This window comes from Carassius auratus, unplaced genomic scaffold, assembly GCF_003368295.1.
Source record: "Carassius auratus strain Wakin unplaced genomic scaffold, ASM336829v1 scaf_tig00214900, whole genome shotgun sequence".
Classification (NCBI taxonomy): Eukaryota; Metazoa; Chordata; class Actinopteri; order Cypriniformes; family Cyprinidae; genus Carassius; species Carassius auratus.
Genome location: NW_020527849.1, coordinates 22492 through 166670, shown reverse-complemented (window position 1 = coordinate 166670; position 144179 = coordinate 22492). Strand labels below are relative to the sequence as shown.

General features: G+C 39.4%; 2 protein-coding genes across 6 annotated transcripts; one reads left to right on the top strand and one right to left on the bottom strand.

Annotated features, from left to right (window-relative positions):
• The first annotated feature begins 54808 nt into the window (after window positions 1–54808).
• Window positions 54809–136646, top strand: LOC113093152 (zinc finger MYND domain-containing protein 19-like). 5 transcript variants are annotated; one of them, XM_026259003.1, is made up of 8 exons: window positions 54809–55242; window positions 58968–59054; window positions 62276–62335; window positions 62551–62657; window positions 69865–70005; window positions 70148–70328; window positions 71084–71147; window positions 135164–136646. In XM_026259003.1, the coding sequence occupies exons 1-8, from the start codon at window positions 55192–55194 to the stop codon at window positions 135247–135249; spliced, it is 777 nt and encodes a 258-aa protein (XP_026114788.1). In that variant the 5' UTR covers window positions 54809–55191; the 3' UTR covers window positions 135250–136646. The 5 variants fall into 5 exon arrangements, with proteins under 5 accessions (XP_026114788.1, XP_026114789.1, XP_026114792.1 ...); XM_026259004.1 differs by lacking the exon at window positions 71084–71147 and having other exon boundaries at window positions 54811–55242; window positions 135164–136645; XM_026259007.1 differs by lacking the exons at window positions 71084–71147; window positions 135164–136646 and adding an exon at window positions 74101–74151 and having other exon boundaries at window positions 54811–55242.
• Window positions 55254–58775, bottom strand: LOC113093151 (piggyBac transposable element-derived protein 4-like). The gene has a single exon (XM_026259002.1). It carries the CDS (start codon window positions 58324–58326, stop codon window positions 56698–56700), a length of 1629 nt encoding a protein of 542 aa, XP_026114787.1. The 5' UTR covers window positions 58327–58775; the 3' UTR covers window positions 55254–56697.
• Window positions 136647–144179: the final 7533 nt, after the last annotated feature.

Below are 144179 nucleotides of genomic sequence, written 5' to 3'. Positions count from 1 at the left end.
ACAGAAGCACTATTTCAACATTACTGGACTCAGAAAGCTGTAAACTGACAATCTTGATCATTGAAGTCCTAACATAAGTTTTTGTGCATATAACTTCTAACACATTAAAAACTGTCTTACAGCATTGCAGAAAACATTGTATTTCATAAGGCATAAGCATCTATCAGTTTGGCAAGATTTGCACTGAATACTGAATGAAACAGCTTTCTCTAATAGAGAGACAAGCTTTTGAGCAGATTTGGGCTAGATTTCACTTCATTTGAACAGAAGCACTATTTCAACATTACTGGACTCAGAAAGCTGTAAACTGACAATCTTGATCATTGAAGTCCTAACATAAGTTTTTGTGCATATAACTTCTAACACATTAAAAAACTGTCTTACAGCATTGCAGAAAACATTTTATTTCATAAGACATAAGCATGTTTCAGTTTGGCAAGATTTGCACTGAATATTGAATGAAACAGCTTTCCCTAATAGAGAGACAAGCTTTTGAGCAGATTTGGGCTTGATTTCACTTCATTTGAACAGAAGCACTATTTCAACATTACTGGACTCAGAAAGCTGTAAACTGACAATCTTGATCATTGAAGTCCTAACATAAGTTTTTGTGCATAAAACTCCTAACACATTAAAAACTGTCTTACAGCATTGCAGAAAACATTTTATTTCATAAGACATAAGCATGTTTCAGTTTGGCAAGATTTGCACTGAATATTGAATGAAACAGCTTTCTCTAATAGAGAGACAAGCTTTTGAGCAGATTTGGGCTTGATTTCACTTCATTAGAACAGAAGCACTATTTCAACATTACTGGACTCAGAAAGCTGTAAACTGACAATCTTGATCATTGAAGTCCTAACATTAGTTTTTGTGTATATAACTTCTAACACATTAAAAACTGTCTTACAGCATTGCAGAAAACATTTTATTTCATAAGACATAAGCATGTTTCAGTTTGGCAAGATTTGCACTGAATATTGAATGAAACAGCTTTCTCTAATAGAGAGACAAGCTTTTGAATAGATTTGGGCTAGATTTCACTTCATTTGAACAGAAGCACTATTTCAACATTACTGGACTCAGAAAGCTGTAAACTGACAATCTTGATCATTGAAGTACTAACATAAGTTTTTGTGCATATAACTTCTAACACATTAAAAACTGTCTTACAGCTTTGCAGAAAACATTGTATTTCATAAGGCATAAGCATCTATCCGTTTGGCAAGATTTGCACTGAATACTGAATGAAACAGCTTTCTCTAATAGAGAGAAAAGCTTTTGAGCAGATTTGGGCTTGATTTCACTTCATTTGAACAGAAGCACTATTTCAACATTACTGGACTCAGAAAGCTGTAAACTGACATTCTTGATCATTGAAGTCCTAACATAAGTTTTTGTGTATATAACTTCTAACACATTAAAAACTGTCTTACAGCATTGCAGAATACATTTTATTTCATAAGACATAAGCATGTTTCAGTTTGGCAAGATTTGCACTGAATATTGAATGAAACAGCTTTCTCTAATAGAGAGACAAGCTTTTGAGCAGATTTGGGCTAGATTTCACTTCATTTGAACAGAAGCACTATTTCAACATTACTGGACTCAGAAAGCTGTAAACTGACAATCTTGATCATTGAAGTCCTAACATAAGTTTTTGTGCATATAACTTCTAACACATTAAAAACTGTATTACAGCATTGCAGAAAACATTGTATTTCATAAGGCATAAGCATCTATCAGTTTGGCAAGATTTGCACTGAATACTGAATGAAACAGCTTTCTCTAATAGAGAGACAAACTTTTGAGCAGATTTGGGCTAAATTTCACTTCATTTGAACAGAAGCACTATTTCAACATTACTGGACTCAGAAAGCTGTAAACTGACAATCTTGATCATTGAAGTCCTAACATAAGTTTTTGTGCATATAACTTCTAACACATTAAGAACTGTCTTACAGCATTGCAGAAAACATTGTATTTCATAAGGCATAAACATCTTTCAGTTTGGCAAGATTTGCACTGAATACTGAATGAAACAGCTTTCTCTAATAGAGAGACAAGCTTTTGAGCAGATTTGGGCTAGATTTCACTTCATTTGAACAGAAGCACTATTTCAACATTACTGGACTCAGAAAGCTGTAAACTGACAATCTTGAACATTGAAGTCCTAACATAAGTTCCCTTTCAATACTTCACTCGTACTGCGTCGAAGACGCATATGGGAAAAACCCCTTTTTTCTCCTGAACTGAAGCCTTATTCAATCACGCAGTGAAACTGCACAGCCATTGGATCGTGCAGTGCTATTAAAACAAACCAATGGCTTGGCAGCGGTGCTGCACGAACCTATGGCAGCGAAGCCCGCCAAAGCCCGCCAAAGCCCGCCAATATGGGCGGGGAATCTGGCTATATATTGGCCGCTTCGCCACAGGAATTCAGATTATTTCTCCTTCAGCGACGACGTCACATCGCTTCGCTGATCTCCACTGAACTGCTCGCCGTTGACACGCCTCGCACTGGAACGCGACTGCCGGTCCCCACAGCAGATACATCGCTTCCCTGCGGCCATCCGGTGAGATATATTGAAAGAGCAAATTTCTCTAAAAGAGCCTTTTTCTACGGCGTTGTTGCAAATGCCGTCTCGTCATTGCAGCTCGTGCAAAGCCCCTCTGCACGCTGATGACGGGCACAGCGAGTGTGTCGCGTGCTTGGGGAAACCCCACGCTGACACAGCACTCGCGGGGAATTCATGTTCTCATTGCGAGAACATGAATATCGCCTCTCTGCGCTCGCGAATCGCTTTCTTTTCAGCTCGCTCCTCGCGCCCTCCCTTTTTCTTCCTCCCGCGAGCCGGCGAGGAAGAAAAGGCGGGGTAGAGGATTAAAGCAGCAGGATGAAAGCGAGCTCACGCCGGCTCAGCCCCTGCGTGCCTCGTTTTCTCCGCCCAGAGGGGATTCCCCAGTCCTCTTTGTACAGCCAGACCAGTGTCCCTCTGCTGCCGCGAGTGATCTGGTTTTGTTTGGAGGGACTGAGGAGGAACTGCTATAGGACAGCATGTCTCTAGCCGCTTCAGATGCTGAGGAGCTGTCGGGCTCGCCGGACCCCGCCCCCTCGATGTCATCTGAACCAAACCGCTCGAAACTCGGGATGGACGCCGAGCTTATCCGCGTTCTCTCCAGGGCAGTGGATGAGCTGGGTCTGGATTGGTCTCTTCCAGAGGAACCAGCCCGTAGCCGTCTGGATGAATGATTTCTGCCGGGGCGCCAGCAAGCCCCTCGTCAGCGAACTGCTCCGTTCTTCCCGGAGGTCCACGACGAGCTCACTAAATCGTGGCGCGCCCCCTACTCAGCGCGCCTGCGTACTTCATCTTCATCCGACCTCACCTCAATTGACAGCGGTGATGAAAGAGGATACGAACGGCTGCCGCCGCTGGACGAGTCTGTGGCCGTGCATCTCTGCCCGCCAACAGCTATTGGATGGAAAGCCAAGGCCAACCATCCGTCCAAACCCTGCCGTACGACGTCGGCGCTCGCCGGGCATGCCTACTCATCGGCAGGGCAAGCAGCCGCGGCGCTCCACTCTATGGCGGTGCTTCAAGTCTTCCAGGCCAAACTTCTCGCCGCCACCGATGAGTCTGGCCCAGATGTCGCCACGCTCAGGGAGCTGAGAAGTGCAACAGACTTGGCGCTGCGTGCTACCAAGAGCACCGCCCAGGCCATTGGGCGCTCGATGGCTAACCTGGTCGTCTTGGAGCGCCACTTATGGCTCAACCTTACGGAGATCAAGGATGCTGACAGAGCCCAGTTCCTAGACGCACCGATCTCCCCCAGCGGCCTCTTTGGCCCGGTGATAGAGGGATTCGCCGAGCGTTTCACAGAGGCGCAGAAGTCGTCCCAGGCAATGCGACACTTCCTGCCGAAGCGCGCTTCATCTGCTGCCTGTCGCCCCAGACAGGTGCCGATTCGTCAGCCTCCTAAGCAAGCACCAGCTGCTACCACCGCAGCCCAGCCGGTGAAACCCGAGCCTCGACACCGTTCTCGCTCGGCCACCAGATGGTATCAGTATCCCAAGCGCATGGGACCCCGGCCCAAGATAGTGCTGGACCCTGCATCCTGATCGACAGGAAAGAAAGAGGAGGGGGCTAAGTCTCGCCACAGCCGGACCACCCCCCAAACTGCCCCGTGTGTTCTGCCGTCCATCTCCAGATGTCGACGAAGTTGTTCCTGCTGCAAACAATGGGCCCTTGTTAGCGCCCAGACAGCAAAGCGCTGTTATAGTGCAAAAAAAAAAAAAAAACACTCCTTCACAAAAAGAGCAGTTTTCCTCACACAACACTCACGAGTGCTATGTCCCCCCACGGCGGTCAATCACTCGAGTTAATACAACCTCTGTCCATCCGGGCCTCACAATGGCAAGCCATTCCCGGGGTATCAGATTGGGTCATGGGAGTAATAAAACACGGCTATTCCCTTCAGTTCGCACGACGGCCACCACACTTTCGTGGGGCGGTCACCACTTCAGTGCACAACGAGAACGCTCACGTTCTTCGTGCCGAAGTGAAAAATCTGCTGGTGAAGGGAGCTATAGAAATCGTTCCCCCAGCACACCGCGACTCAGGGTTTTACAGCCGTTACTTCCTGGTTCCCAAGAAGGATGGCGGGCTGCGCCCCATCCTCGATTTAAGACATCTGAACCGTGCCCTCATGAGACGGCGCTTCAGAATGATCACATTGAAACAAATCCTCTCGCAAATACGCTCAGGGGATTGGTTCTTTTCGCTGGATCTGAAAGACGCTTACTTTCACATCCAGATAGCCCCCCGTCACAGGCCGTTCTTGAGATTTGCCTTCGAGGGCGTGGCTTACCAATACAAGGTCCTCCCCTTTTGACTGTCTCTGGCGCCTCGCATGTTCACAAAGTGCATAGATGCGGCTCTCTCCCCTCTCAGGCAGAAGGGCATCCGCATTCTCAATTACCTCGACGACTGGCTAGTTCTAGCTCAGTCAGAGGGGGAGGCATTGGGTTACAGAACTGTGCTCCTCAGCCATCTGGAATGCCTGGGGCTCAGGGTTAACTTTGTCAAGAGCTCACTGTCCCCCAGCCGACGGATATCGTTTCTGGGAACAGTGTTAGACTCAGTGACGATGAGGGCAACAATGGTGAAGGAGCGCGCTGCAGCTCTACAGCGACTTGCGGCCTCTTTCAAAATAGGTGCTTCTCGACCCCTAAAGACATTCCAGAAGCTGCTGGGTCTTATGGCGGCGGCATCGCCGGTGCTGGAGCTCGGGCTGCTTCGTATGCGCCCCCTCCAATATTGGCTGAAACCACGTGTTCCACCTCATGCATGGCGTCACGGACGCTTGAATATCAAGGTGAGTCAGGACTGTATTTCGGCCCTGACCCCTTGGAGGAACATGCAATGGATGGAACGGGGTGCTCCACTTGGTATGGTTTGCAGAAGGAAAGTGATCTCCACAGACGCGTCCAACAAGGGTTGGGGCGCGCTGTGCGAAGGGAAACCCGCTTTCGGCCAATGGTCGAAAGAGGAGAGCAGGCTTCACATCAACTGCCTCGAGATGATTGCAGTTCAACGAGCCTGCCAGAGCTTCCTGTCAGACCTAAAGAGCCACCACGTGCTGGTCAGATCGGACAGCATGACGGTGGTCTCTTATATAAATCACCAAGGTGGGCTGTCATCGACGCGTCTCTTCAGACTGACGTCGCGACTGCTGGAATGGACCCAAAGCAATTTGGGGTCCCTGAGAGCAGTGCATCTTCCGGGCAAGCTGAACAAGGGCGCGGATATGCTGTCAAGAAGCGGAGTCTCCTCAGAAGAGTGGAAACTCCACCCGCAGACGGTTCAGAAGATATGGGAGGTCTTTGGCAGAGCGGAAATAGACCTCTTTGCCTCAAAAGACAACTCTCATTGCCCAATATATTTTTCCAAGATCAAGGACGCGTTGTCCCAGGACTGGCCCAACCGTCTTCTTTATGCTTTTCCTCCGGTCCCTCTGATTCCCCAAGTAATCGGGCGGGTCAGGGACCAGAGATGCAGGGTTCTGCTTGTAGCCCCATTCTGGGAAAATCAGCACTGGATAGCCGACCTGTCGCAGATGCTGACTGCAGCCCCATGGCCCGTTCCCCTGACACGGGACCTCCTTTCTCAGGCGGACGGGACGATTTGGCATCCACACCCAGAGAAGTGGTCTCTGCACCTTTGGTCGCTCGACGGGAGCCCGGGGGACTCCCTGAGTGTGTGCTAGACACAATTTCACAGGCTAGAGCTCCGTCTACACGACGCCTCTATGCCTCCAAATGGTCTGTGTTCTCCACATGGTGTTCAGACCATGGTGAAAGCCCGACCTCTTGTGACGTATCAGTGATACTGTCATTTTTGCAAGAGCTCTTGGAGAAGGGACGATCCCCCTCCACGCTCAAGGTCTATGTAGCAACTATAGCGGCGTCACACGCCCTTATAGCAGGCCAGTCGGTGTGGGCAGAAACGACTTAGTCGTCCGATTTATGAGAGGTGCCAGACGGCTTCATCCGCCTTGCCCTCCCACCGTCCCTTCTTGGGACCTGCCCACGGTGCTGAGAGCCCTGAAGGGGGCCCCCTTTGAACCGCTACAGTCCATAGGCCTTAAAGCCCTGTCGCTAAAGACCGCGTCTGTTAAGCGTGTGGGTGATTTGCAAGCACTTTCGATAAGCCCTAATTGCCTAGAATTCGGGCCTAACGACTCGAGGGTCGTCCTGAAACCGAGGCATGGCTATGTGCCAAAGGTGCTCTCCACACCCTTTAGAGCACAAGTGGTCACCCTCTCTGCGTTACAAAACACAGAGGAGGATCCAGGGCTGAATCTACTTTGCCCAGTGAGGGCTCTAAAAGTCTACATAGAGCGTTCTGCGCCAATAAGACGATCAGAACAGCTCTTCATATGCTTTGGAAACCGCACCAGAGGGTTACCGGTCTCTAAGCAAAGACTTTCAAGGTGGATTGTTGATGCAATCCAGCTAGCCTACTCTTCTTTGGGCCTGCAAAGCCCAATTGGAGTAAGAGCTCATTCGACGAGAGCAGTGTCTTCGTCTTGGGCATGGTCTAATGGTGTGACTATCGCAGACATTTGTGAGGCGGCTGGCTGGAGCTCGCCGTCCACATTTGCTAGCTTTTACAATCTAGACGTCCCGGCGCTTCATGCTAGGGTACTTTCTGTGTGAAGGTCACCTTCTTGTTCCTCATTTGCATGCTCTTGGCCATTCTTGCCCAAGGCTCAAACTCTACTCGTATGCACTCGGTCCCTTGGCTACTGAGGCGATACGAACACGGGATGATCAGGCTAGGCCAGACGTAACCTCATTGAGCTTATTCTACCCCTAGTTGCTATTATCATATCTTGGTTTAACAAATCAAGTTTGATTGCGTTGGTCGTCCTCCCTTCTTAGCATGGCGTGATTGAACTGGGTTCCCATATGCGTCTTCGACGCAGTACGAGTGAAGTATTGAAAGGGAACGTACTCGGTTACTAACGTAACGTCGGTTCCCTGAAATACGGGAACGAGTACTGCGTTCCTTGCCATGCTAAAAAGGCTGCACAACTCAGTCGTCGCTTCAGTCGAAGTAACCTGAATTCCTGTGGCGAAGCGGCCAATATATAGCCAGATTCCCCGCCCATATTGGCGGGCTTTGGCGGGCTTCGCTGCCATAGGTTCGTGCAGCACCGCTGCCAAGCCATTGGTTTGTTTTAATAGCACTGCACGATCCAATGGCTGTGCAGTTTCACTGCGTGATTGAATAAGGCTTCAGTTCAGGAGAAAAAAGGGGTTTTTCCCATATGCGTCTTCGACGCAGTACTCGTTCCCGTATTTCAGGGAACCGAGGTTACGTTAGTAACCGAGTACGTTTTTGTGCATTTAACTTCTAACACATTAAAAACTGTCTTACAGCATTGCAGAAAACATTTTATTTCATAAGACATAAGCATGTTTCAGTTTGGCAAGATTTGCACTGAATATTGAATGAAACTGCTTTCTCTAATAGAGAGACAAGCTTTTGAGCAGATTTGGGCTAGATTTCACTTCATTTGAACAGAAGCACTATTTCAACATTACTGGACTCAGAAAGCTGTAAACTGACAATCTTGATCATTGAAGTCCTAACATAAGTTTTTGTGCATATAACTTCTAACACATTAAAAACTGTATTACAGCATTGCAGAAAAAAATGTATTTCATAAGGCATAAGCATCTATCAGTTTGGCAAGATTTGCACTGAATACTGAATGAAACAGCTTTCTCTAATAGAGAGAAAAGCTTTTGAGCAGATTTGGGCTTGATTTCACTTCATTTGAACAGAAGCACTATTTCAACATTACTGGACTCAGAAAGCTGTAAACTGACAATCTTGATCATTGAAGTCCTAACATGTGTATAGCATTTATGTACAAATAAAAAAGTTCCTGTGCAAAACTAAACTTGTAGTTAGGCACTGGTTTGGTATAACAAAGTCATTTTCATTCTGTGCAGGGCCCCACCACCCCTCTCGAATCAATGTAAATGGTACGACCCGCAGTTCAGGTGCTTCAGCTGCGGACCAGCGGTGAATCAGTTAATGAGACAGGAGCATAGACAGTAAAATAAGACAGGAGCTGAAGTTAGCTGTGATATGAACTAAGAAGACAGGGGAAGAGTCATGTCTTTCCTTAAGAAAGGAAAATCAGGGGCTCAAAAACTAAAAGAAACGAAGATTAAAGAGAGAAAGTTAAATGAGGGCAAGCAGTTGCTCACTCAGTTTTTTTAAAAGAAAGGTGAGCTCCAAATGCATAATCGAGCATTGACATTGTTTTAACATAAATGTCTACTCTTGGAGGAGTTCTCCCCAGAGTCAGAAGTTTACATGAAAACACTGTAGCCTATATTTCCCTCCATTGTCAAAATCTAACACCCGCAAAAACACAGATCGTTAGCGCCTATTTTACCGCATTGTTATGCAAATAAGATCGCGTACGCTCAGGATTGTTATCAGTTTAATACACATCTTAAAGATTGAAAATTACTTATTTTAAAACGTAAAGTCTGAATGTCTAGTTTGGTGGTTAGTGTACCCTGTGATTATATAGTCTGCATTTATTTTAAACAGGCAAATAATCAGCAATTAACTTGTACTTAGCCTACACTTTAAAAAAGGTATTATGACAATAAAGGATATTTTAGCAACCATTTGAAGCCATATATTTCAGTTTCAGACCCTGCAACAGGCCCCTCATCATGGCCAGGTGAAAGCAGTGACAGTGAGGTGGATGTGACAGTGAGACAAGGTGAGCTTTTAGCGGAATTGCCTGTTTTAACACTTAGTAATTAGTAATTAAGTGTTAAGAGGAAATAAGTAAAATGGGTACATTGTTATTGTACACATTTAAACTTTAAAGGGGCAGTTCACCCAAAAATGAAAATTCTGTCATCATTTACTCTCCCTCAAGTTGTTCCAAACCTGTATGGTTTCCTTTCTCCTGCTAAACACAAAAGAAGATAATTTAAAGAAGGTTGGCAATTAAACAGTTGCTGGTCCTCATTGACTTCCATAGTATTTTTTTTTCCTACTATGAAAGTCAATGGGGTCCATCAGTCGTTTGGTTACCGACTTTCTTCAAAATATCCCACCCATTGGTATCACTATGGTATTTGGTAAGGGGGCCCAGCAAGATGGTTTGTACCCAGGGCCCAAAATTTGGTGCTACGCCCCTGACCTGACCTCTCTGTAGCCAGAAAGCCCGTAGTGTGGTGTGTCTCTTCACTTCATACTATGTATTTTCTAAGGTCAAGTATGCATATTTTACTTTTAGATTCATCTTTCAGAATCTGATGTTTTATAATGCTATGATTGGATATGTTTCAATTGGATATGTAATTGGCAGAACACATATTTACCTGACTGATAATAAATTGTTACATTTGATTTTATTCTGTTTTACTCTGTAATTATTGACTCTAGTAGATTACGTTGTATCCTTGTTAGCAGCATGAGCACCCGAATGAATGAGTTAATATAAAAGTAGGAGTAAACTAGAATAAATGTCAGGAGAATACTAATTATGAAGGCATAAAACCAATTTGCATTTCAACCTAAATTCAAGGTCATACTAAAATGGAGTCAGATTAAATAATAAAATGGAGTCAGATTTGTGTAACAGATATGCAGGTCATCGATTCATGGGTTAAATTCAGGCATACAAATGAAACCCTGTTTGCACTAAATGCCTGGCCTGGCGCCAGCCTGGCTGGACTTAAATTATTTTACGATACCCATGCGAGCCTCAAAGGAGACCTGAAAACCCCCCCAAATTCCTCAACACTGGAGACAAAGGAAACCTTTCGTAGAAGTTCCTTACTTTCATCATTTTATTAATAATATGTATTTTGATTATGTTTTATGTGTACCATGGTTAATCCTTGTTATGCGAGGATTATAATGTTTCTATCTTATAAATTGGAATTGTTTCTCCTCACTTTAACTTTCTCAAAGAGACCCATGTTTCTGCAACCCCCACCCCTGCAGGTCGTAAAACTTTACGACCACCCTGGACAACAGGACAGGAGAGAAGCCAAATCACTGGTTTCTTTTCCCAATGCATTCTAAACTTACCTTTTTGTTTTTATGTTTTCTAAATGTATTACGTATTTCTTTTTGGTACATCACAGGTTTCCCATATAAATTGGGACTATCTGCAGTGTTATCATGTCTTTAAATGTGTGCAATTCTGCATTTGAATGTAACTTCATGTTTTGATCATTTATATATATTATTTTTGGTATCGGTGTAATCGTCATGCTTTGACAGACCCATTTATCTAGAGCAAGTTATGAAAAATGTTTTTAATCTGGAATTACGAACTTGCTAGAATATCCCTGATGAAATCGGACAACCCCTAAATCATTAGTGGGTGTTTTCTACAGAGACAAAGGAACTTTTTCCCGCTGCAGATCGCGGACGTTCATTGGTGGTTCACGCGAACAGAGGCGGGAACCATCTCAATCTATAAGAGTCGACCGAACAAGGCCCGTCTGCTCTCTTCTTCTCGTTCTTGGTTCTCGGACACACTGCTCTCCTGTGCGACCCTCGTCGCTCCCGCGAGCCCCTCGGCGGACTGAGGAGAGGAAAGCCATTTTCATGGCTCCTTTGGAAGCTTTCGTTTTTTGTTGTTTGTTTTCTTTTCTTTACTAAGTTTATTCAACTATTCGCCTCTCCACACAAGGAAGACGAATTCTGGAACATTGTTTGTTGAACCTTTCATATACCTCGTGAAGACAGAACAAAGGCCCGCTCCCGCTGCTCCACGCTCACGCCAAGATCCAGCTCAGCTTGCACACGCGGCACACGCACGCTGTTTTCAAAAGGACCAGCGCACAAAGCGTCACAAAAAGACCACGCTCACGCACATTGGACACTTAGCAAGTATCACTTTTCTATGGAGATTTTAAATGCTGCTTTAAAGTGTTGCTATTATTTGATTCGTGCTGGTTTCAAACAGAGGGGTTACCAGGATGTCATGTTTTTGGGGGGGCATTTGGCTTTTTTGGGGGGGCAACATAAACAACTGAAAAAATCGGCGCAAAATAATCTATAGCCTACTACACACAATCTGTTTTAGTGCATATCTTTTTCTATGATGATGATATTATTATGATGATGATATTATTATTATTATTCACATATTCATATATAGAACAGATCACAGTGATTGCCTGATGATGAGTGACAGGTGTTTGCTTGTGAGAAGACTTGCTACACGAGTAGGATTTTTTAAAAATGAATCTGAAGTCAGGTTTGTATAGACCAGAGGTAAATTAATTTGTTTCTTCTAAGCTGTTCCAGACGTAGGTGCTACCATAAATTCGCCAGTTAGCCTCTAAGTTTCTTTGTGAATGCGGCCCAAGGTAATAAAAAAAAAAAAATGCATATGCTCATTTGAACAGTATGAGAATAGTATTTGAATGGTATTCTCTGGTTGTAAGTGGCTTTGGATAAAAGTGTCTGCTAAATGAATAAATGTAAACATGTAGGCCTAGATAAAAGGGAACATATTAGGCTACAGGGGGTAAGGAGACTTAGAGAGTTGAAATAAAAGATATTTTTGTGAAACTATAAGAATTTAATTTATAATCTCATTAGCAGAGGCAACATAACTGTTTTTAAATGTGGTTTTATTTTTATTTTATTTGTTTATTTAATTTTATTTATTATTAGTGGTGCTTGACATAGGCAAATGTTATTATTATTTTACAGGGGTGTGGAATCTGTATGGGTTTTTTTTTTTTTTTTTTTTTTTTTTAGAAATCATGATTTTATCCTGATTCTTTGTCATGTTGGTTTTTCTATTTTGCAAGCTGTTTGAGCATCACAGCCAAACTAATTTCCCTATTATAAAGCATTTTAAGGTAACAAAATATGAAAAAGTATGGCAGATATTTAGGCCAAAGTGCATGGGTGAAGATAAAAATCTTTGTAATTATTTTATCTTTGTTATTAAAAAATGAGAACAAAGATACACATTAAAAATACAGATATAATACAAATAAAGTGTTTTATTTTCAGGTACAAGAAATGTAATTAGCAGGAGCATTAAAAATAATTAATGAACAAATATAAAAATAAAACACTATATACACTGATTCCTATTAAAGCAACTGTATTATTATAATTTTTTTTTTCAGTCAAGAGTATTGAGTGATTTTTCTCTGTGGGTTTGGTGTTTTATTAACATTAAAGGAATAATTCACCCAAAAATTTTAATAGTGAAGAAAAAAACCTGAATGAGTTTCTTTCTTCTGCTAAATATAAGCATTATTTTGAAGAAAACCAAACAGTTGCTGGTTCACAGTGACTTCCAGAGTATGTTTTACTACCATCAAAGTAAATGTGAACCAGAAATCGTTTGGTTACACAGATTCTACAAAATATCTTCTTTTGTGTTCAGCACAAGAAAGAAGTTAATATAGGTTTTGGAAAACATGTGAGTGTATAAACAATGACAGAAATTCAATTTTAGGGTGAACTGTCCCTTTAATTCACACGGCAGCATGTAGCCTATTGTCCCTTTAAGACCTGCATGCATACAGACATGCATCCTCTTTCAGTTGTTTACTTTCATTTTAGACATATCCAACTTAGTCTATACATAAACCTTGTGTGTTTCGACAGTATTAGCACAGAACATAACTTAGAAATCAGGCACAGTTTGAAGGGCTTTTTCGTTTTCGTGCCGCACTTTGATTGTGCTTAGAAGAACCGAACGTCAGAAAAGCACACAAATGAAACTTTTAAATAAGCAATAAGGATTTAAAGCAGATGCAAATAATAATAATAATAATTTTGTGAATAAGTGCCGTATCCTGTTTGAGAAACTCTACCGCTGAGATAACACTTATGTTAATGTATTATAATAATTCTGTGGCGCCAGAACTGCAGCTGATAGAATGTGCGCTGCGGCACAATGCAACAATATTTCTTCAAAAGCAGATCGTGGAGACATTTTTATTGTCCACAACCAAAAATATTAATATACTATACTACCCTCGGCAGAAATTGAGGACAGGGGGCAGACGGGACCGCGAGGGCACTTTAGCGTTGGACCTCAAAGTCGTAGTCGCAAGTCGCAGAATTCTCTGACTTTCAAAAAACCCTGTTTCAGTCAAAATCACGATGTCTCGCTCTCAATGCACTGCGATCCCATACGCTGTTTTGGGGTGGCAACTGGAGTGGCTAAGCTCATTTGTGCCACCCTTGTGGACACGCCACTGCTCTAAGGCTCTGCCAGGTAAACATTTCATTGGCGTTCTATTCTCACATGATGCCCTTTTTCTGAGCCCGTAAGTCTGAAGCACGCGAGCACTGTCAAACAGCGCCAAACTGGATTTTTGTTGGGTCAGACTCATCTGCTACTGATGGAAAAATATGCACAAAACAATCAACTTTTAAATGTTTATTTATCATCAGAGGGACAGTCCGTTTCTCGGGGAGGCAGGGCTTATCCTAGGGGAGGCACTGCCTCCCCCAGCCTCCCCCTAGACACGCCCCTGGTTTCAAAAAGGTTACTGACTGATTTTCATACCTGAGCTCATTCTGTGATCTCTCTCGCTTTCTCCATTTTCTATCTCTCTCGCCCTCTCTCTCTCTCTTTTATTTGGATTCCGTTATGTCTTGTAAAGTTTACTGTCTGTATTGTCGTACGCATATTTACTCTGTGTGATTTGCAGTTTCGATGTATTATTAGTCAATTATTAAAAACCATATATCCATGATTGGCTTGGACTCCACCCCACTCACATTACGAGTCACTGAGAGGTCTGATCTTTAGCTACAAGCTTTAAATTTAGAAACTAAATTTAGCATAAGGATAGGATGGGATGATGTTTTCATGGCCAGAGAATATTTTTCCTTGAATTATAAGAATGATAACTTTATTGAAAATTGATAGGTCTGAGGTTTGATTTGCAGTAATTTACAGTAAGAGATATCACAACAATTGATATGAAGAATGGAATATTGACATATTAATGAGTAAATTACAGTGCCCTGTGATTAGTATTGGTATAGGCAATTGAGCTATTTTTCATAATCAATAAAATTTAATGTAACTGTCATCTGAGATATATATTAATCATATTCCTGATTAATTATTCAAATTCCCTATATATCATTTGAGTTAATTGTTCTGTAAAACTCATTGTTGTTACATTGAGAATGCGGGCATTTCAAACTTCATTTTGTGAGCAATCAATCTGTGTATATGGTTTTTAATAATTTCTGCACGTGCGCTATGAAATTATGTAACGTTACTTGTGAGATAAGTCGCAAAACGCGAACTCACTCCTAACTGACTGAAAAAAAAAGCTGGTCAGTCAGCACTTTAGGTATTTATAGAAACTTATGTAACAGAAATGAGTCGAACCAGACAAATTAAAGAGTCTATCAAAGCGATGTTTGAAACACGAGAGCCGAATTCCTCAGGAAGTCATAAATCAGTTCTAGTGCCACAAGAACCAAGCAAGATGACCAACCAACTTGTTCACACAACAGCTTTCAACACTAACACCACTAGAACAATTATTTACAATTTCAATTCGAAGAAGAGAAATTTGGTGCCAAATGTGTTGTTCGTAATGGAAATGCAATGCTGGACATCACATGTAAACCCAGGAGGTCAAATTAAATACTTCCATTGACTTCCCCCCACCCAGCAGAACCAGACTGAAATTCCTAAGGGGGAAGGGCTTTAAACCTCTGTCTTCACAGAACATCCTTTTGTCAGAGAATGGCAAAGAAACTTCTTTTGTACAGATATATGGACCAGAATGAACTCAAAAAGACTTATAAATGAATCAGTCCATCGCTTCACTCCATATTCATTTATGTGTAACCCACACATTTGACTATCATGTTATAATCACTTATTGTGTATGTTTTTTTTTTTATAACTATGGCATAGCTTAACGATTTGTAATTGTGTTTGGTATGTCTGTGATCCAATCTGCTTGCTTGAATTAGTTCAGACAATAATTTATTTGTCCCATGTCTCATATTCGTGTTATAGGAATCATGTCCAAAATTAAACCCTGCCAGAGCAGGAACATTCGGACCACATGCTTGGTAAGATAAACATATGATTTATGATACCCCCCGAGCCAAGACAATATCTGATTGGTCAAGACAACATTTGAGGTGTGGCCAACAGGGAAGTTTAAATACTTTGGACACCATGAAATTTCGCGTTTAGTTCCAGCATTGCTCGTGCTATCAGTCATGCCTGCTCTTAGCTTTTAGCTTGTAGCTTTGCTAAATAGCTTTAGCTTTTAGCTTCTAATTTTTTAATTAAGTGATTGATGGTTGTTCATGTCTATGCAATTTAACGTATTGCTGTGAACTTGGGATTCCATATTTCCATTCTCTTAAACTCATCTTTCCCTAACTTTCGATCTTCCTGCAACGTGTGTGAATGTGTGTGTGAGTGCGTTTATGTGTTAGATTAGTTTATATGTCTCCGTGAACAGCCGTGAAACAGTGATTCTGTTCAAATTCCCTTTAAAATCTTAAATGATTCCCTTTGAGCTAAATTGACCTGTTTCCCTTACACTTAACAGTATAGTCACTGTTATTTTTAATGAAAGTAAACTGCAGTATAATGTTAAAAGTATCCTGTTAAGAAAGACCAAAATCTTTTTACAGTGAGAACATTTTAATATGAATAATTAAAAGATAAAGAAATATTTTATTAGTTGCAACATGTAAATCTGAACATGAGCGATGTTCCTCTGATTCAGTTAAAAAGGCCTTGCTTATTAAATATCGTTATTGAATTTGTGGTGAACCACAGTGATATTCAAAAAATAAAACGGTAAAAACTCCTGGTCTAAAATTGGCTTAGCTACCCGATTTTTAAACCTAAAACATTTAAATCATAAGTGCTATTTTGATAAATGTCTATTGGAGTCAACAGATGGAAAATTCCTGTTTTGTTACATTTGTGTTTTGGAAGTGAAAGGATCCTTCCTTCACCCTATGTTTAATATCGCACCACAGAATCAAACTTTCTGTTTGTTACTTGTGATTTTTGATGCAGAAAATCAGCCTGACAAACGATCAGATAATTTCTAAGTCATATTGAAATTGTAATTCCGCTATCTAAACACCAGAGGGAACGTGTGGTTTAGAAATTTCAGGTTACGCCCTGCTTTCTGATTCCAGCTTGCATGAGTGCAAATTCGCCATCCCATGGCCGTTTCAGATAATGCGCTCTAATTGCTAATCTTTCCCCTTGAGGTGTTGAATTAGCTGTTTAAATTCTCAATAATTATTTGCATTTACAGCTTTGCTTGTGCAAATATTATTACAGGGAAACAAAAGAATTTCCCTGCCTTTGACTGTTTACATTTACTTTGAGTTTGGTTCAAACATGATTTGAATTAAAATGTAATTGTTTAATAGTGGAAATCTAGATGTTTCAGGTCAAATACTGATTGACCCACTTAGAAGGTAAGCCATCTAGTGGCAGTCTCCTGTTAAATCGACTAACAGACCTCTGTCTTTTCCATTCTGTTTTGAATTGCATGTCCACTTTTACCCTTTTTGATTAATCTCACCCTGTTTGATTAATTTCATAATTATTAATGATAACTTACAAGCTATCATGGGTTATTGTAGGATATTATTCAGATTTTCCTTTTAATTCTTACATGCTTATTTTAAATTTTGATTTAAACCAGTTTTGAATTTTTAATTTGAATTAAGTTTTCTGCTCAGCAGGTTAAAGGTTAGGTCCTTCTCCCTTGTTTCATTCCTGTCTTTTATTTTGATTTTTATTATTTTTCTTCTCTCTTTTGACTTAGGTTATTTTGATAATTACCATTATTATGATTCCTTTGTTTTATTTTATCATTATTAGGTAAAGCTGTTACCTTTCCTTTCTACATATATAGTTACTCAATTGATGTTAAACAAACCAAACCTTAATTAACCTTAAGTTTCCTTTGTTCATCCTTTGTGTATTTGATTGTAGAACTCCCTCGGTGATTGGACAGTCATCTCAGGTTTCCAGTGAGCAGGGCTGCCCGACCGGTGCCTGACCACTGACTGCGAGTGAAACTCGGTTCCTCTTGTCTCTGTCCGTTAGCGGCACGCAGTGGAGACATCAGCAATTTGGGCACTACAAAGGTCGTGCTAAAAGTCACAAGCTGTTCGAGAGTGCGCCACGTCAGAGTAACGGAGGACCGGGGACACTGCGGTTGAGTGTTTGGGGAGCACCGGAGAGGTTGACCCAGCCACTGGTTTCCACCTGAATGACTTAAGTTCACCCAGGTGAACCCAATGTGATAAAATCCATCCACTTATTATAAGCCACAGAATATTAGATATTCCCCCGGATATATTTTAAGTGTTTAACCCTTTTGCTTCTTTAAGCCACACCATATTTCTAGGTTTCCTACGCAGATAGCCCACTCACCTGTTGGCCCTATCTTAAAACCTAGCAGTAGGCTTAGGCCTCCTTATTCTCACTAACACAGTGTGTTTCTATTGTCTGTATCTCATTTCAAGTGTTGTGTTACACTTTGATCTTTTTCTATCTTCTGTTCTGTTGTGATTTGTTTCTTTCATTTCACATAGAGACAGTAACCTGTGAGAGCCAACACGAAGTTAAATAGTAGAGCCAACCAGCAGCCGGTGTCATCACACGACCTGCTAGGCTACTGCCTGTCAAATCTCCATTTCAGGTCCTTCGTTGACCCAAGTTAATTGGCTACTTAACTGTCTGACTGTTTGCATCAGTTAGTCCCAAAATTCTCATAAACGGCACAGCCCGTATGAATATAGCTCGTTAAATGTAGAACAAACTTGCATTGGTCTTTTTGTGTGTGTGTGCTGTGCTTCTCTCACTGACAGAGAGTCAGGATGTTCCAGGCATCCAGTCCAGCAGTCCACGGGGGCCACCTCTCGACATGGTTGAAAGCAGTGACGACCCCCTTCCTGCCCAAGGACGCCAGTAACCTGCAGCACCCAGAGCAACTAGACACCGAGCTGGATGAACTGATGGCACACGATCCAACCAAAAGTGACTACTACAGAGAACTCGCCAGGATCTTCGGAAGCCTAGTTCACATTCTCGTCGCCCAGGCACGGCTCAGTGAACGGAGCAACATCGCAGAGGAGGCCTGGAAGGACCAGGCCCCAACCCAGAGTCATCTTGATCAGCTCCTCCTCGAGACCCAGAACCAGCGCGAGAAAGAGGACAACACAGATCCAGAGCTACAGAAAGGAGTTGAAAGACTTCACAATGCCCTGCAAGATCTTCGCCTCGACACAGATCAAAAAGAACAGCTGGAGAGAGAAGCCAGAAAAGAACTCAACAAAAAACTCCAGCAAGGTGACGCTCTCCTAAAAAGAGCAGAGACTGAACTGAAAGAAAGAGACTGCTCACAGAGAACTTCACAAGCTAGCCAGAAGCATCTCTACATTCAATCCAGATCCTGCAGGAGGACATGACGTTCATGCTTCTTTACAAGCCATTGACTTTCATTTGCAAACTGTCGCCAACGTGACAGATGTGAACACATTGTACCTGTTAAAAATCACGTCCAGCCGTGATGTGCATTGCTTTCTGGATCGTCAACCAGAGACTGTCAAAGCGTACTACCAGCAACTGCTACAGACTTTGATTCTTGAATTCTCTGATCCAAACTCAGACCATGGGCTCCTGATTGCTATGGACCTCAAACAGGGCCGATTTGAAAACCCACAGACTTTCTGTAGTCAGCTACGAAAAGCCTACGTCGGAGCATGCAACGAACCAGGTATGGAACAGGATGTCAACTTAAAAACTCTGTTCCTCCTAAACCTACAAGCCAGTTGGAGTTTTCATCTCAGAGTCCCAGCTGTCTGTACACCTGTACATTCAGTTCATAAGTTTGAGGTGTAAGAGTTCGATCTTGTCTCTTAGCTTCAAATTGGAGTCATTTAAAAAGGTGAGATGAGATCACCGTCAGGTTTGATACTGTGTCGATCAGGTCTTCCCTGTTGACTCCTTTTCGGTCCACCCCCTTTTTGACAAGGCTACCCCGGAATGTTGGCATCAGGGCAGGTGTGACGATCGGTGGGTGGTGAGGACCGGTCTTGTGTAGCTCGCTGCGAAGGCAGGTAGTCAAAACAGCATTTTCTGGTACCTTGTGTTTGTGGTACCTGGTGTGAGGACCAGTGCTGTCTCGGTCAGGGTGTGCAGCTGTTGGCTGTGGAGCTTGGGTGTTGTTGTCACTTTGTGCTGTGACAGTTAGCTCTGTGGTCTGTAGATGACGGGCAGTGTTCTGGGTGCTTGGCTCATCTTCCTTGCGAGTTTTCATGTGAAGAAGATCTTTCAGCAGCCTCAGGATCTCTGCTGTCTCAGACGTGGCTGCACTGTGTTTTTCTGACGTGGGCTCAGGATTGAGCTTACCAGTGACATGTCGAGAGTGGTTCCACTGCCAGCTGTTGGGGCTTTGTGTCCTGGATGGTGGGAATCGCTCGCTCTGCGCTGGATACTAATATCCAAACTATAGTGAAACACTATCAATTAGCACAGTAACAAGATCGGCAGTTTAAGACATTAACTTGTAAGCACAAAACTCAAGATACTTCTCTTTTCAATATGGATAAGGCTTTATTAGATAAATATAAGACATATAAACTAATCTAACACATAAACGCACGCACACACACATTCACACAAGTTGCAGGAAGGTCGAAAGTTAGGGAAAGATGAGTTTAAGAGAATGGAAATATGGAATCCCAAGTTCACAGCAATACGTTAAATTGCATAAACATGAACAACCATCAATCACGTAATTAGCGCTCGCATTGAGTTCCTCAATGGGGTTAAAATTATATTAGATACACCAGCACAACAAATATCTGGGAATACGTTGCCTTCATTTGCTGTGAAAGGGGCTCCCGTTGAAAGGGGTATCCCGGTGTCGCTGATTGGCTGGAAGTTCAGTAGCGGCTGAAGTGACGTCTTGGGGAGCCCGTGCTTTAGCAGTGGCTGAAGCTGGAGTTGTGTGGCTGGTTGGAGTTCAAACGCGCAGACGAGGTCGACGTTACAAAACTTAACTCAGAACACGAAACTCTCAAACGGAAAAGAAAAGAAATAAAGTTTGACGAGACTAGGTTGTGTTCCTTCTCATCGTGGCATAGTAGCAGCAGGCAGGCACGCTGGAACCGCGCTCAAAGAACAGTGATGACTACACAGCATGGCTAGAAGCATAGCTAGAGACTAGAAACAGACATGGCTAATAGCAGCAGCTAGGGACTAAAAACGGACATGGCTAATAGCAGCAGCTAGGGACTAAAAGCAAAGATTTTATGATGTCCAAAGTATTTAACGTTCCTTGTTGGCCACACCTCAAATGTTGTCTTGACCAATCAGATATGGTCTTGGCTCGGGGGTATCATAAATCATTTGTTTATCTTACCAAGCATGTGGTTCCTGCCTCGCAGGGTCTAATTTTGGACATGATTCCTATAACACGATTATGATATATTTTACAAATAAATGATTGTCAGGACAATATCAAGCAAGAAAATTTGATTATATCAATACTAGACATGACTATGTATCCTATAGTTATCAAAAGACATACACAATAAGTGATTATACATGATAGTCAAATGTGTGGGTTACACATACATGAATATGGAGTTAAGCAATGGAATGATTCATTTATAAGTCTTTTTGAGTTCATTCTGGTCCATATATCGGTACGAAAGAAGTTTCTTTGCCATTCTCTGGCAAAGGACTTTTCTGTGAAGACAAAGGTTTAAACCCCTTCCCCCTTAAGGCTGGTTCACACGGCAGGATAATTGGGCCGATTTTAGCCCCGATTCAGCCCTTCCGACAATCTTAGGATGCTCCGATTATCGTAAAATAATCTGATCAAATATTCCTGCCGTGTGTGGTGTGTTAAGACTAATCTCCTCTGCTCGGAAGAATGTCGGGACCGCTCCGATCTCAAATCGGGGATATCCAACATGTTGGATTTATTTTGCCCGATTTCTTCTCGTGTGTGGTGTCCCCCGAGGACAAACAATCACGCAGCCTGTGGACTGTGGCGTGTAGCCAATCAGAAAGCGAGGTGACGAGGCAGTGATAGTACCGGGAAACAAAATCAAAACAGCCGGCGTATATAATATAACAAATACAAATAAAGTCGATGGGCATAACTACATCCACAACTGCAGTCCACCAGAGTACATGGAAACTAATATATGAACGTTTATTTCAACGGTTATTAATCTGTGTAGTACGTAACAACATTTCTATGAGATAAAACAACAACTTATCTCCATATCATGATATAGCAAGTATAGTCCATGCTCGCGTCGTCTCCACATCTTTGACCATCGCCTTTTCTTATTTTTCTTATGTTTTTTTCCCCGTTAAAATCAAAGCACAAACAATGGCCACTGCATCCTCTTTGTCCGCCATGATTGTTTACTCTAAAGTCACGTTTGATCTCGAGGGATATTGCGAGATTTCCCGTCTGACCTGAGAATGCTCGGGAGTCAAATCGGTTCGTGTGTGATGTGTTGATATTGCCGTGTGGCTGCACACCACACACGGAGCGACCAAAACTGTTAGACCCGTGATTTTTTTATCGCCGTGTGTGGGGTCTCTCAGGTTTGGAAAATCTGCCGACAATTTTAAAATCGTCCCGTGTGAACCAGGCCTTAGGAATTTCAGTCTGGTTCTGCTAGGTGTGGGGGGGGGGGGGGAGTCAATGGGACTTGTGCAGTACTCTCATGGGTTTTCATGTGATGTCCAGCGTTGCATTTCAATTACGAACAATAAATGTGACAATCTTCTTCTTTGAATTAAAATTGTAAATAATTGTTCTATTGGTGTTAATGTTGAAAGCTGTTGTGTGAACAAGTTGGTTGGTTGGTTATCTTGCTTGGTTCTTGTGGCACTAGAACTGATTTATGACTTCCTGAGGAATTCAGCTCTCGTGTTTCAATGCATACAGCTTTGATAGACTCTTTAATTTGTCTGGTTCGACTCATTTCTGTTACATATATCCCCCATTCGATCGGCGAGGTGTTTAGGTGAAGACATCGTCGATCGCTGGAGAAACAAAGGCAGAAGAAGCAGACAAACACAGCAAACAGCAAGACAACACCTCCATGACAGTTACTGTACTGGTGCAGGCATCAGGTTATTTAGGTACACGTGGTTAAGTTCAATTAGTCAATGTAGTTTAGCACATTGAGGATATTTTAGATCGTCTTGGAAATTGTTTTTATTTTGATTCATCAATCAAATTTGTGGTTAACTTTGTTTGGTTCTTCTAGGTTGTCTTACTTTACACATTTACCATTAGTTTTATAGTAATTTCATTTTCAATTCAATGAATTGACCTATCATGCATGGAGCTCTCTGGCTTCCATTCAGTTTAGAGTGGCTGACGGATATTAGGTGTTGCGAGTCAATCCTAATATCAGACCTTCGACCCTCGCAGGGTGTCTAGGCATTTCACCTACTCAGGAAAGGGGAAGGAGAAGGATAGGTAAAAGAAGAACAAAACAAAACAAAGCTGCTGTGGGTTTTCCTAGCATGGGTTACAACCACTATTGAGCTAGGATGTCAGGTGCAGCTAGTGTGTCATGAACCTTAACTTAGTGTCAGGTGTTCTACCTATTGTGAGGATGGCTGCACGTTTCTTCATGGTGGGTATGTGTAACTTTGTTACACTAAAAGTTGGATATTCTACCTGTGGGAAGAATATGTTTGTTGACTGTGTTATCAGTAGATGTGTTTACCTCTGGGTGTAGGTAATGTTGTGTGTTACCCGTGTAGTGCATGTGTGGTCAGATCTGTTCAAGTCTGTGTTGTCTCCCCCTTTTTCTAGCATGTCACTGAAGACTGGCTCTCTGCATCCTTGGCTTGGATGAGGGCGTGTCCATGGTCTAATGAGGGTCAGTCCAGCAAGGCAGGAAGTTCTTTGGCAGACATTTGGAGGCAGTTTGGCATGGCTGTGTGAAGCTGGGTTGCAAAACTTTGTCTCCTATGTTGCATTCTTCTTGTGATGCCTTCTGGCTGTAGCAAACTTTCTGACCTTCTGTGCTCTGGTGGTTGCTGTTGCACAGACAGGGAATGTGGTACTTGGAGCTGGAGTTCATTTGACAGTTTGTTAGTGACTGTGTTAGGTGACTGAGGTGATGTCCTTTGATACCTCAGATTTTTTCTCAACAGTTGGCCGTGAAAGACTTGTTCGTTCTGGGTTGTTGTTGAACAGGTGCTTGTCATCTCTGATGTGGTGCAACAGGTGATCACTGGCCTTCCGTTCTGTCGCTGGTCACAGCGAGCACGACTCAACTTTGTGGTCATATGCATGTAAATGGTCTTGAAGGAACTCTCTCAGTTGTTCCATGACTTGTTCCGCGTCTTCTAATGGTAAGCGGTTATGTTCTTGTGCATACTCAGCACTGTGCTTGTCTGAGTGGTGCTGAGGTGGGTTTTGTTGTCGCTTACCCACACGAGTTGTTCTTGGATGAGTCAGCTGATTACCTTTGGATATCTGGTTAGGTTTCCAGATGTTCTTATCCTTTTGGTTTCTTGAGAAGCGTGGCTGGTCCCATGGATTTTTCCAGCAGTTGGGCTGAAAGCGGTCGTGGATATGGGCGTCACGTTCTCTGTGCTCTTGATGGAAGACTCTGGTGTTGTGATGCCACTGGGTGTCGTCCAGTGCAAGGCTTGAGTCTTTGTTGATAGAGTTCAAGAGTGTGGATGTTTTGTTACCTTTCTTTGAGGCCAACTTCTGCTTGTTATAGGCCTTCTGTGTTAGGTCACACAACTGTTGGATGGTCATGGAGTTCGGACAGGCCATGACACCTAGATGGTGACTGACTCCAGGGTGCAAATTTCTTAGAAAGAGGGTTTTGAAGTTCACATCCTCTTCAAGGTCAGGCTTGTTGTGTGCACCAAAGTAGGCTTGTCGGAGTTGGTTGTAATAAGCTTGTGGAGTCTCTTGACGACCTTGTTTGTTTCCAAGGCAGTTAACAGTCCATGTTCAGACTCTGGGTCTGTAAACTCTTTAATCAGGACCTCACGAAGTCGCTGGTAGTTTGACTTAGTTTGACTGGGCTGTTGATCTAGAAAGTTTCGTACCTCGGGACTGGACGTGGCTCTAAGGAGGTATAACCAGTCTCTGTCAGTCACATGAGGTCTCACTTCAAGGTGAAATTCGATATCTTGCAGGTAAGCTTGGATGTCGGGGCTCTCTGTGGAGTCCGGGTTGAACCTGCTGATGTTTTCAGACAGCTTGTTGAGGTCTTTGATTGTCATCCCGTGTGCAGCTTCAAGGCCTTGGACGGGAGGTTTTCTTTCGTTGGCAGGAAAGGGTTGTGTGGCGAAGGCAGGTGAGGTTTTGGGTTGTGGCCCTTCGCTCCTTTCGTCATATGCCAGTTCTTGGACGTGGGACTCTGCTCTGCTCAGCAGTGACGAGGCTAAGAGAGTTTTCTCTTTCCTTGGCTCTTGTTTGTGCTTGTAAGCAAATTGGAGTTCTTTACTGACCATGTAGAGCTCATCGTTGGTATCGTCTAGTTGTTGGGTCAGATTGTCCGTTTCAGTTCTGTACCTTTCAAGGTGGTCTTTCAAAGCACTATTTTCAGAATTCTTGTTTCTGATGTCTATCTTGGCTTTCTCTAGTAGCTGTTCGGCATACTGGAGTCTGTTTACCAGGTCTTTCTGAGCAGCCGTTGCATGTTGCTGGTCGAGCTGAGCCGCTGCCAGGGCTGCTTGGAGCTTCTTAACTTGTTCAGTTGTTTCCTGCTCCCTCTCACTGGGTGCTTTGAGTTGATCTTGAACTTTCACTTCCAGCTTGTCTATGTGATGTTGAGCACGTGTCAGCTCCTCTTGAAGGTGGGTGATGTGCTTGTCGCTCAGTTTCAGCTGGGTGGTGAAGGCATAGCTTAGTGAGCTCGTGATCTTGACTAGCTCCTCGTGGTTGTTGTTCTGGCTTGAATCTTGTGTCAGGAATCTTCTCAGGATTAGGATTATTATTAAAAATAATAACAGTTCAAATGTCTTTGGAGTGAGGCTGTCTGTCATGCCTCTCAACCAAATGTTCACATCTTCCCCATGGGAAATGGGGTCTGCAGTCTGCGGCATGTTGGCACGCTGGGGAGAAGAGAGACTGACACAGATCTGTGTGGAGTAAAAGCCTATGTGTTGTGGGACAACTAAGTGTTGTATCAGTGATTGTGAACCACTAGTGAAGTGTGGTGATGACTGTGTTGGTCTCAGGGTGTCTAAGTAGACTAGAGATGCAAAGACTTTGTCACTCTAATGAGGAAGAGGAAAAGAGAGACAGAGGTGAAAAACAAATTCAAATGACAAGCAAAAATTTGTTTTTCAAATGAGGAAAATTATTTTTTTCCAAATGTTATCAAAAACGTGAACAATATTATTATATTTCTTGCTTTGGACAAAAGAATACAATAATAATTCTGATATCTCTTTTCTTAGTCTGACAGGATTGACACCGTACACCTTTCAGTTGGACCTCTCACCAGCCCTTACGAAAAATAACCATGGTTTTATTATAGTAAAACTGTAGTAACCCATGGTTTTTTGGCGTATTGACTGCCATTTGTAAAACCACAGATTTACTACAAATACCATGGTTAAACTATGGTTAATATAGCAAAACCATGGTTAATTTGTGGTTACCATGGTTTAACTACAGTAACCATGGTTTTTTGGTTTTATTTGTAGTAAAACCATGGTTAATTTTCGTAAGGGAGGGAGGCTGCGAAGGCGACAGTTGTTCAACACATATCTCTATCATCTTAACTAACTGATCTCAACGTTGGATGAGATGCTAAAACTTGGATTGCATTTCCAAATGTAGGGAGGTTAGGAAGAACAAATGAGAGGATGATTACAATCAAATTCGTAAGGATGATTCGTCGTCTTTGGCACGATTGTGTATTTAATTCAGTTAGAATTGATTGATGGTTCTTACAAATGTAAAAAGAGAAGAGGAAAGTAAAGGAGAGATAGGACGGAGATGGTAAGTCTCAGTAGCGGTTATCTCAACTACAAGGAGAGCGTTGTGTTAGTTGCTGCACAACTAATCAAACAAAATAAACTTTAAGTGAAAGAGAGTTGTCTTTCTAATTTATTTGAACTCGTAGTGAGGGATAACAATGTCTCCTTTTAGGGCTCAGGTTTGTCGTTCCCAGGCTAGGATACACAAAGTAAAGAAATAGTAAAATTAAAAAAATTAATAAATGGGCAAAATATGCAAAAATGAAATTAAAAAGAGGAAATCAATACGTAAAACAATAGTGGTTAAGTGTATAACCAAAACAGGAAGAGGGGTAAAACGCATTCAAATAAATAAGTAAAGGTCTGAATAGCATATATTCAGATGGGTAATAAATAAATTAGGAAGAATAAGTTTACTTAAACTTCCAAAGTTCAAGGCTTAAGTCTTCCTAAAATAATTAGGCCCAAAAGAGAATACTAGAAATAAAAGATCATGTGAAATGATCTGAGAGGGAAATGTTAAATGCTTCAAAATAAATTTAATGTTTCAATTAAATTTCAATTTGACAATTAATAATTGTGAGTCAGTATTTCCCTTTCTAGTAAAATGAAAATAAGTGGTCTAGTGAGAAAAGAGAGCGATAAAAAGAAAGAGACTAACAAGTGTTAGTTAAGATGTTTAAAATGGTTAAATCACGTCAGCGTTGCCCAAACACACACTATTCATCCACTGGATTGTAATGCTAACGGCTAACCTTTGAGGCTAGTGGCTTTAGTATAGACTTCAATGTAAATGCAATAGTTTCGTTAGCTTAGCGACACTGCGGAGTTTGTTTACACAAGTGCGCTGCGCGTGCACAATTCAGAGTTGCTCCGGAAGTACGTTAAGGCTTCCGGGTCACGGTCGTCACTATGGCAACCAAGACACACTGGATTAACGTTAGCACATGAATCGTTGCATTGTTGCAAATACAGTTAAGCGTGTTACATGAAATGTCGGCTCATTTCAACACTGTACAAATAACAACACAGCCTTTCAGTTGGTTTTGCGATGTGGCACTTAAACTCTCAGTTTGTATAGAGTTACAATTATCTTAATTCAGATATAGCAGCTTCCTGCTGAAGTTAGGGGGGCACAGCGATAGCGACCTTCTGCAGATCTGAATCTCGGTGCTAGTTTCTCTGGACACAAAAAAGTTTACTTCGCTGTTGGTACACAGTTAAAATTTACTTGATCAAGCTTTTAAACTCTCCCATTCAAATTACTCTCGGACACACGCAGTGCCTCCCGTCACAGAGGTCAGTTAATTCTCAGCACATAGAGACTCTTTCACCTAGATATCACACTATAGAGACTGTGTCTGTTCCCCGAACTAGAAAATACAAAAAACGTCCAAACCAAGTTAAGGTTAACAATTTAATTGAGGTTCAACAAATAAAAAACAAATGCAATATGGATAAACTCATGGTATAATGAGCATACTCGCACCCTAAAGAGAGCAGCCCGAAAAATGGAGCGCAGCTGGAGGAAAACAAAACAAGAGGTATTTCGTATTGCTTGGCGGGAAAGTAGCATATCCTACAGAAAAGCATTAAAAACTGCTAGATCTGATTACTTTTCTTCTCTTTTAGAAGAAAACAAACATAACCCCAGGTATTTATTCAATACAGTGGCTAAATTAACGAAAAATAAAGCCTCAACAAGTGTTGACATTTCCCAACACCACAGCAGTAATGACTTTATGAACTACTTTACTTCTAAAATCGATACTATTAGAGATAAAATTGCAACCATTCAGCCGTCAGCTACAGTTTCGCATCAGACAGTGCACTATAGACCCCCTGAGGAACAGTTCCACTCATTCTCTACTATAGGAGAGGAAGAATTGTATAAACTTGTTAAATCATCTAAACTTACAACATGTATGTTAGACCCTATACCATCTAAGCTCTTAAAAGAGGTGCTTCCAGAAGTCATAGGTCCTCTTCTGACTATTATTAATTCCTCATTGTCATTAGGATATGTCCCCAAAACCTTCAAACTGGCTGTTATTAAGCCTCTCATAAAAAAGCCACAACTTGACCCCAGAGAACTAGTTAATTATAGACCAATCTCGAATCTCCCTTTTCTGTCCAAGATACTAGAAAAGGTGGTATCCTCACAATTATATTCCTTCTTAGAGAAAAATGGTATATGTGAGGATTTCCAGTCAGGATTTAGACCATATCATAGTACTGAAACTGCTCTCCTTAGAGTTACAAATGATCTGCTCTTATCATCTGATCGTGGGTGTATCTCTCTATTAGTTTTATTGGATCTTAGTGCTGCGTTTGACACAATTGACCACAACATTCTTTTGCATAGACTTGAACACTTTGTTGGCATCAGTGGAAGTGCATTAGCATGGTTTAAATCGTACTTATATGACCGCCATCAGTTCGTAGCAGTGAATGAAGATGTATCATATCGATCACAAGTGCAGTATGGAGTACCTCAAGGCTCAGTTCTAGGGCCGCTACTCTTCACGCTTTATATGTTACCCTTGGGAGATATCATCAGGAAACATGGTGTTAGCTTTCACTGTTATGCTGATGATACGCAGCTCTATATTTCCTCGCAGCCCGGTGAAACACACCAATTTGAAAAACTAATGGAATGCATAGTCGATATAAAAAATTGGATGACGAGTAATTTCTTACTGCTAAATTCAGAAAAAACAGAGGTGTTAATCATAGGGCCTAAAAACTCTACTTGTAATAACCTACAACACTGTCTAAGACTTGATGGTTGCTCTGTCAATTCTTCGTCATCAGTTAGGAACCTAGGTGTGATACTTGATCGCAATCTTTCCTTAGAAAGCCACGTTTCTAGCATTTGTAAAACTGCATTTTTCCATCTCAAAAATATATCTAAATTACGGCCTATGCTCTCAATGTCAAATGCAGAAATGTTAATCCATGCATTTATGACTTCAAGGTTAGACTATTGTAATGCTTTATTGGGTGGTTGTTCTGCACGCTTGGTAAACAAACTACAGCTAGTCCAAAATGCAGCAGCAAGAGTTCTTACTAGAACCAGGAAGTATGACCATATTAGCCCGGTCCTGTCCACACTGCACTGGCTCCCTATCAAACATCGTATAGATTTTAAAATATTGCTTATTACTTATAAAGCCCTGAATGGTTTAGCACCTCAGTATTTGAATGAGCTCCTTTTACATTATACTCCTCTACGTCCGCTACGTTCTCAAAACTCAGGCAATTTGATAATACCTAGAATATCAAAATCAACTGCGGGCGGCAGATCCTTTTCCTATTTGGCGCCTAAACTCTGGAATAACCTACCTAACATTGTTCGGGAGGCAGACACACTCTTGCAGTTTAAATCTAGATTAAAGACCCATCTCTTTAACTTGGCATACACATAACATACTAATATGCTTTTAATATCTAAATCCGTTAAAGGATTTTTAGGCTGCATTAATTAGGTAAACTGGAACCGGAACACTTCACATAACACCGTACTTTCTACATCATTAGAAGAATGGCATCTACGCTAATATTTGTCTGTTTCTCTCTTGTTCCGAGGTCACCGTGGCCACCAGATCCAGTCTGTGTCCAGATCAGAGGGTCACTGCAGTCACCCGGATCCAGTACGTATCCAGACCAGATGGTGGATCAGCACCTAGAAAGGACCTCTACATCCCTGAAAGACAGCGGAGACCAGGACAACTAGAGCCCCAGATACAGATGCCCTGTAAAGACCTTGTCTCAGAGGACCACCAGGACAAGACCACAGGAAACAGATGATTCTTCTGCACAATCTGACTTTGCTGCAGCCTGGAATTGAACTACTGGTTTCGTCTGGTCAGAGGAGAACTGGCCCCCCAACTGAGCCTGGTTTCTCCCAAGGTTTTTTTCTCCATTCTATCACCGATGGAGTTTCGGTTCCTTGCCGCTGTCGCCTCTGGCTTGCTTAGTTGGGGTCACTTCATCTACAGCGATATCATTGACTTGATTGCAAATTAAAACAGACACTATTTCAACTGAACAGAGATGACATAACTAAATTCAATGATGAACTGCCTTTAACTATCATTTTGCATTATTGAGACACTGTTTTCCAAATGAATGTTGTTCAGTGCTTTGGCGCAATGTATTTTGTTTAAAGCACTATATAAATAAAGGTGATTGATTGATTGATTGATTGTTACGTGAGATTGCATTCACTTTGTGAACGGATACAAATGGGCAAACATTGTTCTCTAATGTTTAACCTTAACTTAGGGGAGTCAAATATCAAATTTGATTCGGCAGTGGAACACGCACTGGCAATCAGACAATATGAAATATGAATACGGAGGCTCTGATAAATAGATTGAGGAACACGCTCAAAACTATTCTTTATTCACCGATTTGTATCCCTTTTGAGACACTAACAGTTTAGCTATGTCCAGCAAACAGTGACTGAGATAGCGTTTGAGACACTGGAACACGCAGTGAAATCAAATCAGCTATAAAACAAGGCATTACACAAATGAGGAACACGCTCAATTTCTACCTTATTGTACGATCTCAGATGTTCACTTTTAAGTTCACTTACTGCTGTTAACAATGAAGAGACGGACATGAGTTCTAGCTGCTTTCATTCATTTGAGGGGGGCGCGCGCTGCTTACGTCACGGGTCACACAAACACACTCACGTCTCGCTAGCTTCTCATCTTTCATTCCTTTAGCAAAATCAAAGATTAAATAACTTGGTTTATGCTCACAATTTAGATTAAACTGCCCGCACATTCTCCACCATAATAAATGTAAGGGAAACAGGTCAATTTAGCTCAAAGGGAATCATTTAAGATTTTAAAGGGAATTTGAACAGAATCACTGTTTCACGGCTGGTCACGGAGACGCCGTTTAACATCAAATCTGCGCTGGATACTAATATCCAAACTATAGTGAAACACTATCAATTAGCACAGTAACAAAATCGGCAGTTTAAGACATTAACTTGTAAGCACAAAACACAAGATACTTCTCTTTTCAATATGAATAAGGCTTTATTAGATAAATCTAAGACATATAAACTAATCTAACACATAAACGCACACACACACACATTCACACAAGTTGCAGGAAGGTCGAAAGTTAGGGAAAGATGAGTTTAAGAGAATGGAAATATGGAATCCCAAGTTCACAGCAATACGTTAAATTGCATATACATGAACAACCATCAATCACGTAATTAGCGCTCGCACTGAGTTCCTCAATGGGGTTAAAATTATATTAGATACACCAGCACAACAAATATCTGGGAATACGTTGCCTTCATTTGCTGTGAAAGGGGCTCCCGTTGAAAGGGGTATCCCGGTGTCGCTGATTGGCTGGAAGTTCAGTAGTGGCTGAAGTGACGTCTTGGGGAGCCCGTGCTTGGGCGTTGGCTGAAGCTGGAGTTGTGTGGCTGGTTGGAGTTCAAACGCGCAGACGAGGTCGACGTTACAAAACTTAACTCAGAACACGAAACTCTCAAACGGAAAAGAAAAGAAATAAAGTTTGACGAGACTAGGTTGTGTTCCTTCTCATCGTGGCAAAGTAGCAGCAGGCAGGCATGCTGGAACCGCGCTCAAAGAACAGTGATGACTACACAGCATGGCTAGAAGCATAGCTAGAGACTAGAAACAGACATGGCTAATAGCAGCAGCTAGGGACTAAAAGCGGACATGGCTAATAGCAGCAGCTAGGGACTAAAAGGGTCTAATTTTGGACATGATTCCTATAACACGATTATGATATATTTTACAAATAAATGATTGTCAGGACAATATCAAGCAAGAAAATTCGATTATATCAATACTAGACATGACTATGTATCCTAGTTATCAAAAGACATACACAATAAGTGATTATACATGATAGTCAAATGTGTGGGTTACACATAAATGAATATAAATGAGTCAATGGGACTTGTGCAGTACTCTCATGGGTTTCCATGTGATGTCCAGCGTTGCATTTCAATTACGAACAATAAATTTGACAATCTTCTTCTTTGAATTAAAATTGTAAATAATTGTTCTATTGGTGTTAATGTTGAAAGCTGTTGTGTGAACAAGTTGGTTGGTTGGTTGGTTATCTTGCTTGGTTCTTGTGGCACTAGAACTGATTTATGACTTCCTGAGGAATTCAGCTCTCGTGTTTCAATGCATACAGCTTTGATAGACTCTTTAATTTGTCTGGTTCGACTCATTTCTGTTACACATTGCTCATCGACAAAGACCTGCTAGAACACTTTGACCCTTTTCTGAACTTCAAACAGCTAATAGACTTTGCTCAAGTGTGAGAACCTCTTTCTCTCCAGCCACACAGGTTGCTAGAGCCAGACTGTCAGGTCGCAGAGGTCACGGGAACTCCCACAGAGCCAGACGGTCAGGTCACAGAGGTCACGGGGAACCCCAGCAGCCAGCCATGAGTACAGCGCCCTAACGACAGGCCCAAGCCTCTGTACCTTAGTCAACAAACAGGGTACGGTGGTACCAGCTTACACCAAAGGGGTCGCTGTTCGGCTCAACCTGCAATGTGGTCAAACTTTACACCACACGCTGGGTTTCTTCCAATCCTCACCTGAATGTGTGGAACTCGGACTCACACTTGCAAACAACAAGCATGTCAGACACCAACACCTGTTCCAGCAATGTGATAACATCACAAAAACACACAATGTGATCGGGTACTGGAAGAAGGCAAAAGGACACTCGAAGCTACCAAGTCTAGACAAGGACTTTAAAGATCACACTGACACCCTTGCCAAAACTGGCACACTAAACAACATTCTGTGGTCACTCCCAACCCACCCACCCACCCACATTCAAGGTTGAAGTGATTACACACAGCATAAGAACTTTACTTGCTAAACTGCCTACATCAGAATCGCTTACGATGGCTCCGTTGTCTACACAGACCAACATAGCGGACATGCGGGCTTCTGAAACCTCGATAATGACTTTGCTTTACCACCTCTCAGACCCCTCCATCCACCCTGGCAACCAGTCTACAGTCACTGACAACCAAAGCCCCAGACCACTGCATGATACACAAACCATGCTGCGTGCACAGAACAATATTGTGGGTTGTGCACCGTCTGACATCACAATGCCAGGGCTTGTAATGCCACGGAGCAAAAGGGGGATAATGCCAATATATTTCCATGACGCAGCATGTGCTGCATCACGCAGCACCAGAGCCACTGACAAAACACTGAAGCAAGCGTCATGCCAGCAGCAAGATGTGGCAAAACATGGGCGAGGGCGAGCTAAACCCAGTGGCCGCCCACGAAGCAAAGAGACTGCCCTGTCCAACCAAAGACAGGCCTTGTTTGTTTCTTTCTCCCCTTTCTCTCTCTCTCTCTCCCTATTATCTGTACCAGGATGCTGCTGTGGTTTGCCGTGCCGTGCTGTCAGCCATAGAGAGGACAGCTGCCACAGAGAAAACCGCTGAGACTCCTGACCACCGATGACAGGGCACACTACCCCAGCACTGTAACCGAATACAGCTGTACAAGGTTCCGATGGAGAGAGGACTCCCTCACTCACACTGAGGCCGATGTCAAACACATGTTCAGCCAACATGAGAAAGTGACTGTTACACAAATGGAGTTAAGTGGACACCACCACCGCTCCAAACAGTTCCCGTGAGCTTTGCTTAGAGCCGCTGCTGCCGTCAGAATGTTTAACATTGTTATGTCCAGTGTCAATGCAGCGAACCAGACTGTAAACTCCTTGAAACCACTGTTTACTGTCTTCCAGAAGGACTTTACCCAGACTCAGCTGTTTACAGCGTTAACAACAGACATGCTGTGGGAGGTTAGCTCCTCCAATGACAGCCTAACCACGAGTAAAACCCCACCATACATGACACCCTTAAGCCTTGTGTTAACTGTGCTGTCTTACGCCATCACCATGCCAGCTGACCTGCTACAAATACACCTGGCCAACTCTCTGGATAGCGCCTTCCTACGGCAGGTCAACCCCAAACAGAGAGAAGTGAACGTGCTCCTGAACCAACCCATCAGCGAGTCAAGCCAAGTCTACAGACCTAAAGACATTGTCAGTGTCAGGATGTGGAAAAGCAACACCCACACCAAAACACACATTCCAAATGTGGTGGCCTACCACGACAGCGACACACAGCTGTACCTGGCCCCAAACATGCACATGTGTGCTTTGTCCAAAGACATTCATTATCTCTGCCTTAGCAAACCCTTCCTCAGACACAACTCTTAAGGAATCTGCGAGCTGCAACCCTGGGTCAGCGATACGCGCTGCCCTGCCGAAGCCAAGCCTCGTACACAAGTCACAGAAACGCAAGCAGAGATTGTGGGTAACAGATGGCTCGTCAACACTCCTGTGCGCTCAGCTACGCTGACCTACGACCAACATGACACCGCCACCCGTGCCAACCTGCTTGACCAAGTACTGAAAGGTACCACCCAACACATTGACATTACTCCTGTCGACACAGCCCTCCAAGCACAGCCTCGACAGCCCGTTCTGAACCCGTCATCTGCGGTCCGAGCCTGGACTGCTGCCGACACTGCACGGTGCATCTCCACCGTCATTGGTCCCGCCCTGACTCTTGGCGTGACCTTCATCCTATACAGGATACTCAACGAGATGCAAACCTCTACAGCCAAACTCACGACAACTGTGGCTGGAGGTCTCTGATGGAATCCCCGGAAAGGAGGTGCCAAGTCAAAGACAACACCGAACCTCGTCAAGCTGAGTCCTCAGCTTCAGGAACCACCTGCCATCATGACCCACCTGCTACATGACCATCACGATTCACCTGTCATCTGCCCATCCTGATGATTGCCGTCCGATGATGTCCACATAGGGACTTCATCTGACGAAAGGGGGAGGTGTAACAGATATGCAGGTCATCGATTCATGGGTTAAATTCAGGCATACAAATGAAACCCTGTTTGCACTAAATGCCTGGCCTGGCGCCAGCCTGGCTGGACTTAAATTATTTTACGATACCCATGCGAGCCTCAAAGGAGACCTGAAACCCCCCCCCCCCCAAATTCCTCAACACTGGAGACAAAGGAAACCTTTCGTAGAAGTTCCTTACTTTCTTCATTTTAATAATAATATGTATTTTGAATATGTTTTGTGTGTACCATGGTTAATCCTTGTTATGCGAGGATTATAATTTTTCTAGCTTATAAATTGGAATTGTTTCTCCTCACTTTAACTTTCTCAAAGAGAGCCATGTTTCTGCAACCCCCACCCCTGCAGGTCGTAAAACTTTACGACCACCCTGGACAACAGGACAGGAGAGAAGCCAAATCACTGGTTTCTTTTCCCAATGCATTCTAAACTTACCTTTTTGTTTTTATGTTTTCTAAATGTATTACGTATTTCTTTTTGGTACATCAGAGGTTTCCCATATAAATTGGGACTATCTGCAGTGTTATCATGTGTTAATCAAATCTTTAAATGTGTGCAATTCTGCATTTGAATGTAACTTCATGTTTTGATCATTTATATATATTATTTTGGGTATCTGTGTAATCGTCATGCTTTGACAGACCCATTTATCTAGTGCAAAGTAATGAAAAATGTATTTAATCTGGAAATACGAACTTGCTAGAATATCCCTGATGAAATCGGACAACCCCTAAATCATTAGTGGGTGTTTTCTACAGAGACAAAGGAACTTTTTCCCGCTGCAGATCGCGGACGTTCATTGGTGGTTCACGCGAACAGAGGAGGGAACCATCTCTATCTATAAGAGTCGACCGAACAAGGTCCGCCTGCTCTTTTCTTCTCGTTCTTGGTTCTCGGACATGCTGCTCTCCTGTGCGACCCTCGTCGCTCCCGCGAGCCCCTCGGCGCGGCCTTGGGCCGCGCTCATTTCGCCGTCCCCCTCAGCACAGGGACTGAGGAGAGGAAAGCCATTTTCATGGCTCCTTTGGAAGCTTTCGTTTTTTGTTGTTTGTTTTCTTTTCTTTACTAAGTTTATTCAACTATTCGCCTCTCCACACAAGGAAGACGAATTCTGGAACATTGTTTGTTGAACCTTTCAAATACCGCGTGAAGACAGAACAAAGGCCCGCTCCCGCTGCTCCACGCTCACGCCAAGATCCAGCTCAGCTTGCACACGCGGCACACGCACGCTGTTTTCAAAAGGACCAGCGCACAAAGCGTCACAAAAAGACCACGCTCACGCACATTGGACACTTTGCAAGTATCACTTTTCTATGGAGATTTTAAATGCTGCTTTAAAGTGTTGCTATTATTTGATTCGTGTTGGTTTCAAAAAGGTTACTGACTGATTTTCATACCTGAGCTCATTCTGTGATCTCTCTCACTTTCTCCATTTTCTCTCTCTCTCTCTCTCGCTCGCTCGCCCTCTCTCTCTCTCTCTCTCTCTCTCTCTTTTATTTGGATTCCGTTATGTCTTGTAAAGTTTACTGTCTGTATTATCGTACGCATATTTACTCTGTGTGATTTGTAGTTTCGATGTATTATTAGTCAATTATTAAAAAACCATATATCCATGATTGGCTTGGACTCCACCCCACTCACATTACGAGTCACTGAGAGGTCTGATCTTTAGCTACAAGCTTTAAATTTAAAAACTAAATTTATCATAAGGATAGGATGATGTTTTCATGGCCAGATAATATTTTTCCTTGAATTATAAGAAGTGATAACTTTATTGAAAATGCATAGGTCAATCTGGTTTGCTGGACAAACCACTGTTTGATTTGCAGTAATTTACAGTAAGAGATATCACAACAATTGAATATTGACATATTAATGAGTAAATTAATGAGTGCCCTGTTATTAGTATTGGTATAGGCAATTGAGCAATTTTTCATAATCAATAAAATTTAATGTAACTGTCATCTGAGATATATATTAATCATATTCCTGATTAATTATTCAAATTCCCTATATATCATTTGAGTTAATTATTCTGTAAAACTCATTGTTGTTACATTTGAGTTTAACCTAAATTGAATAACTCTACGCGCTGAAAGACCGAACACGCAGGAAACCTTCATCCAGCAACGGATACCTTTCTTGGGCCGTGTGCCTGGACCTTACACCACAAATTACTTAAGCTGTTTACTTTTTTAATGCGGCTGACACTCCCTCTGAGTTCAAACAAACCAATATCCCAGAGTAATTAATGTACTTAAACAGTACACTGACTGAACTGCTGTGAAGAGAGAACTGAAGATGAACACCGAGCCGAGCCAGATAACGAACAAAAGACTGACTCGTTCACAAGTTAAGAACTGGTTGCATCGTTTTCGGATCACCAGTAGTTCTTTCGGACAGTTTGATTCAATAAACCGGTTGAGGAAAACGGTTCACTGGTTCTTTTGCGCTCTACGTAATGACGTCATTTGCGATGATTGCCCTCGATTCAAGCCTTCGGTTTACCCGCGCTCATAACACTAGCACAGAATCAGTTCAGAATCAATCACCAAAAGAATCAGTTCAGTTCAGACGCCCTGTTTGTCGGTTTGCTTCACACTGAATCACACATGCGCAGTATCATCAGCTCCTCGGTTCTTGAATCGGACGCGTCTGACAGAAACGGTTCTTGACTCGTGAACAGTGTTGGGTATAGTTACTTTGGAAAGTAGTTAGTTAGGTTACAACGTTACCATCAATTAAAAGTAATCAGTTATGATACAGCGTTACCTATTCATAAAAGTAACGCGTTAAGAGTACTCATGCGTTACCAAAAATTAAAAGCCGTTTGCAGCGGCTCACATATGACAGACACAGCCCCCGGCCCCTTTAAATGCACCTAGAAGTCGTGACTCCCGACAATGAATAACGTCAGTCATCCGACTAAATTAACACTGCAGGATAACAATAACAGGAAAGACAGTCAGCAATAGGCTATTCCACATGGCGTTTTATTTATTTATTATCACAGAACATATTATTAATCAAAATTTGCACCTACCCAGCCCGGGTAGCCTAGGCTACTGTATATTATGAGCACCACAAGAAAACTCCTGATTTTTCTTTAACTTAAATAATGCAGTTATCAAAGTACAATTATGCTTACTTGTAAACACAACCTTAAACAGGCTTGCAGATTTAAATCCATTTAGAAATGATGAACAACCAGCCAGCCAATGATCTAACAGAAATTAACAGCTGCCTGTCAAACAAAAATGATAACAAACCGAATTAAATCCTTCACCGCCACACAGGCAAATGACAAATCGCTTAATAGCCGAACTAATTATTATTAAAGTGTCACTCACAGTCACAAGCATAAATTCACTTTAACACAGTCCTCTTACATTTACTCTTCAAACTAGTGATTAAAACGTAGCGTTAAATTTGAGGTAGAATGTTTGGCGGTCGACGGAAGCTTTTCACCAACGCAGTGTGCATTTTACCATTATGTTCTTTTCTTTTTCGTTGACAAATTGAAAATAATGTGCGTACTTTCATAAACCAAACGCTGTCCTCTCTGCCATCTTGCCGGGAGTTCGAAAAAAAAAAAAACCCACACACACACAGGGTCAGGCGCAGGGCACAGACGTATCACAGCCATTGACTTTACGATCACAGAGCTTCGGCTCCGCTGATACTGTACATCCGCAGGTGGCACAGTAGACCTAGGCATACTGTCTGACAAAAAGCAGGCTGCAGTCGGGATTTTCCTTTCCTTAAAATAACGGATTACTTTTTTTTAAAAATAACGAAGTTACTGATTACTTACGCACGAAACTAACGCGTTAAGTTACACATTTCAGGAAAAAAGTAATTAGAGTACTCTAACGCGTTACTTTGTAACGCGTTACCCACAACACTGCTCGTGAATGAGTCAGTGTTTTGTTCGTTATCTGGCTCGGCTCTGTGTTCATCTTCAGTTCTCTCTTCTCTCTCAAAGCAGATCAGTCAGTGTATTCACTCCAGGATATTGGTTTGTTTGAACTCAGGGGCGTAGCAGCCATTTTAAAAGTGGGGGGGACAGCTGATGTTCATAATAAATTCTAAATAGAATACCAATTGGCATTTTACTTTTTCAAATTTGGGAACATGACATGATAGCTTACAGGAACATATTTTTGTTAAATCATACTCAAAATGTAAAAATACTGCAGGACTTTGAGACCAATGGGAGACCATCTATAATTTTTTTTTATTTTTTATGAAATAAAGATATTTTATGACATTTACAATATTTCAGTTGCACTACATTTGAACAATAACTTTTCTTTTTAACAGTTGGACAAAAACAGGTGTTAAATGAGTATACAGATTACATCTACAGTAATTTTATACAACATACATTTTATGAAAATTATGAGACAGATAATCTGTGAAAAAAATCAAGCTCCTCTGGCTCCTCCCAGTGGTCCTATTGCCATTTGCAGAAATACATCACTCCCGATAAAAAATAACCAATCAGAGCTGCGGTCCGTAACTTTGTTTGTGTTCAAAATGTAGAAAAATGTATATAATAAGCGAGTAAACCATGAATCCACTTTCCAAACCGTGTTTTTAGCTTGTCCTGAATCACTAGGGTACACCTATAATAAGTGTTTATATTCAGACTATTTTAGATTGCTTCGGGGATACCGCGGCGGAGTAACCCAGTACCTTTGTGATTCTTCATAGACATAAACAGAGAGAAGTATTTCCGGCTACAATGTTCTTCCGCAAGACGCAAGCAGTTCTGTTTATTAACCGCTAGAGCGTCAAAAGTTCCCTACCGCAGCTTTAAGATAGTCAATCTGCTTTTTTTATACAAATCTCACCTGTTACACATTCTGGAGAGGTTGAGCAACTACCCCCTCTCTCTGCCAGTGACGTCACAGCCTGCCTTTCCTACAGACCAGTTAGGACATAAAGTAACAGTTATGAATTAAAAGAACAAAATTTGATAAAGTATTTTAAGATATTCGTTGCAAAACAAATATGATTTATTGTGAAATTATAATTTTACTCCGCGAGCAGCACGTAGACAAACAAAAGACAGCGGAAACCAATAATATTGTTACGTCTTATTTAGCAGACGCTTTTATCCAAAGCGACAATTAGGAGAGCATTTAACACACTGAATCTGGCGCGACGTGACGAGGTCCATACGGGTTCAATAGGTTAAAAAGGATGTCATCGTCCTTTGCTTTTTTTCTGGGGTGCATTTTATCCCAGACCGCCTAATAGCAAAGTGAACAAACGAACGAACGAAAATTCAGAAGAGCAACAAGAGATTTGAAGCTCATAGCAGACGCGCCCAGGAGATGATTCGCTCTGTGATTGGCTGAATGTTACTTCACTCAAATCTAAGTAACAAATCAGAGAACACTACAGGAAATATTCACGCTGGATCCTATAAAAAAAAAAAAAAAAATGAGCAGGGGTCAGAATCACCTGTTTCTAAAAGTGCGGGGGACGTGTCCCCCCCGTCCCCCCCAGTTGCTACGCCCCTGTTTGAACTCAGAGAGAGTGTCAGCCACATTAAAAAAAGTTAACAGCTTAAGTCATTTGTGGATTAATGCGTATTTGAGATGCGAACCGTTTAAAACGATTCAGTTCGATTTGGTGAACTGAATGATTCGTTCGCGAACCGGATATCCAGACTGCTTTGTTTTGAACTCTCTCACAACAGACACGGAAGAGAAGACAATGCTGAATAAAGTCGTCGTTTTTTTTTTTTTTGGACCAAAATATATTTCCGATGCTTCAAAAAATTTGAACCGACCCTCTGATGTCACATGGACTACTTTGATGATGTTTTTCTTACCTTTCTGGACATGGTCAGTATGCCGTACACACAGCTTCAATGGAGGGACTGAGAGCTCTCGGACTAAATATAAAATATCTTAAACTCTGTTCCAAAGATAAACGGAGGTCTTACGGGTTTGAAACAACATGAGGGTAAGTTATTATTTACATAAATTTGCTATCTGGGTGAACTAACCCTTTAAGTGCCTTAAAGGTGAGCAGATAAATTTTGTATTGAACACGAATAGATACAGGCAACCAGTGAAGTTTAAATAAAATAGAGGTGATGTGAGCAGATTTTTTTGTTGAAGTGAATAATCTGGCAGCAGAATTTTGATTGTACTGCAGACGGACAATGGAGTGAGCTGGAAAACCAGAGAAAAGAGCATTACAATAGTCTAGGCAAGTGGTAACGAATACATGCACTAATGATTCTGCATCTTTGCTACTCAGAAAAGGAAGTTCTGCAATTCGACGTAGTTGAAAAAAAGCAGCATTGGAGAGTTTGTGTCACGGCGCGATAGGGACGGCGCCGTGGAAAAAGCAAGGCCTAGGTCCAAGTGCAGGGAAGAGACACTTTATTATAAACGAGAACTAAAAAGCCAACACGGCAAAAATAAAACAGAAACAATCACAGGAAACAAACCGAAATAACACAAGCCCTAGAAACATACGCAATACAACTGACATACAATAATCCAGGCAGGCAGAGTGGTGTGTGAGACAAAACTATATACTAGTGAACTAATGAGGAACGGCTGTGTGTGTGTAAGTGAGTGAGTGGATGCAACAGGTGTACAGAGTGAACCATGTGTATAGTGTTACGGTGAATGAGTCCGGGAGATGGAGAAGTGGTGCCCTCTGGTGGTGAGAGGGAGGAACACCGGGTTCGGACTCATGACAGTTTGGTAATGTGGCCATCCAAGGTTAGCGATGGGTCTAGAATGACACCTAAATTTCTAACAGTAGCTGATGGAAAAATAGAAAATTAAGATTAAGATTATTATGCCTTATCGTTGTGCCTCAAATAAACTTTAAAGATTGTCTTTCATTGTATTATGTTTGATTGTATGTTTGCATACCATTTGCTAATTCGCCAGAAAATAAAAATGCGCTTTTTCCATTTATGAAGCACTAAAGTTAGCTATGACCGTATCAATTTCCATTATCTCCTTTTTTCTTAGACGATAGAAAAACCGTAGATCGAGGAGAGAACCACTATAAATCTGGATATGTAGAACAGTGCAGTTTAGATGCTGGTTTACTTACCGGTAAGGGCCAGCACGAGGGACAAGGTTTATCGAGTCTCGCTAAGTAAAACTAGGGAGGGATAACGTTAGAGGAGTTATAATAGTGTTCTATGTATTTAAGATAACTGTACAAACAATCTCTGAACAAGCATAACACAGTTAAATTCCAAACATTTAATATAATAGTTGTATATGATTACATATAGCATCAACAGATGCTTATTATAATATATTATAAATAACCCTTATGAAAATTAAACCATGGTTTTACTACAAATAAAACCAAAAAAACCATGGTTACTATAGTTAAACCATGGTAACCACAAATTAACCATGGTTTTGCTAAATTAACCATAGTTTAACCATGATATTTGTAGTAAATCTGTGGTTATATAAATGGTAGTCAACACGCCAAAAAACCATGGGTTACTACAGTTTTACTATAATAAAACCATGGTTAGTTTTCATAAGGGAAACCATATATGTTCCCTGAATAAACCATATATACTCATTTTGTTCACATTTTCTATATATTTTTACCTGGTAATCCACAAGCCCCAATGTGAGAGCCAGTGTATTAAATTTTATCTCACATTCACATTACTGTTTATTTTTTTTAAATACAAGACGTAGTCAGCCAGATGATGAACATTATTAATATTATTAATTAATTAACTGTGAGCTGACTGGAATGAAGTTACAATAGTACACAGTATACAATACTTTGGTATTTGTTAGACAGGCGACTTACAGTGCATTCAGCCTATACATATCAGCGTATTCTCTGGGAATTGAACTCGCAACGTTTTGCACAGTTAACAAAATGGTATAATCACAGAGCCACAGAAACCATACAGCAAGAGTTGTAGTAAACATCTTTATTTTCATATAATAAGTAAACTGAAAACAAACTATATACTAATTGCAAAAACTGATCATTCACACAACAGGTCTCTACAGGGAAAGATGGCTTTGTTTCTACAATGGGTGGTTGAACATTTTTAGGCACATCAGCGCTATCCTGTCTCAGGGTGTATGAATGATCTTCCAAAATGTGTCCAGTGGGAACATCGTTTGTGGATAAAAACAAAACAGGGACATTTTTTTCCCCTGCAGGAAAATGACAGCTGCAGATGCGAGAATGGACACTGGGCTTCCAGTCAGCTCGTCTAAGGATACATTCAAAATAATTAATGTTAGTTTTATGGAAGTTACACAATACAGATTAAAAGTACAAAGTGGGGTGGGGAAATCACACAATAAAAATATTTTTCAGCATTTACATTAAAGGGGGGGTGAAATGCTATTTCATGCATACTGAGTTTTTTACACTGTTAAAGAGTTGGATTCCCATTGCTAAACATGGACAAAGTTTAAAAAATTAAGTTGTACGTTTGAAGGAGTATTTCTGTTCCAAAAATACTCCTTCCGGTTTGTCACAAGTTTCGGAAAGTTTTTTTTTTTGAGTATGGCTCTGTGTGACGTTAGATGGAGCGGAATTTCCTTATATGGGTCCTAAGGGCACTTCTGCCGGAAGAGCGCGCGCTCCCGTATAGCAGAGCACTGAGAGCACAGACATTCACTGATCAGAGCGAGAGCGTCGCGAAAAGTCACAAAAGAAGTGTGTTTTTGGTTGCCAGGGCAAGACAACCCTGCACAGATTACCAAAAAAAAAAAAAAAAAAAAAAAAACAGCATTAAGGGACCAGTGGATGGAGCTTATTTTTACAGAACATCAACGGAGTTGTGCAAGTGTTTGTGTTTGTTCCCTGCATTTCGAAGATGCTTGTTTTACAAACAAGGCCCAGTTTGACGCCGGATTTGCACATCGTTTATTTCTTAAGGATAATGCAGTCCCAACGAAAAAGGGTCACGATCATGTGTTGGAACCGCATGCGGTGAGTAAAACTGCTTTAAATATCTCTGTGTTGTTAACTTAACTATCGGCGCGTAAGCACATCAAGTAAACAACATGCGATGTTGTCATCAAACTGCACTTTCCACATGTACAGCTTAAAAAAAAAAAAAAAAAAAAAAGACGACATAAAGTGTAACTTAGTCATTTTCCAAAACCGCTAAGCAAATATATACAGTTTCAGTACATACCACATAGAGACGTTGTTGCTGATGCTTGCTCTTGTTAAATTTCAGCCTCTGAATCTGCTTCTGGATCATAAATATATGCTGAATCTGACTGTTAGCCATGGTTTGTTTTTCCTCACGGTAAAGTCACAGCTTCCAAACGCTCTCAACGCAAAAGCCTACTGGCGCTCGTGATTATTTAGCTCCGCCCACACGTCACACCTCCAGCCGGTCGTGTTTTTCCGGGAAAAATCGGTACAGACTATCTTTCTCTTATGAATATAATAAAACTAAAGACTTTTTGGAGTTATGAAGGATGCAGTACTACTCTATAGGTACTCAAGATTAACAGGATATTGAGTGAAAGCAAGCATTTCACCCCCCCTTTAATCTTCTTCATTGATCTGTCAACATGTATATAGCCCATTAAATATAGTTAACATTTACTACTAAAATAACAAAGGTTAATATCATTGTTACCTAATGCCTTAACTAATGCTGTTTACAAATACAAGCACGTTATTATAAGTGTGTAAAAGCCAAGTTCACAAATATCAGGGTGCAGGACCCACCCTTTCTGGTTGACACTATTTAAACTGAACAGGGATGACATCACTGAATTCAATGATGAACTGCCTTTAACTATCATTTTGCATTATTGACACACTGTTTTGCTAATGAATGTTGTTCAATTGCTTTGATGGAATTTATTTTGTTTATAGCGCTATATAAATGAAGGTGACTTGACTTGACTTGACCCTTTCTCTAATTATATCCAAACAAGTTACAATAAGTCAATTAACCAGGTATTATTTTGAATATTTTAATTAAACACATTTCTCGACGTAACCTTAGCCTAATAAAACTGCAGCGGATCTAATCTATTAAACAGTGGCAAAGTAAACAAGCATTTAGATATTTTAAGAGAAAGACAAAAGGCATTTTAGCTGTTGATTTGGTTATGAAAAACGTTTATTCTTGCTAGCCTTTTTAACTCCATCTGACGTTCAAGGTAACAATAGCGTGTTAAGCAATATGCACCATTAAAGTTTCATTGTGGCCACATTAAGGCAGTAAATGCGGTGTTCACATGGAAATTATCATTGTGTGAGATTACCTTACGGTACGAACCAAGAGTCTCCGCTGGTTAACATTGGACGGAAAATGGTAAAACTAACATCTTTTATCCAACGACTTGTGGTTGCATCTCGGGACAAAACAAAACACCATTGTCGAATTACAGTCTCTCCACAGAAATAAAGAACTGGTAATCGGTTACCGTAATATCACAGAATTATGTTTACAATAATATTTGGAAAAACTACAATTTGAAAAGACTAAATATAATGTTATGTATATTAACTGAAAGGTAAACTTCTAAGAACGTGAGGCTGAAACGCGGGCTAGTGAGAGATTTATGTTTTTCATAATGACGTCTAAAGTCCCCGCCAAAAGATGTAGTCCCTTTTAGCAACTTGTTAGCAAACACCGTTTTTAAGACACAATAAAGTAAAAAAAAAAAACACCAGCAGGTTATAACTGGTGTGTTTTATGTCATAGATCAAAACGTGAAAATATTAGAGGCTTTGTTAACCACAGACCTTATTTCAGGTGATTTAGCCATTCAAACCCATTAAAAAAACCCATAGACTTTAGAGCGAGGAAACCGGAAGTGCTAAAATGCTAACTCACTTCCGTGTTTTGGCTCTATAAAATAGAATTGGGATTGGGCCTAAGTGTCTTTTTGGAGAGCATAAAATTTATAGGTTACAGAATGACATATGCAAACTCTGGTCATGAAGAATGCTATGCTATTCATTCAGTTTGGTAGTTAACCTTTTACAAAAATCCTGATAAAAACATTCATGAGAGCAAGTTCGTATCATTCCTATAGAAATGCTATTTAATGAACGTTATTATTAAAAAAAAAAAAATGAAGTAGCACAACTTAATTATAACCACGCATACTTTTTAATGCTTTTGTGAATGTTTCAGTAGTATTTTAAAATAATTGCCTTTTTCTGTTTTTCTTTCTTTACTGTTTTTTTAAGGTATGAAACTGAGAAGTCTGCACAGGCCCAGGAATAATACCATTTAATCCTGTTCTGTTCAAGTATTTTTGTATTAACACTTTCTATGAAGCCCATATTATAAATTATAAGGGTATTCTTAATGCATTATAAGGAATGCATCATAATACAACTTATAATATGTTGGATCATCTCATGAATATTCATAAGAACAGGTTTAATGTATTTACTTATTTGTGGTTATAACTTTTAAGATTATGATTATTTGTAACACAATGAACACGTTGCATGCACTTTTACAATGGATTATATTTCTCATAGTTATAATGTATTATAAGTCTCATATCTTGCCAATTTTCTGATGCTACTTATAGCGGTCAAAGACCACTTATAAGTAGTAGTAGTAATAATAATAATAATAAAAATAATAATAAAATGTTTTCTCTCAAACAGCCATAAGATCAGATATCAGATTAGATGAATTTGTAATATGACACATTTGCTTTGAACTATTTTTATTGTAATATCAGTTTGATTATTTTGATGGTACCCCTTAGACAGCTGTTGAGTAACTCTGCATCTATATCAACTAGTGGTCATTAGAGTATTATTATGTCTGCTACTGTAAACATATGCTAACACATACGCTAAAACATATGCTAACACAGCGGAGACCAGGACAACTAGAGCCCCAGATACAGATCCCCTGTAAAGACCTTGTCTCAGAGGAGCACCAGGACAAGACCACAGGAAACAGATGATTCTTCTGCACAATCTGACTTTGCTGCAGCCTGGAATTGAACTACTGGTTTCGTCTGGTCAGAGGAGAACTGGCCCCCCAACTGAGCCTGGTTTTCCCAAGGTTTTTTTCTCCATTCTGTCACCGATGGAGTTTCGGTTCCTTGCCGCTGTCGCCTCTGGCTTGCTTAGTTGGGGTCACTTCATCTACAGCGATATCATTGACTTGATTGCAAATTAAAACAGACACTATTTCAACTGAACAGAGATGACATAACTGAATTCAATGATGAACTGCCTTTAACTATCATTTTGCATTATTGAGACACTGTTTTCCAAATGAATGTTTTTCAGTGCTTTGGCGCAATGTATTTTGTTTAAAGCACTATATAAATAAAGGTGATTGATTGATTGATTGACTTTATTTTGATGGTCAACCAACAGATAAACTGACATAGGTGAATTTGCAAGTAAGTCAGCTTATTCTACCATACTAGTTTCTACCATTCTTGGGCATACTGGTACTCTAATGAGAGTTAGTTGGGATGTAATGGCAAAGTTGCTTATAATCGATTGATTAAGGGGACAATCAAAATAAAATGTAACCATATAAAAGATTGAATTTTTTTTAGTTGGAGTATTAAGCTCACATCAATTAACATTAGCTCCAAGGGAAACACTCAAGTAACACTCATCATCTAACCACTCACAAGCTGTAGTAAGATACTGTGCAGATCTTAAACAATGTCAAGATGTGATACAGTCCATTATACTGAAAATTAAGTAGATATAATATGGTGTTCATTGTGTTATAAATAATCATACTCTTAAACTTATAACCATGATGAATTCTATTATGTATTATATTATGATGTATTATAATAGTTATGATTATTCATGAGTTGATATATTATAAGTTTTTTTATAATGCATTATGCATTCATTATAATGCCTTAATAACCTTATAATGTATTATAAATATGGGCTTCATAGAAAGTGTTATACCATATTTTTATCCTGTTTTATTTTGTTTTACCCAATAAAAATGTGATTTAGAGATTCTGAGTTGAAGTCATTTTCTTCACATTTGAAATATTTTAACATATAATTTAAAATGTATTAAGCACAATTTTTTAAAGGTAAATAAAACATTTTAATTTAGAGTTTTATTGCATATTAGCACATTAACTTTATCCAGAGGAATTGAGAAAGAAATATAAATGGGGCCCAATTCTGACCCACTGTGGTCCCATTAAAACCCCATATAGGAGCCAGAGCCATATAGAGAGAGAGTTGCGACAACGGAAGTTCGAAATGTTTGGTTGTCACGTGGTAGTTTTTGAGGATTAGTGTTCAATTATCAATTCCGTTATTTTAAAAACTTATTTCAGGCTAACGTTAAGTTGTATAAACACGGGTTGCTGTTGCCTTTTTACGTTACATATTGTTCTTTTTTTCACTGATCTCATGTTAACTAATGTCATATTGATGACTTTCAGAGACAGGCTTGTGACAGGTGATTTTCAGCTCACACCGCACTATGGGTCAATTAACTGTTAGCAGCTGTAATTAGCATGTTAAATAAATGTAAAATTAAGCTTCCTGCTTATAATTCTTACAATTACATATAGTAATATTATTATGTATTATAAATAACGTATATATTATATCTAGTATAATTCTTACAATACTTATTCATGTACACAATATATTTAGGTTTAAAACAACTTAAGCACACTCGTATATAAACATGTACACTGCCATTCAAAAGTAATGATGCTAAAAATTCAGCTTGGCATCACGAGTATATTACATTTTAAAATAGAACACAGTTATTTTAAATTGTAATTATATTTTTTTATTTAACCTTTATTTAACCAGATAAAAAACTCATTGAGATTAAAAATCTCTTTTTCAAGAGTGACCTGGCCAAGACAACAGCATTTACATACAATTTAAAAACATACATGACATCAAAAAAAACAAATGATATTTAGTCAATGTGTACAAGTTTAGAAACAGTTACATTTTCCAAGTTCATTGAGTTCACGCTTCTTTAGAATAGATTTAAATTCTCCCAATGTCACAAGTTCAGAAAGATTTAGGTCCTTTTGCAGTTCATTCCATGCACGGGGGGCAGTGTACTGAAATGCTGCCTTACCCAACTCTGTTCTCACTCTGGGAACCACCATCAGTATGTTCCTCTGAGAACGCAGAGCATACTGTTGTTGGTTTTTTCGCATGTATTTGCAGAGGTAAGATGGAAGGAGCCCAAGAATACATTTATAAAAGAAAGTCAACAATGAGACCACCTGCGAACATACAGGGACGGAAACTCAGCTGCAGCATACAGTGTACAATGGTGAACACGATTTCCACAGCCAGTCATAAAACGTAAAGCACAATGATAAACAGTATCCAGCTTTTTTAAAAGATGGTCCGATGCATTCATAAAAAGGAGATCTCCGTAATCCAATAAAGGTAAAAAAGTTGCAGAAATCAAACGTTTCCTTGTATAAACAGAGAAACATGATTTATTTCTGAAAAGAAAACTGAGCTTTAGCTTCAGTTTACGTACAAGATGCTCAATATGCTGTTTAAAGGACAAATTTTCATCAATAACAAAGCCTAAATACTTATAAGAAGAGACCATTTGGATTTCTTTTCCATCAGCTGTTTTTATTTTAGGAAGCTGAGAGGGTAGCTGTTTTCTGTTTGAGAAAACCATAGCTTTAGATTTGTCCGCATTTAACACTAGTCTCAGCTGATTTAGATGAGACTGAACAGCATCAAACGCAGACTGTAAGAAATCAAAGGCTTGTTCAATTGAAGGAGACGAACAATAGATAACTGTGTCATCAGCATAAAAGTGAAAAAAAACATTTGACACCTTTTTACCAAGATCATTCACATAAATAGAAAACAGCAATAGCCCCAGAACAGAACCCTGGGGTACTCCTTTAGTTATTGAAAGAAAGGAGGAAGACATGCCAACTAGGTGTACACACTGAGTTCTACCTGATAAATAGTTAGAAAACCAGCCAATAGCATTGTCAGACAGACCAATTTTATGAAGCCGATTTAACAGGGTGACATGATCTACGGTGTCAAAGGCCTTTGACAAGTCAATAAACAACACTGTACAGAACTTTTTACAATCAAGAGCATCAATGATATCATTAACTACTTTAACTGCAGCAGTTATTGTACTGTGTAATTTTCGAAAACCAGATTGATTGTTTGATAAAATTTCATGAGCCTCAATAAATTTTCTAAGCTGTTCTGCAACAATTTTCTCAAAGACCTTTGCCAGGATACATAACTTTGATATTGGCCTATAGTTATTAAGATTGGCCGAGTCCCCTCCTTTCAACAAGGGAAGAACAAAAGCAGACTTCCAGACCATAGGGATGACATTGTTTAAAAGGCTTAAGTTAAAAAGATATGTCAAAGGTTCAGTTATAAAATCTTTTGACATTTTAAGAAAAAAAGGATCAAGATTGTCTGGACCTGCAGATTTGTCTGTTTCCAGCTCTTTAAGAGCTCTGTAGACCTCTGCCTCAGTTACTGGTCTGAAAACAAACGAGCCTATCGAGGAAGCTAATAGAGGGGGCGATGAAATCCCTTTTTGTTCAAAAATTTTGGTAGTTGGATTCAATGTCTCATATAGACAACCTGATGAAACAAAATGTTTGTTAAAACAATTTAGTATTTCAGATTTATCTGTGAGAATAAGTGAATTTTCCATAATGCATGTTGGGAGTTCATTGGTCTGTATGTTTCCGTAGGATGATTTAATAACTTTCCAAAATTTTTTGGGATCATTAAGATTACTTGTGGTTTTAGACAAGTAATATTCAGATTTGCTCTTTTTAATAAGGGAAGTACAACGATTTCTGAGTTGTCTAAAACTCAGCCAGTCAACCTGAGACTTTGTTTTTCTGGCCTTAGCCCAAGCATGATCTCTTTCCTTCAAAAGTTCAGACAGCTCACAAGAGAACCAGGGATTGTTGCGACCCTTCACTCTAAATTTGCGAAACGGTGCATGTTTGTTGATAATTTCAGACAAGGCATCATAAAAAAATTTCCAAGCTAGTTCTACATCATTAATAAGAAAAATCTTTTTCCAGTCAGAGATCCACAAGTCATGATAAAAAGCTTGTTCACAGAAATGTTTAAAATCCCGTTTAAACACAATTTGAGGTCTTCTTTTAATAAGTTTTGTATATATTACGAGATTACTTTTTCTTTGTATTTTTATTTAAATAAATGCAATTAACTATTTACAGCAATAATAATAATAAATGTAATAGCATGCCAAGCATTTTGTATGTGTCCTTTCTTTCATTTTGTCCTTGCATAGTTTCCACCATGGTTTGCTGTGCTGCATGGGGATGCTCCTCTCGGTCAGAGAAAGGTGTGCGAAAGTATGGCTTCCCAGCTGACATGGAGAGGAGAAAATAATGGTTGGCTCAAGTCAGCAGGAGAAATCTAAATATAAATAAAAATTACAACAACAAAAAATTGTTAGGTAATTAAACTAATTTATTTGCACTTTTTTACATTGAAAATGTTTTACTAGAAATAAGGAACAAGCAAAGCCTTGCAAAACCCAGGGAGCTGAGACTCATGGTGAGACATTGCAGGGAGTCATCAGTGTTACCTATAACTGTGCATTTAACCACCATGTGATAAGTACCATATGTGGGTAGACAAAAAAAAAAGTTGCATGTATTGTTTCAAAGGTTGAGGAAGAAAAAGAATGAGGACACTCAGAAAGGGGAAAGTGACAGTGAAGAAATTGAGGACATGTCTAGAGAGGAGAGACAGGGACAGGTGACACTGCCGAGTCAACCAGCAGCAAGTCAGTCAGCACCCAGTCAGCATTCCAGTGAATCATCAGCCAGTTACCTGTGTCTATTAAAAAAATTAAATAGACAAGAAAAAAAATATCAAACAATGCAAAGGCAGCACTAAGAAAAATAAAGAATGCAGCTTTCAACAAAAAAAAAAAAAAAAAAAAGGTCCCATCAGCACTCCTGACCTGCATCCTCACTGATGCTCCATCACAGAACAGTCCAGTGGCACCACTAATCCTCCACCCACCAGCACCCACAGAATGTTATTAACTTTTATACACTAACAAGTTTAATGATATAATACAGGTTATGTACAGACAGGGGCGGCAGTGGCTCAGTGGTTCATGTAGGTTGTCTACAAACCGGAAGGTTGGTGGTTCGATCCCCGGCTCCACCTGACCAAGTGTCGAGGTGTCCTTGAGCAAAACACCTAACCCCAGCTGCTCCCGACGAGCTGGATGGCGCCTTGCATGGCTGACACCGCAGTCGGTGTATGAATGAGTGTGTGAAGGGGAGAATGTGAGGCAACTTGTAAAGTGCTTTGGATGGCCATGTGGTCTGTTGAAAGCGCTATATAAATGCAGTCCATTTACCATTTATATAATTTAGACAGGTAATAGTCAATGAATCACAATGACTAAAAACACTCCACCCATGTTTTTGCAAACTCAGTTTACTCTAAATGTATATCAATAGGGTGCATTTTATTATTAAGGAATTTAATACTTGTAATAAGGAACAAACGTTATAACCTCATTTTTACCACTTCCACTCACCGCTGTCATACTTGATCAAATGTTATATTGAACAAGTGTAAAAGGCTATGTAATGTTAGCTAACTTTCATCACCCTGCAAAAAAACAAAAAAACAAAAAAAACAAAAGAAGAATATGTTTAGACTCCTTTTTTTTCTAATTCCAAACCATGATGGATGAAACTGAATTAAGAGAACAGATTTTACAATTAATCGGGTGTTCATTACTAACTTTATTTAGCTCCAATCCTAGCCTAATCTGTTAGTTATCTGATAACATCCCTTAAATCTACACATTAAATGAGTGATAATGTACTAGAAGGTTTTAATTTGCAATTTATTGTTATTAAGATGTACTGATAATATGCAATCTTATTATTTAAACGTGTTACCTTTTAAAAGTGCGTCGGTAACGGTTTGTTCTGCTGCATCTTTACGAAGCGGCATTGGTTTGCTGCTACATCCGGGAACTATTTAGAGGCTCCACGAGCCGCCATTGCTGTAAAAAAAAGCGTTCCATTGGAGTCAATGGAGTTGTCGCAACTCTCTCTCTATATGGCTCTGATAGGGGCCATTTGTGGGTCCAGTGTAATCACCCACCTTAGCCCCATTTATTAGAACCCATTTGGGACCCCTCTAATGAACACCCACATCATGGGCCCCTATGGGTTAACACACACAGGGCCCAAGTGGAGCCGATGGACAAAAATACGGGTCCCATTTGGGTTGCCCACCAAAGCCCACATGGGGCCCACATGGAAATGTTGGCTGGGAATGCACACCTTATAAATTCTTTATATATATTAAAATAAATAATAAATCATTTAGGTAAAAACGAGGCACGTTTAGTTTTTTTTTTTCAGGTTCCCTTACGAAAATTATGCATGGTTTTAACAATAACACCACAAATCATCGTTCTTGTAGGGTAACTGCAAATTAACTATTTGTTACTTCAAATAATAATTTACAAAGAAGTATTAATATAATGTAATATTTTTTTGTTGTTGTTGCTATAAAAACAGACCTAAGCCATCAATAGCCTTTAAAAATGATTCAAATACATTATATAAAAAAACAATGCGGCAACAATGACTGGTTAACAACACTGTTAAAATACATAATGTATGCAAATACAAAATAAACAATTTATGTACATGTTATTACAAATGCTTGCAAGGGAGCCAAATGCCATGTAATTGCTGCTGTTACACTTACAGGACAATAAAATCCTTGTTTAGGCTACTGACCAAACATTTAATTCAAATATTCACTTAATCTTTCATTTTTGGCCACCTTTTTGCTATATGACACAGCCTTTATAATTTCTTCAACAAAAAATGTGCATATTACAACCCTTACAAAAATAAACCAGGGTTTTATCATAGTAAAACTGCTTAATTTCCTTTTGCATGATTTCTGAATGCTTGAGACTATAAAATAAATTAGAGTCATAATAAAGTTATAACCATAGGTAAATGTCGAGATCTACAATTGTAATTTGTAAATAATACAATTTATTCATTTACTTTATTATTTGATTAAAGTTATATTTTCACCCCTATGCTACTTTTTCTTTTTCATCATCAAATATTTGAGGAAGGGTGCACAACTATACAATCCTGCTTAGGGCACCCATTTGGCCAGCAGCGCCCCGAATGCTTCCATTACACCAGCCCTGCCAGTGAGCACTGTTTCGCGCTAAAATGCCGTTTTTTAGTTACGTAACAAAAAGGCGTGGTTATACAAGGGGCGGGCGTTGTCGTAAAATCTCCTATTGTGACTGGACAGATCGGCCAAAAGCGTTCATGTTTATCCATGATACGTCAGCATAAGATTTAAACACCCAATGCAAATGTTTTGACGATGCACAGCTCCGATTGGACAAATCGCTGTCAGTATTTCTTCGCGATTGGTTTAGTTCTGAGTTCTGAGTTCTGTTAGTCCCTCCCCCAGAAAACTAGTAGGTTTTTCCAACACCTCTCACAGCGGTGCATCACGGAGGTTTGGAAACGGGAGTGGAAGACGCGGGGCAACGACTCACCCTATTATACTAGAAATTGTATTCAGGGTTGGTTTGCCCGGTCCGATTTCCAACTTAACAACGTCGTACTTCCTCTCACATTTCATCTCAGACCTGACATCCCCTCTAATGTCGGATTTCAAGCTTGGGATTGTTCGACTTGGCCGTGTGGCCGGGAAGGTGAGCTGAATCCTAGGGCTGCCATGTGCGACGCGAAGGGGAGGGGTTCCAAGATCCGTGAGCTAAATGCTTGTGTTTAACAATTAAGTGCCAGATTTGTTAATTTAGATGTTATCGACTGTGGTTAAAGAGTAATATGTGTATACACAGAGTTTTCGTCGAAACGTTGAATTGTTTTATAATTAAACTGGTCAGCTCATTAGCCGAGTTGGTTAGTCCCTTTGAGCCGCCTACTTCTGCTTTGGTGGTACTGCGGCTAGCGTGGCTACAGCGCTGCTAGACGGCTGGGGCGAGTGTTCGCTTGTTAGCTAGGCAATGTAAATGTTGTATTTTTCCGTTTACAGTTTAAGAAGGTTTTAAGCACAAGACTGCTGCGTTTTCTATGATCCACGTCAGTAATGACACTGTCACCCAATATGACCCAGAGAGCTCTGAAAATGCCTCAACCAGGAACCGTTCGCAGCATGACAGCATCACAGCCAACCGGCATGAGCCTTAGTACTGTCCTTACGCGGTTTATCTGTCAAGCATGTGCACAGTCACTTAGTCGGTAATGTTTAGCGAAACCTTTTGCAAGATGTTATCAGTTTATAAAACGTTACTATTTTGATCTATTCTTTGCGTCATCCTGAACAGATCCAAACTGTTTCTGGGATGTCAGGCCGCTCATTGCCATGACACTAGAGGGCAGCCGGTAAACGGATATCTATAGGGGTTAAACAATGGGAGCATGTGAGAAGTCGGATGAAAGGCACAAACGCGATGCGCACAGTAGTCTTGATGCCCAATTTATGTTTACATATGACGGAGTAGAGCTCGTGCTATTCGACGGTCATAGGTTATGTCTGGTCGCACTCTGAATTTTCACACTTTTCTCATGTAATAATCGCGAAAATTTGCTTAGGCACTCTTCACCTGTATTTTATCCTCATAAAATTCCACAGTAACCCCTCCACGCCCCCTGGATCTTGTGTTCTGCATCTCTTAAAGGGTTAGTTTAGGTATGTGACAAAAAAATCAGTCCTAGAAAATTAATATATATATAATCATAACCATATGATAGATAATAAAACTACCTTTAACTCTTTGCCCGCCAGCATTTTTAAAAAAAGTTGCCAGCCAGCGCCAGGGTTTTTGACAATTTTCGCTAAACTTTAATGGCCCACAGAATATTTTCTTCTATGAATATATGAACATGTTACATATCAAAATAAAGATCTGAGTCTCTGCTTTTAAACAAAAAAAAATATTTTATTTTATCTTCATTTATTATTTTTTTATTGCCACCTGAACATAGATAGGTTTTGTCAAAAACACAACATTCTGGACAAAAAGCTGAGAAAAAGCCATTTTTATGAAACAAGTGCATTTTCAAGCAGAATACATTCAGATGTCATTTTAACATATATAAAACCTTCCAAAATATATTACAATTAAACATAAATCTAATTAAATTTAGGCACTGTAATTTGCTTTTGAGTGGTACACAGAGTAACATTTCCCAGGATGTAAGGGGACGCCACAACTTTTGCAGTAGAACGAGGTCTCCTTCCGCAACCCCTTACGTACACAAACTCTGCATCCTCTGGTTGGGTGTTGCTTTTTGGGAGTGGGCAGGATTGGAACAAGTTCATGAACAGCAAAACTGACATTCAGTCTGTTTTTTGGGTCAGTGTTGTATGGTGCTCTTGGAGTGTTTTCAGTGGCACTTTTCTCCCCACCACTAGCACACTCTTGGCTGGTCCATGATTTTATAACACTCTGGATGAATGAGAGAAGAGTGTTACAATTACCCTGTGGGTTTTTCGCTTTGTAAATGAAAAAAGCGTTGAACAAACTGATCTGAAACAGGTACATGACAAATTTCTTTGTCCACTTGTGTGACTTCCTGATAAATGGGTAGTACACAATGTTTTGGTCTAGTTTGTCAACACCATTCATTTCATGATTGTATTCCACAATGCATGCTGGCTTTTGCTTTGCAACTTTTTCTTGGTGGCCTCTCTGCCATACCTCAACACGTTCCATGTTGTTCTGATGGAATGTTGTAACCATTTTCACTGTTTGTTTGTCTCTCCATGCCAAGACCATCACATTTTCGTTGTGACGCATGATTGTTTCCCCAATCCTAAGGTGAGCATTTCTGACATCTCGAATGACCGGCGGTTCACCTCTGTTTTTTCTAATTGTACCACATACATGGGTTTTCACATCAAGTAGGCGCTCACACAGTCGTACAGAGTTGTATAGGTTGTCCATAAACAATCTGTAGCCATGACCTGCTAGGCGATCAAGAAGAGAGACAACCGTGTCTCCCAGGGTAGCGCTTTCCCCACAATAGGGCTTCATGTTAAAACAGTAGCCTGTATCAGAATCGCACAAGATGTAGGATTTTACTCCATATTTGATGGGTTTCTGGGGATTGTACACCCTGAAAGCCAGGCGCCCACGCCACAGAAACATCCCCTCATCAATGCAAATGTTTGACTTGGGCTGATACATTTCGCGGAATTTGGACACAAGGTGATCCAAGACAGGGCGGATTTTGTACAGCCTGTCAGTACAATTGTCTGGCCTTGTTGTATTATCACTGAAGTGTAGAAATCTCCATATGATTTCAAACCTGTTGCGAGGCATGACCTTGTTGAAGTAGGGGGTAGCTAACATGTCATCTGTACACCAGTACATTTCAAGTTCAGGCTTATGAATGATACCAGTGAGAAAAAGGAGGCCCATGAAAGTTTTCATCTCTGAAACTGTGACAGGCTTCCATGCGTGACATCTAGCATGTTTTGAAGTGTCATCCATAGCCTGAATACACTGATCTGCATACAGGTTGGTCTGATCAACAATGTTCTGAATCAGTACATCAGAAATGAACAACTCTGCAAAGTCTACAGGTTGTTCTGACTCAAGAGCAGCAGCATCACCAATAGGCCCAGGATTCTCAGTGAAGGGAATGTTTTTTGGCTGCCAGTTAATTTCATGCCACTTAGAATCATCAGGTTCAGCATCTTCAGCTGGATGGTTCACACCAGCCCTAGTTTGATCACCAGCAGCACTATGTCGATGTACTTGACGCATCCGGCCTCTGCCTCGCTGTGTTCTACCTGTAAATAATTATATGAATATTTGGAATTACTTTCAATAAAAAGACATAAATACATACACATATGAAAACATGCACACACAAAGTGAGATATTTCAAGTCTTTATTTGTTATAACTTTGATTATGGCTTACAGTTTATGAAAACCTTTTTACAATATTCTAATTTAGAATTTGGAGTTTACATAAACTGTAAGCCATAATCAAAAACATTATAACAAATAAAGGCTTGAAATATCTCACTTTGCATGTAATGAGTCAATATAATATATTAGTTACACCTTTTAAGTTGAATTACTGAAATAAATACACTTTTGCACGATATTCAAATTTTTCGAGTTTAACATGTAAATACATATTACAATGTGGAAAATGTGCACAAAAAGAGAAAAAAATAGGCCATTACACGCTCATTTTTATGCACACAGTCCCGCATAAATGCATGCACACACACACAATAATGTGTGTGTGTGTGTATGTGTATATATTATATATATATATATATATATATATATATATATATATATATATATATATATATATAATATGCATACAGAATAGAAAACTTTCTCATATATTTTCTTATCTTACCTCTACATGTTCTGCCACCTGGGAAAGACGACTGAGATCTTGGCCTTGAATGTGTCCACTCACTGTCCGAAGTATCACTGTCTGAACTGTCACTGTCCACTCTTCGACACACAGGTGAACTATGTCTTCGTCCAGATCGACGGGTGAACAAACTTTCTGCTGCTCGTTCGTGACTAGAACTTTCTGTGACGACATGTGCATCTGTCTCACTGACTACTTCGTCCTGATCAGATTCAGAATGATCAAATAAGGAGCGATCGGACTCTGAGTCCATCAACACCTCCAGTAGTTGATCAGCCGTATACCTCTTCATTTGTCCGTCAGATATTTTGACCTACATTCTCGCTAACATACTCCATTCATGTTAGAGACGATCGCAGTCGGTTTCTTTGATCAAAAAGTTACGTACTCATTCAGAGCATGCGCAAGAGTCTTCCTTACCGTATACCACCTAAAACACGGATACCCGGAAAATTCCGTGTTTGGCGGGGATGCGTTTTTTCATAAAAAACGGAAAATTCCGTGTTTGGCGGGGAAAGAGTTAAAATGTGTTTTAAATGATTAAAATCGGATAATTAAGAAATTTATGGAATTTCTAAATTCGGAAATTAGGGGTCATTTTTGTACCTAATTATAACAGTAAAACAATGAAAAACTGCGACCTCTTACGCTTGATCAAACACTTCAAAATATCATAACTTCATCATTTATTGGTCTATTTGCATAATTCAAACACCACAGTGTAGGTAATTAAAAGCCCACCAAGATTAATATGACCTTTTTAAAAGGTATAAAAAGGTATATAAAAATATATTAATTCTAATTAACCACTTATTAATAAAACCGGGAGCATCAATCCACCCATATTTCCATATGAAATCAAAATAATCAGCCTTTCAAAAATATGATATCATATTATATCAAAAGTATATTATATTTATTTGTTTTTAAGTATATGATATTTATATTATTTCAAAAATTTATTTTATATAATACACTTATAAGTCTACAAGTACTACAGACATTTTGTTGTTTTTGCTGCTTTAATTTAAAAAAAAGAAAAAACGAAGAAAAGACATTTCAATAATTGAAAATAATTCAATTTTACCAACTCTGTGCAGAATAATAGAGAACACATGGGCTGAAATGTTTGTAAGATGTTGACCATCCATGGTATTTATTTATGTTTGACAAAATCATACCAATAATGTAATCTAGAGATTCTAAACCTTCGTTCTGTATGATGACTTTGTAAAAAAAAAACATGCGAATGTTACAATCAATCCGAAACTTCACCTAATTCAAGATAAATGTATATTCTATCAAAAGTATTGGGTTTTAGACAAAAATGCCTTTTGCATTTAAATCTTTATTACAAGAAATCCCACAGGTCTTAATGAACTTTGTTTTTCTGCTTCCATAAAACCATATTCTCTGCTTCCATAAAACATTGTTTCCTTGTTTATCTAAAGGTGTTCTTTTTCTTGTTTTAATCCTAACCAAAATACAATGTGTTGCTTGTGAAACACAGTAGGCTTTAATTAGTACACATTTATTGTGAAATGACTGCATTTCCATGTCAATCTATGTTCATTTTTACCGCGAACAATGCGCTATCACTTTAATTCAGCGCGTGCAGCACAGCAAAAATAGACTCGGTACGTAAACGATCTCTGCATTGCTGCAGATGCACCGCTCCTGCACCACACTGAGTGTGAACGCTCTGATCCATTAACATGGGTGTGTAAAAGAATACGCAATGCATACGCACTACAGACAGAGTATGTGTGAAACAGGCGTTAGTGTTGGAGCAGCCATGTCAGGGAGATGCTGTGTGTATCTAGGCAAAAGCACTTTATTTGGCCCTCTAAAGTAGATGCATTTATGAGTCTTTAAGATTACTTCCAACAGAACAGCAACGCATTTTATGGACTACCGTTTCATGTACCTAGGAGAGGTGGTAATTCTGACTTTGTGACAATCTGGCACTTCTGAATCAGTTACTGTATGTTTTGTTATTAAAGTATTTTCTATTAAAGGTTCAAATGTGGAGTTTTGTGCATTGAGAGAGAGAGAGAGAGAGAGAGAGAGAGAGAGAGAGACTCACAACAGTGGAGTCAGCTGTCCTAACTTTCCGTGGTTTGTTTACTTTGCAAACACATATAAGCTTCATCACCGTGTCTGTAACACCACTCTGTTCCCCTTTTGGACTTGAACTGATGGTAAAACTAAGGACATTATTAACCGTCTTTACATTTATTTTGAAAGACGAAACTCATGATTATGGAAAGGAGCATCACATTTCTGATGAGTGCTTGCAGTGTTCGGCCAATCACAATGTACTGGATCAGTTGACCAATCAGAGAAGACTGTGCTTGTCGTCAGGAGGGACTTTGTAGAAAATGACCATTTGAGAGGCGGGGCATAGAGGACCTACAATAATTTACAGTATTTGAAAAATAATGTTTTTTTTTTAACATTAAAGCTTGTAAACATATTCTGTTACACTAAATACACAAAATAATGATCTTTAAAAAAAAAAAAAAAGCATTATATGACCCCTTTAAAAATGGAAAATAATCAAACTAATAGAAAATTGGTTAAACCCTCAGGGAAAATTGGTGGGAACCCTCAGGAACGCAATTTATAACTTAAAGGGTTAGTTCACCCAGATAGCAAATTTATGTAAATAACTTTCATGTTGTTTCAAACCTGTAAGACCTCCGTTTATCTTTGGAACAGAGTTTAAGATATTTTCGATTTCCTCGGTTCTCGAATCAGATGCGTCTGACAGAAACGGTTCTTGACTCGTGAATGAGTCAATGTTTTGTTCGTTATCTGGCTCTGCTCATCTTCAGTGTGAATGATTAGTTCGCGAACCGGATATCCAGACTGCTTTGTTTTGAACTCTCTCTCACAGCAGACACGGAAGAGAAGAAAATGCTGAATAAAGTCATTGTTTTTGGTATTTTTGGACTGAAATGTATTATCGATACTTAAAAAAATTCTAACCGACCCTCTGATGTCACATGGACTACTTTGATGTTTTTCTTACCTTTCTGGACATGGACAGTATACCGTACACACCGCTTCAATGGAGGGACTGAGAGCTGAGACTGAGACTAAATCTAAAATATCTTAAACTGTGTTCCAAAGATAAACTGAGGTTTTACGGGTTTGAAACAACATGAGGGTAAGTTATTAATTACATAAATTTGCTATCTGGGTGAACTAACCATGTAAGTCTTTGGTAAGGAAGCAAAATAGCTGGTATGTTTTTGGATTGTTGACTCAATTGACTTAATCTCGATTACAACACCGTTTTGTTCCTTCAGACAAAGTACACTTTGATTGATGAGCAAGACATACCATTGGTGGAAAACTATGCCTTTGAGGTGAGAAATCATTTTGTTGTTGTTTTGTTTTTCTTTTCTTTTTTTATTTTTTTTTGAGAGAGATAATTTTTTTGGGGGTTTGAACCAACAACCCTATATGTTATTGCAATATCTGGTATTCCTAGTAAATCTTTAAACATTTTGTTGTGGTCACATGCTTGGAATACCATTATTTAGTTCTGTGAAATTGAATGCCTGAATGTCTTTATTTTCAGGCACGCATGGAAGTTGATGCAGATGGGAATGGGGCAAAAATCTTTGCTCATGCCTTTGACATCGGCAAGGGTAGATGGGCTGGTCGACTACTGCATGAGTTACTTTGGTGAGTGTAGTGTTAGAGCCTATTGCATTTCCCACAGTTTTTATACTGTTTACTAGTAAAAGTCATAATGAACTTACATCTAACAATGAAATCTTTTGATGCAATGGATGAAACAACTAATTATAGGGGTGGTTGATTGCGATTTCACTTTTTTTACGTTTTAGTGTGTAAGGTTGCTGTTTGGGCATCAACCAATATCTGCTTGTTGTGGCGCTGAAAGTTCAATACAAACAGAGATTGAAAAATTCTGGTAGTTTAAAGGGCCACACAGATGGGAAATCAAAAATTACCTGTATTACAGTGTATGATGTAGCTGTCCATCGGTGTAAACAATGTGCAAAGTAATTAAACCAAAAAGTACACGATTTATAAAGTTATTGGCTTCTAAAGTAAGGAGTCAACTCTGAATCGCTGAAACGAGTCGTCATAGATTTCAAATCTTTTGCCCATCTCTATGTACGTCACTAGAACACTTTGCATAATAATCTCCGCCTACCGTCTTTGGAGAAACAAAACCCTGACTTGCCCCACCCCCCACACAGACGCTCTGGTTAGTAAGTTGGTGTGATAGCATCATGTCGAGGAGACAGTGTGTTTTAATTGTAAAGGCAAGTTTGTTTTATTTTCACTGCCAAAGAATGACGATCAGAAGAACCAATGGCTAAAATTCATTTTTACCACAATACCAGAGCAGTACAACAAATCCCTTTTGTTGTGTTCACATTTCACTGCTGACTGCCTTTCTAATCTCGGTGAGTTCAAGGCGGGATTTTCAAAGCCTTTGGCCATAAAAAAGGGTTCATTACCAACTTTATTTGGACCGACAAGCATCTCCGAATCACAACCTGTAAGTATGATTTTGAAGTTATGTGTTTGTTTTCTCCCGGGTGTCTTATCAGTATGTCGCGCTAGCACTATATGTTAACCCTCTGGAGTCGATTAATGCGGATACGCGTTATGAGAAATTTTCCCCTGATAACCCCGAAAAGAACTTTAATTACACTTTGTTTTAATCGTACAGATAAGAGCAATACATCAATCGAATCTGTAAAGGGTCTACTTTTTTTGGATACAGACATAACTTTGCGCACTTATAAAATAAAGATAACAAACAAGGTGTGCTGTCTGCAGCCTTTGTCTGTGCTGATCTTCATTTACAAACACGTCATTAAAATGATGTGTAACTCCGTGAATACTCAACGAAGAGACATGATAGAGATATTTATAGAAAGCTTGACCTGTCTAATTTAAAACTAAGATATTCTGTGATAAAGTAATCCATATGAAAACAACGCGATGTCCGTTTTTCATGTCTCCCTTCATTATATCTAATGTGACCGCGGTGAATGCGCTATTCAGATTCAAACTGAAGCGTGCGGCTTGAATACGCCCACAAAGAAGAAAAAGCAGCGAGACTGTTCAAGTTTTTTATTTTACTATTTGCTTTGCGATGAGAGGAATAAGACATAATTCACCCCAAAAAGATGTTAACGCATTGTTTACCGTGAAGTTGTGTGCGGAACAACCAATCAAAACTGACTAAGTCAGCTAACCAATCAGAACACAGTATGCTACCAAAAGGAGGGGTTTAAGGAAACTGAATCTTTTGAACAGCTTCGTGTGAACCGTTTAGGGATCTCTGAGAATTGAGGTGATTTTAAAATGATATTTTGACTAAATGACAATGTTTTTTTTAACCTTGGATGGATTTAAACCTGTTGTACAGGACTTATAAACAGTGATAGGAAGCTTAGATTTTTCATCTTACTGGCTCTTTAATGTAGAGCTGAAACAACGAATCGATTGAATCGATTAAAATCGATTATTAAAATAGTTGTCAACTATAGTTTAATACTACTAGTTTAGTCATCGATTAGTTGCTAAATAACTCTTATTTGCCGGAAGTCGTGGCCTAATGGTTAGAGGGTTGGACTCCCAATCGAAGGGTTGTGGGTTCTAGTCTCGGGCCGGACGGAATTGTGGGTGGGGGTAGTGCATGAACAGCTCTCTCTCCACCTTCAATACCACGACTTAGGTGCCCTTGAGCAAGGCATCGAACCCCCAACTGCTCCCCGGGCGCCGCAGCATAAATGGCTGCCCACTGCTCCGGGTGTGTGCTCACAGTGTGTGTGTGTGTGTGTTCACTGCTCTGTGTGTGTGCATTTCGGATGGGTTAAATGCAGAGCACAAATTCTGAGTATGGGTCACCATACTTGGCTGAATGTCACTTCACTTTTTTTCACTTTTTCACTTTAAGCGGCTCATTTCGTGCATATTTCAAATCTGCGGTGACCAAAGTGTGGCAGTAATGAGCCACGGAGGTTTTAATCAGCCAGTACAGCAGGAGAAGTAGCGAATAGCCAATAGCTGGCCTCGTTTTGTCACGTGCTTCCCGAACAGCGTCTCTGCAGCATTCAGCGTGATGTGGGAGTACTTTACTTTGAGCCTTCAAAAAAAAAAAGAGTAACCTGTAAACTCTGCAGTACTGAACTGTTTAAGGGGCTGTCACATATCGCGTCTTTTGCGCGCTCAAGTTCATTATTTCCAATGTATATTTCCTCATAATGGAAGCGACGCGGTCACGACACGCACGCGGCGTGACGAGCCCATTTTTCCAGGCGCGTCCGCACCGCATCGAGTTAAAAACACTTCAACTTTTCAGAATGCCGCAAGCGAGAGAGCACGTCATGGTTGCTTAAGGCAGATGCCTCAGGGGCGCAACTGCCCGAGCGCTTTGGAAAGGAGAAAGCGATGTGCCTAGTGTTTTCCACGCGTTTTAGGCGCGATTCTGTGAACGGCCCCAAAGACTTTTATTTGTGCAGATTCTCCAGTACAATGTTTAGTCGTAAAGGCTGATAACATTGCTTTTTAACAGTTAACATTTTAAAGATTTACAAACATGTTCTGTGATCAGTTTGTTGTTTACCAGTTCAAAATTCAGTCGTGCAGCCTAGGGCTGGGCGATATGACGAAATATATCATCTGGACGATAGAAAATGTCTCGTTTTATATAAGGCTCTTTTGTTTATGCCACGATAAGGCATTTACGGCAGAATTTTTATGTCAAGATGCACCTCACGGCATGCCCATGCACGCTGCAATACATAAACAAACATGGAGGAAGACGGTAGTAGACGCGGTTCAGACCAGGGTAATTCTCAACAAGATGACCAGCCAACCCAAACCGAGGAGCTTGTACCTAAAAGAGGGGCGACTTCTGTTGCATGGATGTGGTTTGGATATAAGAAGACTGATGTGGACCAGACAACAGTTGTTTGTAAAGTTTGCGGGCTCCCAGTGCCAACAACGGACTCAAACACTACTAATTTATTTTATCACCTGCGCAAGAACCACGAAATTGAATACAGAGAGAGTCAACGAGCAAAAACTGCAAAAGCAGCATCGAGTGGTGACATAAGCGTTCAAAACAAACTCCAGACACAGACGCTGCAACAGGCTTTTACCCGTGGCACACCATATAGCCATAGCTCCCGCAGATGGAAGGAGATCAATTCTGCTGTTGCCAAGCATATCTGCAAAGATATGGTTCCAATCTACACGGTCGAGAAACGTGAGTTTTGAAGTTTACGTTTGGTATTTTGCCCTGCACCATGCTATTTAAACCTCAGAGGTTTTCAGTTTGTTACGTTTTTATATCCAATAGGAATAGACAGGCCATTATCAATATTTGTGGTTGATTTCTATTGCCTGCTCTAGAGAACAAAGAATACTACTCGGAAACATCTTTTACACCTACATGATGCTGCAAGAGAAGTCTGGGTGATGTTACTTTTAAAAGTTGGCTGCTGCTATATGTTGAAATATTTTAATGGCAGGTGTTAACATTACCAACAGTCTTGTTGAAAAAAAGGTTCTAAATAAAATAAATATTTAGTCCATACTACCTTTTTATTTGTTTTGTTTATCATTTCAAACTGGATTTCCACATTGCAATTTTATATAGACTATTCATAAACTGAATTAACAGAAACATTGCTATATCGTTATGTTATCGGGATATCTAATGAGCTATATCGGGATATGAAATTTTGGCCATATCGCCCAGCCCTAGTGCAGCCTAATTATTACTGAATGAGAGAGGTAAATGTTTAAAGATATTTGAAATGCACTTTTTTTCTAAGTATTCACTGCTCTTTTTCACACAGCAGGTTTTTTGTGTGTGTCCAATTTTTTTTCTGGACAACCTTCTGATGGATTTTACTTTAAATTGTGAGTTCCATTCAGGTTTCATGCCATTGGCACTTTATTCGAAGGATTGTTTACAATTTCACAGCATAGTTTCCCAGTAAATAATAAAATGCAATGTACTGCAATTTTATTCTGTTTTATCCTTATTCTTCGTGAAAATATGTTCTGAAAGATTCCTTAAGCTTTGTTCGGGATGTTAAACTACTTTAGGAGCTCTAAGGACTGCAAGGAAAACATTATTTGAAATCTCCTTCTGAAATTTGCTAGAGTACGTATGGGTCAGTGTTTTGATTTGCAGAAGAGTTCGACAAAGGATTACTAACACGTAATAAAACCAATCCCAGGTATATTTTTGATAAAGATATGACGATGCAAAATGGTTAAAATCTCTTAAAAATCAGGGTAGCATTTCTTTACCCACCCCGACATATTTCTCGTTCACTGACCAACATGAAATATGTCTCTTACAAATCTGGAACGCAGTCATTCTTTGAAGTATCGATACTAATAAATTTAGTTATCGTGACGTTTTAAATTTCCGAGAATCGCAATACTTTTGAAGTATCGGTGCACCGTGCAACACTAGTATCACATCGTTCCAGACCTACAAGGTCCATGCGGCAGCATACAGACTTGTCAGAAGGACTTTCACAGAAACCTGCTCATCATCCTGGCTATCACAATGGGAAAATGTACCTTTAACGATCTATGGCTCGAAGACGGTGCGTTTAGTAGCTGGCTCAAGCCCGTCGCTAACAATCGGTATCAAGCATCCAAACACAAGACGCGGAAAAGCTGAACAGAGTAGCTGGTTACTCGCACGCTCTGTGTTCTGTGCGGAGAGAGCCGCGTATCACGGACAGTCCCTCCTGCACATGAACGATCAAATACTAATCGCAGTTTTGAACAAACAAAAGGATGTGAAAGAGCCCAATTCAGTACCACGGTGTTCAGGACTCGCGCAGAGAAGGGCGTGTCAAAACGCTTGTAACTTACACCGAATTTGCTTCTTTTTGCTCTTGTGCCGACAAATACATACAAACTATGTCCAAATACCCGCTTTGGAAAGTATGCTCGAGAATGGTGTTTTTTTTTCAGTTATTTGTCAGTCATTTCTTAAGTGAAAGTAAACCGTTGAGGATAAAGATGCGTTCATCGTCTCTTAAAGTGACCGCGCCTAATTTAGCTACTAGCTGCTGTAATGTTAATCCAAGAAAATGAAAGAAAAATCACTCACTGCTCTTGACTGAATTACTTTGTAGTTTTAACAAGAAATTATGCACAGTCAAACCAAAAATTATCCAGACTCCAGATATAATTTTTGATATACATATTTTACTAGTAGGTACAGGACACTAATACAGTGAGTATAAGCAAACTGTGACATACCCAAAGAATCTCCATACAGTGAACTACTAGTTAAATAGATAGATAAAACATTTATATCCATCTATCTATATATACAATTGGGAACAAAAATTATTCGGCACCTTATAAAGCACCATGCATTGCTTATGTGTTGTTTTTTTTCTGAATTGTTAATGCTACCTTTTCACACCACAGTCTGAACAAAATGAACCATTGCTTGGTAATTGGTCAACAAAGTATTGATAGTTGTGTAAATGTTGTCATAATAACAGTTGTCTCTAGTGTAATCGATTGTAATCCATTATGTACATTTCTATCAAAGTTATGACATTATCAAGACTAATTTGTTCTGACAGAGTTTAACTCTAAATTCTTGTCATATTTTATAACCATTTTAGAAGCAATAGCAAATAAACTGTAACAATGTGAGAAATGTTCAAGGTGTATGAATTTTTTTTTGTAAAATAAATTTTGGTTTGATTGTATATAAAATTTTTTACATTGAAGACAGCCCTGCCTGTGGGATATGAATACTGTGACCAAACACCAATAACACTTGTTATTTTGGAAAATAATGGCATAAAATAATTGTTAATTTACAATGTTACAATTGTTAATTGTTCCTGTGTTCTTGATACTCAAGAAAAAGAAGGCTATGGCTTCAGTTTCTTAATCTTAAGAAATAATAGAATAACTCTTTAAATAATAAAACTTGTTACTTTAAATGAAAGTCAATAATAAAAAAAGATTTTTGAAAGGAATTTTAATGACTGAAGGTATTTATCGTAATTTGTGTAGGTCAGAAATTCAAATCCTAATAGTCATAAAAAGGTCTTAAAGTCTTACATTTGATTAAACCCTGCAGAAACCCTGAAAAATCTATGCTGAATGATAAAGACCCTTTATTAATAATTTACTTGGGAAAAATATGGGCAAAACTAAAATATAAGTACATAAACCGATTAATCGGAATAATAATTGACAGATTAACCGATTATCAAAAAAATCGTTAGTCGCAGCCCTAGTTTAATGCCTACAAAAATGGCTCGTAGGGACTACAATGAGTTACTTCCCAGGTTCATTACATAATGAACCCAGATAAACCCCGGGAACATGCAGCAAAGGGGGCTAGGCCATGCTGCGCTGCTTTAGAGAAGAGGAAGAGAAAACTAGGGGTGCACGTAAAAACTCTCTTCATATGAATCGCAATTGTCATATTGTGTTTTAGCCCATTCACAATACACTGGATTAGCTAACCAATCTGAGCTCATTGAGGATTTCTGAAGGAGGGGCTTCATAAAAGCAGGAAATTATCAGCGCGTTTATAGGAGAATCTCAGTACATGTTAGACTGCACCCCATTAACAAAATCAAGCCTAGAAAAAATGTCACCCACCCAGTTAAGATCCACCTTTTGACAAAATTTTCAGACTTAATAATCTATTTAATACTAATTGTGTCATGAGGTACCTTCCACCTCATTTTGTGGTTAGTTGACCGTTTATCAGGGAACTTATCAACTAGTTGATTTTGAAAATGTGTAGTTTTGTATGTGTGTAAATTCTGCAGAGGCTGTAAAGAAATAAAAATCGATATGTTTTAAGTAGTCACATTTTAGTGTATGTTTACAGGGAAAAGCACAGAGGTGGAATTGCTCCAAGTTTCCAAGTACTTCACATAAACTCCGTCACAGTGGACAACCGTCTAGACAACTTGCGTCTCGTTCCTGTGGGATGGAGTCCCAAACCAGAAGAACTGTCCAGCAAACAAAGGTAATTGAAAATCAATACATTTAAGATTTTATGATGTACAGCTTATGAAGAAACAAACAAGCCAACAAAAAAACTAGTCAACTGTGCTCAACTTGTGCTGTGATGTGCTTTCTAAATTATGCCTGTATAATGTCCTCTCTAGAGAGCAGTCATTGTACTGGCTGGCCATCCAGCAGGTACCAGCAGACCCAGTGGAAGAGCAGTACCTGGAATTGAGTCGCACACGCTACTACAATGCCAATGGAGAGCTGGTGGAAGAGGAGGAGTGTTCCTGCACTTACTACGAGTGTCACTACCCACCTTGCTCGCTCATTGAGAGGAGGGTCAGTATGGTGTTAATGTCATTCAGTGTTTTTTTTTTTTTTGTGTCTATTTAAATACTGGACATTGGGTCGGGTATCTTTTTAATTTTTATTTATTTAGATTCTGCTTATTGATTCCTAGTTTCCAATAAGATAAAAACATGCTCATATGTAATATAATATAATATACCGTAATTCCTCAAATAAACACCGGGCCTCTTATAGTGGCTGGGGGTGTGGTCAACACTGAGCCATATTACGAGCGTACACACCCACTGCCAGAGCGTTTATCGTTCTCGAGTCAAAGAACTGGTTGCATCGGTTTTCGGATCGCCAGTACACTGAACCGAGAAGCGTTTCTGTCAGACACGTCCAATTTGAGAACTGAGGAGCTGATGATACTGCGCATGTGTGATTCAGTGTGAAGCAGACCAAACTGATTCTTTTGTTGATTGATGCTGAACTGATTCTGTGCTAATGTGGTGATCTCCTTCCACTGGAACGCTATCACTTTTAATTTTAAATCGGTTATTTAAAACAATTACTTATCAAACAGATGGAATTAGAAATAAAGGCCTGCCTCTAATAAAAGCCTGCTTCAAATAAAAGCCTGTTACCTACAGCAGGTAAATAAAGGCCCCAGTTTTTAATTGAGGAATTACTGTGTATATATATATTACTCTCACCTAAAGGATTATTAGGAACACCTGTTCAATTTCTCATTAATGCAATTATCTGATCAACCAATCACATGGCATTTGTTTCAATGCATTTAGGGGTGTGGTCCTGGTCAAGACAATCTCCTGAACTCCAAACTGAATATTAGAATGGGAAGGAAAGGTGATTTTAAGCAATTTTGAGCTTGGCATTGTTGTTGGTGCCAGACGGACCGGTCTGAGTATTTCACAATATGCTCAATTACTGGGATTTTCACGCACAACCGTTTCTAGGGTTTACAAAGAATGGTGTGAAAAGGGAAAACATCCAGTATGCGGCAGTCCTGTGGGCGAAAATGCCTTGTTGATGCTAGAGGTCAGATTCAAGATTCAAGCTGGTAGAAGAGCAACTTTGACCGAAATACTTTGACTGAAATAACCACTCGTTACAACCAAGGTATCCAGCAAAGCATTTGTGAAGCCACAACGTGCACAACCTTGAGGCGGATGGGCTACAACAGCAGAAGACCCCACCGGGTACCACTCATCTCCACTACAAATAGGCAAAAGAGGCTACAATTTGCACAAGCTCACCAAAATTGGACAGATGAAGATGTGAAAAATGTTGAATGGTCTGAGGAGTCTTGATTTCTGTTGAGACATTCAGATAGAAGGCGAAAAATGGCCCCCACAGTCACCAAATCTCAACCCAATAGAGCATCTTTGGGATGTGGTGGAATGGGAGCTTCTTGCCCTGGATGTGCGTCCCACAAATCTCCATTAACTGCAAGAAGCTATCCTATCAATATGGGCCAACATTTCTAAAGAATGCTTTCAGCACCTTGTTGAATCAATGCCACATAGAATTAAGGCAGTTCTGAAGGTGAAAGGGGGTCAAACACAGTATTAGTATGGTGTGCCTAATAATCCTTTAGGTGAGTGTGTGTGTGTGTCTATACACACACACACACACACACACACACATACATATATAAATAAAAATACCACAGCAAAAACAACTATACTAATAAAACATTTTAAATATTAAAGTGTTTAAGACGAGTAAAAGTCAGTAATCGGAACAATCAGATAAATTTAAGGGTTAGTTCACCCAGATAGCAAATTTATGTAAATAATAACTTGCCCTCATGTTGTTTCAAACCCATAAGACCCCTGACATTTGTGCTTTTTTCAGTTTCTTATATCTAAATGGGTAAAGTCTAATCTCACTGTAAAAAGCACAAACTGGGCTATAATAATATGTGAAATGCATGTATGTAAATAATTGTGTTTTTGAGAAAAAAATGTTATGCGTAGTTAGTGTAAAACAAAAAATGTTAAAACACTTGAAAAAGGCCATAAAACAAAGAACATTTGGTTCCCGGGATTTTTGAGAACTGGAGCTTGTAACATATAATTTTTCTTTCTAAATTATGTGAAAATCATCTTGTTTACTCATTATTATTATTATTATTATTATTATTATTATGTTGGCTTGGCAACAAGCCAACATACTGTTATGCTATTTAAACTTATTCTTTTTATTATTATTATTCTTCTGATCCAAATTATAAACGTATCTCCTCCTAGGGCTTTTAAGCCACAAGCCCCAAACTTGGCAGACACCTGCGGGATAGAGCGGTGCTGGTTGCTGTATCTTTTCAGACTGATCAGACTTAGTTTTTTTTTTTATTAATTTTTTTATGTAAAAATTCATTACCCATAGACTTATATTGTCTGAGAAAAATTGCGCCCCTTCAGTTGCAATACCGATATATGTTTAATTTCACTTTTAAATCGGTCAAAAATACAGTAAATAATACAATTTCCCTCAAACTGACAAGCTAAACCAACATATCTGATTATTACAGGGGTCAGGGCTCATTAATAATTTATTTCTGGGCAGAAGAGCAGTCAGAAAGACAAGAGAAGAATCAGCTGCTGGAGGCATTGTCTCCATGGAGCTCACAACGAGCGAATTTATTCTTATTTAAGACCTTATCTTCTTACCTTTAAGACCCAATCTACTCGCTAGAACACACCAATGGCTAAATTCAGATGTTTCTGAACTGTTTAAAGTAATAACATGATATATTCGCGGCAGCCAACTGCCCGCGAGCTCGCGATGTATATACATTTACATATATACATAAATATACATTTCATTCACACTGACAAGCTAAACCAACATATGTTATTATTATTGGGTCAGATCTCATTAATAAATTATGCCTCACACAATCCACCCATTAGAACACAACAAGAGCAGAATTCAGGTGTTTTTGAGCTGTGTATGTGTGCAAAATGAAATATCAGAGAGATACAGCTTATGAATACTGGAAGGAAAAAAGTCCATCTCTCCAGCTTCAGAGGACAGTGATTCTGGCTTTTCATCGGTAGATCGGACAAATCAAGTACACGATTATTTCAAAATTCATAATAGCTTGGCGAATATAAACGAAAACAGCCACGTGAACATAAACTGTTGAAAACTAAATCGAAAATAGGTATTGATGCTGGATTGAATATTAAAAGAGATTGCATTCACCAGGTGCTTTCAGTATGTTGTCCACACGATGGCGCCACAGGATAAATACTAAATACTTCAAGAAATATTCAGAGACAAAGCAGTTCAGTAGTCCTATCATACACTTTATCTCAAGTCTTGATGATTTATTACCCTGATTTATGGCCTGATTTATGGCCGTACAGTCCGTGTAGATTGACAGGTAGTCAGAAGTGTGCATGGTCAGTTTGGATTGATTTATGACTATATGGCCTGTCAGTCAAAGCGGTTGCCATGCCACTGGGTCCTGTGACCCTTGATTGACATGGCAGAGGTGTGTAAATCAAAAGATCAAAGAGATCTCAGATTTGACTTGTGTTGTGTTTATTACTGGATATATGATGGTTGTGTCGGTTACCAGAGCAGTGGGGGATTTCTTATGATGGCTGTATCTGTAACCAGAGCTGTGGGGGGTTTCTGTGAAGTTCCTTTCTGGCTTGTTGTTCACACCTAAAGACAGTGGGAGGTGTTTGGGTTCTTCCTGGGAAAAAAAAATGGCTGTGCAAAAGTGAGGGTTTTGACGTCTTGACAGGATCTATGTTTGTTTGATCTATATGGTGTTGATACCTAGGCACCGACGGGCCACATGCTCCCCGTCTACAAACACATTTGAAAAGGAGGACGATGTCTGGTGTCTTTCCAGGTGAGAATTTCAAAGAGTGAGAGAGACAATTATCTAAATCATCAACTAACCAAGCCGCTGAAGAGATAAATAATTGAATGTTATCTGGAATTAATAAAATCAAACAGGCATTCATTAATGTTAAGAAAATACTATCCATAATATGTGATGTGTAAAAGGAGTTGAAATCTCACGCTAATTTTAAAACCGACTTTAAACACACACACACACACACACACACACAAATTGGTTTTCCATGTTCTATGGGACATTACGTAGACGGAATGCTTTTTTAGACTCTACAAATTGTATTTTGCATCACCAAACATCAACCTTACACTTAAACCTACCCCTTACAGAAAATTTCGTTAATTTTAAGATTTTCAAAAACACTTCATTCTGTATGATTTATAAACTTGTTTCCTCACAGGGACAAAAACAATGCCCAAGGATTTTGGATATTGCCATCATTGTTCCCCATAACATGGGGTATACCTGAACCACACAAACACACACACAGACACACACACAGTAAAACTGAGTAAACTAAATTTTATTTATGAGCAAATTCGTATTTGTTGTTTTTACTTTGTGTTATGTAAGAAATGTTTTCATTTAATAATCAAACCTGTAGAATGTGTAATGTAAATGAACAAATATACATTTAGCTTAAACTCAGTAAAATAATTACACCTACCATTTTAAACATGTTTAAAAGATTACACATTGTGTGTCACTAAAGCAAGGCACACTGTCTATTGTCTTAAAAAAAAAATTAAATAACCTGATGACCAGCATTGTTTCTTTAGATCATTTATGCACACAAGTGCTTTTTTCACACGACTAGAAAACTCTTTGGATGTGTTTGGCAAACATCATTTCTACATCTTAAATGCATGACTGAACTTTTCTCATTCGACAGAAATACTATTTTCTAATTATGTACCCGGCCTTGGTGCAAATGTTCTTACCTAGAACAGAAAACATACACTTTGACTATTTGACTTTTTTGTAGGCATCATGTAATGTTAAATGGTTTACAAAAAAAAATTTAGCACCAGCAGCTGTGATTTTCAAAATGAAAGAAATGTACAAGCTAAGGATGTTTCAACTATTATCATCATTTCCTTTTGACTCTGATAAACTGGTAATGAATTTTCTATGCAAGTGACACGATATACAGTTCTCATACTTTGTGTAGATAGCTGTGCTAAAACATTTATGACTATTTTTGCATGCCAGCAGATTATGTCAAGGGTGTTTCACATCTAAGAATCACAATGTTTTTTTAAATTACATTTTTCTTGCACCTCAAGATTTAGCCATATCAAGATTTTGGACGGCCGTTCACAATTTGTTTGTTGGACTGTACGTTTTTAGGTGATCTCTGTGTGGTGTCATCATAATAGGAATAAATGAAAATTAAGAAATTAAGTTACAGTTTTTCTCTTCGAGATATTTCTTTTAGTGCAACTTTGTGTCTGTCCAAAAAGTGTGATCACATGAAGCATCGACACAACAAAAAATTAAGTCTAGCTGTTTTACACTTAAAACTATTACAACCTAAACAAATGAAACGGTTCCACTGAAAGATGCCCACTCGTTTAAGTTTGAGCATGTTAAAGTTTCCACACTCCTGTGTAGAGATAAATTTTATCCATAACCTTTTGTGTATTCACGTGACCAAATCACTAAGAAAGAGAGTATAGCAAGAAAGCAAATGTTTACAATGCATATAAAATTCAGAATACAATTGTTAAAAAAAATTATGTTGATTTGTAAATGGTATTTTTATTAATCCACTAGATTAAGTCATCTTGTTCAGATAGCAGATGAAACCATTCACATTTTGTTTGTTTGGCCGTTTTTGTTTGAAGACTCCTGTAAGTTCATGCTAACTCTCGCGTGGGAAAGAGAGCAGGGTGAGCACATCCTATACATTTAAGAAAAAGTATTAAACATTTGACCAAACTTTTTAATTATTTTGACAAAACACAACAACATTAAAGAATGTTATCCGTTCCTATGGCCCTCTTCTTTGACTCAAATGAAGCAACATCTCTGGTGTACGTAAGCATCTACAATGTGTGTATGTGCTAAACATCTGTTTCTCCACTTCTGCCAGATTTGTTAGATGGCCTTTTGTTGTAATACAGACACATTTGAGAACTATGATGTTCTCACTTTTGTAATGGTTATAGAAAAATTCAAACATAACTTTTGCATACGGAGCGAAACTGACTAAAAAATCACTGAATTAAAAAATGCAAAAGTGTGTACGGCATTTGGCAAAACAGGATTTTAGCTGTAATGAGCACATAAGACAAAAATTGTCAATGTGTGACTTGTAAATATATTCTATTTTATTTTATTTATTTATTTTTACCAGAGATAGTCGACTGATCTGTTTACATGTTGTTTTGCCGTTTTCTGATGAAGAGTTTTCTCTGACTGTGGTCAAACATACAGTGCCTGTTCATAGGAATTTTTACAGCATAACTACAGCATAAAAATATCGCCCCTACATCTAGAGCTCTTGTTCATATAGCTGATGATTATGTTCACATTTTTATTTGTCGTACTCATTAGTTTCAACATTTCTACTGGGCATTAAAGAGTAGGCCTATGTGTACTCCCTTTATGTCAGAAGCATTAACATCTACTGTGTGCTAAGAATTTTCTGCTTTCTCCACTTTTGGTGGATTTACTAGAGGGACTATGTGACCTTGTTGTAATGTGATTACGTTTAAGATCCATATGATTGCACTAAACCCCCTTGAATAGGTTATAGACATCCTTGTTTATACAGGAAATGTTTCCACAACAGAAATATGTATCAGAATAACAAATACCTAATTTGAAAATATGAAATCCTCTCTCCTAAACTATTGTGAAAACTATTAATGTTGATCCGGCCCACCAGCCGTGTATCTTTTTCATTGTTTTTTAGATAAAGACTATTCTCAGAGTTTGGTAAACAGGCAAAAACATGAACAAAATGTAGTACAAGATGATTAAATGATTGTCAAGAGACTGTTTAAACTGAGATTGTGATGCACTTTAGAGCTTTTTCTGGTCTACCAGTGTCACAAAGACACAAAATTTTCAATCAACTTGAAAATGAGTCCTGCCATTTTCTGTTCTGACTGTTACACTTAATACAAACCCGTTTATTACACTTAAAGTTAGACATTAAAAGTCATGGATGCCACACGAACTATTTCCTTTCTCTGTTTCTCTAAACATCACACTAAATAAACCAGAGATCACATGTAGAAAGAATTCATTGAAAGGGGCATGTTTTAGTCCATTTTAGATGGTCTGCACCAACACATGTTTTAGATGTTTTAGGTATTCATCAGACTAACAGGTTTGATTCGGGAAACACACACAACTGGAACTGAGTGTTGTCATGTCTTTATAATTGATCTGCTTTTACTTTTAAAACAACACAGTGTGAAATTATGGTCTTCGACAGCATGGGCCCCTGAAATGTTGTAGTATATCTTTGTTTTCACAAAATATCTAAACATTTATCTATCTTAAAATATTAGTTATTACGTGTTTACAAAGTTGTCATGTCTGACGTTTACATTTTTAAGAACATCTGATATAGTTTATCATCTTTTAAATTTTATAACGTATATTTCACCAAACCTTGACGCCTGAAAAACGGGTTTAGCATCAGTCCACATTTCAGTTGTTAGCCAGAAAATGCAAGTGAGCCGAGATTTCATTACTGAGATTATCTACATGATGTGAAACTAGCTCACAGTTACATTAGAGTTTTGGGGTTCTAGTTTATTTTGAATAGTGTTTGTTACTGTTCCACATGTTTAACACCACATTACTCCATTGTGAAGATATGTACTGTATAAAAAGTTTTTCACTGTAGTAGTCCAACTCTGAAACCAGACCAAACAAAAATGAGCTTGAGCCTTAGTTGTAGCAGAATTAAAATGTTTTCTTTTTATCTTTCCATGATTTGTGCGGGTTGTTCTGAACCACGGTTTCATTTTTAACATCACAATTCATATTGTATTGTCCTGTATGATTGTAAAGAGTTTTGTGTGTGTCAGTCTCTGGATTTTTTTTTTTTTTTGCAAACAGAACTGCTGTAATGTTAGCGAGCTCTTTGTGTTGTCTGCTTTACTGTGTTTATATACGTCAGATTTCTTTAAATTTGCTTGATTAAAGTATTTAACACAGTTTTGGGTAATGTGAGTGTGTGTGAATATAGAGGATCTTTACAAATATTTTTTCTTGAAATATCCATCTAACACTCTGAACCAAGACTGCTTCTTTTAAATATAACATTAACACATTCATAATAATTATAGTTCTCGGCCGATTTGTACATTATTAAATTATATTAGTGGTCATCACAAACTTAAGGTGTAAACAAAAGTACCTTGCAACAGTGTGCTTTAGATTTACTAGAAAGATCATTTGAATGCTTTGGTCGCAAGGAAAACATACATTGTTTAAGAGAAAATAATCTCACTGAATGTGCTAAAGCATCCAATGTTTTAAGACTACTGAAGGTGTCACATCCTTGTTTGTTTCACACCTGTGGGCTCCTACCTACATTCCAAGTGTGATATTTAAAAAAGGTTTAGGGGCATATAGTTAACCACAGAAGACTTTCTGCATGCTCCTGTTACAATGACTGCCGCAGCTCCAAACAGTCCTGAAACATCTAGAAGAATTATGTGTGACACACTGCCAAGAAGTTCTGCTGAAATGAGAGAGGAGCTGACTTTTGTACCAAGGAAAAAATCAAGGGAAGAGCATAAGAAAAGTTCTCATTGAAGATGAAGATTTTGTGAAACAAGATTTCACTGTGTCATATGATCGTGTGGGGAGATTTGTGTTTGACAGAGTTGCAGATTGTGAAGCTCTACGTTTTGGAATCTTATGAAGAATATACATCCGAATGCACCTACCTGCTTTTGACCGCCGTAGACTGGGCATACTTCTACAATCAAATTTGGAGAACCTTTAATATGGATGAAAAAATCTAGTACATTTTCCAATGGGATGGTACAACGCCTGGTATGCGGTACTATGCGAGAAAGCCACCAGACTACATATCTATAGCATCCTGTTGGAACAAAACGCTTCATGACCAGAATTATCTCATGCAGATAAATAAACGTTGGGAGGACTTTGAAACAAACTTTGACTCTGATGAGTCTGATCGTGACTGGCCCCTTCCTGAGGTCAACTCTTACGAATGCTGCAAAAAGAGACTATATTTTGAGCAATGTGACATACCCATGTTGAACACAATTTTTTCAATCATAAACAAGCTGTTTCAGTCAATTTAAATTTATTTTAAAACCGAATGATCAGTCAGATAATAGTGTATTCGGTATAACAAACCTGAACAATGATGTTGTAATGTTTCTTTTTCAGTGTTTACTCACCCTTTTATGTGTTCCTTGCTCTATGTTTTATAAATGGCTGTTGGATTAAGTTTTCCCAAGCCACAATACATTACCGTTACTTGAAACAAGTGTCTTAACAAAAATCCTAATAAACCTCGTAATCTTTAATCCAAATATCTTCCAGTGAAAATGACATAATTCTCTTTGGTGACATAAGCTAGGCTTCGCCGGTCAAAACACATCCCTAATTAGGCCCCTTCACCCTCCTCCACTTTTAGAGTGCAACACCCCCATCTCAACAACCAACCAAGCAACATTTGAAACGTAGAAACAAGACCACCTTTTTTTTTTGTTAAAATGTACAGAAGATCCACCACTACTTCTTCGTGACTATGGCTAGTCTTTTTCCCCTGTGAGCGGCTGACCTCATAAACTCTGCAGTTATCGCAGGTTTTCCTAGATCTGCGAACAAGGGGTTTTACAGAACGGTCAACTGGGCTACTGCAACATCTTGTTGATCAAAACATTATCTACATGGACTGACAGAATCAGCTTCAACAATCAAATTTGTCTGAAACTGATGCACTCTCTAATTTTTCAAATAATAAGGCTTCGACGGATCTGAACCATAAACCAGAAATTGAAACTGAAATTGCACAAGGCCTGGATCGTCGTGGATTAATTACAGTCAGTCCGGATTCTGGCAAATGGTGACAGCATTCTACAGTATATTGGTTAAGGTACAGAGTCTATCTCTTGAATTAAAATCTGAAAAGGATGTCTGACGCTGGGCAAAAGCAGATGGATTGCAACTGGAGTTCTGGTGCCACTACGGATGATCAGATGAAGTGTGACTGCACCCTGGGTGAAGCGTGTCATGTAACAGACTACGTAGACACTATGTTTAAACAGCATTACCGAGAACAAATGATCAAACTGATGCATGCTGTCATAGAGAATCCAAATCATGATTGTACCGGGGATACCAAGTGTGTAAAAAATCTTAAGAATGAAATGAATGTTGTAAGAAGCCTGAAAAATAACCCATGGCCTGATTTGACTAGTATGTTTATTACCAGTAAAGAATCAGTCTGTGTAACGACTAGAAAAGTTCTGGATGTGGTGTCTGAATGTGACGATGAGATGGACATTAACGAGGTTCTCTGTCTGTGTACATGTGTAACAGATTTATGTACATTGTTGGTTTCAAAAAATTATGGTTCCATGACATGTGAGATTGTTCAAACTTACGTCAACTACATTCTAGAACAAAACATGCTGGCCTGTAGAGATTTTCTTTTCTGGCTAGACCACCTGTAACGTCATTATTACTGTTTGTTAGTAATGCCAATTTGACCATTTTCTTCACTACTTCAGCGTATGAATGTATATTCAAAAATGTATTGTTGAAATAAAATGTTGAATCACATTTTAATCTTTCGTGGTTTATAAAACAATGGGCCTGAGCTCATGGAAAATGTGTTAATGTTATATTTAAAAGAAGCAGTCTTGGTTCAGAGTGTTAGATGGATATTTCAAGAAAAAATATTTGTAAAGATCCTCTATATTCACACACACTCACATTACCCAAAACTGTGTTAAATACTTTAATCAAGCAAATTTAAAGAAATCTGACATATATAAACACAGTAAAGCAGACAACACAAAGAGCTCGCTAACATTACAGCAGTTCTGTTTGCAAAAAAAAAAAAAAATCCAGAGACGGACACACACAAAACTCTTTACAATCATACAGGACAATACAATACGATTGTGATGTTTAAAATGAAACCATGGTTCAGAACAACACGCACAAATCATGGAAAGATAAAAAGAAAACATTTTAATTCTGCTACAACTAAGACTCAAGCTCATTTTTGTTTGGTCTGGTTTCAGAGTTGGACTACTACAGTGAAAAACTTTTTATACAGTACATATCTTCACAATGGAGTAATGTGGTGTTAAACATGTGGAACAGTAACAAACACTATTCAACATAAACTAGAACCCCAAAACTCTAATGTAACTGTGAGCTAGTTTCACATCATGTAGATAATCTCAGTAATGAAATCTCGGCTCTCTTGCATTTTCTGGCTAACAACTGAAATGTGGACTGATGCTAAACCCGTTTTTCAGGCGTCAAGGTTTGGTGAACTATACGTTATAAAATTTAAAAGATGATAAACTATATCAGATGTTCTTAAAAATGTAAACGTCAGACATGACAACTTTGTAAACACGTAATAACTAATATTTTAAGATGGATAAATGTTTAGATATTTTGTGAAAACAAAGATATACTACAATATTTCAGGGGCCCATGCTGTCGAAGACCATAATTTCACACTGTGTTGTTTTAAAAGTAAAAGTAGATCAATTATAAACACATGACAACACTCAGTTCCAGTTGTGTGTGTTTCCCAAATCAAAGCTGTTAGTCTGATGAATACCTAAAACATCTAAAACATGTGTTGGTGCAGACCATCTAAAATGGACTAAAATAGCCCCCTTCACTGAATTCTTTCTACATGTGATCTCTTGTTTATTTAGTGTGATGTTTAGAGAAACAGAGAAAGGAAATAGTTCCTGTGGCATCCATGACTTTTAATGTCTAACTTTAAGTGTAATAGACGGGTTTGTATTAAGTGTAACAGTCAGAACAGAAAATGGCAGGACTCATTTTCAAGTTGATTGAAAATTTTGTGTCTTTGTGACACTGGTAGACCAGAAAAAGCTCTAAAGTGCATCACAGTCTCAGTTTAAACAGTCTCTTGACAATCATTTAATCATCTTGTACTCTATTTTGTTCATGTTTTTGCCTGTTTGACAAAACTCTGAGAATAGTCTTTATCTAAAAACAATGAAAAAGATACACGGCTGGTGGGCCGGATCAACATTAAAAGTGTTCACAATAGTTTAGAAGAGAGGATTTCATATTTTCAAATTAGGTATTTGTTATTCTGATACATATTTCTGTTGTGGAAACATTTCCTGTATAAAAGAGTATGTCTAGAACCTATTCAAGGGGGTTTAGTGCAATCATATGGATCTTAAACGTAATCACATTACAACAAGGTCACATAGTCCCTCTAGCAAATCCACCAAAAGTGGAGAAAGCAGAAAATTCTTAGCACACAGTAGATGTTAATGCTTCTGACATAAAGGGAGTACACATAGGCCTACTCTTTAATGTCCAGTAGAAATGTTGAAACTAACGAGTACGACAAATAAAAATGTGAACATCATCATCAGCTATATGAACAAGAGCTCTAGATGTAGGGGAAATATTTTTTTGCTGTAGTTATGCTGTAAAAATTCCTATGAACAGGCACTGTATGTTTGACCACAGTCAGAGAAAACTCTTCATCAGAAAACGGCAAAACAACATGTAAACAGATCAGTCGACTATCTCTGGTAAAAATAAATAAATAAATAAAATAAAATAGAATATATTTACAAGTCACACATTGACAATTTTTGTCTTATGTGCTCATTACAGCTAAAATCCTGTTTTGCCAAATGCCGTACACACTTTTGCATTTTTTAATTCAGTGATTTTTTAGTCAGTTTTGCTCCGTATGCAAAAGTTTTGTTTGAATTTTTCTATAACCATTACAAAAGTGAGAACATCATAGTTCTCAAATGTGTCTGTATTACAACAAAAGCCCATCTAACAAATCTGGCAGAAGTGGAGAAACAGATGTTTAGCACATACACACATAGATGCTTACGTAAACCAGAGATGTTGCTTCATTTGAGTCAAAGAAGATGGCCATAGGAACGGATAACATTATTTAATGTTGTTGTGTTTTGTCAAAATAATAAAAAAGTTTGGTCAAATATTTAATACTTTTTCTTAAATGAATAGGATGTGCTCACCCTGCTCTCTTTCCCACGCGAGAGTTAGCATGAACTTACAGGAGTCTTCAAACAAAAACGGCCAAACAAACAAAATGTGAATGGTTTCATCTGCTATCTGAACAAGATGACTTAATCTAGTGTATTAATAAAAATACCATTTACAGATCAGCATAATTTTTTTAACAATTGTATTCTGAATTTTATATGCATTGTAAACATTTGCTTTCTTGCTATACTCTCTTTCTTAGTGATTTGGTCACGTGAAAACACAAAAGGTTATGGATAAAATTTATCTCTACACAGGAGTGTGGAAACTTTAACATGCTCAAACTTAAACGAGTGGGCATCTTTCAGTGGAACCGTTTCATTTGTTTAGGTTGTAATAGTTTTAAGTGTAAAACAGCTAGACTTAATTTTTTGTTGTGTCGATGCTTCATGTGATCACACTTTTTGGACAGACACAAAGTTGTACTAAAAGAAATATCTCGAAGAGAAAAACTGTAACTTAATTTCTTAATTTTCATTTATTCCTATTATGAAGACACCACACAGAGATCACCTAAAAACGTACAGTCCAACAAACAAATTTTGAACGGCCGTCCAAAATCTTGATATGGCTAAATCTTGAGGTGTAAGAAAATGTCATTTAAAAAACATTGTGATTCTTAGATGTGAAACACCCTTGACATAATCTGCTGGCATGCAAAAATAGTCATAAATGTTTTAGCACAGCTATCTACACAAATAGTATGAGAACTGTATATCGTGTCACTTGCATAGAAAATTCATTACCAGTTTATCAGAGTCAAAAGGAAATGATGATAATAGTTGAAACATCCTTAGCTTGTACATTTCTTTCATTTTGAAAATCACAGCTGCTGGTGCTAAAAAAAAATTTGTAAACCATTTAACATTACATGATGCCTACAAAATAGTCAAATAGTCAAAGTGTATGTTTTCTGTTCTAGGTAAGAACATTTACACCAAGTGTTATAGGCCGGGGAAATAATTAGAAAATAGTATTTCTGTCGAATGAGAAAAGTTCAGTCATGCATTTAAGATGTAGAAATGATGTTTTTGCCAAACACATCCAAAGAGTTTTCTACTCGTGCGAAAAAAGCACTTGTGTGCATAAATGATCTAAAGAAACAATGCTGGTCATCAGGTTATTTAAACATTTTTTAAGACAATAGACAATGTGCCTTGCTTTAGTGACACGCAATGTGTAATCTTTTAAACATGTTTAAAATGGTAGGTGTAATTATTTTACTGAGTTTAAGCTAAATGTATATTTGTTCATTTACAGTACACATACTACAGGTTAGATTATTAAATTAAAACATTTCTTACATAACACAAAAAACAAATACGAATTTGCTCATAAATAAAATTTAGTTTACTCAGTTTTACTGTGTGTGTGTGTGTGTGTGTGTGTTTGTGTGGTTCAGGTATACCCCATGTTATGGGGAACAATGATGGCAATATCCAAAATCCTTGGGGTTTGTTTTTGTCCCTGTGAGGAAACAAGTTTGTAAATCATACAGAATGAAGTGTTTTTGAAAATCTTAAAATTAACGAAATTTTCTGTAAGGGGTAGGTTTAAGTGTAAGGTTGGTGTATGGTGATGCAAAATACAATTTGTACAGTCTAAAAAAGCATTACGTCTACGGGATGTCCCATAGAACATGGAAAACCAATTTGTGTGTGTGTGTGTGTGTGTGTGTGTGTGTGTGTGTGTGCGTGCGTGCGTGCGTGTGTGTGTGTGTGTTTAAAGTCGGTTTTAAAATTAGCGTTAGATTTCAACTCCTTTTACACATCACATATTATGGATAGTATTTTCTTAACATTAAGGAATGCCTGTTTGATTTTATTAATTCCAGATAACATTCAATTATTTATCTCTTCAGCGGCTTGGTTAGTTGATGATTTAGATAATTGTCTCTCTCACTCTTTGAAATTCTCACCTGGAAAGACACCAGGCATCGTCCTCCTTTTCAAATGTGTTTGTAGACGGGGAGCATGTGGCCTGTCGGTGCCTAGGTATCAACACCATATAGAGCAAACAAACATTGATCCTGTCAAGACGTCAAAACCCTCACTTTTGCACAGCCATTTTTTTTTTCCCCAGGAAGAACCCAAACACCTCCCCACTGTCTTTAGGTGTGAACAACAGGACTTCACAGAAACCCTCTCACAGCTCTGGTTACAGATACAACCATCATAAGAAACCCCCCACTGCTCTGGTAACAGATACAACCATCATATATCCAGTAATAAACACAACACAAGTCAAATCTGAGATCTCTTTGATCTTTTGATTTACACACCTCTGCCATGTCAATCAAGGGTCACAGGACCCAGTGGCATGGCAACCGCTTTGACTGACAGGCCATATAGTCATAAATCAATCCAAACTGACCATGCACACTTCTGAATACCTGTCAATCTACACTGACTGTACGGCCATAAATCAGGCCATAAATCAGGGTCATAAATCATCAAGACTTGAGATAAAGTGTATGATAGGACTACTCAGTTCATATGTCTTAAGTAAAAGTAAAGAGTTGGAAAAAAATCGGATGTGTATCATTATAATGGATGCGTTTGTCTCTTAAGGCGACCGCGCCTAATTTACTAGCTCTGCTGCAGTGTCTTTAATGAAAGTAAATCAATCACTGCTCTTGATTGAATTACCTTGTAGTACAAGAATTTATCCAAAGTCAATCCAAAAATCAGATAGAATTGTTTTACTAGTGGGTGCAGGCCACTAGTTCATTTATGTAAGTATGGCAAAATAGTGATCTGTGAAATATTATACCCAAAAATTCTTTATACTGTAGGCTACCAGTGAAATTGATAAAAAAAAATAATAATAATTAGGGACCTGACCATGTTTTGCTTAAGTGTTTCTTTCTTTAATTGCTAATGCAACTTTTACACACCACAGACTGAACCAAATTAAGCATTGCTTGCTTATTAACTGTTCAACAAAGTATTGATAGTTGTGTAAATTGTCATACTGACAGCTGTCTGAAGTTTTGGTTGATTCCATTACATATCTTTTTATCAAAGTTATCCGAAATTATCAAGATGAATTAATGAGTTATTGTCATATTTTATTACCAGTTTCTAAACTACAACAAATAAACTGTGATAATGTGAGAAATGTTGAAGGTGTCTGAATACATTTTGGTTTGATTGTGTATTTTATTTTACAGTGAAGACTATGCAGTGCTATTTTAAATTAACAAAAACAAACTTAAAAAAATGTAAACATTATGTAAATAGCACAAATAAATAAATAGAATGAACATAGAGTACAAATTAAACAATTTTAAACAGGGACCACTGTACAACCTGCACCGGGGCCCCTCTAACCCCAGCTACAAGACGGGGCAATGCGCTGTGTGTGCTGTAAGAAATAGAACAAGGCATGTGGTTTATAAGATGGCAAGTAAAACAAAAAGCACATATGTATGCAATACAGTTTCATTATTGTTCATTATTATCCAGTAATTACTATAAATAATTTGGGCGACCAAATTATGTTTTTTGCCAGTAACTGAAAAAGTGGTGACTGATAAGAGCCACCAGTGGAAAAAGTTAGTGTAGTTCCCTGTGGTAAAGTAATTTATATATTTTTTTTAAGAGCATCTTAAAATAAAATATATATTCAGAATGCACACAATCCACCCTTTAGAACACAATGAGAGCAAAATCCAGGGGTTTTTGAGCCGTGTATGGGTGCAAAACACAACATTTGACATTGTGAAGGGAAAAAAAGTCACATGACAGCCGTGTTTCGGGGCGAGATCGGACAAATAAATACACATTTCATTCACACTGACAAGCTAAACCAACATATGTTATTATTATCGGGTCAGATCTCATTAATAAATTATGTCTCACACAATCCACCAATTAGAACACAAGAAGAGCAGAATTCAGGTGTTTTTGAGCTGTGTATGTGTGCAAAATGAAATATCGGCGCAATACAGCTTATGAATACTGGAAGGAAAAAAAGTCCATCTCTCCAGCTTCAGAGGACAGTGACTCTGGCTTTTCATCGGTAGATCGGACAAATCAAGTACACGATTATTTCAAAATTCATAATAACTTGGCGAAAATAAACGAAAACACATGAACATAAACTATTGAGAAATAAATTGAAAATAGGTATTGATGCTGGATTGAATATTAAAGGAGGGGTGAAATGCTCGTTTTCACTCAATATCCTGTTAATCTTGAGTACCTATAGAGTAGTACTGCATCCTTCATAACTCCAAAAAGTCTTTAGTTTTATTATATTCATAAGAGAAAGATAGTCTGTACCGATTTTTCCCGGAAAAACATGACCAGCTGAAGGTGTGACGTGTGGGCGGAGCTAAAGAATCACGAGCGCCAGTAGGCTTTTGCGTTGAGAGCGTTTGGAAGCTGTGACACCATGAGGACAAAACCAACCAAAACAAACCATAGCTAACAGTCAGATTCAGCATATATTTATGTTCCAGAATCAGATCCCGAGGCTGAAACTGAACGAGAGCAGCAGCAGCAACGACTCGCTCCGAGCGGGGCTCGAACCCGGGTCTCGAACCCCGGTCTCGGCATGGGAGGCGGACGCACTAACAAGAAGGCAGAGATAATTGAAACAGTTTTACTCACCGCCTGCGGTTCCAACACACGATCGTGACCCTTTTTCGTTGGGATTGCATCATCCTTAAGAAATAAACTATACGCAAATCCGTCGTCAAACTGGGCCTTGTTTGTAAAACAAGCATCTTCGAAATGCAGGGAACAAACACAAACACTTGCACAACTCAGTTGATGCTCTGTAAAAATAAACTCCATCCACTGGTCCCTTAATGCTGTTTCTCTTTTGGTAATCTGTGCAGGGTTGTCTTGCCCTGGCAACCAAAAATACACTTCTTTTGTGACATTTCGCGACGCTCTCGCTCTGATCAGTGAATGTCTGTTGTGCTCTCTCAGTGCTCTGCTATATGGGAGCGCGCGCTCTTCCGGCAGAAGTGCCCTCAGGACCCATATAAGGAAATTCCGCTCCATCTAATGTCACACAGAGCCATACTCGAAAAAAAACTTTCCGAAACTTGTGACAAACGGGAAAGAGTATTTTTGGAACAGAAATACTCCTTCAAACGTACAACTTAATTTTTTAAACTTTGTCCATGTTTAGCATGAGAATCCAACTCTTTAACAGTGTAAAAAACTCAGTATGCATGAAATAGCATTTCACCCCCCCTTTAAAAGAGACTGCATTCACCAGCTGCTTTCAGTATGTTGTCCACACGATGGCGCCACAGGATAAATACTAAATACTTCAAGCTATATTCAGAGACAAATAAATACATAAATATCCTATTTTCAAGTAAATTATGATTCCTTCTGTGAGTACTATTATATGCACAACGTGAAAATAGAGTCAAATTGAATGGTATTTAGGAGATTATAGTTTTAGCATTATTACTATATTGGGCCTTATTGAAGTTTATAAAAAATTATAATGAATATTTATAAATGTTTTATTTATGCACATAAATTTGAAATATTACATGAGTTTGAACGAGTTTAAATTGATTAGAAATAGTTAATAGAAGCAAAGTTTGATTGAGTCTAATTGGATTTGGAGCTTGGCTCATCTGAACATCCTGTCAATTAAAGTCTATGGGATTTTTATGATTTTTAATATTTATTTTTATTAAAACCGTAAGTCCAATAAGTTAGAAAAAATATAGCACACCTCATCTGTTCAAAGACTTGAACATCATCTCCTAGATATCATTAAATTTGAACATATTTTAATAGTATTGCCAATATTTTTTTATCAAGTTACCACACATTACTGAAAAAGTGAAGAAGGGACAGTGATAGTTATCTATTTTCATGTTGTGCATATAATAGTACTCACAAAAGGACTCATAATTTACTTGAAAAGATACATGTCCATTGTGTAACTGCATCATCTATACACACCATTGTGCTTGGACCCCTTTTGATCTCCTTGATTTAAAATGCATTGTTTCAGTTATCCTGTGTGTCGTTGCCCACAACGCGACTGTGACAGGACTGTGAAATACATACACGAGAAAAATAGGCATGACTTATTTCACATCCAGCTAGACAACCCTGTCGTAGCTGTTATCATAGCCCAGGCTTTTTATTAAAAAAGAAAACAGCAAGGGCTGTTTTTTTGCAGCAGGGCAACTCAAGAATGTTGGGCACACAAGTACTGTGGCTCTTTTGCCCCATGGCCAAGATGGCCAAGCCAACATCAAAGTTAGTTCACTAACTTTTAATTCTAGTTATTATTCTTCTTCTTATTTTTCTTAACTACTCCTCCTAGACCTTTCAAGCTACATACTCCAAACTCGGGTCAGACCTTCATACTGTTCTGACTCTGTGTGCTATATCTTTTCAGACTGGTTTGAGTTACGGTTTTCTTAAAAATTAATATTAAAAATCATAAAAATGCCCATAGACTTTGAAATGATCATTGAAATGATGTTCAGATGACCCAAGCTCCAAATCCAATAAGAGTCAATCAAGCTTTGATGCTAATCAATTTAAACTCATTCAAACTCATCTAATTTATCTATCTATCTATCTATCTATCTGACTTTTTCTATCTATCCTAATAATATGTTAATCATGCTTAAATCATGCTAGCAAAATGCTAGTCGCATGATAGAAACATGCTAACAACATGCTAGAAACATGCTAGTTGCATGCTAGTCATGCTAGAAACATGCTAGCAAACATGCTAATCATGCTAAATTCATGCTAGCTACATGCTAGCCGAATGTTAGTCATGCTAGAAACATTCTAACAACAATGCTAATCATGCTAGAAACATGTTAGCAACATGCTAATCAAATTAAATTAATGCTAGCATCATGCTAGTCACATGCAAATCATGCTAGAAACATTAACAAAATGATAACAACATGCTAATCATGCTAGAAAAATGCTAGCAACATGCTAGTCATGCTAGAAACATACTAGCAACATGCTAGTCGCATGCTAGTCATGTTAGAAACACTCTAGCAACATGCTTATCATGCTAGAAACATGCTAGCATCATGCTAGAAACATGCTAGCATCATGCTAATCATGCTAAAATCATACTAGCAACATGTTAATCATGCTAAAATCATACTAGCAACATGTTAGTCGAATGCTAATCATGGTAGAAACATGCTAGCAACATGGTAATCATGCTAGAGACATGCTAGCCACATGCTAATCATGCTATAAACATGCTAGCAACATACTTACCATGTTAGCAAAATGCTAATCATGCTACAAACATGCTAGCAACATGTTAATCATGCTACAAAAATGCTAACAACATGCTAATCATGCTACAAACATAACAACATGTTAATCATACTAGCAAAATGTTAGCGACACACTAGCCACATGTTAATAATGCTAGAAACATGCTAGCAACATGCTAATCATGCTACAAAAATGCTAGCAGCATACTAGCCACATGTTAATCATACTAGAAACATGTTAGCAAAATGCTAATAATGCTACAAACATGCTAGCAAATGCTAGCAACATGCTAATCATGTTAACAAAATGCTACCGACATGGTAACAACATGCTAATCATGCTACAAAAATGCTAGCAACATGCTAATCATGATAGAAACATGTTAATAACATGTTAATCATGCTAACGAAATGCTAGTGATGTTAGCCACATGTTAATCATGTTAGAAACATACTAGCCACATGATAATCATGCTAGAAACATGCTAACAACATGCTAGTCGAATACTAATCATGCTAGAAACATGCTAGCATCATGCTAATCCTGCTAACATCATGGTAGCAACATGCTAGTCACATGCTATAAACATGCTAGCAAAATGCTAACCATGCTAATCATGCTAAAATCATGCTAGCAATATGCTAGAAACATGTTAGCAACTTTGCTAATCATGCTAACGACATGGTAGTCACTTGCTTATAATCCTAGTAATATGTTAAATCACTTTATTTTTTAAACTTCTTAACTTTTCAAACTTTTAAATCTTTTTAAGCTTTTCAAACTTTCTAAATTTTTCTAACTTTCTGGCCAGGCTTTTTCAAGCCAACTAAAAGTTTGAAAACAAACTTTACTATCTAGTTATTATTATTATCATTATTATTAATGTTGAAAAGAGCTGAGAATATTTTTCAGGTTTTTTAGGGGGAATAAATTGAAAGAACAGCATTGTTTTTACATTTGTTACAGTTATCTCTATTTGTTACATTTATATTATTTACATCAAGCTTTTGAATGGTATAGTATTGTATATTGTTATTGAAACTTCATAATGTTTCACTTGATTATACATTTAGTCAGGAATTGTAGTTTGGAAAAAGTCTAACTAGTAAAATGTTTACACGTTATGTGAAAACTAGTACAAGTATATAAATAGAAAAAAAGAATGAAGCACTCTATTCAGCAGAGATCATAAACATGAGTAAGTCTCTTTTTATTTGAGGAAATCCATTTCTCAAATCCTCAACCACATCACATATTATTGGGGTGAATTATGTTTTATTCCTCTCATCGCAAAGCAAACAGTAAAATAAAACAACTTGAACAGTCTCGCTGCTTTTTCTTATGTGTGGGCGTATTCAAGCTGCGTGCTTCAGTTTGAATCTGAATAGCGTGTTCAGCGTGGGGGCGTGGTCACATTAGATATAATGAAGAGAGACGTGAACAACGGACATTGCTTTTTCATATGGATTACTTTATCACAGAATATTTGTTTTTGGCGGCACTTGTTTAGTTTAAAAGTAGACATGTCAAGCTTTCTATAGATATCTCTCTCATGTCTCTTCGTTGATTATTCACGGAGTTACAGTTCATTTTAATGACGTGTTTGTAAATGAAGATCAGCGCAGACAAAGGCGGCAGACAGCACACCTTGTTTGTTATCTTTATTTTATAAGTGCACAAAGTTTTATGTCTGTATCCAAAAAAAAGTAGACCCTTTACAGATTCGATTGATGTATTGCTATTATCTGTACTAGGGCTGAGACAACGCAAAATATGCGCATCGATTCGTCGACCTGTTTTTATTTCATGGTAAATCATTCAATTTTTTTTTTTTCTCCATGACAGGCTGCTGGCTCCCATTGTAAATTTTTTTTTTTTTTTTTGGAAAAGCACTATCTGTATTAGCTTAAAGCACTCAAGTTTACATTGGTTACTGTATTCTTTCAATTGCTCTAAACAAGTATTTTGGGTGACCTTTTTTATTGAATGCTAGACATCAAGTTGTTGCTATTTTCATCTGAAAGAAGAACTTTTTTTTTCAGTAAGCTAGGCCCTATGTGTTCAGTTAGCTTGTTTCAGTAAGCTATGTGTTTTCAAGGCTTCAAGGTTTTATTGAATGCTATCTCTATACGAGTGCCAAGAAATGCATTCTTAGTCAGTCTTTTATTTTGTAATTTTAAGAGCAATAAACATATATTGCAATGTGAAGGAGTTCATGTTTTTTTCATTCAGATATGTAAATCAACATGTATAAATTGTTAGTAGTCAATTAATGGGGAGATATTCGAAATCGAATCGGCCTGAAAAAAATAATCGTTAGATTAATCGATGCATTGAAAAAATAATCGCTAGATTAATAGTTTAAAAAATAATAGTTTATCCCAGCCCTAATCTGTACGATTAAAACTGAGAGTGTAATTTAAGGTCTTTTCAGGGGTTATCAGGAAAAAATTACTCTTAACGTGTATCTGCGTTAATCGACTCCAGAGGGTTAAAACATTTGTTTTTTTTAAGCACATTTTACCAGTTCCAAACCATATCAATCTTAACTAGATAGTAAAGATTGTGGTCAAAGTTTAAGTTGGCTTGAAAAAGCCTGGCCAGAAAGTTTGAAAAATGTAGAAAGTTTGAAAAGTTAAGAAGTTTAAAAAAGAATGTGATTAATATATTGCTAGCATTAAAAGCAAGTGACTACCATGTCATTAGCATTATTAGCAAAGTTGCTAGCATGTTGTTATCCTGATTAGCAAGTGACCAACATGTACTTAACATGATCAACAAGCTATCTAGCATGTCACCTAGCATGTTTGTAGCATTGTTAGCAAGTGACTAGCATGTTCCTAGCATGATTAGCATGTCGCTAACATGTTTCTATCATGAGGCTAGCATGATTAGCCTGTTTCTAGCATGATTAGCATGTTTTGCTAGCATGTTTATAGCATGATTATCATGCGACTAGCATTTTGCTGGAATGATTACCATGTTGTCAACATGTTTCTAGCATGACTAGCATGCGGCTAACATGTATCTAGCATGATTAGCAAAGTGACTAGCATGTCGTAAGTATTTTACTTGCATGAATACCATGTCGCTAGCATGTTACTAGCATGATTAACATGTCGCTAGCATTTTGCTTGCATGATTACCATTTTGCTAGTATGTCGCTTGCATGTTTCTAGCATGATTAACATGTTTCTAACATGTCGCTAACATGATTAGCAAGTGACTAGCATTTTGTTAACATATTGTTAGCATGATTAACATGTTGCTAGTATGTCACTATCATGTTGCTAGCATGATTAGCATGTTGCTAGTATGTCGCTAACATGTTTCTAGCATGATCATGCGACTAGCATGTTGCTAACATGATTAGCATGTCGTTAACGTTTGTAGCATGATTAGCATGTGGTTAACATGTTTCTAACATGATTAGCATGTGGTTAGCATGTTTCCAGCATGATTAACATGTTGCTAACATGATTAGCATGTTGTTAGTATGTCACTAGCATGTTTTTAGCATGATTAGTATGCGACTAGTATTTTGTTAACATAATTTGCAAGTGACTAGCATGTTTCTAGCATGACTACCAAGTGAGTAGCATGTTTCAATGCTAATCCAGGTAAAACCAGTTGATTCTGACAGAAACCAGTGTAGAAGACCAGTGTGACCGAAACATGCTTTTAACATGATTTTAAAGTAGTTTTGGCCACTAACCTGATTATCAAGTTACTAACATGTTGTTAACATGTTTCTATGATAATCTAGCTACAACCAGTTGATTTAGTAAAGAAAACCAGCTAAGACCAGCTAAGGCCAGCGTGACAGTGGCCAGAACCACTTTAAAACCATGTTAAAGGCATGTTTCTAGCCTGATTACATTTATTCATTTAGCAGAAGTTTTTAGCCAAAGCGACTTACAGATGAGAACAGTAGAAGCAATCAAAAACAACAAAAAAAGCAATGATATATAAGTGCTATAACAAGTCTCAGTTAGGTTAAACCTGTTAACTGTCACCCGTCCCCTCTGTGGGATGCCTACATTTACTTCACTATATTACAATTAAATCTAATCTAATCTTGAAAAACTATATATCATTGGAAAGGTCTAAGACTCCCAAATATATATTTTACCAATCTTTTTTGTTAAAAATTATGTAGGAAAAGTAATTGATTAATTTTAGGGATGGGCGTTTTCCGCAAATATCACATTCGAATATTTGAGCTCACAAAAAAAGAATATTTGAATATTTATTTAAATTAAGTTTAATGAAACGGATGTTATTTTTCAGCACCATTAATTGTTTCCGTCATTTTGAACAAGCATACACACAATAAGCTTGAACATTACACATCGTGTTTTGTAGATGAAAACCTTTAACAATGCGTGCAAACAAACAAAAGTACAGATTAAAAGCGAAAAAAAAAGTGAACAAAAAAACGTAAAGCAGCCTGCGGCTATTGTAGAACGTAGCCTACACTTAACCTTGAAACTTTTAAACTGTCAGCAAATCTTTTTTTTTTATATGGTTTTACATTTTCTTGTTAAGGGGGGGGGGGGGTGAAATGCTCGTTTTCACTCAATTTCCTGTTAATCTTGAGTACCTATAGAGTAGCACTGCATCCTTCATAACTCCAGAAAGTCTTTAGTTTTATTACATTTATAAGAGAAAGATAGTCTGTACCGATTTTTCCCGGAAAAACACGAGCGCCTGGAGGCGTGACGTGTGGGCGGAGCTAAAGAATCACGAGCGCGAGTAGGCTTTTGCGTTGAGAGCGTTTGGAAGCTGTGACATTACCATGAGGAAAAAAACATCATCCAAAACAAACCATGGCAGACAGTCAAACTCAGCTGTTTATTTATGATCCAGAATCAGATCCAGAGGCTGAAATTTAACAAGAACAGCATCAGCAACGACGTCTCTATGTGGTATGTATTGAAACTGTATATATTTGCTGAGTGTTTTTTTTTTTTTAAGCTGTACATGTGGAAAGTGCAGTTTGATGACAACATCGCATGTTGTTTACTTGATGTGCTTACGCGCCGATAGCCAAGTTAACAACACAGAGATATTTGAAGCAGTTTTACTCACCGCCTGCGGTTCCAACACACGATCGTGACCCTTTTTCGTTGGGACTGCATTATCCTCAAGAAATAAACGATATGCAAATCCGTCATCAAACTGGGCCTTGTTTGTAAAACAAGCATCTTCGAAATGCAGGGAACAAACAAAAACACTTGCACAACTCCGTTGATGCTCTGTAAAAATAAACTCCATCCACTGGTCCCTTAATGCTGTTTTTTTTTTTTGGGGGGGGGGGGGGGAAATCTGTGCAGGGTTGTCTTGCCCTGGCAACCAAAAACACACTTCTTTTGTGACAATTCGGGTCTCTCGCTCTGATCAGTGAATGTCTCTGCTCTGCTATACGGGAGCACGCGCTCTTCCGGGAGAAGTGCCCTTAGGACCCATATAAGGAAATTCCGCTCCATCTAACGTCACACAGACCCATACTCGAAAAAAACTTTCCGAAACTTGTGACAAACCGGAAGAGGTATTTTTGGAACAAAAATACTCCTTCAGACGTAAAACTTAATTTTTGAAACTTTGTCCATGTTTAGCATGGGAATTCAACTCTTTAACAGTGTAAAAAACTCAGTATGCATGAAACGGCCTTTTCCGACGAGTGGGCATTGCATCCTCTGATAATGTTCAAAAAAGTTTTTTTTTCCGTACTTCTCTCATGTTTTCATTGAGGAACCTGAGAAGTTTGTGACGAGGGTCTAGGACAGGCGTTAGAAGAGGAGTTTTCAATGCATTCTCCAAGTTAGCTGTGTTTATTTGTTGCTTGAGAGATGCCGCAACAATGTTCTTGAATTCGGTCACTCTCTGTGATTTTTTTTTATTTTTTTTTTTTTTTTATTTTGCACGCTCAATTTCCTTATTTCCAATGTAGACACGCATAATGCACGCTCATAATGGAAGCGTTTTTTCCAGGCGCGTCCGCACCGCATCGAGTTAAAAACATCTCAACTTTTCAGAGAGCCGCAAGCGAACCGCAGATAATTTTTTTGCGAAATTCGAATATCATTTTTATTTATCGAATAATTAGAGCAGAACGAATGTTCAACTATCCGTGCACATCCCCAATTAATTTATTACAAGAGTGCGCCCTCAAAAATCTACATTATAACAGGAGTTTTGACGTGTTTAAAAAAAAAAAAGGACTTCTTTGTTGCCTTTTTCCTCTAACACATTTTAGAAATCATCAGAAGTTATATATCAACTGAACACTTAAAATTTCTAAATTCATCCTTTAAAACCTATTTTAAAATCAGACATTGCATTACCATGTAAATGGTGCATCAATATCACGTTAAAAAATGTTTTCATTCATGAATTATAAAAAAAAAAAAAAAAACGTGAGTGACAGTTAAGGGGTTTTAACACTGTACACGTAGCATGGGATTTTAAATAATATAATAAATAAAATGAAAACTGATAGAATAAAAAAAGAATAAAGCAAGCTAATGTTAGAGATCTTTACACACACACACACACACATACAATTGCATAATAAATTAAAAGAAAATAGAATACAAAAAGATGCTAATCCGGCCAAAACCAGCGAAAACCAGTGGATTCAGTAAAAACCAGCTAAAACCCAGCTAAGACCGGCCAAAACCACTTAACCATCTGGAGTCGATTAACGTGGATACGCGTTATGAGTCATTTTCTCCTGATAACCCCAAAAATAACTTCAATTACACTTTCAGTTTTGATCGTACAGAAAAGAGCAATACATCAATCAAATCTTTAAAGGGTCTACTTTTTTTTTTACTTTTTTTTTAATAACAACATAACTTTGTGCACTTATAAAATAAAGATAACAAACAAGGTGTGCTGTCTGCAGCCTTTGTCTGCGCTGATCTTCATTTACAAACACGTCATTAAATGGACATCACAGTAATGGAACTGATTATAATAACATCTTATAATATTAAACTAGCAAATTATAACATTTGTGGGAACGTTTGATTCCACAGTCTTAAACTTACATAGAAATACACAAACATACTAAGGGTCACTGTGGTGCACAATAGGGTCAGACACACTGACGTCACATTCATACACACACACACACACACACACACACCCACACGTTCACCTGCTGTCTCTCAGGCTGTGGCACGTCCACACGTATCTAGCAGCCAGTGCTGCTGTGTGTCCCTCTCCTAATATTATCTTTAATTGTTCTGTTTCACTAATTGCTGTAAAGTTCTGTATTAAATTTGTGAATTTATTAAAGTATATGTCTCTTATGGAGGTGTATTTGTGACAGTGCAGGAGGAAGTGCGTCTCTGTCTCGATCTCTCCTGTCTGACAGTGAGCACACACTCTTCTCTCTCTGGGTAACCAGCTCTTTCGGTGTCTGCCCGTCTCGATGGCTAGTCTGTGCTCACTGAGCCTGTACTTGGTCAGGGTCCATCTCTGCTTTGTGTCTCTGACACTCTGAAGATAATCTTCATATTCATAATCTGATTTTAGAGTTCGATAGAATTGTAATTTACTTTGTGTTTTAGTTTCTTGATACCAATGTTCCAGATATGTATTTTTAGATTGTTTGGTAATTTGGTTGATTTTGATGTTTGGATGAGAAGCAGTGCTGGTCTGAGACTGGTTAGTGTTAGTAGAGTTAGTCAGGTTAGTAAGTCTCAGAACTAGCTGACTGAGTGGACTCTTTTCAGGGTTCAGTTCTTGGGTTTGTAGCGCTTTAAAATGTAGCGATTCTGTGGGACTTGATTTCAGATGCATCCAGAATTTGAGGGATCTTTTATGCATATTTATAATCAATGGGAATCGGCCTAATTCTGCCCTACATGCGTTATTGGGTGTTCTTCTTTGTAATTTTAGAATAATTTTGCAGAATTCTGTGTGTAGGGCTTCTGTTGGATGTCTGTCCCATCTAGTTTAGCTCTGATCACTGAGTGGACCCCAAACCTCACTTCCATACAGCGCTATGTGCTGAATCACACTATCAAAGATTTTACACCAAATTGGAATCGGTATTTCAATATTTTGGAATTTTTTCCTGATTGCATATAGAGCTCTTCTAGCTTTATCTTTGAGAGCATTCACTGCCGAACTGAAACTGCCCGATGCAGTGAGGGTCAGACCGAGATAAGTGTACTGCATCGTGTGTTCTACAGCGGTGCTGCCTAGACTGAACTGGTGTCTGTGTTCCTGACATCTGGGCTTCTTCTGGAAGACCATAATGTTGGTCCTGTTGAGGTTTACTGCCAGGGCCCAGTTCTGGCAGTAGTTGTCCAGCAGGTCCAGCTGCTGCTGTAGTCCCTGTGGGGTGGAGGACAGCAGCACCAGATCATCTGCGTACAGCAATAGCTTGATGTTCTTGTCTTGTAGAGAGAGTCCAGGGGCTGTAGACTGTTCCAGCTGCACCGCTAGCTCATTGATGTAAATGTTGAAGAGCGTTGGACTCAGGCTACAGCCCTGCTGCACTCCTCTTTTCTGGGTGAAGAATTCTGTATGTTTGTTGCCAATTCGGATCGCACATTTGTTGTTCGAATACATTGATTTTATAATGTCAAAAACTTTACCCCCTACACCACTTTGTAAAAGTTTATAGTATAATCCGTCGTGCCAAATAGAATCAAATGCTTTTTTGAAATCGACAAAGCATGCAAATATTTTTCCGTTTTGGGTGTGTTTTATGTGTTTATTGATTAGGGTGTGCAGGGTGTAAATATGGTCAGTCGTTCTGTGATTTGGAAGGAAGCCAATCTGACTCGGGCTCAGGACATTGTGCTCGTTAAGGAAGTTTACCATTCTATGGTTTAAAATACTGCTAAATAACTTCCCCAGATTACTGCTCACACAGATGCCTCTGAAATTATTTGGGTCCAATCGGTCTCCACTCTTGTGAATAGGGGTAATGAGTCCTCGGCTCCAGGTGTCAGTAAAGCAGCCTGAACTAAGAACAATGTTGAATAATTTGAGCACAGCTGTCTGAAGCTCATGTGTGCTGTGTTTCAGCATTTCACCTAGAATGCTGTCAGGACCACAAGATTTCTTACATTTTTGGCTTTTGAGTTTGTCAATTCTTTAAATGTAATTGGGAAGTCAAGTGGATTTTGATTATTTTTAATTGTGTCTTCATAAGTTTGTAGATTTTGTTTGATCAGATCATAATTGTCATTGAGTTGTTTTGGTGGGATTTCTTGATATAAATTTTGTGTTGTGTCCAAATGTTTCCGTCTTGTATTGGTAGATCTTGTGGTTTTGTTGTGCTGAGATTATTCCACATATCCCAGAACTGATTTTGATTTATTGAATGTTCTATTTCTTTTAAACTTTTGTTCAGATGGTGTTGCTTTTTTGCTCTAATTGTGTCTTTTGTATTGTTTTAGTTTTGAGCAGTATTCAGTTCTTATGTCGGTGTCGTATGGTTCTTTATGTTTCAGATTTGATAATTTTCTAAGTTGTTTTCTTAATGTTTTACAGTCTGAGTCAAACCATTTTTCATCTTTTGGTGTTTTTTTAATGAATTTTTTGCCTTTCTTTTTCAATTCACTTATATATCCTGCTTTTTTAAATATCTTATTGATTTCATTTGTAGCCAAATTAACACCATCTTTAGTTGTTTCAAATTGTTTATTCATAAATATAGTGATTAGATTTGTCAGTTCTTCAGAATTCAGGGCATGGATGAATTTCTCTGCGCTGTCTGAAGTCCATCTGTATCTCTGCTGGACCTGAAACATTGTGCAGGTTTCCAGCTTGATTTGTTCTGGTGTGTGATTTGTTTTAATATAAATGTTAGTTTGGTTATGGTCAGAAAGTGGAGTTTGCTGTTTGAAAGTGAATGCACTGAAGGAGGAGGGGACCATGTCAGTGATGGCGTAGTCAACTACACTAGCTCCAAGAGCTGAACAACACGTGAACCTCCCTAAAGAGTCCCCTCGGATCCTGCCATTAAGGATGTACAGGCCTAAAGCTCAACAGAGGTGCACTAACTTGGAACCAGTTTTGTTTACAGTTTGGTCAAGATTATTTCTCGCTGGAAGATTTCTTGTGAGACCCAGGGAGCTCTGGCCAAAGATATATTGATTCCCCTTTGGATCTATGTAATCAGGTTCAGATCCAGTTCTTGCATTAAAGTCTCCACACAACAGCACATTTCCCTGGGCCTGGAAACGGCTGATCTCTGTGTGGATGTTGTTCAGATACTCTTCATCATGGTAAGGGGATTCTGCTGGGGGGATATAGATGGCACAGAGGTATGTGTCAGTGGTTGAAATGCCAATTTGGTTATTTAGTTTTAACCAGCAGTGAAATTTTCCGAGTGTGATGACAGAAATGTGTTTGGCCTGATCCTCCCTGTACCACAGCAGAACTCCTCCTGAGTCTTGTCCACGATGTACTGTACTTAATTTAACTGAGGGCACAATCACTTCATAGTAGCCTCTGGGACAGTAGGTGAGCGCATCATTTCTACACCAGGTCTCGGTGAGAACGATAACATCAGCATCTTTGATATTTTTAAGGAATTCAGGGTCTGTGCTTTTAGAACCAAAGATTGAAGAAAAAAGACCCTGAATATTCCAACAACTTATATTAAATGAACGCATTAGTATTATTAAAGATAAACCTATTTTGTAAGACAGAGAGAAAATAACACAATGTACAGTACATGCTAAACAATTTACATTAGTGCTTTTTTTTTTTTTTTTAATAATGTGTTAGTGTGTGTAGTCCTTATCTGCTGAGCAGCTGTCTGCACAGGGTCTGGAGCATCTCTCTGATCTGACTCAGTTCACTGCTGGGGGCAGCTGGGGGGCGGGCAGTGGCTTCAGCGTAGCTCTGTGCTCTCAGCTCGGGGGGCTTCTCTTGCTGTGGGGGGGCCTTCTGTCTCTTCCTTCTGACTGGGGATTGTTGGGCAGCAGGTGGATGTGAGGTCGGTGACTGTAGGTGTACAGCTCTGTGGGGAGCTGTAGGTGGATGATGTGGGATCCTGGTCCAGGCGATGTCCTTCCTCACCGGGGTCGGAGGGGTGTGTCTGGGCATGTAGGGGTTAATGGGTCGATGGTATTCTGGGGTCGGTAACAGGGGCCTTGGTGATGATGGTCTGCGGCCCAGGGCTGCGTCCTTTAGGGTCTTTGCAAAGACACGCACTGCATCTCTGTGCAGGTGGAGTCCATCATACAGGTGATGGAGGTGGTGGGCCAGGTGTACGTTAGGGAGTGAAGAACATCTACAGGAGATTTCATCATTAATGCTGTAGATGATGTGTGGTGGTGTGTTGGATCGTGGGAGAAGTGTGGAGATTACAATTCGGGACTCTGGGAATCTTTTGCTGGTGATTTCTGCTATTTTCCTCACAGCATCAGCAGTATTGTTGCGCAGTGTGTGAAGGTCGTTCGTCCCAGTGTGTATAATAACATGTGAGGGGTGTCCTGTGAAGTCTCTGATGATCTGGTGGGCCTGGCCTGTTGTGCTGCATCGCTTTGCAGTGACTTTCTGGTGTGGGAAGAGTTTCTGTGGGTCCAAGAACTTCCCATTAGAGTCCAAGAGGAGAAGCACATCTGGGTCAGGTTCAGGACTGTGGGCAGGTGAGGCTTGTGTTTCTGCAGGTGTCTGTGTGTTTGTCGCAGGTACACTCTCTGTGTTTGTGTAGTTAGGTCTGTCTGTAGTAGTAGCTGTACTGTAGCACGGTGTGTTGTCTGTTGTGTTATTCTGTAACTGCTCTCTCATGTCTTGCAGCTGTCTGGAGAAGATCTCCTCTTTTCTCTCTTTGTCCTCCTCTAGCTTGCCTATCTGTACACGCAGAGCTCGGTTGTCTTCCTGTAGTTCTCTGACAGCTCTGGTGAGTTCAGTGATGGAGGAGTGAGTGTTGTTCCTCAGCTGCTGGAGTTCATCTTTGAGCTCTTGGATGTGAAGGTTTGTGTTGTGTTTGTCTGAGAGTTTGGCTTGAGTGTGTTCTCTGAATTCAGTGAAGTCCAGTTCCAGTAAAGCTAAGCTGTCTCTCAGTCGGCGTTCAGATGGTGAAGGAGGAGGATTCACTGGCTCTTCTTCATCAGAGTCTGTACAGTCTCCCTTAGGCTCTTCTCTCTCCTCCTCGACTCTGGCCTTCAGCAGGGGAAACATCTCCTCAAATGAGTTCAGGCTTGCTTCATTGCCTTGCAGTAGGAAGGTGCCTTTAGTGTAGTATGTTATGGTGAGAATGGGGTTGTCTGTATCCAGCATTTCATCTTTACATATAGTTAATCTTCCCCCTCGGCCGATTCCTTTTTTAAACACGTGCTTGTATTCCTCACAGATGGTCAGTTTCCATGCAGTTATTAGAGTGGTGTAGAAGATGAGGTTGTTCTTGATTCTCCTACCGTTGAGCTGAATGTAGTCAGCATACAGCAGATCAGGGTTGTCTCTGAGAGTCTTCTCTTTGTGTTTCTTTCGTGCCTGCACACTTCTGCACTTCTCTGGGTAACACACCTCCCTGCAGTCTGTTTGTGCCAGGGTTGCCATGGTGATCACACTGGGCCACTGAGTCACAGCTGCAGCTAGCTTTAGCCTTTATCTTCTAATTATGAGAGGTTTTACTCTCTCTAATAAAGTAAAAATCACTTTTTTGTCAAAGGTTTGTGCCAAATAGTGCTCATCTCTCTGTTTAGTAGCTGAAGATCAAAAATTGTGAGAAGTTTTTCAGCTGGAGTTCCTTTAAAAAAAATCTTTGACGGTTTTGGAGGGAAATCTGCAGTTAGCTGTCAGTGTGGTGATCCAGAATCAGATGCTAATCCACAGGCTCCAATCTTCTTTCTTGTTTTAAAAATGTTTAAAGAAGAAAAATCTTACTTTCCATGAATCTAGATTGTTCCTCTGTTTGTACTTGATTGTTGTTGTTATCTCGCTCTCTGTCTCACTTTTTGGTTTAATCTTTAATGATATATATATATATATATATATATATATATATATATATATATATATATATATATATATATATATATATATATATGTATGTATGTATGTATGTATGTGTATATGTGTATGTATATGTGTGTATATGTGTATATATGTATGTGTATATATTTTGGTAAAAAATCAGATTGTTAAAAGGATTTCTGAAGGATTGTGTGACCTGGAGCAATGATGCAAAAACTTCAGTTTGAAAGTCAGCTTTGATTGTTCCTAATAAACTGTTTACTGCTCCCTCAAGTGGATATAAAATTATGTTGTGGGATAATTAAATGTATTCTAAATAAACTACAAACATAAAATTATATACATTTATTTTGTTCTCACACTCTTTTTTTGCCCTCCCTCCTGGAAATATATATATTGTTTTCTGTAAGTGAGTAAACAAGATGATTTTCACATAATTTAGAAAGAAAAATTCTAGACTACAAGGTCCAGTTCTCAAAAATGCTGGGAACCAATGTTCTGTATGTGTTTTATGGCCTTATTCAAGTGATTTAACATTCTTAGTTTTTCACGGACCACGCATAACATTTTTTTTTCCCAAAAACACAATCATGTACATGCATGCTGCACAAATATTATTATAGCCAAGTATGTGCTGATTACAGTGAGATTAGACTTTAGCCATTTAGGTATTTATAAGAAACTGAAAAAAGCACAAATGTCAGGGCATGACAAAACTTCTCCAGGCCCCAAAAATACTCTTAGACTCAAGAGGGTTAAAAACCTGCTTTGGTGACTAGGCAAAGCAACTGATGAGCTTAGGCTGGTTTTAGTTGTATTCTCAGTAAAGTTTTTAAGGTTTGCTATGGTAGTAGACCGCTTAAATACATAAGTCTTATTTTGTAAAAGTTTGCACCCCCTCAAAGAAAGTCTATGGGATTTAAGGTGGTTTTGGTAGTCTGGTTTACAAAAACCATAAACCGGATCAGTTAGAAAAGATATAGCAACCCGAGTCAGACCAGTCTGAAGGTCTGACCCGAGTTTGGTGGTTCTAAGCTCTTTGGTGGGCTTGAAAGGTCTAGGTGGAGATGTTTAAAATGTGGCTCATAATAATAATAACTAGAATTAAAAGTTAGTGAACTAACTTTGATGTTGACTTGGCCATGGGGCAAAGAGCCACAGTACTTGTGTGCCCAACATTCTTGTGCTGCCCCACTGCAAAAAATAAAAATAATAATTTACACCTGCAACAGTCTTTTTCCATGGTCCCTTGCTGTTTTCTTTTCTAATAAAAAGCCTAGGCTATGATAATGGCTACGACAGGGTTGTATAGCTGGATGCGAAATAAGTCATGCCTATTTTTCCCTTTTTTGCTATTTCACAGTCCTGTCACCATCGCGTTGTGGGCAACGACACACAAGGTAACTGAAACAATGCAGTTTAAATCAAGGTGATCATTAGGGGTCCAAGCACAATGGTTTGTATAGATGATGCAGTTACACAATGGACGTGTATCTTTTTCAAGTAAATGATGAGTCCTTATGTGAGTACTATTATATGCACAGCATGAAAATAGTTAACTATCATAGTGCCCCTTCTTAACTTTTTCAGTAATGTGTGATAACTTGATAAATATATTGGCAATACTATTAAAATATGATCAGATTTAATGGTGAACCAAGCTCCAAATCCCATTAGACTCTAGCTTTGCTTCTATGAACTATTTCTAATCAAATTAAACTCATTCATTCAAACTCATCTAATATTTCTAATCTATTTATGTGCATAAATAAAATAAGTATTCAATATTTTTTTAAATAAACTTCAATAAGGCCTAATATAGTAATAATGCAAAAACTATAATCTCCTAAATACCATTCAATTTGATCTTATTTTAATAGTACTGACCACATATTTCTCAAGTTATCACTCATTGCTGAAAGATTTAAGGTACACTATATAAGTTATCTATTTTCATATTGTGCAAATAATAGTACTCACAGAAGGACTCATAATTTACTCGAAAAGAGGCAATTTATGTATTCACTTGTAGTTTTAACTGATTTAAAAGTGAAACTTAGGCAGAATCCTGTGCTCTGCTGATAAATACCCTTACGAAAATTAACCATGGTTTTACCACAAATAAAACCAAAAAACCATGGTTACTGTAGTTAAACCATGGTAACCACAAATTAACCATGGTTTTGCTATATTAACCATATTTTAACCATGGTATTTGTAGTAAATCTGTGGTTTTACAAATGGCAGTCAATACGCCAAAAAACCATGGGTTACTACAGTTTTACTATAATAAAACCATGGTTATTTTTGGTAAGGGTAAAGTTACTTTAATATTCAAATCCAGTATCATTATCAACTTCCGATTTATATATCAAAGGTTTATGTTCACATGACTGTTTTCGTTTCTATTCAAAAAGCAATTTTCTATGGACCCTTGCTGTCTTCTGTTCTAATAAAAAGCTAAGGGCTATGACAATAGCTTCGACAAAATTGGCTATTGAACATAAACTGTTGAGAAATAAATTGGAAGTTGATCATGATACTGGATTTGACTATTAAAGGGACTTCATTTACCAACTGCTTTGTCTCTGAACAGATCTTGAAGTATTTAGTATTTATCCTGTGGGGCCATCGTGTGGATAACATTAGCAATGTGGCCTTCATTTTTGAACATTATGAAAGGGGCAAGTATTTAATGATTAGTTTACTGAACTAGCTCCATTAAAATCTAATTTACTGAAAGCAGCTGGTAAATGCAGTCTGTTTTAATATTCAATCCAGCATCAATACCCATTTTCGATTTATTTCTGAACCGTTTGTTTTTGTTTATATTCGCTATTATGAATTTTGAAATAATTGTGTACTTGATTTGTCCAATCTACCGACGAAAAACCAGAATCACTGTCCTCTTAAGCTGAAGAGTTTAATGTTATTTTCACCTAAGACAAAAAGATCACACAAGCACTCATTTTAATCTCTATAATATATTCTTCTAATTGTTTTGTGTTGATTTGCTGCACTATTTTCATTTAAAAGGCTGTCGTGACTTTTTTCCTTCCAGTATTCATAAGCTGTATCGCGCTAACAAATGATATTTCATCTTGCACACATACACAGCTCAAAAACACCTGAATTCTGTTCTTGTTGTGTTCTAATGGGTGGATTGTGTGCATTCGCTGTGATATTTTAAGATGATCTCAAAAATATATACAGGGTTTCCGCGGGGTCATAAAAAGTCATAAATTTAACAATAAGAATTTAAGGACATAAAAAGTCAATAAAAACGTCTGGATTTTCCATACAAGGTCATAAAAAACATTTAGCCACGTCTTAAATTGATATTTCAGTCCATTAATTTGTTGTTCCATCAAAATGAGCTGGCAGTGGCAACGGCATTCATTTGTTTCGCCTGTTGTAGTTCTGTATGAGGAATCTGGGTGGTATCACACTGGTATCACAGCGCTCCAGAACTACAAGGTTCATGCGGCAGTATACAGACTTGTCAGAAAGACTTTCACAGAAACCCGCGCGAACTCCGAACATACTGTGTCATAACGAGTCACTGCTTAGATTAATTGAAATCAGCACCTTATAAAGCACCATGCATTGCTTATGTGTTTTTTTTTTTTCTTCTGAATTGCAAATGCAACCTTTTCACACCACAGACTAAACAAAATGAAGCATTGCTTGGTAATTGGTCAACAAAGTATTGATAGTTGTGTAAATATTGTCATAATAACAGTTGTCTGTAGTTTTGGTTGATTATGTACATTTCTATCAAAGTTATGACATAATCAAGACGAATTTATTCTGACAGATTTAACTCTAAGTTCTTGTAATATTTTATAACCATTTTAGAAGCAATAGCAAATAAACTAATAATGTGAGAAATGTTGAAGGTGTCTGAATAAATTTTGGTTTGATTGTATATTTAATTTTTACATTGAAGACTATCCAGTGCTATTTTACATTTAATTATTTGGTTTCTGTACCTGGACACCTAAAAACTTGAAAAAAAAAAAACTTAAACATTGTGTAAATGGCACAAATAAATAAAAATGAATGAACATACAAATTAAACTATTTCAGACAGGGCCCAAGGTACAACCTTCACCGGGTCCCGGCTGACCCCAGCCAGAGCTGGGGGGTGAAAACTTTTGGAATTTGAAGATCAAGGTAAATTGTACTTAATTTGTGTACCGGGAAACATACAAGTATCCTCTGTTGCTTACGAAGGGCAGAACTAAATTAAAAAAATATATATTTCAGCAAAATAAGACAAATTTGGCCATCTTCATCGTGTTCAAAAGTTTTCACCCCCCCCCCCCCCCCAGCTCTTCATGCATCTTGTTTCCTTCTGGAGCATCAGTGAATGTTTGAATCTTTTTAAATAGTTGTGTTTGAGTCCCTCAAATGTCCTCAGTGTGATAAGATGCATCTCAAAATCATAAAGTCACTGCTGGAAAGGGTTAAAACATGCAAAGATGCTGGAAAACTGAAGAATCTGCAGGACCTTAAAGATTTTTCTGAAGAACGCTGCTCATTTTAACTGTTCAGAACAAACAAGGGACTCATGCACAACCATCACAAAACAGAAAGACAGTCAAGAATCATCAGGTAACAGAACACAGTATTAAGAACCAAGGGTTCCCAAACTTTTGAGTGGGGTTATTTTAATAATTTAATAATTTGTGGTAGTTTTTAAAAAGTTATTTTTGTTAAAATCTCCTTTTGAATTGGACTTTGAGCTTTGTAACTTCGAAAAAGTGAGAAAGCATAATAGCACTCATTTAATAGGCATTATTAAGCAGTTCATAAATACAGCTATAAATGTTTTGTTCTTGAGCATATCTATAATGTTCAATCATTGTATTTTCATACTTTAAGGATCACTTTATCACTTATAAATTACGTTATTTTCAAACCAGTTATTTAGTTGTCAGTGGTTCATGATCAAATCAAACGTAAAATAACGTCATCGATTTAAATATAGATTAATTCTTGTTAGAGCAAATAATAATAATAAATACATGAACACATACATACAAAAAAAGCAGCCAAGACAAATTATTTTCTGTAGATTAAAATTGAAGACAGAAAGCAGCTAGTAAATGCAGTCACTTTAATATTCAAATCAAGTAGTGTTGTCAAAAGACCCCGGTATTCTGGTACCAACTCGTTAAAAAAAAAATGAAAATGTCACCGTACCAGGTTTCTTTAAGTCCTGGTGGTACCAAGGACATGGTCAACCGGATTCTTGGCGCATACAGCGCTATGATTTCCGCGAAGCAGAAAACATGGACCGAATCTCGATATCTAGTCATATTCAATTCAGTCAAATTACAATTCAATATGGACAGTCACCGAATTTGTCAATATAGCATAAACAAATCAAATCTCCATATGGACCGACCAGTATCTATAAATGGTAAGTCGCAAAAGTTGGTTGAAATCGGAAACCTGCATGTTCTGCGCATCTGTGTTAATGAATGAATGGTTTGTTTACTACATAGACTGAAGCACGTGATGCTTGCAGTAATGAGATGACATAAATACATAACATCACCAGAATTGTTCTGAGTCACTTCACAAGCATTTCACCATTCCATTTGAGTAAAACCAGTGTCAATTTAAAGGTATTCACGGCAACCTGTCAAATCAACCCTCTACATTGCGAGTAAATCACTTGCATATGCGACTAAATTTATCAATTTGCCTGTAACCGCACTGGCTTGTACATAATAATTAACTCAAATGATATATAGGGAATTTGAATAATTAATCAGGAATATGATTAATATACATCTCATATGACAGTTACACTAAATTTTATTGATTATGAAAAATAGCTCAATTGCATTCATCAATAACTCATTACAGGGCACTGTAATTTACTCATTAATATGTCAATATTCCATTGTTCATATCAATTATTGTGATATCTCTTACTGTAAATTACTGCAAATCAAACAGTGGTTTGTCCAGCAAACGGCCGTAAGATTAACTTATCAATTTTCAATAAAGTTATCACTTCTTATAATTCAAGGAAAAATATTCTCTGGCCATGAAAACATTATCCTATCATTATGATAAATTTAGTTTCTAAATTTAAAGCTTGTAGCTAAAGATCAGACACTTCAGTGACTCGTAATGTGAGCGGTTCGGAGGCAATCATAAATATATGGGTTTTTAATTATTGAACTAATAATACATCAAACTACGAATCACACAGAGTAAATGCGCGTACGACAATACAGACAGTAAACTTTGTACAAGACATAACGGAATCCAAATGAGAGAGAGAGAGAGAGAAAGGGATCACAGAATGAGCTCAGGTATGAAAATCACAGACAGTAACCCTTAGACGCCAACACGAATCAAATCATAGACCAACTTTAAAGCAGCATTTAAATCTCCATAGAAAAATGATACTTGCAAAGTGTCCAGTGTGCGTGAGCTGGAGACCGCGTGACGCGCGTGTGAGCTGCGCTGGAGCTTGGCGTGAGCGTGGAGCAGCGTGGTCCTTTGTCGCAAGGGGTGTTCTTTCATCTTCCGGGCTGCTGCGGGATTACGCAGTATTTGAAAGGTTTAACAAGGCAGTGTTCCAGAATTCGTCTTCCTTGTGTGGAGAGGCGAATAGTTGAATAAACTTAGTAAAGAAAAGAAAAGAAAACAACAAAAAAGGAAGCTTCCGAAGGAGTCATGAGAATGGCTCCTTCTCTCAGCCCCTGTGCTGAGGGGGACGGCGATATGAGCGCGGCCCGAGGCCGTGCAGAGGCACAAGGTTTCATGTTATATGCCTGAATTTAACCGATGAATTGATGACCTGCATATGCGTTACATGCCAGTAATATTATTTATTTTCTTAAGCAAAAAAGTACTTCAAATGCAGCAGAAAATCTAACACCGCAAACTAAAAAAGGTATTTTCGTTTTTCAATACAATTGTATAAAAAGCTGCAACAAGTCTAGTAATATAAAAATGATTTATTAATCAGATCATCTCTTTACAACAAAACAAGTAAAAGAACAAGCAACCATCTAGGTAGGGATGTGCGATTAATCTAATCAAAATCACGATTTGAGACGTTGCGATTTTGCTAATCGCAAAAGCCTGCGTTGTGGACGTGATATTAGTCTGTTCCAGAGCATATGCATGACTTCAGCCTTGAGTGACAGACTTACTAACCAATAGAGCGAGTGCACCTCCATTCTCCCCAGTTCAGCACTGCTCTAGCCAACGGTGTAAACGCCCACCATTAAATAAATTACATTATTTACAAACCAGTTAAGGAGTTGTCAGTGGTTCATGAGATCATTAAGAAAGTATAATTAAATGATTAATAAACTATTTTAGTCTAAATATATAAATCTTTTTTAGATTCATGAGAATAGTTGGTCAGTGTGTTAAAGGTCCCCTTCTTCGTGATCCCATGTTTTAAACTTTAGTTAGTGCGTAATGTTGTTGTTAGAGTATAAATAATATCTGTAAAATTCTAAAGCTCAAAGTTCAATGCCAAGCGAGATTTTATTTAACAGAATTCGCCTACAAAAAACGACCTGTTTGGACTACAGCCCTCTAGTTCCTGCAGTAATGACATCACTAAAACAGTTTTTTGACTAACCTCCGCCCACATGAATTCACAAAAAGGGGGGCCTGGTGTTGTTGCGCTCCAATGGAGAAGAAGGACATGACATGTCATTAAAACGCTGTTATTTTCATCTCTGAGTCCAATCATCTTTGTTTGGGCTTCCCAGGGATGCTGTACTTAGAAATTAATGGTTACAATTTATGTTTAACTCGGTTCCCGAAAATTGTAATCCACATGTAAAACTATGTGCAGCACATTTTGCTGTGGACAACTTTTTCAATCTCGATCAGTTTAATGCCAGATTCGCAAAAAGATTATTCTTGAAAGATGGAGCAGTGGACCACAACCGGTAAGTGTTATTTAAGGTAGTGCGTTTAACAGTTTCTGTAACTTACTACACAAAAGGCAATGCTGTTTAGCTTTATCTATCTATCTATCTATCTATCTATCTATCTATCTATCTATCTATCTATCTATCTGTCTGTGTATAGTAAGTGTATAGTTTACTTTTATTGCATATTGAAACAAATATTTCTGAGTTCTGTATCAAACTGTGTTGTTTATTTTAATTTTTCTTACTAAGTATATAACTGACCCTTTACTCTCCTTTGTAATAAATGTGCTTAGAAACCAAGAACAAGCTACAGTAGGTGGCCAGCCTATCTGGGGTTTACCGCTGCGCGTAACTGTAATTCAGTCGCGTGTTAAAATCATTAGCGAAACTACCGCCAGGTGGCGCAAAGGGACGTATTGCGAAATTAATGTAATTGTAAAATGAGAGGAAGTAAAAAGGAGGAAGTAAAACAACTAACAATTAAAAAACTTTTTTTTTTAAAATGTAGGATAGTCTTAGACTACAGTCTACTAAACAAAAATTAAAAGAAGATCTTAACACAAAGGATCACATGCATGCTATTTTTATTAAACAGTAAATAAATATAAGGCCTATATATATATATATATATATATAAGCTAAATGTTTTAATTTCATTTTCTTTTCGGTTCATTCTTGGTTTAAAAAAAATCTTCAGGTTCCATATGCAGAGCGAAATGGGAACGGTCCAGCATTTAGCAACAATTGGTCTTAACTCTGTTATTAATCTTGATTTTCTTAAACTACCAGCATTTGTGAATTATGCCTTATGTGTGACCAAAAATTAAGTATTATTTGTTTCAGCTGTTTGATCGTGCTGGTGCCTCGTGCACATATTCACTGGAAACAGCAGTCGTTCACCAGACATTCGGCGTGAGCACTTTGACATATTGTTACATTACATTTACATTTATTCATTTAGCAGACGCTTTTATCCAAAGCGACTTACAAATGAAGACAGTGGAAGCAGGGCCGGCGCTAGCCATTTGGATGCCCTAAGCACAAATGCTTGGCGGTGCCCCCTCTTCCCTCCCCTCCCCAACCAACCACCCACCCACCCACCAAAGAAATAACTACCATTCAGAATTTCTTAGTTAGGTTCTCTTTACTTCCAAAATAACTGCTGCAAATGAATAATTGGAACTGAACAATGTAAACACGGAAAGTTAAAAGTGCAAAAAAAAGTTTAGTGCAAATAACTGTATAAGTGTATGAATTTTATAAATTATGAATTTTAAAGTGCTCATTTTAAACTGCAAATAACCATGCATAACTGCACAGTAGAAATTACTCAACAGAGGGACTACATCTCTATAAAGAGACCATTCTGCTATTCTATAGAACTATATTAAACATTTTCACTACCATCAGTTGTCAGAGGCCCTACAGAGGCACACGCCTACATTTCAGTGCACATCAGCAGTGTTGGGAACGTTACTTTAAAAAAGTAATTAGTTATAGTTACTACTTGTTCCAAAAAGTAACTGAGTTAGTAACTGAATTACTCTATAATAAAAGTAACTCGTTACCAGGGAAAGTAACTATTTGCCTTACTGTAAAAAAGAAAAGAAAAAAAGTTGCTACATGTCAGAGAATTTGTACTTTTTTTTTTTTTTGCAGTTTTCACAAGTCAGTTGAAATGAGTAGAACAGACAGGTACATAACTTTCGATATTTATTGCACGTCAACAGACAGCAAGAGTTTTATCCTGCACTTCTAGTATTATCTTTGTAAGAAAGGGTGTTTTTGGCCACTAGCTTTGTAGATGCGTGTTACACATTACATGTACACATTACATGCACGTTCTTGCCTTTGACCACAATGAATTTGAAGTAGTGCTTATGTCTTCACCTTGAAAATGCCAACTTTTCATCAGATTGCTCCTGACTTGCCATCTCTGCTGCGAATATCTGTGTAGCTGTTGCGTGTGCCGGCATGTGTGTAAAAACACTGGCTCTGATTGGCTACCATGAAACACATGACTCTGCCTTAGCCAATCATAATCGCTTATCTCGTCATTAACCCACCTGCTCACTAGCTGTGTGAGCCAGGGGTCCGTTCGGATTGCATAGTTTATTAAATCAATGCATAGTAACGCACCGCATTTAACGTTCAGTAACGTTAATGGCGTTGTAACAACGGGAAAAGTAATTAGTTAGATTACCGCGTTACTGAAAAAATAACGTCGTTACCTAACGCCGTTCTTTTAAAACTAACATTTTTATTTAAAACATTGTCTTACCTGCAAGCGATGCGCGAGCATCATCCCGCTGTCTCTTCTTTTTTCTTTTTTCCGCCCTCGACTCTTGGTGCCTTTTCGAGGCTATGTCTGAGGTCGGTGTCTGCCAAATTTGACATTGATTGAGGCATAATCGAACAGACCACTGGGAGGTGGGGAAGGGGAGGCACCAGAGGGAGACTGGCACAGAGATTCACCTTTTTCTCGACTAATTTGGTCTAGGCCTATATTACTTTTTATTGCTTTTGTATATTAACATGCTTTTAGAAATATTTTATTTGTTATTTATACTAGTAGCCTATTGTGATGATTTTTTTACGACCCAGATTCTTTGGTGCCCCCCCAAGCACTTGGTGCCCTACGCGCAGTGCGTGATGCGCGTGTGCGGAGCGCCGGTGTAGAGTGGAAGCAATCAAAAACAACAAAAAGAGCAATGATATATAAGTGCTATAACAAGTATCAGTTAGGTTAATACAGTACATGTAGCATAGGATTTTAACTAATATAATAAAAAGAAAACAGATAGAATAAAAAAATAAAAGAATAGAGCAAGCTAGATAGAGGTCTTTACACATACACACACACACACATACATATACAATTGCATAATAAATGAAAGGAAAAAGGAATACACAAAGATTAGAAAGGTAGTTAGATTTTTTAAAGAACAGAATTAGAATAGTGAGTGTTAAAGTTAGAGGGTCAAATAAAGATGGAAGAGATGTGTTTTAAGCCGATTCTTGAAGATGGCTAAGGACTCAGCTGCTCGGATTGAGTTGGGGAGTTGTTATTGTTAATTATGATTTTTTTTTTTTCATCGATACTGAAACGCACACAGCCTATTTACCTCTTGAATAATAGTTAAGCTTCAAATGGGCAACATCACAAATATGGAAATGTTTGATTTCTCCCGATTGAGAAAGCCCAAGCTTACCTTATGCTTAGCTTTAAATTATTATTATTATTATTTATTACTAAGCCTATATTATTTGATACTGCAATTATATTTATCCACTAGAATTATATATTTTTAATTATTGTTTTGTTCTGATAAATTTGTTAAATTTAAAGGATTTGTTGTAAAATATTTTCTAATAGCCTATTTTTTCCTTTAACAAACTCTGATTTATTTTTTAGTGTGTCTAAAAAAAAAACATGCAGCAAACGAATATAGGTGATTGTTCCGTTAAAATGAAACCTATACACGACTCATATATTTTTTTTCCTCTGACAAACTTAATTTGTTTTTTAGCATGTTTAAAAAATAAAAAATAAAGAAAACATTCAGCAAATGAAAATAGGCGATTAATCCGTTAAAATGTGTTACTCTTGGTTAACAGTAATTATAATAAAATTTTTTTTTTTTTCATTGCATCTGAAAATGACTTTGTTCATTACATTCACTTCACGTGATCTGGCGCAGATCAGCCTCCCGCAAAGCTCAGCTGTGGACAATTTAAACATGTTTGATATAAAGCAGTGGTTCTCAACCCGGCTGGTTCTAATGCGGCCTGCACCACATACTGAATTTTTTTTTTTTGTTTACATCAATTAAAAAAAAAAATGCTACTAATGAAATATAAGCTATATCCTAATGTTTTTGTGTGATTTTTTTTCTTTATATATTATTTTCAGACATGAGCACTGGCATAAGCATTTCACGAACACATACAAGCGTGCACTTTGGCAGAATTCAATTCAAATAGTCATCAACAGCCATTAGGTAAATTGCCTTTAAGGTAAAATTGACAAATTTGTTTAAGGGAGAAAAAAATAAATAAATACAAAAAATGCCAGCGAATGAACATGTACAAACTGTGAATAGTCGCAGCATCACTATTGAAGGAGAAGTGCTGGAATTTTTTATTTTTTTTGCCCCACAACTCACTTAAAGAAGTTCAGATAAATGGAAACACCATACACTATGTAACAATCCTTAATTGAAGAAATGTGGCAAAATATCTCAAGAGAGAACCTCATATTATTAAATTCAAAAGTGCTTTCCATATTTGGATCAAAATAGGCTACATTTGTGAACGCACATTTTCTGAAATGTAGCGCGTCAGGTCATGCGAGCCTGCATCTTAAACCCTCTGTCAAACTTTCTGCGTCCGCGAGTCCGCTATGGACCGTTAGGTAGGCGTGATGTAAAAATGTCATTGGAGAGTGTGTGCAGAATCTCTGAGCAGACTACCACGCGGACAGGTGCAAGTGGTCAGTAGGCTTCAAAAGCAAAATTGCACGTGTGCAGGCAGAGTGAAGAAGCTCATTGCTACTAGAACCTGTGCAATCCGTCAATAAAAGAATATAAAGACAGCGATGTGCAATAATTCTGGGCAATTGCAGAGCAGGCCATCAGCCTGCGCATTCAGAAGTATAAATTGAAGAAGTCTGCGTCCGCGCTGGCCGTGTACGCGTCCGGATTGCATCTTGCGGAAAGTATAACACGGGTTACAATCGCATATGTCATTTAACCCAAAGCTGTGATTTGCCCAGTTCACCGAGCACTTATCTCCCCCGTTTCAGGGGAAGGAAACAACAACAGTTGAGACAAACAGCCTACACCACAAATATATTACCATCTTCCATTTAGACTAATAGATCTCGACGTTTGACACATCCTAGCGCATTTGAAGGTGTGTTATTTACATATTAGCTGGTTAGTATTACAGTTTTTGGAGGCTTCGAAGGATGTTGGATATGTGCCATACATTTTTCCAAGAAAAGTGCCTGCAAACCCTGGTTATTATTTCTTTGTCCATAGCACCGAGCAGAACGGCAGAAATGATGATTGTTTTGAAACCTAGCAAAGCCCCCAAGTTGTGATCTCAAGAAAACAAGACAAATTAGCTGCTAAGATGCTCTTGCCGTTCAGGAGTTGTGGCAGTAGAAGGTTTAAATGGAGGCTGGCTGTCCTCTGTGTGTAGGCAGAGGGCTTTAGCTACTGATTGATATGGACCAACCTAAGCCTTCAGCAATCAGCAGCTCATTATCTCAGCGAAATTACTACATCATCCAGCCCGTCAATAAAAGAATATAAAGACAGCGATGTGCAATAATTCTGGGCAATTGCAGAGCTGGCCATCAGCCTGCGCATTCAGAAGTTTAAATTGAAGAAGTCTGCGTTCCCGCCGGCCGTGTACGCGTCCGGATTGCTCATGCGGAAAGTATAACACAGGGGTTACAATCGCAACAACTTTGTGCTGTTACTCCTTTCAAGCTGAATCTCACAAAATTGGTCAGCTCCCGACAGCATCAGATGTTTTATTTATAGGGAGTAGAATTGTTTATTTCAATGAATGTAATAGATTATATATAATAATAGTTAGGCTATAATATTATAAATCAGGTTGGTTTGTATTGCTGACGTAATATGTAAATTATATGCGTAGACTTGCACTTAGACTATAGTGCGGCCCGCTGGAAAAAAAGGTTGAGCACCACTGATATAAAGGTCCATTTTATACAGGAATTGTTCATTTAAAAAAATCGAATGATATTGTTAGTTCTAATTATATTGTTAACACAAGTTCATTTAGAACTTTTTTTTTTACTTATAAACTCCTTGAAAATTTAAAGTTAGTTTAATAGTATTTAAATTCAAGTTTAAAAAAAGGTTTTAATTGCTTAAATTATTTTTATTAATTAATGTTATCATGTTTATTCTTGTAAAAAATACATGTTTATTCTTTAGGAAAACAAGGGAAAAAATAAGGGTCAATCTGAATATTTGTTTTGCTTTACCTATTTATGTAAGCTACAATTATTCAAATAATAATAATAATAATAAAATAATGTCATTAAAAAATACCATTGGCCTGAGTAATTTTGACCATTACCTTTTCCTCCTACAGTCAGCGAGGCTTACCTGTCCAATGCCTTGAGTATTGAGCTCCCATCGGACGCCGGTGAGAGCCTCCTGGCAACACAACTTTACCCTTTCCATCTTACGTCCGGAGAGGCTTACCCGTTCAATGCCTTGAGTATTGAGCTCCCATCGGACATCGGCGAGAGCCTCCCGGCTAGACAACCTTACCTTTTCCTTTCTACGGTCGGCGAGGCTTACACGTTCGGTGCCTTGAGTATTGAGCTCCCATCGGACGTCGGCGAGAGTCTCACGGCCACCGAACTTTTCGTTCCTGTTTGACGGGTGACAGTACTCGCTGTACGACGACAAGAGTCTCCACCTCCCGCCAAACTCTGTCCAAATCTTTTCCCCCTGCCTGGCGAGGCTTACCTGTTCGACGTTCTTAATCCTGATCTCCCATCGGATGCTGCGAGAGCCCCCGCACTCGGGTTTTCCTCTTCCCGCTCCCCGGCCGGCGAGGCTTACCCGTCTGATGCCGTTGAGTATTGTGCTCGTGTCAGATGTCGGTGAGAGTGCTTCCGGTTGGGTTTTTTTTTCTTGCTGCCCACAAACATGTCTTATCCATCTGATGCCGTGAGTATTGATCTCCCGTCAGGTGTTGCAAGAGTCCTCTTTGTCGGCGGTCCAAAGCTCGTTTATCTGCTCAACTGAGAGGACCTACACGTCCGTCGTCCTGAGTCTTGATCTCCAGTCAGAGGCTCCATGGGTCCTCTCGGTCAGTTATCTGCCCTGGTTGCCCGGGCCCTCCTGGTCGGGCTATCCAATCACGTTGCTCCTCCGTTATCGGCCGGTAGGGCTCATCCGTTCCAATGCAGTGAGGTTCTCTGGTTGTGCAACGGCTCGAGCCCTCCCGATCGGGCGCCCCAAATCACGTAGTCCGATACAAGCAGCCGGTAGGGCCTATCTCTCCAAATAGGTAAAGTTGCTCCCACTGGAGTACATAGGCTCTTCCGACCTGCCAACCAGCTGACTTTCTAAATATCAGCCCCCGCCAGATCTCAACGCTATTGTGGGGGGTCCTTAGTCTGGCGGCTGTCCTTTCCGCTATTGCTTTTTGGGGGGGTACTCTAGGTTCGGGCCATTCCCGAGCTCAGAGCCCCTTCCCTGTAGCCTGGTAATACCAGACTCTGCTACTTCACTTTGCTTCGTAGACAGAGTCTGGAATGGCATAATAGAGAAGTGTTTTCTCTCTCGCTAGGGGGCGCTTGTCTGAAGTTTAAAATCATTGGTTACACGTAAGCCAATCAGATACGTTTAGTTATGACGTATGTTATGCACCTGTACAGCCGCATCGAAGCACAGACATCATGCATCGAACTCAAATCTATGATTGAACTTCCACTGTAAACCTGTTGTTAACACATGATGATGCGAGCGAAATACCGGAGTGAACATGGCTGTAAACGACTTTTGCAGATTATGCGAAGTTAATCTACGCATACACGGTACAATCACGGCCTCTAAACTTATTTTTGACTCACCATTTGTATGCGACGTGTGCCTCGTCGACAACCATGGCGACAAGGTTGTCTTGATAAAGCGTTGATGCTAGCATAGCTCGCCATTTGGGATTCAGAATCCAGGATTCGGGGCTACCAAAAATAAGGCTGTAATACCCCGCCATTATATCTTGATCATTGTGCACGCCAAACTGTGCAGCACACAGACCAAGTTTTTCTGCCTCCTTGACCTGATCCTCCACGAGTGCAACCAAGGGGGACACAATTACAACTATAGCCTTGCCGGCCTTTGGCCTCCCCAGTTTCTCGCTAACTAACGGTAACAATTGATAAATTAAACTTTTCCCAAAACCAGTCGGGAGTAGGGCCACAACATCACCTCCATTTAAAATGTTTATCAAACATTCTTCTTGTTCTGGCTTCAGTTTGAAAAAGAGTTGAATGTTCTCCATACAAGAGCGAATTGCATCCCGTGTCTCGTTTTCCATTTCCGCGGTCGTTTCGGTTTTCGATTTCTCTAACCTACAATGTAAAACGTACTCGGTTACTAACGTAACCTCGGTTCCCTGAAATACGGGAACGAGTACTGCGTCGAAGACGCATATGGGAAAAACCCCTTTTTTCTCCTGAACTGAAGCCTTATTCAATCACGCAGTGAAACTGCACAGCCATTGGATCGTGCAGTGCTATTAAAACAAACCAATGGCTTGGCAGCGGTGCTGCACGAACCTATGGCAGCGAAGCCCGCCAAAGCCCGCCAATATGGGCGGGGAATCTGGCTATATATTGGCCGCTTTGCCACAGGAATTCAGGTTACTTCGACTGAAGCGTCGACTGAGTTGTGCAGCCTTTTTAGCATGGCAAGGAACGCAGTACTCGTTCCCGTATTTCAGGGAACCGAGGTTACGTTAGTAACCGAGTACGTTCCCTTTCAATACTTCACTCGTACTGCGTCGAAGACGCATATGGGAACCCAGTTCAATCACGCCATGCTAAGAAGGGAGGACGACCAACGCAATCAAACTTGATTTGTTAAACCAAGATATGATAATAGCAACTAGGGTCAGAATAAGCTCAATGAGGTTACGTCTGGCCTAGCCTGATCATCCCGTGTTCGTATCGCCTCAGTAGCCAAGGGACCGAGTGCATACGAGTAGAGTTTGAGCCTTGGGCAAGAATGGCCAAGAGCATGCAAATGAGGAACAAGAAGGTGACCTTCACACAGAAAGTACCCTAGCATGAAGCGCCGGGACGTCTAGATTGTAAAATCTAGCAAATGTGGACGGCGAGCTCCAGCCAGCCGCCTCACAAATTTCTGCGATAGTCACACCATTAGACCATGCCCAAGACGAAGACACTGCTCTCGTCGAATGGGCTCTTACTCCAATTGGGCTTTGCAGGCCCAAAGAAGAGTAGGCTAGCTGGATTGCATCAACAATCCACCTTCAAAGTCTTTGCTTAGAGACCGGTAACCCTCTGGTGTGGTTTCCAAAGCATATGAAGAGCTGTTCTGATCGTCTTATTGGCGCAGAACGCTCTATGTAGACTTTTAGAGCCCTCACTGGGCAAAGTAGATTCAGCCCTGGATCCTCCTCTGTGCTTTGTAACGCAGAGAGGGTGACCACTTGTGCTCTAAAGGGTGTGGAGAGCACCTTTGGCACATAGCCATGCCTCGGTTTCAGGACGACCCTCGAGTCGTTAGGCCCGAATTCTAGGCAATTAGGGCTTATCGAAAGTGCTTGCAAATCACCCACACGCTTAACAGACGCTAGTGCCAATAGCAGAGCGGTCTTTAGCGACAGGGCTTTAAGGCCTATGGACTGTAGCGGTTCAAAGGGGGCCCCCTTCAGGGCTCTCAGCACCGTGGGCAGGTCCCAAGAAGGGACGGTGGGAGGGCAAGGCAGATGAAGCCGTCTGGCACCTCTCATAAATCGGACGACTAAGTCGTTTCTGCCCACCGACTGGCCTGCTATAAGGGCGTGTGACGCCGCTATAGTTGCTACATAGACCTTGAGCGTGGAGGGGGATCGTCCCTTCTCCAAGAGCTCTTGCAAAAATGACAGTATCACTGATACGTCACAAGAGGTCGGGCTTTCACCATGGTCTGAACACCATGTGGAGAACACAGACCATTTGGAGGCATAGAGGCGTCGTGTAGACGGAGCTCTAGCCTGTGAAATTGTGTCTAGCACACGCTCAGGGAGTCCCGCGGGCTCCCGTCGAGCGACCAAAGGTGCAGAGACCACTTCTCTGGGTGTGGATGCCAAATCGTCCCGTCCGCCTGAGAAAGGAGGTCCCGTCTCAGGGGAATGGGCCATGGGGCTGCAGTCAGCATCTGCGACAGGTCGGCTATCCAGTGCTGATTTTCCCAGAATGGGGCTACAAGCAGAACCCTGCATCTCTGGTCCCTGACCCGCCTGATTACTTGGGGAATCAGAGGGACCGGAGGAAAAGCATAAAGAAGACGGTTGGGCCAGTCCTGGGACATCGCGTCCTTGATCTTGGAAAAATATATTGGGCAATGAGAGTTGTCTTTTGAGGCAAAGAGGTCTATTTCCGTTCTGCCAAAGACCTCCCATATCTTCTGAACCGTCTGCGGGTGGAGTCTCCACTCTTCTGAGGAGACTCCGCTTCTTGACAGCATATCCGCGCCCTTGTTCAGCTTGCCCGGAAGATGCACTGCTCTCAGGGACCCCAAATTACTTTGGGTCCATTCCAGCAGTCGCGACGTCAGTCTGAAGAGACGCGTCGATGACAGCCCACCTTGGTGATTTATATAAGAGACCACCGTCATGCTGTCCGATCTGACCAGCACGTGGTGGCTTTTTAGGTCTGACAGGAAGCTCTGGCAGGCTCGTTGAACTGCAATCATCTCGAGGCAGTTGATGTGAAGCCTGCTCTCCTCTTTCGAACATTGGCCGAAAGCGGGTTTCCCTTCGCACAGCGCGCCCCAACCCTTGTTGGACGCGTCTGTGGAGATCACTTTCCTTCTGCAAACCATACCAAGTGGAGCACCCCGTTCCATCCATTGCATGTCCCTCCAGGGCCGAAATACAGTCCTGACTCACCTTGATATTCAAACGTCCGTGACGCCATGCATGAGGTGGAACACGTGGTTTCAGCCAATATTGGAGGGGGCGCATACGAAGCAGCCCGAGCTCCAGCACCGGCGATGCCGCCGCCATAAGACCCAGCAGCTTCTGGAATGTCTTTAGGGGTCGAGAAGCACCTATTTTGAAAGAGGCCGCAAGTCGCTGTAGAGCCGCAGCGCGCTCCTTCACCATTGTTGCCCTCATCGTCACTGAGTCTAACACTGTTCCCAGAAACGATATCCGTCGGCTGGGGGACAGTGAGCTCTTGACAAAGTTCACCCTGAGCCCCAGGCATTCCAGATGGCTGAGGAGCACAGTTCTGTAACCCAATGCCTCCCCCTCTGACTGAGTTAGAACGAGCCAGTCGTCGAGGTAATTGAGAATGCGGATGCCCTTCTGCCTGAGAGGGGAGAGAGCCGCATCCATGCACTTTGTGAACGTGCGAGGTGCCAGAGACAGCCCAAAGGGGAGGACCTTGTATTGGTAAGCCACGCCCTCGAAGGCAAATCTCAAGAACGGCCTGTGACGGGGGGCTATCTGGATGTGAAAGTAAGCGTCTTTCAGATCCAGCGAAAAGAACCAATCCCCTGAGCGTATTTGCGAGAGGATTTGTTTCAATGTGATCATTCTGAAGCGCCATCTCATGAGGGCACGGTTCAGATGTCTTAAATCGAGGATGGGGCGCAGCCCACCATCCTTCTTGGGAACCAGGAAGTAACGGCTGTAAAACCCTGAGTCGCGGTGTGCTGGGGGAACGATTTCTATAGCTCCCTTCACCAGCAGATTTTTCACTTCGGCACGAAGAACGTGAGCGTTCTCTTTGTGCACTGAAGTGGTGACCGCCCCGCGAAAGCGTGGTGGCCGTCGTGCGAACTGAAGGGAATAGCCGTGTTTTATTACTCCCATGACCCAATCTGATACCCCGGGAATGGCTTGCCATTGTGAGGCCCGGATGGACAGAGGTTGTATTAACTCGAGTGATTGACCGCCGTGGGGGGACATAGCACTCGTGAGTGTTGTGTGAGGAAAACTGCTCTTTTTGTGAAGGAGTGTGTTTTTTGTTTTTTGCACTATAACAGCGCTTTGCTGTCTGGGCGCTAACAAGGGCCCATTGTTTGCAGCAGGAACAACTTCGTCGACATCTGGAGATGGACGGCAGAACACATGGGGCAGTTTGGGGGGTGGTCCGGCTGTGGCGAGACTTAGCCCCCTCCTCTTTTCTTTCCTGTCGATCAGGATGACGGCAGCGGCGCAGGGTCCAGCACTATCTTGGGCCGGGGTCCCATGCGCTTGGGATACTGATACCGTCTGGTGGCCGAGCGAGAACGGTGTCGAGGCTCGAGTTTCACCGGCTGGGCTGCGGTGGTAGCAGCTGGCGCTTGCTTAGGAGGCTGACGAATCGGCACCTGTCTGGGGCGACTGGCAGCAGATGAAGCGCGCTTCGGCAGGAAGTGTCGCATTGCCTGGGACGACTTCTGCGCCTCTGTGAAACGGTCGGCGAATCCCTCTATCGCCGGGCCAAAGAGGCCGCTGAGGGAGAGATCGGTGCATCTAGGAACTGCGCTCTGTCAGCATCCTTGATCTCCGTAAGGTTGAGCCATAAGTGGCGCTCCAAGACGACCAGGTTAGCCATCGAGCGCCCAATGGCCTGGGCGGTGCTCTTGGTAGCACGCAGCGCCAAGTCTGTTGCACTTCTCAGCTCCCTGAGCGTGGCGACATCTGGGCCAGACTCGTCGGTGGCGGCGAGAAGTTTGGCCTGGAAGACTTGAAGCACCGCCATAGAGTGGAGCGCCGCGGCTGCTTGCCCTGCCAATGAGTAGGCACGCCCGGCGAGCGCCGACGTCGTACGGCAGGGTTTGGACGGATGGTTGGCCTTGGCTTTCCATCCAATAGCTGCTGGCGGGCAGAGATGCACGGCCACAGACTCGTCCAGCGGCGGCAGCCGTTCGTATCCTCTTTCATTAACCCCTTTGCTTGCAAGGATCGGTGATGGCACTTTCACAGCATGTTAAACATCACTCTCTGATTTGATCTCGACAAACTGTGCATCCTTTAAAAGTTGAAAGACTTTAGCTTTGATATTTTACCAATGTTTTGACAAAACATTGTTGCAGTGACAGTTATTTAGTAATTTATGTCAGGAGTGCAAAATAATAAATCCGTATTATGCCACATTTTGAATAGAAATTCACCACTCATTCATATTCAGTCATGTCAGCAGCGTTTTTTTTATTTTATTTTTTATATAGACCAGGATTTATAGACCAAAGATGCATATCTGCGGAGATGCAGGTCCTTCTCAAAAAATTAGCATATTGTGATAAAAGTTCATTATTTTCCATAATGTAATGATAAAAATTAAACTTTCATATATTTTAGATTCATTGCACACCAACTGAAATATTTCAGGTCTTTTATTGTTTTAATACTGATGATTTTGGCATACAGCTCATGAAAACCCAAAATTCAGATCTCAAAAAATTAGCGTATTTCATCCGACCAATAAAAGAAAATTGTTTTTAATACAAAAAAAGTCAACCTTCAAATAATTATGTTCAGTTATGCACTCAATACTTGGTCGGGAATCCTTCAATACCTTCAAATGACCACAACTTCTCCAAATATTATCAGATTTCCATGTGTTACACATCGTTGGAAAGCTTGGAGACTACACTTTTAGTATCTGTGAATAACTCAAAATGCCCCAGAACCGACTTGTGTCCCTACTTTCCGTGATTGGTCACATATATATATGTGTGTGTGTGTGTGTGTGTATTAGGGCTGTCACAATATTAGATTTTTCATATCACGGTTATTGTGGCCATAAGAACTCTCGATGTCGATATATCGTGATATCTTTAGAAACCTTGGGGTGGGCAAGATATTAGTCAAATTATGTTTTACTTTGTTTGAGTTTTTCTTTTTCACCCAACGAGCATAATGATACTGATAAACCCAGGGCACAAGACTCTGGCTTTCTACGTCTTCTTTGAAGCTCTTATGAAATAACAAGAGAGAAAATACTGTCAGGTTCAACAGTATAATGAATAAATATTAATGGTAACACTTTACAATAAGATGCCATTTGTTAACCTTAATGTATTAACGAACATGAATGAACAATACATTTATTACACAATTTATTAATCTTTGTTAATGTTAATAAAAATAGAGTTATTCAATGTTCATAGTACATTAATGTTTACAAACACAACTTGTGATTTTAACAATGCATTAGTAAATGCTGAAATTAACACAAACTAAGATTAATAAATGCTGTGGAATTATTGTTCGTTATTATTTATGTTATTTATATATGTTAACTAATGCTCTTCTGCCTTCAGCTTAAGTTTGCTTTTGCAGCGAGCTAAACAAAGGCTTAGTAAAAGTCGTAGACAGCTTTCAGGGTCAAACTTTGTTTACTGAAGCCCAATTTGTGAAACTGTAACACAAATGAACAATAATATGAAAACATATCTCTTACCATGGTACATTCAGTTCACATAGATCAAACATATATAACCTTTATATAATTTAGAAGATAGCTATGATGTAAATCAAGAACAATCAAGCATCTCAATATATACCCCTATTTACAGTTAACATGTCAGATGTAACTAGTTCTCAAACATGAGTACAACCTATCAAAATACATGTAACAATATTTTACTGCTTAGATTAACATTTTAAACTTACAGATTGTGCTGTTTTCAAGAGTAAAACGAGAAGGAAGGACGTGGATGCACCTTCACACTCTGCTGCCATGAGCTCTAACATCCTAAAATGGCTGCTGTATTTTTATAGGAGACCTGCTACTTAAAATGTCCACAAGGTGTCAGTATTGATAAACTAAACTATAATATGACTAAGGCCAGGATACTCCCCGCCTGACATCAACAGATGTCACATCAAGCTTGAACAGTACCAAAGGCGTCAACATCCAAATTGTTAACTACGTTAATTAGTGTCCTTTGAAACCAGAAGAACCACTTCAGTGACGGGTCTCAGAAAGAATCTTGGTTCACCTTTCTTTATGATTTTTACTTCAATCTTTCTGACTTTGCCATCCTCACTTGGGTAAGTTTTAGTTATAATGCCAACTGGCCAGTCATTTCTTTTCTCCTGAGCATCTTTCAGAAGCACAACATCTCCATTCTGTAAGTTTGGCTTAGCTGTGCGCCACTTGCGACGTTTCTGAAGTCCACTTAAATATTCATTCTTCCATCTTCCCCAGAAGACATTGGCTAAATACTGAACTCGCCGCCACTGAGCTCTGCACAGATCGTAGCTTTCAAATTGGCCATGTGGTACAGGTGGGGCTCCAACTTTCTGCGTAAGGAGCATTGCTGGTGTTAGTATCATTGGTTGTTCTGGATCAGTAGAGACTGTAGTTAAGGGACGAGCATTCACAATTGCACTCACTTCTGCCATGAACGTTATTAAAACTTCATGTGTCAGTCTTTCAGAGCTGTGTTGAAGAAGCATAGCATCGAGAATACGTCAGGGAAACTCCAATCATGCACTCCCAGGACCCTGCCATATGTGAAGCATGAGGAGAATTGAACTGCCAGCAGCATTGGTTATCAGACAGGTAAGCTTGGATGTTTGTGTTGTGGCAACCTTTCTTGTCAATTTGTAGCTCTTTGCAGGCTCTCACAAAGTTGGTTCCACAATCAGACCTCAAGACCTTAGCGGGCCCTCTGATCGCAAAGAAACGCCGCAGGGAATTGATAAAACATGAGGCACTCATAGACTCAATCACTTCTAGGTGAATCGCCCGTGTAGTCATGCAAGTAAATATGACAGCCCATCTTTTAGCTTCTGCTGGGCATCCTCGTGTTTTCCTGACCACAACTGGCCATGGACCAAAGACATCCAATCCAACAAATGTGAATGGCGGGTCTACGTGTAATCTGTCAGCTGGTAACTCAGCCATTATCTGCTCCTCTTGTTTGCCTCTCAATTTGCGACAGGTGACACAGTTGTAAATGGAGCTGCTGACTGATCTCTTACCTCCAACAATCCAGTAACCACCTGCCCTTATGGCACCTTCCGTGAGGTGTCGGCCTTGGTGATATACCTTCTCATGAAAGTATCGAATCAAAAGCTGAGTAACATGATGTTTCCCAGGTATGAGAGCTGGATGAAGTTCTACAGATGGCAATTGAGCACTCCCCAGCCGACCCCCTACTCTGAGACACCCTTCTGAGTCAATAAATGGACAGAGTTTGCTGAGAGGACTTGACTTTTTTACAGACTGTCCTTGTTCTAGGCATTTAAAGTCATCTCTGTATACTTCTCTCTGAACCGTTTGAATGATAGTAACTGTAGCCTGCTTCAGCTGCTCTTCATCTTTAAACTGGCTGCAAATGTGCCATCCGCGACAGACATCTCCTGACCCAGGTTTGACACACTTGGCTATGTGTTGCAATCGTGCTATGGCCTTTAACAGGGAGCTCCATCTAGAGAATCGTTGGAACCTTTCACTCCCAAGGTTTTTCTGTGACACACTAGTCACACAGGTAATACACTCAGGACGAAGCTCTGCATCTGTTTCAGGATTGATGAGGGTGTAGGACCTTTTATCAAGTTCGTCTTGTCTTGTGTGTAGGAGGAATGGAGGACCTTTAAGCCAATATGATGAAGTCAGTTGTTCTGAGGGGAGCCCTCTGCTTGCAGGATCGGCTGGATTAAGATGAGTGGGCACAACGTTCCACTGATGCGGTCCCGTAGAGTGTCTAATGTGCTGTACTCTATTATGAACGTAGACGTGAAAACGCCTCGTCTCATTGTAGATTTAGCCTAGCACTACTTTAGAGTCTTACATTGTCCAGTGTTGTGTCCAGCTGTTCTTATAGCATTTCAGCTACTTCCACTGCTAGTACAGCCGCGCATAACTCAAGCCGAGGGACAGTGACATCCGGCTTAGGAGCAAGTTTTGCTCTGCCGAAGAGGAACCCAACTTCACTCAGACCATCTGGGTTAGTAACTTTCAGGTAAGCTACTGTTCCTACAGCTTTAGTGGAAGCATCACAAAACACAATGATCTCTTTCTTGTGTGCACTAGACAATGAAATGGAGGTATACATTCTTGAGATTTTTAATCCTTGCAGATGTTTAAGAGAATCTTTCCATTTTTGCCATTTCTCTTGTTTCTCATTGGGCAGAATGACATCCCAATCATCTGCATCTCCAGAGATGTCTCTCAGGATGGACCGACCCTCAATGCTTACAGGTACTACAAATCCTAGAGGATCGTACAAGCTGTTGATGGTAGAAAGCACTCCTCGCTTAGTGTAAGGTTTGTCACTGATGGATACTTGAAAAACAAATGCATCTGTTGCCAAGTCCCAACACAATCCTAAGCTTCGTTGTATGGATAGTGAGTTTACACCAAGATCAAGGCCCTGCAGTGTAGTTGCCAGATCTTCATTCGGGAAAGCTCTCATGACAACGGGGCTATTGGACGAGATTTTGTGTAGGCGGAGGTTGGATTGTGCTAGCATCTGTTGAGCTCTGTGCAATACATCAACAGCTTCAGCTTCAGAACTGAATGATTTTAGCCCATCGTCCACATAGAAATGGCGTTCGATGAAGAGCCTTGCATCACTTCCATACTCTGACTCTCCCTCTACAGCTGTTTTTTTGAGCCCGTATACAGCTACTGATGGGGCGGGGCAATTACCAAAAACGTGGACCCTCATTCGATACTCTATGATGTCTCCATCAAGGTTGTGATCCTTAAACCACAAGAAGCGCAGGTAATCTCGATGGTCCTCTTTGACCAGAAAGCTGTGAAACATTTGCTCAATGTCTGCCATCACAGCATAGGAGTCAGATCTGAAACGGACAATCACACCTATCAGGCTGTTGTTCAGGTCTGGGCCTTTAAGGAGAACTTGATTCAAAGAGACGTTGTTGTATTGAGCACTTGAATCAAACACTATCCTGATCTTTCCTGGCTTTTGTGGGTGATAAATGCCAAAACTTGGGAGGTACCAACATTCCTTATTGTCTTCAAGAGGGGGAGCAATCTCCGCATGTCTTTTTTTTAACATTGTCTCCAAGAAATCCACATAATGGTCTTTCATGTCTGTCTTCTTTTTCAGAGAACGACGAAGTGATAATAGACGACTGACAGCCTGGTCTCTATTATTGGGTAAACGCTCTCTGGGACAGCGGAACGGGAGTGGAGCCACCCAACTATTAGATTTGTCTTTGGTGAATTCACTGTCCATAATATCCAGGAAAACCTCATCTTCTCCAGATAGTGCAAGCATGTTATCTTCTTTGGTTTGTTTGAAGATATGCTTGCCAATGTCGTGAGATCGTTTCGTGCTCGATATTAGCCTGTGCTTTTCATTAGTGAACTTTTCTTTTGAACGAATGCTGTTTCTGCAAGGTGTGAGAAAGCTGGGTCTGCCGTTCTCAAGGACGCTAGTTTTGAAGGTGTTCACCGTGGGCTTGTGAGCTCCACCGAGGCACATATCTCCTACAATCACCCATCCCAGATCGAGGAGTTGGGCATATGGAGCATTGTGAGGACCGTTGCGCTGTCTGCGGACCTTGTGCGCACGGATAAGATCTCTCCCTATGAGAATGAGAATGTCAGCTACGGGATCCAGTGGAGGTATCTGAGATGCAATGGCACGAAGATGAGGGTGGTAAGAAGCGGCTTCAGGAGTTGGAATCTCCAGTCTGTTATCAGGGATTGAATTACACTCTATGAGTGTTGGAAGCATCATTGATATTTTCCCATCCAAGGATTCAACCACAAAACCCTTTGCTCTCCTTCCACTAGTATCAACTGTGCCTGAGCATGTTCTCATTGTGTAAGGAAAAACTTCACCTTGAACATTGAATGTATGAAAGAAGGCTGACCTCGCTAAAGATAGGTTACTTTGATCGTCCAACATGATGTACACACGGTTCTTTTTCTCAGAACAACCATCAGGGTAAACGTTGACTAGGCAAATTTTTGAACATGACTTTCCTTGTAAACCTGTTCCACATATTTCTGTACAGACGGACGTGGTCACTGTGGAGGTTGGTTCTTCTTGCTCCCCGCCTTGAACCTCTGTTGGTATGGTGGGTCTCTTTTCAAGCCATGGAGCTGGACCATCATGAAGAGCAGAAACATGGTCATGACTATTGCATTCTGAACAATGGATAGTCATTTTGCAGTCTTTGGCTCTGTGGTCTGAAGAAACGCAGCACTTGTAGCAGATCAAGTTCTCTTTAAGAAACCTCTTCCTTTCAGCTAAAGACTTCATTCTGAAACCTCTACATTTCGCTAGTGTATGGTTCTGTTTATGAAGGGGGCATTGACTTGTCAGGTCAACTGAACTGGTTTTGGAACTTACAGATAAGTTTGATTCCACCTCTGTTTTGCTAGCAGAGATAGAAGGTCTGAATCTTGACTGCTTCATTTGGAATGTTTCAGCTTTCAGAGGCAATGCATTAGAAGATTGAAAAGAGAAGCTGGGATCTGTTCTCATTTCAGCATTTTCATTGACAAACTCAACAAAGTATGAGAAAGGAGGATAATGAAGTAGGTATTCTTTCTTGTATTTTGTTCCCTTAACAATCCATGATTCCTGAAGATTCTGTGGCAGTTTTTCGACAATAGAGTTTATTCCCTTTGATGTGTCAAGGAATCCAAGACCAGGTAGATTTCCTTCTTCTTTCATCGCTTGAACTTCCAATAGCAGATCTGCGAGTGCTTGCAACTGATTGAAGTCTTTGTGAGAAATCTTAGCGAAATTCTCTAAACGTTTGAATAAAGATGCTTCAATTACCTCTGGGGAACCAAATTTTTTGTCCAAACGTTGCCATAAATGTGTGAGACCAGCTTCAGGATCATGTGCATGGGCTGCTCTTATTCTCATAGCATGTTGGAGGGACTCCCCGCCGAGCCACTTGGTAAGCAAATCAATCTCTTCATTGCCTTTTAGATCTAGACCATCAATGGCATTCCTAAATGCTATTTTCCAGGGTATGTAATTCTCTGGCTTGTTGTCAAATACTTTGAAACTGGAAGTGAGAAGATCACGGCGTGCAAGAAACACTGCAAGATCAGACACCTCTCTGGATTGAGGTACTGGTTCACTTGGTGAGCAGGGATTTCTCACATGAGTGGGAAAGCTATTTGACTGCCTTGTTCGCTGATACCCCGTTTGGTCATGTCTGCTTATTACATTTACAGCGTTAGGGGTAGACTGGTTGATTCCAGGAGTGTCTTCTTCTCTCTTTATACTCTGGTTCTGAGAAAAGTGTGTCCGAATGTATTCTTCTGTACGTTCAGCGGCCAAAGAACTACTCCTTTCAGTTTCGTCATTTGAACAGCTTGCAGCAGATTCCAATACCTTTGCTGCTGCGAGAGCTGCTTAAGCTTCACCCTCCTCTTTCAGAGCATTTAGCGTTGCTTTAATCCTAGCCTTTTCAACCTCCATATCTATCTGGCGCTTTGCAAACTCAGCTCTTGTGCGTGCGGCCTCTGCCTTTGCGCGTGCTTCAGCTGCAGCTTGACTTGCATTAGATCTATGAGAGCGGCGTGAGGATGTAGCGTTGCTGGCTGAAGATTTAGCCTCTGACCTGGTTTTCAGCTTGGAAGCTTGGCTATGTTTTGACGGGTGCGACATTCTGTTTTTTTTTTTTCGATAGAGTGCATGTAATCCAGTGTTAAACTCTCAATGTGAAGTAAATATTTTCACTCTTCTGCCTTCAGCTTAAGTTTGTGAAAACTGTAACACAAATGAACAATAATATGAAAACATATCTCTTACCATGGTACATTCAGTTCACATAGATCAAACATATATAACCTTTATATAATTTAGAAGATAGCTATGATGTAAATCAAGAACAATCAAGCATCTCAATATATACCCCTATTTACAGTTAACATGTCAGATGTAACTAGTTCTCAAACATGAGTACAACCTATCAAAATACATGTAACAATATTTTACTGCTTAGATTAACATTTTAAACTTACAGATTGTGCTGTTTTCAAGAGTAAAACGAGAAGGAAGGACGTGGATGCACCTTCACACTCTGCTGCCATGAGCTCTAACATCCTAAAATGGCTGCTGTATTTTTATAGGAGACGTGCTACTTAAAATGTCCACAAGGTGTCAGTATTGATAAACTAAACTATAATATGACTAAGGCCAGGATAAATGCAATTAACTAATGTTAACTAATGAACCTTATTGAAGAATGACCACAGATGAGGCATTAAGTGCATGGCACTGTGACCAACTTAACATTTACAGAGTTTAATGTAGCAATGTGGTCGCTCAGTTTTTCAAGATCCGTTTTAATCGTGTAACTGTTCATAGATTTGAACAAAGAAATAAATAAAGTGTTACTATGTACAGGCCGTATTGATTGCAAATACAAAAATAAGACGAGTGAAAAAACGCGGTACTTATTAAAATAATCACCCTTTACTTAAGTATATGAACACAGAAAACCGCTGTTAATAGGTTATATAATATTTCCCAGTCTATGACTAGTAAAATAATAACAACTTACTCTGATGAACACAGCTCTCCTCAGAGTAGCTGCGAGTGCTGCGTCGTCGTCTTGTGTGACAGGTGTCAGAGTTAAGGCACGATACTGCCACCTGAGCACACAACCAGGTACTGTTACCAAGTATTTACATCTGGTGTCATCATAAGAGAACTGTTCATTTTAAATATTGCGGTTATCACTAATATATCCTCATACACTAAATTAACACGATATCGATAATTGTGAATTTGAATATCATGGTTATCGTCAATACCGGTATATCGCGACAGCCCTAATTTGTATGGATATATATATATATATATATATATATATATATATATATATATATATATATATATATATATATATATATATTAGGGCCGGGACTTTAACGCGTTAATTGAGATTAATTAATTACACAAAAAATAACGCGTTAAGATTAATTAGTTACAGAAAAAACATTCCCACATTTTTAATAACTTATTTTTGCACCGCGGAACGTTTCTCACTGGATGAGTTTCGGCGGACCGATTATACTGAAGCACCAACTAGCGTTCGCATATCACCGCAGCACATGATCGAACCTCAAGTATCACCTCAACGTAAAACATATAGCAGCTAGCGTGGACTTTACACTTCATGTTGAACTATGTATTATTTTGTTGGTGCAACAGTTTATGTTGAACTCTTTATTGTTTTGGCCAAGGTTATTGAGAGTTGGACTTTGTATGTTATGGCCTCTGAAGCAACAGAGAGATGTTTTCTAATAGTCAGGGTTTCCAATGTTCTGAATGTAATTGACAGTATTGTGTATTACTTAAAAAACACTTTACAGAAGGTTCCAGCACCTATAAGCTACCTGAATTTCTGAAATGTACTATTTCTAAATTGTTTCTAAATATGCCATTACTACACTTAATGGCAAAAATTGCACTGGTCTGCTAGACTTGGTTGAACAAAAATAAACAATATTTTGTTGCTTAAGCTTATGTATTCAGTCATTATTCAATTGTATACTTTAAACTGTTCACTGTTCTAAGGGTCAAATATTTATGTGCGATTAAAATGCGATTAAAATGCGATCCATATCCATATATATATATATATGGATATGGATATATTGAAGGATGTTGGCGCTATATATATATATATATATATATATATATACACCGCAATATCGCGCTCTCTCTCTCTCGCTCTCTCTCTCTCTCTCGTGAAGCCCATACGGAAGTGACTAAAACTGTTATTCGTCAACTGGCCGCTTAAGCGTTGGAACAAAAGGGAGCCAATCCCATAGACTCCCCATTTAAAAATGCCCAACTTTAAAGCAGAAAAAAGAAAAAAAACATGTTTACAGCCTGGTGCAAAAAAATATATATATATTTTGGTCTATATAGCTAAATTTACCATTCATGACATCTGTGAGAGGGGTGATTTTTTTTTTTTTTTTTTGTTTTTTTTTTTATATAACTCATCCGTTCAAATTATATTATGCCTTAAAGTTCTGTATAATTAAGGGCATGGCCACTTGAGACAGGTTGAATGTCGCTGCTCTCACTGCTGTTGCGCTAGGTGGGCGTGGTTTCAGGAACCAGCTCCCGTCTTGCCGATTTTTTTTATTACCCCACAGTGACGTGCAGTGACGGGCTGCCAAAATGGCGACGGCCCGCTCCGCCTACTTTTGGTTTCAAAAACTCTCTTCGGAAACCTATGGGTGACATCATGGACACTGTCCATGCTTTTATACAGTCTATGATATATATATATCATATATATATATATATATGAACAACTATTTGAATATCTGGAATATGAGAGTGCAAAAAAATCTAAATATTGAGAGGTTCAGTTTTCATATATTTATGGTAGGAAATTAACCACATATCTTCATTAAACATGTTCTTTACTTAATGTCCTAATGATTTGTGGCATAAAAGAAAACTGATAATTTTGAACCACACAATGTATTGTATTACTACAAATATACCCATGCAAATAAATACTGGTTTTGTGGTCCAAGGTCATATATTCACAGAGGACACGTTGCGTTTAAAAATGCTGGATGCGGCGAGAAAGAATGGAACGGAACACAGCCACATAACCCTCACATAAGACTTTTATTAAAAACGCAATGCACTTGGTGTGCAAAATAGCACAAAAAGCAGGGCAGCATGTATTATATGAAAATGTCTTATCTTTTCGTTGCCCAGAAGTATACACCATGTTCTGAGAAATTACACTCTTAATTGGCTAATACTGACCATACCATACGTTTTGCAACCAGTTGTCACTTTGACATGTTTGTTTTTATTATATTTATTTGAGCTGTGACAATTCTGTTATAGTGTCTCTGTTTTTGTACCTTTGCAGTTGAGGGAGTTCAACATCTGTGGCCGATGCCAAGTGGCACGTTACTGTGGCTCACAGTGCCAACAGAGAGATTGGCCAGCCCATAAGAAGCAGTGCCGTGAGCGTAAACGGGTTCTGGCTCTGGAGTCTGAGCCGGAGCGATGATCCCCCTCAATCCCAGTTTGAAGAACGATGGTCACAGTGGGTGTGGGGTGAAAAAACTGACTGCTATGATAGGGGACAATTTTGGTGGGTTGGATGGGCCTGATGGAAAACCTACTTCCCAGAACTTTCATATCTCCACAACTTGCCTATGGGGATTATGGGAAATTTAGTTTTTTGTTGTTCAGAGGGAGGTCTAAAAGGCTCCACCTGCTGCTATGGATGTGTGTTTAATGAAGAAAAACACATACATGATGTCGTCAGAACTCTTTCTCTGTGGACTGCATATGAGTATTGACAGTCATGCGCTCGCTTGTTCTATCTGCCCTTCTGTCATGACGTATTAGCCGCCAACGAGGGACAAAACTGCTGTACAACTGATGATGAGATGGAATACGGACCTCTTCACTGTACTACCCTTCTTCCTTTTCTCCCAGTTGGACTTCTTGTGCACAACCTAGCACATAGTCATTCACCTGCCCTACCTTCATAAGTATAAAGCCACACCACCAGTATCTGTGTGTGTGCAATGCCATTATTGACTGAAGGACATGAATAAAGAGTTTGATTTTTATTTTTATTTAATTTTTTCCTTTTCTTTTTGGGGTTTCAGTGTTGGGGAATATGCCTTTGGGGTGAAGGGATGTCATCTTTAAGTCTACCTGTTTTTGAAATGCATTACAATCCTATTTACCTTTCACACTTGTGTCATGTTTGGTTTCATTTACCATAACAAGCACTCAGTTAGAGGGATGTCCTGGGAAAAACTTGAAAACCCACATGGAAAGTTGACTATGATTCGTATTGTCCATGTGTACTTGGATGTTTAATATTGTCGTTTGGGTCCCAGTCATTTAATGTTTAGTCATCTTGTTTGTCTTAAAATCTTTGTCAAAGTGAGTTTAACATGAATTTTGTTTGGAAAAAAATACTACAAAATACTATTTGCACACAAGTTCTAAGTGTGTCTTCCTCTTTACGTCAAGGGCAACTCTACCAAACTGTGACATGCACTCCCAAACAATCATGTGTAATAGACTCATACATGTGATATTTGTCTGAGTTCATATTCCGAATAATTTATTTATCTGGTTTGGTTGGACACTGCTAAATACCCTCAATTTTATCCTTGTACTTATACTTTTTTTTTTTTAAGCTATTACCATACAAACATTTAAATGCATAAATATGTTAATGGACAAGGTTTGTGATAACTCACCGTCTCTTGTCACTGTAATATATAAGAATAAAAATAGTTAAAATCTCAGATGTGTAAAGGTTAATCGGGTAGCATAGTGTCTGTTTTGTCCATATAATGTTTTCTTTAGAGCCTAAAACTGTTTTTCTTTTCAATTCAAGTTGAATTCAATTCAATTTGCATTCAATTCAAGTTTAATTCAATTCAAGTTTAATTCAATTTTCAATTATTATAAGATTCAGTCACACTTGTAGCAAAATTTGTTAGTTCTGTTTGTTGATTCGGGGTTAGCATCATCTGGGGTTCTCTGAGTGGTCAGCATCATCTCTTCTCCGGTGTTCTGGATCCAGACTGGAGCTTGTGTAAATCCTAGTTACCACAGGATGTAAATCCCGTGGCAAAACATAGAAACCAATAGAAACTAATTCAATAATTAATATATCTGTCTTATCCGTATTGTATAGGAAAAAAATATTGGTTATCCAATCTTTTACATTTTTAACACACTCTTGTTAGCTTAGATAATTTAGAAGTTTCAGCTGGTCTCGTTGAGGTATATAGCGGAGTATCATCAGCATAACGGTGGAAACGAATCCCTTTTATTTTATTATTATTTTTTTTTATAATAGTACCCAATGGCAACATGTATATTGAAAATAGGAGACAGGACGGATCCTTGTGGCACTCCATATTTTACTGGTGATAAATGAGATGACTTGGAGGAGTATGTCATGATCTATGGTGTCGAACGCAGCACTAAGATCAACTAAAACTAGCAATGAGATGCAGCCTTGATCTGATGCAAGAAGTGCAGTTTCTTTGCTATGGTGGGGCCTGAAACCTGACTGAAAATCTACATTTAGATAATTTTTTTTTTTTTTTTTTTTTTTTTGCAGGAAGGAGCTCAATTTGTCAGACACAACTTTTTCCAAAATTTAAGACATAAATGCCAGTTCAATAGAATCTAGTTTTGGTTTCTTAATAAAAGGCTTAATAACCGCCAGCTTAAATGGTTTTGGGACGTGACCTAAAGATAACGACGAGTTCATAATATTGAGAAGCGGTTCTTCGGCTAAAGGTAACAACTCTTACAGTAATTTAGTGGGTACAGGATCTAATAAACATGTTGTTGGTTTAGATGCAGTGTTAAGTTTATTTAGCTCTTCCTGCCCTATAGTTGTAAAGCACTGCAGTTTATCTTTTGGTGTGATGGATGAAACTGAAGTGTAAGACACTGTAGAATCTACATTCGCTATTGTATTTCTAAAGTCATCTATTTTATCATTGAAGAAATTCATAAAGTCATTACTATTAAACATTGATGGAATATTTGAATCCGGTGGTGTCTGGTTATTTGTTAATTTAGCCACTGTGCTAAATAAAAATGGATTGTTTTGGTTATTTTCTATGAGTTTGTGTATATGCTCTGTCCTAGCAGTTTTTAGAGCCTATATATAGCTGGACATACTGTTTTTCCATGCTATTCTAAAAACTTCCAAGTTACATTTTTCTCCATTTGCGTTCAAGACTACGAGTTTCTTTCTTGAGAGAGTGAGTATTACTGTTATACCATGGGACAGTACATTTTTCTCTAACCTTTTTCAATTTGGGAAGTCGTGGCCTAATGGTTAGATAGTCGGACTCCCAATCGAAAGGTTGTGAGTTCGAATCCCAGACTGGCAGGAATTGTAGGTGGGGGGAGTGCATGTACAGTTCTCTCTCCACCTTCAATACCACTACTTAGGTGCCCTTGAGCAAGGCATCGATCCCCCAGTTGCTCCCCGGGCGCCGCAGCATAAATGGCTGCCCACTGCTCCGGGTATGTGTTCACAGTTTGTGTGTTTGTGTGTGTGTGTTCACTGCTCTGTGTGTGTGCACTTCGGATGGGTTAAATGCAGAGCACAAATTCTGAGTATGGGTCACCATACTTGGCTGAATGTCACGTCACTTTCACTCACTTTGATGGGGGACAGCTTCTAATGTATTAGAGTCAAGTCAAGTCACCTTTGTTTATATATCGCTTTAAACAAAATACATTGTGTCAAAACAACTGAACAACATTCATTAGGAAAACAATGTGTCAATAATGCAAAATGACTGTTAAAGGCAGTTCATCATTAAAAAACCAGGCTCTGTTGGGTATGGAAGCATATGGGTAGCAATATTCAATTTGGGATGTAAATGACAATGCATTTCTGTATTTACAATTAAATTTTCCAATACATTTGTGCAACGTTTGGTGCAAAATGAAAATGAAAATACATAATTTTCATTTGCCATTTCATACACCAGTTTTAATATGTGAAATGAATACTAATTTTAAAGTTTAATAAGTTGCAAAATTAAAATTAAAATGTATTACAGAAATGATTAGATATGTCTAACATGTTCAAACAAAAACTGTGCCAAAATGATCATTTAAATACTATTTTTCTTAAATGCATTAACACTCACAGTCAAGACACTTACAATTGCATTTTCATTCAATGTCCCCCAATGAATGTAGCAAAATTCAATGTGCACATTGAAAATGCATTCCGAGCCGATCATGTGTCCGCCCCCTCCTGCCATGTCAATCACTGCCTGAACAAGGCGGGGCTTGCAGAAGGTCAAGAGACTCAAATCTCAAGAAGAGGATTTAAGTGAGAGAACATGGACAAGACAGTTGGCCCGTGTACGTTTTGATCATTTCGGTTTATGGCTTCAATATTTCATTCGCGGAGCTGAAACGCTGCTTTCATCTGATTGGTCGAATCGCTCCACCTTCAGCTCGGTCTTTTCATTCTTTTAGGCAGAATAACAGTCAGTGCGAGTGAAGCACTGTAATGTCTGAAAATACACTCACTGTTAATTAGCATAATATTTGAATCAGATGTAGCTGCGCACATAAAATTGTGCTGCTGAGACCTGCAAATTATTTCTAGGTTGTAGTATTGTATGAATATTGTCCCACTGATAAATACAGTCGTGGCCAAAAGTTTTGAGAATTACATAAATATTAGTTTTCAAAAAGTTTGCTGCTTTTAGATCTTTGTTTCAGTTGTTTCTGTGATTAACTGAAATATAATTACAAGCACTTCATACGTTTCAAAGGCCTTTATTGACAATTACATGACTTATGCAAAGAGTCAGTATTTGCAGTGTTGGCCCTTCTTTTTCAGGACCTCTGCAATTCGACTGGGCATGCTCTCAATCAACTTCTGGGCCAAATCCTGACTGATAGCAACCCATTCTTTCATAATCACTTCTTGGAGTTTGTCAGAATTAGTGGGTTTTTGTTTGTCCACCTGCTCTTGAGGATTGACCTCAATGGGATTAAGATCTGGGGAGTTTCCAGGCCATGGACCCAAAATTTCAACATTCTAGTCCCCGAGCCACTTAGTTATCACTTTTGCCTTATGGCACGGTGCTCCATCGTGCTGGAAAAAGCAGTGTTCTTCACCAAACTGTTGTTGGATTGTTGGAAGAAGTTGCTGTTGGAGGGTGTTTGGTACCATTCTTTATTCATGGCTGTGTTTTTGGACAGAATTGTGAGTGAGCCCACTCCCTTGGATGAGAAGCAACCCCACACATGAATGGTGTCAGGATGCTTTACTGTTGGAATGACACAGGACTGATGGTAGCGCTCACCTTTTCTTCTTCGGGCAAGCCTTTTTCCAGATGCCCCAAACAATCGGAAAGGGGCTTCATCTGAGAATATGACTTTGCCCCAGTCCTCAGCAGTCCACTCACTATACTTTCTGCAGAAGATCCATCTGTTCTTGATGTTTTTTTTTTTTTGTAGAGAAGTGGCTTCCTTGCTGCCCTTCTTGACACCAGGCCATCTTCCAAAAGTCTTCGCCTCACTGTGCATGCAGATGTGCTCACACCTGCCTGCTGCCATTCCTGAGCAAGTTCTGCACTGGTGGCACTCCGATCCCGCAGCTGAATCCTCTTTAGGAGATGATCCTGACGCTTGCTGGACTTTCTTGGACGCCCTGAAGCCTTCTTTAAAAGAATTGAACCTCTTTCCTTGAAGTTCTTGATGATCCTATAAATTGTTGATTTAGGTGCAATCTTAGTAGCCACAATATCCTTGCATGTGAAGCCATTTTTATGCAAAGCAATGCACAAGTTTCTTTGCAGGTCACCATGGTTAACAATAGAAGAACAATGATTTCAAGCATCACCCTCCTTTTAACATGTCAAGTCTGCCATTCTAACCCAATCAGCCTGACATAATGATTTCCAGCCTTGTGCTCGTCAACATTCTCGAGTTAACATAACTCATTGAGTTAACAAGACAATTACTGAAATGATCTCAGCAGGTCCTTTAACACTAGAAGTCCCAGAGAGCAGCCATTTGGCTTTTCTACCTATAAAACCCGCAGGACAGCCGATGGGCTGGAAGGCTTTAGGCTAATATCCGTAATCAGCTGTGAACAGTTGCTTTTGTTATGTAAACAATGTGGGGCCATTCTGAGCCACTTCAAGGAAACTTGTTTCTCTTTGCCATCTTAGGGAGAAATCAACACACATGTTTTTTTTTCCTTTGTTGCTGAGATTTATTGATAAATATAGTACAAAATAAAATAAAGAAACCAACCATTTGTACACATATTTACAAATAATATTAAAAAGTGAGTGAGTACATTCCAGCAATCACTCACAATCCTGCCACTGTCATAGTATCTCCCGTCTGCATTTTCCACATGTGTATCTGTAGCAGTGAACACATCGCACAGTGGCATGATTGTTCTTGCATTGGTGTTTGACCTGACACATGGCTCTTTTTCCAGGGCTAGGTGTGGAGGGTTGTGTCCGAAGCAATTGTTCTTTTCTTGCCTTCTTCGCACACATATGAGAGTTAGCCAACTCTATTGCAAGCTCCAGCAGGAAGTCCACCCGTCTTTCCTGTCCTCCGGTGCATGCTTGATACAGCACATGTGCATTCAGTGCTGCCATGTCAATCATGTTATAGAACACGGCAACTGGCCAGCGCCGTGTCCCTGTGCGGACAGTGTACTCCCGCACCATCTGGTCCATCACATCCACGCCGCACTTTGTGGTGTTGTAAAGGGTGACAGTGTTTGGCTTCCTTTTGGTGGTATTATCAGTCTGAATCACGCTGTGCATGCTGCTAAGAATGTAGACGGTCTTCTTCCGTTTGGGTGCATACGCCATCAGCGTAGCAGCAGTGGTTGAAAACACCTAATAAATAAGATAAATTGTTATTTTCATAGCACTTTTACACACAATGACACAATGTCACACTTGGTGGTGTTGTTTCAAAAAATTAGAAACACAAACATAGAACCACAAAAGACCTGCAACATAGTGGTGAATTCATTGTGATCTGTGTGTCTAGCGGATTTAGGGATTTCCCGGCGAATCTTGTTGACTGTGCCGAGGATGGTGGTTTTCTGGCTAAGAAGTTTATGCGCAAGTGACAGCGATGTGAAGAAATTGTCCTTGGTAACATTTCTGCCCTTGTCTAGGAATGGTTCCATCAGCCTCATCACTACATTTTCAGACAGTCTCTCTCCACTGGGACGACTAGGGTCCTTGCCAAGATATGGGAGGACATTACAAATGTACTTGGATTTTAGGTCGCAAGCCACCCAAAACTTGATCCCAAACTTGTCAGGTTTAACTGCAGTATACTGCAGGAAACAGCAGCGAGTCTTTGACGGGAAAAGCTGTTCATCAACATTGATATATAGACCAGTGTTGTAGGACGTGATGCAATTGGTGACAAATGATCCCCACACACTGGAAATTGCAGCAAACTTATCAGTCTTTGCTTGATCACTCCGGGTGGACCTGTCATCAAAGCGTATGTGTCACATGATGTCTTGGAAGCGGTTTCGTGGCATTGTTCCAATGATATGTAGGTTTCCCAGGTTTGCTGACCAGCAGTCACGTAGTGATGGAACCTTGGTAAGCCCCCGCAAGATGACAATTGCAATAAATGCCATTAGTTCAGGGAGGGCCATGAACCAATGAACATGCTCCGTTTCCTGTGCATGTTGAATAGTCCATTCTTGAATGCTATGAAGCATGTCAAGAGTGATGAAACACAGGAAGCTCTGAAGGCGACTCGAGATACTTTTCCTGGCCTTAGCCGTTGGCTCTCCATCTGCAGCGTACGCTTTGATTGGGGTGAAAGGGAGACGCGTCCCCACCTGTTCTTTACGCCACACTGTGCCATCTTTCGCTGTCTCTGTTAGGTCAGTCCCCAAACGGGCTCTCTTTTTTGGTTGAGGAGCAGTCTCCTCATCTTCAGTGTGAACAAATTCAAATTGTGAGCAATGGAAAAGTCAAATGATATCACAAATGCATGCATAGATACTAATAATAATTCCAGTATCTCCTTCTCTGTATCGGAATAATGTCTGAAATATCTTCCTAAATAAAAAGATACAACTAAAGCAAAGAAACAACTAATAATGTTTTGCATTTCAGATGGCAGTGAATGTCTGCTAAGTAGTACAAACAAAAAAGTGGACAATACAAAAAAGGCAGAGTAAATATTTATGTCACTCCACTCTGCTTTTTTGGCGTTTTCCACTTACTGGTTTGAAATGAAATAGGAAATAATATGAAATGAAACTTAACCGGAAGACAGATCAGACAGCTCCGAGTCCAAATCCGGCTGAAGTTCTAAGTCTTCTCCATCTGAGTCACAAGGGTTTACTTTACTCAGGATCATCTCCAAGGCCTGCCGAGTGGTGAGTCTTCTCTGCATTTTCTTTTCTTGGAGAGGAGGTTTGTACACCACAGAATTCTTGAGGGCACTGAAGTAGTAGGCTATGTGCAGTGAGATTTTATCCACCTCAGCACAAAAGGAATTACCTCTCATTTGAGAGCAAGCTGTATGCAATTAGATGTGCTAATTCATACTTGTTTACACCTGGGCAAGACCCTACATGCCAATGTGAGACATGGTCGATCAAGTTCTCTGCTTTTAGCAGCCCTCCCTCCCCCACACATACAAACAAGCCACCAGCAACCATTCACACACACACACACCCACCCCCCCTGCAGATTGCTCAGGTAATGACCATATTTACACATTAATTGATGCTAATGATAGCCAAAAGACTAGCCAGTTAGCATCCACTTGGCTAAAGGAGGGTTACAAATCTCTGGGACTTCTAGTGTTAACACACACAACATTACCTACACACAAAGGTAACAACATCTACTGATAACACATTCAACAAATGTATTCTTCCCACAGGTAGAATATCCAACTTTTAGCGTAACAAAGTTACAAATACCCACCATGAAGAAACGTGCAGCCATCCTCACATTAGGTAGAACACCTGACACTAAGTTAAGGTTCAAGACACACTAGCTGCACATCCTAGCTCAATAGTAGTTGTAAGCCATGCTAGGAAAACCCACAGCAGCTTTGTTTTGTTCTTCTTTTACCTATCCTTCTCCTTCCCCTCTTTCCTGAGTAGGTGAAACACCTAGACACCCTGCAAGGGTCAAAGCTCTGATATTAGGATTGACTCGCAACACCTAATATCCACCAGCCACTCTAAACTGTATGGAAGCTAGAGAGCTCCATTCATGATAGGTCAATTCATTAAATTGAAAATGAGATTACTAGAAAACTAACGGTAAACGTGTAAAGTAAGACAACCTAGAAGAACCAAACAAAGTTAACCACAAATTTGATTGACGAAT

Excerpts from the sequence above, each read along its gene's own strand:
- LOC113093152 (XM_026259003.1), top strand. The coding sequence starts at position 55,192 with ATGTCGGATTTCAAGCTTGGGATTGTTCGACTTGGCCGTGTGGCCGGG. Across the intron at positions 55,243-58,967 it reads TTGGCCGTGTGGCCGGGAAG|ACGACTGAGATCTTGGCCTT; the intron begins GTGAGCTGAATC and ends CACCTGGGAAAG. Across the intron at positions 70,006-70,147 it reads GAACTGTCCAGCAAACAAAG|AGAGCAGTCATTGTACTGGC; the intron begins GTAATTGAAAAT and ends TGTCCTCTCTAG.
- LOC113093151 (XM_026259002.1), bottom strand. The coding sequence starts at position 58,326 with ATGCGTCAAGTACATCGACATAGTGCTGCTGGTGATCAAACTAGGGCT.